We start from the raw sequence: 127,366 nt of genomic DNA, 5'->3' as shown, positions 1-127,366 counted from the left end.
TTGGCCTTTCTACATTTCCTTCTTCGGTTTAGGAAACTCGACATCTCCTTTCTACAAGCCGCATCTTCGTCAGATGAATATTTCTTGTAACTCTTGTTATGATTCTGAATTTGTTTTTGATTTTTTTTTTCATGAATCTTTTAATTTTTTTGTTAATAGATATATATCATTGCTGATTTGTTCAGCCATCTTTTTAGCATACGGTTAAGTAGTGGAAGGTAATGCTTTTGTTGGCTGACTAGATGAAGATTTTCCTTCAATCTTGTTTCTAGTTCAAATTCGTACTCTTTCAAATCTGCAAACAAATCACGTATTCTACTTTGTTTAAATCCTTCGATTATCTCATTGCAATGATTTTGACATCTCATTCTCTGGGTAATGCTCTCATGACTTTTGCAATAACTTCTTTGTTGGTATATTCCTTAATGAGTGCAGCTGATTCAATAACCACACTGCTAAATCTTTCATCAAAGAAATTTAGAGATTCTCCAGGCTTCTTCTTCATGCTGTCAAATTTTTGGCATAACCACAATGAGTTTTTTTTCTTTGTTTGAAAATTATCTTCGCACAACTAAGTCAACTTCTCCCAATTCTCTTTTGTGAGAAAACATTTTTATCTTGCTGAAAGTATTTTTTTTATCAAGAGTTTCGTACTGTACTTCGTAACATTGTCAAAATTTATCTTCTTCGTGTTTTCGAAAGTCCATTCACATCAAGGCTTTTGATTATTTGAGGTTCTCCACCAGTGACAGAAATAAAAATATTTATTTTCATGATTTTTATTGGTCTATCATTATTTATGTATCACATATCATCATTTTCTGCAGATAAATAGTCATCTATCCTGATCTTTCAATCATCACATTCTCCCTTAGAGAATAGATGAATCTTTTTGAATGATGCCACTGATTTTTAAGGTTCATATGTCAAGATAAACATCTCTGGAACCACTTGTTAGATCAATGGATGTGTTTAAAAGGGGTGAACCTCACAAATCTTTCTTCTTATTTTCTTAAAGGATTTCAACCAGTTTTAATAGTCAAGATCAACTCTTGATCTTCAAATTGCAATAAACAATTTGAATAATTAGTGTAGAAAATAGTCCAACCAAACTTAGTGAACCAAAGTTTCTCAAAATCAGTAGACTAAAATAATAGACAATTGAAGTAAATGAAATGCAAAAAAGTAATAACACAGAGACTTGTTTATAGAAGTTTGAAAAATAAAACTTTATATTTCTCTCTTTGTTATTTTTCAGAAGGTTTCACTAAAAGATTTTGATAGTTAAAAAATTTACAATTACCCACTTCAAGAGAACTTCCAATAGACTTCCGATAGCCTTAATAAAACTCTTAGCACTTTAACACAACTCAAATAAATATCCTCAGAAATAGTTTTTTCAGGTACAAATACTTAGACTAGGATCTTTTAAATTTTGATGCACTTGTGAGCAGAAAACTCAACATAGATTATATTTAGAATATATCAAATAAAATCTTTATATGCTTGTTTGTAAATATAAGCAGAACTTGATTTGTCTTTGAATCTTATAAACAATGTATGTGATTCGTCGAGTATAGAAGGGATTCTGTGTTGAGGAGTATACAAAATTTCGATTTAACAAAATTTTTATTTGAAGTTTTAGCAGGAGTACATAAAATTTTGCTTAATTTTTTTTAATAAATACATAAAAAAATATTGGAGTATACAAAATCTCGATTTACCAAAATTTTATTAATCTTAAAATTTTCAATAATTAAAGTAGCGAGGTTTAAAATACTTAGAGAACAATATGTATCAAATTAAACAAACTACGTTTCAAACTTAACGATTAAATTGAAATTAAATCAAATTAATATGTTCTATCAAAAATTAATTTCTATTTTTAATTATATTAATTAAAGAACGAGTTTATTATTATTATACTATAAGAAAAAATTTAGGGTGGGTCATATTACAAATGAATTAGATAAAAAGATATATTGGAGTATGGTTAACAAATTATGAAGTATAAATAATATTATCCAGAATAAAATATCTATTTATGTAAAACGTTAGGGTAAATTGGAAAGATTTTTGGTGTGACACGTCATTCCAAAATGGATATTTCATTTTATGTTTTTATTGGTACTTTTAAAATAATATTTTTTTATTATAATATTTCAATCTTGTATAATTAATACTTAATTTAATTTGAAAGGAAAGAAAAATAAATAGGGATCTTTATAAAAAAAATGAGTAGGTCTTGTGAGATGTTCTCACGATTCTTTATCTGTGATACATGTCAATCCTACCGATATTCACAATAAAAAGTAACAGTCTTAATATAAAAAGTAATATTTTTTCATGCATGATCCAAATAAAAAGTATGTCTCACAAAATACGACCCGTGAGACAGTCTTACACAATTTTTTGTCAAAAAAATTCACCACCGACCATATCAATTTAACCTTGTTTAAAATATATGATTTATACTCATTACCATGTTACTTAGTCAAATGTTTACTATTTGACTTGTGTTTTCAAACATATGCATATTATTTCAGATTACTCAATCCAAAAAATTATTTAAAGATCTAACAAATGTTTATCACTTAAACCAACATATATTAGTTCGCTGATAACTTTTTTAATCAGTTAAAAATATGATTTTACCCTTAAAAAATATGCTTTTGCTTTATTTAATTTAATAAATATAGTTTTCTTTATTTTATCCAAATATTTAGAAAAGGCTCAAAACAACTAGTCCATCAAGTCTATTATAACAGTAACATAAAACAAATGATGAAACAATTAATTTGGTGAAATCGGAAAATTTATTGCTTAAGAAGACAGAACGAACAGGTTTAATTGTTCTGTCTTCAAAGTACAATCTTATTGTTTCCCAATGCAATATGAAAATATAATCTGGAAATCAAGGAAGACGGGGGAATTTGGAGAAGTCAGGCTTCCTGTGTTGCAAGTATGAGTTCTTCCCCTCTGCACCTTCCTCAGTTCCATAAAACAGAAGAGTCCCATCTCCAGCAATTTGCTGTAACACAACAATTATATTTAATTTGTTAATATATAATAAATCATATTTTCAAGAAACTTGTTCGATGCCTCTTCAAGAAAGAAGTTTACTACGTACCTGAAGTCCGGAGTGACCGTCGTCGACTGCGTTGAGAGCCGATTTGAGGACACGAATTGCCATTGGGCTGTTCCTCATGATCTCTCTGCACCATTTGATTGTCTCCTCTTCCAAATTTTCCAGCTGCAAAAACAATGTAGTTTCTTGTAAGTGGATAATGTGTAAGAAGTGATCAAAGGAGAGTTCTCTCACAACGCACTTACTGGGACAACTTTATTGACGAGTCCCATTTTATCAGCTTCCGCGGCATTGTAAAATCTTGCCATGAACCACATTTCACGAGCTTTTTTTGGTCCAACCTATTCAGATTCACACCATTAGTCAGAAAATGAAGGATCCCACTACTTGTTAATTGTTATTGCATCGTCTGATCTCAGTCAGAAAACATCTTTCGTGTTTCAAAACTCACCAAACGATCCATAACAGAAGCTCCGTAGCCAGCATCAAAGCTTCCCACTTTTGGTCCTGTCTGGCCAAAAACAGCATTATCTGCTGCAATTGTCATGTCGCAAACCATATGGAGCACATGTCCACCCCCGACAGCGTAGCCAGCAACCATCGCAATCACGGGCTTTGGGAGACGACGAATTTGCACCTGTAAATCTAGGACGTTCAGGCGACCGAAATTGTCGTAGTCGGAGTATCCATTTTTGCCTCTGAATGATTGATCACCTCCACTGCAAAAGGCTTGTGTGCCCTGTAAAGTTTTACGAGTTTCAAAACATGGTTGACCAAAATATTAACTAATCTATTACACAATGAATTGCATTGGTTTTGATATATATTTTTTATACCTTTCCGGTGAAAATAATGACCCCGATAGTGTTATCGTCCCTGGAATCATTAAATGCCCGCATGAGCTCCTTCACCGTGTGTGGCCTGAATGCGTTTCTCCTCTCTGGCCTGTTAATTGTTATCTGGTGCCCACAAAAAAATGCAGGGTTAAAAACACATCCACCCATGTAATAACTTCACGAATCAGCAAAAACATTGATGGAAAAAATACCCAAATTCTCTGAAAATCTTGATTTCTGGTGTACATATTTAAAGAAAAAGTACCTTGGCAATGCCTTCTCCGACGGCCTTTTCGTAGATGATATCAGTGAACGGCTTCCCGGACTCATCGGGCACCTGCTTCCATTCGGGGATAAAACCCGGAACTTCTCCGTGCACACGATGGTAGGAATCGTTCAATCTTCCGCTGCAGCTCGACATGGCAATGCCCCCGCTCTCAGCAGCTGGAGTGAAATGCCCGGAAACAGAGACCATTCTCCTGTTAACAAGGTCGAGATCCTTCTGTGTCATCCCTTCCATTGCTGTATATTCTCCGAGAAGTAGGTCTCCAAATGACTCTGAATGCCTGGGAATTCGAAAAGCAGAGGACTGGAACTTAGGAGGATTTGTGCTTGTGTTGTGTTCGGTTTTGGAGTGTCGGAAGGTTTATATAGAGGTTGAGGAGAAGATCAGATATTTTAGATAAGCCTACGATAATTCGATTGAAAATCCAAAATTGCCCATGCCTAATTTTTTTTATCGAAAAATATATTATTTAATAATTTTCATAATAATAATCATTTAAATAAGGTAGGGTCAATATTCACAGATGGTGTTCTTTTTATTTTTTACATTTATTAATTAAATTTACAAGCATGCTTTTTGGCGCAACTCTCTCCAGTCAAAATAGGAAGCACAAGCAGTCAAGCATGCTAGGTTTGAAGCATAATTAGTCAAGATTTATAATTAATATTGTTGTTAGTCCTCTTTGCAACTACATAAATATCAAAGAGTAGGTTTCTTGTGAGACGGATCAACTCTACCGATATTCACAATAAAAGAAATACTCTTAACATAAAAAATAATATTTTTTCATGGATGACCCAAATAAGAAATCCGTCTCACAAAATATGACTCGTGAGATCGACACTAAATATTGTTGTCAGTCTCTTTGCAAGAACATAAATACCAATAAAGTGATAAACCATACATATATACTTTTGAAATTCATTAAAATAACATTTAATTTCCGTATGGAACTTCAAATACAAATAAGACATGTACAAATTAAACTAATCACTCATAATGAATATTTATATAAACATTGATGATATGACGTCTTGTACGACATTCAATATTCGGGCATCAACTCAACCGGTGCTCACATATATACATATGTAATGAATATTTATCATATCAAAACTTTGTATATGATATCAATATAATACACCCTTCAATCCTTCATATTCCGTCTGTTGGCTTTGATTTTTGAATATATATATATTTTTATATTCTATGGCACGAACGTTATCTTTAACTATAATCAGTCAAGAATGGCGTTGCTTGTATTTATTTTCTAATTATTATGGCATTAACAAATAAAATGAAACAAGAATCATGCTGTTTTAAATTTTAATACTTTCTTGATTATAATAATTATTTCATTCAAAAATGGCGATTTGATAGATTAATTTCATGGAAAATGTTTTGTCATGCTTCATTAAGTATTGGCGGCTTTAAATACTATTTGTGTCAAAAAAAAAAGTCAGTAGTTTTTGGGAAAATAAAAGTGGAGAGTCAAGTTAGAGGCTAAATTGACCGTTGGTAGTATCCACGAGCCATATTTCCAATTCCACACACACACACACACATATATATATATATATATATATATATATATATATATAAAAGATTTTTTTATATTTTAAAAGTAACGAGTAAGAAAATATTAAAAATATTATGTTGATATTCAAAGAAAATAAAGTTGGAATTTAAAGACCAATTTCTCTGGGATAAAATTTATCTTATTTTAAATAAAAATACCCTAGTTTTTACGATATCATCAATTTCAGATATATTCACTAATTTATTACATGTACGCTGCCCTGATTGCAATTTATTTTATTTTTGAAATAAGCAGAAATTTCAAGCACAGACAACTGATTTTGACCCAAACAATTAAATAAATTATGTTCATTATCTTTCACACATCATCACATTTAGCTGCCACTTCGCTTTCCTCGACGTTTCGTCTCCCCTCCAATAATTTTGCAAAGAATAATCTTATATTTTTTCCTTCCAAAAAAAGTAAAAGAAAAATAAAAACTTTAGATTCAAAGTATTTGTAACTTTGCACTAATTTATTTTTTAATCATATTTATTGTTCGCTAAAAAGGTCAAAATGGGGATGTCATAATATAAAAAAAAGTAGGTCTCTTGTGAGACGATCTCACGAATTTTTATCTGTGATACGGGTCAACCCTACCGATATTCACAATAAAAAGTAATACTCTTAGCATACAAAGTAATATTTTTTCATTGATAATCCAAATAAGAGATCTGTATCATAAAAAACAACTCGTGAGACCTTCTGAGACAAGATTTTGTCATTAAAAAAAAAGTGAAATTGGTTAATCTGCGTGAGTTATAGGTTAGGAAAAGTTAGGCTATTTATTAAAAAAATCTATTTTTCTCTATTATGAATAGTTGGGTTTATTTTAATATTGCTATTTTACATGCCATGTTTGTATTCGGACACCATTCGTCGGACGTCTCGGACGGTGACATTCGATACTGAAGCCGTGGTATTATCTTTTCCTAGACCTCCCACACTGATGTCATGCCCTGGGCCGCAGTTGGTGCATCCAGTTTGTATGTATACACAATCATCCCCTGCACACAAAAAAAGTTTAGTCCACCACACACACAAATTTTATACGGGACCAAAAACGTAATTTTTTCTGTATTTACGTACCACGAGAAAAATTCGAATTACAAATAAGCACATCTTCGGAGTTTTGAAGGTGTATTCCGTCTGCATTCGGGCTGTGGCCGGGGACAAGGCGGAGAAATTATACACATATACTCACATTGAAACTTTCATAGAATCTGATTGTCTGTAATTAGGAGTGAGCAAGATTTTGGTTAAACCAAATTAACCGACCCAACCGACCTAATTCGGAAATTCGATTCGGTTACGGTTTTCAAAATTTTGAAATTGGTTAACCGGATTAACCGATATAATAAATACTATTATCTAATAAATGTTTTTTTAATCAATTTATTTTAATTTTTAATTTTAAAATCAATCACAATTCAAATCTATGGTCTCGTTCTCATTTCTCTAACCGAATTTCTCGTTCTCACTTTCTATTTTATACTTTTGACTGCATCCGTCGTCAAGAAAAATTACATATATAATTAAAGTTAAATCATAGTTTTTTTTAAAACTAATCGGTTAATTCGGTTCAGTTTTTATCGGTTATGAAAATTAATTCGGTCAGTTCGATTATGGCTAAATATTTCGTTTCGGTTCGGTTATGGCTAATTAGGTCCGGTCGGTAACTGAACAGACTGAATGCTCACCCCTACATGTGATAAACAAAATGGCAAAAACTTGTGTGAGACGGTCTCACGGGTCGTATCTGTGAGACGGATCTCTTATTTAGGTCACCCATGCAAAAGTATTACTTTTTATGCTAAAAGTATTATTTTTTATTGTGAATATGGGTAGGGTTGACCCGTCTCACAGATTATGATCCGTGAGACGGTCTCACATAAGACCTACTCAAACAAAATATGCTCATCATTTCTAGACAGCATAAATATAAATATATATATATATATATATATATATATATATATATATATATATATATATATATATAAAATTACATTATAACACGTTCATCTGGTTAAATATCGGGTCATATTACGTATATAATGTGTTAAGCTCTTATAATTTGAAGATCTTTGTTCAACTTAAAGTTTTCACACTGGAGAAATAAGATTATAATTTTATGCCTTTTTAACTGATCATATGAGCTAATGATTGTAATTGATAAAAAATTATCTCCAATTGTTTATTAATTAATCAATTTAAAGAAGAAAAATTTGAGAATCTTCTGACCAACAAATTCATCATAATCCATACATAGCATAAATGAATCGTGCAGTTAAGTATCATAATAATTTCTAGAAAAAGTTATGAAATTGGTAAAATAAATTATTTTAATAATGGCAGCCAATTACGTACATTCTCTGATTCCGACAAGATAGGTAAGGTAAATACGGATTATACGCTTACGTTATCAACAAAATATAAATATGAATAATATCAAATAATTCTTTTTTTCATAATTTAAATAAATATGAATAATATCGAATAACAAACCGTGGGAATTAATGAATTGGAGTATGTGCAAGTTGCCCTGTTCATCGTCGAGATTGAGCCAAATTTATGAAGGGTGTGAATTTGGACCGGTTCAGGTACAATGGATAGGTATAATTATATTTCTGAGGTGAAATATATATTCAAGAAATTCAAAATTTTCTAGAAATTTAATTTTACCAAAATATAATTCTCGGAGGTCGAAATACTGGAGCTAAACATACGTGAAGTAAAATTAATGCATCGCTTTGATGCATTTCCGCCATGGCTGAAGTTTAGCATGCATAAAGCATGAAATCATGTAGGTATTCTTGTGCGAGTTTCGAGCTAAGAATCAGATGTTTCTGGAGTGCTAGCCATGATCAAGAACCTCAATATAACTTTGACCTATATCCTTTCTCATCTTTCTTGCCACCGCAACCTCCCGGAACTCTTTTGAAGTATCAAAATCCCCAATTTCGTAATAAAAGTTTGATGCTTGTAACCAGAGAGCAGGGTCCTCTGGCTCAAGGTCAATCAAGATTTTTGCAGCTCTTTTTCCCGCTTGTTCATTGTGATGAATCGTGCAACTCCTCAAGATCGAACTCCAAATTATGGCATCAACCTGCCAAGGTGTATCTTTGAGTAACTTTTCTGCTTCGTTCACCAAACCTGCACGGCCAAGAAGATCAACCATACAGGAATAATGTTGTCTCTCTGGATGTAGACCACATCGAGTTTTCATTGCATGGAAGACGGATCTTCCCTCGTCAACAAGTCCTGAATAGCTGCAACCCGTTAATACGCTCAAAAATGTTACTTTGTCTGGTTTAAGACCATTTTGGATCATTGTGTCAAACATTTCAAGGCACTCAAATCCAAATCCATTTCGTGCTAGTGCGCTAATGATTGATGTAAAACAGATCACATTTGGGGAAGTAATTTGATTAAAAACCTGCCGAGAAAATTTAACACCACCTAATCTAGAGTATGCATCAATCAAAGAGCAAGAGACTGTAATGTCATATTCGAAACCCGACTTTATAGAGCAACAATGCACCAAACCGAAGCTTGCTGCACTAGCAAATGTTGATATCGATAGTGCTTTCAAAGTAGTAGAAAGACTAGCCTCATCATATCCAATTTTTTCATCAACCATCAGACCAAACAATTCAATCACGTCCTCAGTGAGATCAAATCTCAGTAAAGATGACATAAGACAGTTACAACACTCGAGAGTTCTCTCTGGAACACTCTCAAATATAGCAACCGAGCTCTCGATATCTCCACATTTTCCATACATATCGATCAAAGAAGATTGAATAAGTGTACTGTCCAAATTTAACTTCAAAACAGAACCATGAATTTGTTTCCCTGACATTATACTCTTTGTTGCACTAGATAACTTCAAGAATTCGAAGAATGAAGTAACTGATGGCTTCTTACCAAAACGCTGCATTTGCTGAAAGATTTCAATAGCATCGATGTAGTAACCATTACCTGCACAAACAGAAACCATGGAATTCCAGGAAATCACATCTTCGGGTGGGATACACTTAAATGATTTCCATGCATCGATGAAACTCCCACAAGCAGAGTAAAAGTCAACCAAAGAATTGGCTAGAAACAAATTTGAATTCACCATTCCAGTTTTGATAACCAAGCAATGCAGTTGCATTCCCTCATCAAGAAACCTCTCATATCCACACCCCCGAATCAAATAACAAAACGTGAGCCCATTCGGTTCCACATTATCTAATTTCATTTCATCATACAATCTTAACAACTCCTTCGATCTTCCTGTATCACAAACCCCACGTAACAAAACATTCCAAGCGGCCAAATTTCTCTCTGGTAAGCTACCAAACAATCTTAAACCAGTATCAGAACGACCCATTTTCAAATAAAGATCGACAAGGGCGGAGCCTATGTACAAGTTCAAACTAAACCCAAGAACAATAACTCTACAATGAACTACAGGTCCTTCTCCGTATAACCTCTTGGAGCTACACAAACTTAGAACAGTTGAAAATGTCGATGAATTTTCCACCATGCCCGAGCCAACCATTCGTTTATAAAGAACCAAAGATTCCTTCGAGAACCCAAAACGATAGTACCCAGATATCATGATGTTCCACGTGATTACATCACGCTCCCGCATTTCATCAAACATCTTGAATGCAATATGTAAAGATCCGGATTTTAATAAGTCAGTAATGATTCTATTATTGGAGTAAATATTCAAATTCCCATTACTATTGTGGCAAAGTGTGTGCAAGGGTAGAGAAAAATGGACTGAATCGACAGGTTTGCATTTGTAAGAGCATTTTGTTATCCCTCTGCCAAAGGAAAACAGCAAGTTCTGACATTTCATCGGTCATAAAATGAGTTGCAACACGCAAGTTCCCCCTCTCGGATGGTCAAATTTAATTTTTAAAAATATAAACTTTTGAAGTGGTATAGCCAACACTAGACGTCCAATCACTTGACCATCTCCAATCTTGCACCAAAATCGTGTAAAAACACTATTTTGATGCAAAAAATTCTCTCCAATGGGGGCTACGCTGTTTTGCTAAAATAGCGCAGCCCCCTAATTTGGCGCAGTGGAAGGCCCTGCGCCAGTTGTATTTTTTTTAATTTATTTTTATAAATTAGTATTTTTATATTATAAATATTTATATTACAAAATATAAATATTATTTAAATAATTGTATAATATATATTCATTATTTTAATAATTAGATATCTAATAATAAAAATTAAAGAATAATAATTATTGATTTTTTAAATATTAATTTATTTATGTTAATTATTAATAATTAAGGAATAATTTGATTTAATGATTTATAAATAATATAATTAAATATAAATGCAAAAAATTAATATAACAATACAATTTAGGACTAAATTGAAATACATAATTGAAATACAAATGCAATTTGAAACACATGATTCAAATACAATAAATTAATACATGTAATATAAACATTATCCATAGTTAAAAATATATTGTATTTGATGCAGAAATCGCACTATTTTAGTGTAAAATTTACATCAAAATAGATTTTGTGGTTGAAGATGATCCTTATAAAATACGTTTAGGTGCAACAACCACCTTCAAATTATATCAGAACGAACACTTGACGTATTCTGGTTATTTTTACTTTAATTGGAAAAAGTACAATGTACATGCCAATTGTCAACATGACACTACGATCACCAATTTTGGATGGATCCAATTATACACTTTGGAAAATTAGGACGAGAGTCTACATCAAATCCATTGAAAAATATGCATGTCAACGTGTTATAGCTGGTTTGACTCCATCAAAGACTGTGGATGAAGATGATGACAATTTGGTTAAACTAGAAAGTGCATGGACGACCGATGAACTATAGATTTCGAACTTTAATTCAAATGCACTCAATGTCAGTTTCACTTTCTGTGGACATAAACATGTTCAATCTAATCAACAATTGTGTATTTCCCAAGGATGCATGTGATATCTTATTGGTATCATGGTAAATCAGCAAAATTGTGTATCTCTTTCAACTGTTGAACTTGAATATGTGGCATCTGATAGCTGTTGTTCACAACTCTTGTGTATGAACCAAATGGTAGATGATTACGGTTTCCACAGTGAGACCTTGATTGTTCAATATAATCAACAATTGTGTCTCTCCCAAGGATGGATGTGATATGTTATTGGTGCCATGGTAAATCACCAAAATTGTGTATTTCAAGTGCAGTTGACATTCCAAAAAATCCAGTGTAACATTCTCGTACAAAATTCATTGGCATCAGGTATCATTTTATTCAATATTTGGTTGAGAATTAAATAAACCAAATGGAATTTGTTGGAACTGGTGGTCGTAGTGTCGTGTGTTGAATTATTACGGCTTATGACATTGCTACGATCTACAATATATATGGCGAACTTTCAGTTGCTTCTTGATGTAGTTGTCCGTTTTGGACAAAAAAAAGAGACGAAGATGTTGAAGCTGTTGCAAAAATGTCTGAGTCGGTTGGTTCTGACCATGGTGAAGCAGGATATACTGATAAGCTTGAAGGAGATGCTTTGTAGTTGGTCTAGTTGGTTTCTTTTATTATTTTTTGTTGCTTTCTCTGGTTCATGTTGTAAGTGTGTTAGTGTTCCTATTGATGAATCAATGGTTGTTCTAGTCCTGTGTTTTCAGTACTACTAACAAAATCGAAGAACGTGATCTAATTCAAGAGGAGATATGTTTTCAAATGCAGGGTACTAAATTGTGAGTTGTCGTAGAGTGTTGAAGACATGCAGACACACGGTGTTGATTTGTGGTTTTTTCATCAAACCAAATTTCGGTTTCAAAAATGCTGCATCCGTAGTTTTGACTATTTGGTTTGATATGTGTTTTGGATGCACTTTATTCCCAAAAATTTTAGCAATGTGAATAATGTTTATATAGTGTGCTGAAACGTCAAAACGTTAGCTTCATGTTGGTCTGAAAATTGCAATTTTCCGTTCTTGATATTTACATTTGATCCCATTTTTGGATCCATTCCTTATTTATTTGCCGCGTTCCATTGTTGGTGTATTATAGCTCTGTCGAGTTGTTATGCATTAATTTCCCTATTCAATGTTGTAATAAATTACTCGAATCTATCTCAATTTGCAAAACTCGTCTTACAAAATCTTACATACTCCATTAAACAAGATTACATTTTTCATATTCATTAGACTTTCCCTTCTTAGGTGCTGCATCGTTTTTCTGCATTCACTGAATTTTCGATTTAATCATATATTTCGACTCGATTCAAACAACTCTCGGTGTGAGTCTTAGACCTGATGAGCAAATCTTCTTCAACACTTTGTGCTACAATGTCCAAATCTATCAAGTGTATCTTGTTCTGGACAAATGGAAGTAAATGGCAATGATATATAAGATCGAAAGCTCGATATAAAGCGAAAAACAGATGTTCTTATGTAATGTAGTCTTTGATATAACTTAAGTGACTGATTATTTAGGAAAGATACACCTCAAATCTAGCATTTATTACCATTCTGCACACAGGACAAGCACCCACAAAGCCTTCACACTCTTTACACAGACAAAGATGTCTACAAGGCATTAGCACTATAGATACCTCCTTTGATTTACAATATCTACAGATCAGAGCATTAATATTTACTGAACTAGATCTTTCACGCTCACCCGAATTGCTGAGAAAATTGTTGGGATCGATACATGAGGCAGCATCGTCAACATCATTCTCCCCAACCATGTTTCCTCTGTTAGAAACTTGTTGCAATGCTTGCTCGAGACTGCATTTCAAAGCATTAGCGACCGATTCATTGTACTTTGCAATGTTGCACCAATTCTCAGCTTCGGCTGTCAATTGTTTCGCACGTTCAACAAGTTCATTGTTTTTGCAAGTTACAGTCTCCAACTCGAGATATTTCTGATGCAACTTCTTTGCACAGCTGTTCTCTAAATAAGTTAGGCATGAAGTGAAGTGTCTCTGTCTTATTTCTCTTAGCCCTTTTAACAGATTCTCTTCCTGTCATGACACAATGTGATGCATTCAAAAGAAATATACTCGTAGTAGAAACTGAAGAAAAAAGGGCTTTCAAGATTAGTACGGAGTTCAGTTTGTGTTGTGGAAAAAACAAGAACATTTGGGACGTTTAGGTGAGGAAATGGACATTTTAATGCATGGAAAAACAAGAACATTTGGGACGTTTTAGTACCTGGGTTCTCACATAATAATCAAGTTCTTTTCTATTTTTATCGAGTTCTCTTTCGATATCAACGTGCAGAGACGAAAATATGGATGATCCAATGGTCATGCTTCCACTTGCAGAAGAAATGGTGGAGTTCCGTTCATCATCGTCGTAAGACAACCTTAAACCGGTAGACACTTGATTCTTATTGAATAGCTCTGGTTTTTTGATCTACTTCATCATGACAAATTAGATTCGATTCCAAGAAATATTCTAAGAAACAAATATATTGACCATGTGATCGCATAAACTAGTCATTTGGTCTTGAATTGGAGATTTGAAACTTACCATCTACACATAACTGGAGCTGATTTGGGGCATCAGCAGGACACTGGAAATGATTACTACCAAGAAAAGGAGGCACTGCAGCATTGGTGTTATTTCTAAACATCGTGGAGTGCGTATACCTACAAAAGATGCATCTCTGAGGAAGGAAGCACGATGTTTAGGCACAATTTAATGATATATATATATTTTACACCTTTTCTGATTATTACACTCAAGATGCATCAGATTAGATTACCCATTCTTACTATTTATTACATCTTATTATGGCTTTACTGCCACCGTCACAAATCCGAGCAGGGATTCTATCAAAATGAATTCAAATAATCGATCAGCGAAATAGCGACTGATAGTTTTCATCAAAACACGAACAGTTCGATCAGAAAAAACTAAGAACATCATACTTTCTGACAGTACAAAAAATATTCAAAACAACGATGAGAGCAACTCAGAAAGATCCATTTTTTCTTCGTGTATTCACCTGAAAAAAGATAAAGTATCACCTTCAAAATCAAACCCTTTGCTTCAAATTCAAGAAAGTGAATCCCCCTCGATCCTGCACACAAAATTTCAAAAAAAAAAAAAAAAAAACCGACACTTTACCTCAAAGGGATTATCAAGAAAAATAGGATCGGATCATCCGATGCAAGAGAAAATATATATATAAAAAATGCAATATTGAATAGAAACGAGGTTGTGGGTAGGAGTGGAAGAGAAGAAATAAGAGAGAATAGGAGTGGTTCAGAGTTTGGTTGGAAGGTGGAATGGTGGGGAGGCGTTGTTACAACAAATCAATAGCACCAAGTACTAATAATGGAGCTAAGGAAAGAATCAATAAGATGGAGAAGAAACGTTGGCAAGACAACGGGGGCCACTACACTTGTAGAATACAGAAAAGAGTGGCAGATTTCTTGGGGGGACAGCCTCCTCCATTTCTTCCTCATTATTCAATTTCATTTCACCATTTTCAACTCTCCATCTTTTTTTCCTTCTTATTTCTTCTCTCTTTTATGTAAATATTTTTATTTTTCCATGTAAATTCTATGATTCTACATATACATATATATATATATTATATATATAAATAACGAACAAAAACTATTTATATTATTAAAAAACCTCAAAAAAATAATGGGTAAAGTGTTTTGCATCTGTACCAGACTAAATAATCTTTTTAGCATGTATTCATTTAGAGAGCACCACGATTACCCTCATTTATTACTTTCATTTTTTTTTGTCCATACATCAATTACTTTCTTTTATTATATAGTATTTCTTAATATATCATTTAGTTATTACATTCATATTTATTTTTATAAACTAAAGCTATTATTTTTACTATTTTAATTTTATGTTGATACAAACAAAATATTAAAATTAAGAGTAGGTCTCATGTGAGCCCGTCTCACGGATCTTAATCCGTGAGACGGGTCAATCCTACTCATATTCACAATATAAAGTAATACTCTTAGCATAAAAAGTAATACTTTTTCATGGATGACCCAAATAAGAGATCTGTCTCACAAATACGACCCGTGAGATCGTCTCACACAAGTTTTTACCTAAAATTAATTAACATGGCTTGCTTTTGAAAGAATATTTTACAAAAATATTTAAATGATTATTTTAAGATGATAATATTTTTAGTGTTCATATTTATTTTTATTGGATGTAATTATGATTAATTGAAAAAAAAATTGTTTTTTTTTAACTTATAAGAAAACATGATAAGTTTTAAAAACAAGAATGGAATATCGCTTGATCTAAAAAATAGAAATAATACATATATTAATATAAAATAAAAGTATTAATTATTTTATTTTAAAATAGTTTATATTTTTATTTGTGTTTTATTTTATATTTATGAATAGAGACATTTAATTATAGTTTTTAAGATGACTAAAAATTTTGATAATCATATTTAGGAAATGAGAGTCAAACAAATTTATGGAAGATAAGGATTAATTAATAAGATGTTCCTATTGTCAACTTATACAACAAAAAGTAAAAATGGATTGCATTTATAAAATAATGAAATAATATATAGCACCACGTACTGTGCATTTTTTACACGAGATGATCACCTGATCATCTCGTTTAATCTGACAACTTTTTAAATTTATCTCATATGATGTGATGTCCACAAGATGATAATGTGATCATCTCGTGTAAAAAGCACACAGTATCAAATATTGTATTTTCAACGCAGTAGATGATCCAAATCTATATATATACATACATACACGTTATGTAAATATTTATATTTTGAGAATATTGGCCTCTGTCTTTGTGTTTGATTGAATGTCATTAATAAAATCTCACTTAAAATTTGAACTTTGACGAATAATGTTCAATCAAATAATTTGTAAAATAAAACATGGAAGTGTGAGGTAAAAACATTTCATGAAATTTTAGTGAGGGAAATTTTGGTACTGAAATCTTTACGATCCTTTGGTGTTGGTACAAGTAAAATGCACATGCCTTGGAAAATCCAAATGAGAAGCAATTAAAAAAAAATTAGGTACATAACGAGACAGTTTCACGTATCTTTATTCGTGAGATTGATCAACCATGTTCATATTTACAATAAGAAATACTATTTTTTGCATAAAAATAATATTTTTTTATTGATAAACCAAATAAATATCACAAAAACTCTTGTGAGATGGTATCATGGATCAATTTCATGGGTCGAATATCTTATTTGGGTAATTAATGAAAAAATATTACTTTTTATTCTAAGAATATTACTTTTTATTATGAATATCGGTAGGGTTGACCCGTCTCACAGATAAAGATTCGTGAGATCGTCTCACAAAAAACCTATTGAATAAATATTTGTCTAATAAAATTAACTCGTGAGACCGTATGACAGAAGTTTACGTGTAAAAAGAAAGATTCCATATTTTAAAATACTGACATATAAGTTGGGCTGTGGGAGAATATATATTGTGGGTTGTGGGCAGCCGGAGATGGGCCCAACCCACACCCGCACTTCTGTTGAACCCGTAAATTCTGGCGGGTCAGGCGGTTGTCGTTAATTTAATTAAAATGCGGAAATGATTTCCATTTTATTATTTTTTAAAAATTGTAGATTTTTATCCTAACTTACCCTTTATTTTCAAAATCTACAGAGTCGCTATAAAATATTCAGGATTTTGAAAATTCTCTTTTAAATTTCTAACTAGTTAGTCGCTACCACAATTGATGAAATTAAATAAAAACCCATGTTCGATCTACTTAAAATAAAATAAAAAAAAATCCTCCGCCCCCTAGTTGTAATAACAACAACAACAATAATAATAATAATAATAGCTAGTTAGATTAATTAATCAAATTACAGTTCATCCGAACATATGGCTAAACATTGTGTCAGGAGTATGTCTCTTGTGAAACGGTCTCACGAATTTTTATCTGTGAGACGGGTCAACCCTAACGAATGTAATATTTTTTCACGGATGACCCAAATAAAAGATATGTCTCACAAAATACGATCCATGAGACCGTCTCATACAAGTTTTTGTCTTGTTATATTGAAGCACAACAGCTGTCCTCTAATAACACCTTCACAAAACCAAGAAACTTCCCCCAATTATATGGAGAAGCGCAAGCAAACTTCTTCGAATTATTCTGGTCACAAAACATAGCTATACTGACCAAATTTACATAATGAGTTCAAGATTAATTCGTTACATTATAAAAAAATATATAACCAAACTTCAAACGGATACAGGAGCTAGATTTAATTCTCAAGACTCGAGATTCCAGGACTCAAATGAACCTTTCACGAAATCATAGTGTGCTCCCTTCAATGAAAGGGTTTTCTTCACTACACCTTCATTTACATATGGGTAGGTTAACAGGTTTGCCAGCGATACATTCACCGCCTCCTGTTTTGGTACCAAAGAAAACACGAAAAATGTAATTTTTTTTTCAAATAGAAATTTGATAATAGAACAGAAACAATGAAATGGTGCTTTGATTTTACCTTCTCCAGCTGTGTGCACTGTTCAGTGACATCCAAATCTTTGCATTCTGTTTTCACTTTGGACTTGGCGTGCTTGCAAATAGCGACCCACTCTTCTATAAAATCACTGCATATAGACTCACAATGTTCGTGAATTTGTCAATGGTCGAGAACTAACATTCAAATTTTATGTGTAACTTTTCAGAAATATAAACTTCTCCGTGTTCTCGAGACTTCAGGCTATAATTATTTAAGTTGGTTAATATATTTTTGTGTTATCGCTTAGTAATCTGTCTGATATCCCAATAAGAGCTCGGGTCATGAATGACCTGAGAAATTAAATGGATACCAAATCAGAGTCAATATTCAGAGTTCTTTCTTCAGCAGCCGGGCAGGGATATGCCCGAGACATTTTCTCTTCGGGCATTCAGGAGCCCGAGCTCTCATGCAAGCTCCCGGGATCTTCCTATCTGGGCTACGTCGAGAAGCGCACCACACTCGATTGTATCAGTATGGGCTACCTTATGCTTGACAATCATTACTGTCAGAACTACATGGGTTTGACGTATCAGAGAAGTCATCAGAAGCAACGTATGGACAGCCGTCTTACATACTTAGTAGATGGACACTAAAAACTAGGTAATCATGAGATTTCCTCATATAAATAGCAGATATACTTATCATTTACAGATTCTAGAATTTTGAACTTTCGGACACTCACTTATATCACCACATATACAACCATTTTACTCTTCTTCACCTGCTGACTTAAGCATTCGGAGTGGCTACGTCGGACACTCCTCCGGCTGGAGCCCATTCACGTGTTCATTTCATTGGCTTCATGTTAGAGTTGAAGCCATATTACAGAGAAATAACTTCGTTACAAGTTGTATTTCTTTGCTCACTTTCCTAAACACAACACTTATATCATCATCCGGTAAATTGGCTCGACCCAGCTCAACCGATTCACCCGGATAAACATCACTATCTATATCTATAAGGATTCGTGACATGCATAATTTGACATACATTGTAATGCTACATGACAAAAGACATTATTGAGGGGGAGAAAATGTAAGTAAGTGAAAGATATGTAGCATAATAGGGCCAAAAGCAAATAACAAAAGGATTGTGATAACTATAGGAAAAAAGCCTAACCTTTGAGTAGTTCCATCATCAGGAATGGACATAAGCCCCTTTATCCCTCCGCAACAGCTATGGCCAATTACTAAAATATTCTCCACCTAAATAAGGTTATGAATTCAATACTCTATTAATTAACGTTAAGGAAAACGAAACGCAAAGGAAGATTAACATAGAGAATATGTATACATAAAGGTGCTAGCTTGTGGATAAAGTTGGTAAAAGTTTTAAGACAGCAGAATTCCTAAAACAAATTGTTATACTTTAAACATTTTACTACATTAACGTTGGCCAGATCAAAAGCGGAAAGTAGGTAGGTTGAGTAGTATAATCACCTTTAGGTGCACCACTGCATATTCAATTGCCGCTCCCATTCCAGAATACTTCGTCTGCAATTAATTAATTACGAAATAAACATTTATTATTTATCCACACGACATAGAGTGTATGTATAGGACACATTCAAACGAGAAGATAATCGTTCTGTATCTTGCAAAAAGTTCTTCTTACACACAAGAATATATGTCATCATTTTCGCAAAGCGTTCGACAAGTTCGATCTAGTTGCTGATGAAATTGACTGCTTACACAGTTTCATTTGCATGAGTCCAACGCATGACACCTTAAAATTTCCCATTTGGGAGACGGAATCCATGTCTCCAGTGTAAATAATACAGTACTGATCTCTCTACTCAACATTTCCAAGAGGGTCCTCCAATTTTGACATATAGTTAATCGACTCAATCTTATGTACGGACACAGAGATAATAATTATAAAATTTAAAAAATATTAAGGTCACCCTGTCTATTTTTTTTTTTTTTTTTATATATTATACTAGGTTAAATCATCTTTAAACATGACTTTTTTTGTACAACCAAAATTTTCGTGTCCACCCGAAAAAACATCAGTGAAACATTCTACATGTTAACATTATTCATAACTTTTAATTTCAATATATATATATATATATATATATATAGGTCTCGTTAAACGGTTTCATGGATCTTTATTTATGAAACCGGTCAATTATGTTCATATTTACAATAAAAAGAATATTTTTAAGCATAAAAATTAATATTTTTTATGAATGACTCTCTCACAAAATTGATTATATTTACTTAGTTGAGTGGATTAAATAAGGATAGATTAATAGTCAAATATTTATCGTTAAAATTTTAAGTTGTTTTAATAATCATTTTGACCCGGTTTAAGATCCAATTTTATTAATCGAATAGTTATCCATAAAATTGGATCTTAAACCGGGTCAAAATGATTATTAAAACAACTTAAAATTTTAACGATAAATATTTGACTATTAATCTATCCTTATTTAATCCACTCAACCAAACACACTCTTAATCTCAAATTTTAATGTTTTCGTATTATATTCCAAATTTTCACGGGATACACAAATATCTGTTCAAGTCAAAATAATGTTTACCTACCAAATGAATTTAATTTTTATGAGTTGATCCAATCCAATTATCCAAGACAAAAACTTGTCTGAGACGGTCTCACGGATCATATTTATGAGACGGATCTCTTATTTGGGACATTTATGAAAAAATATTATTTTTTATGCGAAGAATATTATTTTTTATTATGAATATGAGTATAGTTGGCCCGTCTCACAGATTAAGATCCGTGAAACGATCTCACATAAGACCCGCTCATTATCCAAATAGTAGTTCTCTTGTGAGACGGTCTCACGAATTTTTATCTGTGAGACGGGTCAATCCTACCGATATTCTCAATAAAAAGTAATGTTCTTAGCACAAAAAGTAAAAAAAAATTATGGATGACCCAAATAAGATATCAGTCTCACAAAATACGACCCGTGAGACCGTCTCACATAAATTTTTATCTTATCCAAATACATCGACTATTGTACTTTTGATTATTGTACGATATGATATTAAGAACAAACTAAATAAATTTAGCTTACCTTATCAAATGGTGGGACCATGTTAGCGATGTTTCGGACAACAAAGGCCTCCCCGGGTTGAAAGTTAAGAATGTGGGAAGGGCACACTCGGGAGTCAGAGCAGGCAAATACCAAGAACTGCATGTTCATTCATTAATGTCGCTTTCCATAATACTTTTACTATTATTATTATTATTATTTTTTATTTTTATTTTTATTTTACCTTGGGGCTTTGGCCTTTTGCAAGTTCTCGATACAGCTCAGGATTCCTCCTGTGCAAGTAGAGTAGCAAACAACATAATGTGTTAGTGGTAACTAACAACTAAATTATGGTCATTTTCTTAAAAAAATAGTTTAATCAAAGTTATTTAACAGATTTCGTCCTTTTATTTTTTAAATTATCTTTTAAAAACCTTCCCAAAATAAAGTTACTATATCGATCTACAACTAAAAAAACAATTATGTTTACACGATTATTGGCTATTCTAATATTGGTTCTATGTAGACCTTATCCCATAAACGAACTCCGCAACTATCAGAGAGAGTCCAAGATCGAGATAGTTTATGGCCATCATAATGTTTTTTCGATATTAATAATTCACTCATCAAACCTGATCGAATTATTTTTCGAGAAACTAAATTAAATTTGTAATGAACACACAGTCTTAGTTCATGATCCTGTCCTTGAAATAATGCAATTATTCTTAGTTCCAGTTAAATTTAAGGGCACATTCCAAGAATCTGCTCTTTCTGCGGATTAGGTTCCAACAACTTTACACTAAGTACGAAACTTTATGCATTTTTTTAACGTCTGATCATCCAATTATTATTTAATGTACTTACTCGTATTTCGCTTTCTTGAAATGATGGAACCCGGCCCGTATCCTCTCATCCGGGTCAGAGTGCTTCACGGCTGCGTCACCCTCCAACTCCGCCGTCAGCTGCCTCACCTTTGCGGCCGCCACCCCCTCCAGCTCAACTTTATCACTGCAATTGAAAAAAATATTTTAAAAAAAATAAGAAGGTACGCATTGGACAGCAAAAGGTAGAGCCCGAATGCCCGATGTTAAGTCCTCACAACTAGATTTAACCCCAAAACGGGTCCCAATTCGATCAAATATTTAAAAGTATTTTTTAGAAATATTTTTCGTTTTTCTAAATTCATAGAAAAATAAATCATGCCCATATTAAAAACATCAAAAACAAAATAATAATATTTTCGGACAATTTTTTTGTACCGTTGATTGCGCCAAAAACACCCGATATCGGTGGCATGTGCCTCGGGATTGTAAACTTAATGAAGAATATGATTGACCATCTAGCTTGTCCAGTCAACGGTGGAAAATATTATCTTCTTAAAAAAAATTAAATTACAAAAATTTTAATTATTTATAATATTTCTAAAACATCATATTTATCTCGAGTATACAGTCAGAGATTATTATTATAATTATTTCTCTAAAATCTAGAAAAAAGATGCAATTACTTTGATAAAAATCAACCCAAAATTCTTAAACTGAAAGGTGGAAATCCCAAGAAAATAAGGCAGAAAGTGGCAATACCTGAGAAGCTTCTGCAGGCCTGCAATGGCTTCCTCGAATGTGTCCTTTGCCATTTCCTCTTTCTGCAAAAAATGAATGATTAAATTACCTCAAAAAATAAACCCAACAAACTCCACCATCCTTTCCATCTACCCGAGATTCTCCAAATTCCCAGACAAATATGGTGAATACGTCGTACCAAGGAATCATATAAATCTCAACCAAACAAATATTTGATGAATCAAGAATTGTCCAAAATAAAATCTAAATGATTTCGATAATTCAAAACATAGAGAAAATGCTCTGATCTTATTCGAAAACTCGAAATGAAATCAGAAAAAAAGACAAAACACAAACAAAATCGATCCGACCGAGAATCGGGGAGACAGACCTTGGGAGGATTGCCTGCAGAAGAAGCTTTTCAGACTTGTGGGATTTATTTGTGTGTCCAAAGGGAAGGACTAATGCCACGCTTTTATAGCATCATCCGATCGTGGTTAAGAAAAACGTAACTAAAATCTAAACCGTGGTTAGCATGTCCCTAATGATAGATTTTATTACAAAAGAGTGTGGAATGGATATCCAAAGCCGCTTGTGGGGGCGGTGGATTAGGACTAAAAAGCTCCCGATTTTGTGGAGGTAATATTCCATTATGGCTTGTGGGTTGTTCGGATAGGCAAGTCAACTGTCCGTAGAGAACTTGTGATGGTAGTTTGCCCTTAGCCAAGTGAACGTGGCCCCAACCTTACTACTAGTTGTCAGTGGTCTAATAATGAATACGACTCTATCTAGACTAAAATTTTAAATTTTAAATTAATTTACTCGAACGAATATCAAATTTATCTAAAATTATACAAATATTTATATATAATTTTTTTTAAAACAAATTAAGACCCGAGTGGGAAGGACTGTGGCTCCGCCACTGCTAGTGGGTATATATCATAATTGAATTTTGTTTTCCTCCCTGATCAATGATACCAATCTAGTGGGAGTGAGACACAGGTGACGACGCTATGCTGCACCCTGAGATCAACTTCAGGTAATATTTCATCCTACCTTGTGGGACACTGTCCAATGAGAAGATCAAAAGCCCAATTTTAACCACACATATGCGGGGTCCACCTAATTCATATGCGAGGTCCACCAATTTCTTTAAAATCAACGGTCCAGATCCTGTTGGAGCACTGCCCCACAGGTAGCATCGACACTACCCAACTTCAGGTGCGATACAACTATTGGATCAGTGTGGGTCCCATATATTTTTTGTGAAGACAAAAATTTGTGTAAGACGGTTTCACGAGTCGTATTTTGTGAGACGGATCTCTTATTTGGGTCATCTATTGAAAAGTATTACTTTTTATGCTAAGAGTATTACTTTTATTCTAAATATCAGTAGGGTTGACCCGTTTCACAGATAAAGATTCTTGAGACCGTCTCACAATAAATTTATTCTTTTGTGAAACCTACTTATCCAATAGTTGTATCTCACCAATTATGTTACATCCGACGGAGTATATAGTCTTTCTCGACATTTTCTATTTAACATGTTTTAGGACATCGTTTCTATTCGCAATAAACTTTTAGTGGGACATTTAGAAAGTTTCAAGGCTGAGAAATTGAGTCAATTGATCTTTAATTCGGTCAAATTCAAATTATCATATACAAAAACCCTTAATTTTAAATTTAAACGCCTTTTTCTCACAACCACGTGTTTCTAAAATCAAGTACATTCGTCCCATTTCTTAAGAATTTTTTTGCCCATTTTAAAAAATATGTTTTAAAAAGACCATTAGTTTCACATACCCGACAATCTTAAAAGTAAACAATGGATCTGCATAATCCGAAGAATGAAACTTAAAGGAATCGACAAGAAACCCGTGCTAAAGTGTGTTGCCACACAAAAGTCACCTTTTTAAATGAAGAGTTTCAAAAAAAGGAATTTTTGGGGTGCTACATTAAATGAATTGATTAATTTGTAAGAAATGACAAAGAAGCTGTTAAATAGTCAAAATAATTGTTATGATTGTTATTTAAGTTATTGAAATTAAATAAATGACATTATTATTCAGAATAAATTTGTTTCTTGAAAAAAAAGGACGACGGCGACTTGTAGAACTTGATGTTTGAAACCCAATGAATAACTTGTGGACATTGGCCAACTAGAAGTGGCCCGAGAATTTAATACCATAACAAATTAAATTCGAATTCTTAATAAAAATTAATGCATCGACACACGCGTTACATATTTGTACAATATTTTTTACAATTCGTTTGCGGTATATTTAAATGAGGATAAAAAAAATTAGGAATTGAACTTCAAATTAATGTTCAAAAAACAAATTCTATCCACTATTAATATAATTATTAAAACAAACTATGTCATCTAAAATTAGTTATTCTAACTGTCTCAAACTTAATAATACAGTATAGATTATTACCACAGGATTCTTGGTGCAACACAGCATCATGCATTTCCTTAATCTTCCAGCCATATCACACAAACACCAATCTTGTCTACTAAACTAACTATAAGCTTCTGCATTCAACCAAAACATCCAAATAAAGCATGAAATGCACAGATTAGGTGGATACACTTAACTTCCTAAGTTGGGGAATGTTGAGTAATTACCTGATAGAAATCACGGTAAACGACGAATCGAACGCCTCATTTCTTCCGGACTTTAACGACGACGGAGGTTTTCTGTTAGCAGAAACTAAGGAAATTATAGTTGGCAAGTTTTTGTGTAGGATATGTATGGATAGAATAGGATAATTTATGGGTAGACAAGGGCCAGAAGTTTGAATGAATACACACGTTTGTGGATAAGAACAAACACACATGATCCTCCTCCCTCCATGCTTTAATAAGCCACATCCTTAATATAATATTCTACACGTAGCTTAGGTGCACCAAATAAAATTAAATATACACCAGTTTTTAATTCGTAGCTTGATCTGGATGGGATACACACACCAACTCATATTGACTGTGTTAGGCTCATCTTACTAATTTTTTTATTAAAAAAAATTTGGCAATTTATTTTAAAAAATTTGGCAGAACCCGTGGCAGGTTGGGTTGGGTCGGGTTGAGTTGGGGTTTTTCTACTGCGGAGTTGGCTGAGCCGGTCCATTTGACAGCTTTGATTATTATCTCATCTCGTGATTCAAATAACGTTGTGTATGATAAAAGAATTGACTTTGATGACTTTCTATCCTACTAAATATATATGTCTTAGATTATCTGCTCTGTTAATTAATTGTTTCTCGTACACTGTTCATTAGCTACTTTGGTGACATCTTCCATCTTAACCTTATTTTTCAAGCTTAAAGAATCACGAAAACACTTAATTCTTATCTTAATTTTTTTTGAAATTGAATATTGAGTATTACACAGAAAAAGAATGGAGTGAATGGAGATTGCAAAAGAACATAATGAAATAAGTTCTGTATATTTTTACATCTATACGTGGATAAACCAACTTTCTTGAACTAACCTACCAAACTACTGATAATACCAACCTCTAACTCTAACTCTAACTCTCAACTACAATGACCCCTCAAGGTGGACTGTATATGTTCTTTACAAACATCTTGTACATCAATTGGGATAGAGGTGAGAATGAAAAGTGGCTTTGTGAACATGTCGACAAGTTGAAGATGTGATCGAATAGGTAAAAGTTTAATCAAACCTTTTTGATTTTATCACGAAAAAAGTGTTGGTCTATCTCAACGTGTTTAGTGAGTTCATGGAATATGGGATTGTTAACAAGGTGAATGGCCGAGTGATTGTCACAGAAGATGGTTGGGTGCAGATCATGTGTTGATATGCAAATACTTGAGAATTTGATTATGTGGGGAAAACTCATAAATCGCAAAAAATCCATCATGCTAAATCATTAATAATTTGACGATAAACTTAAGCGGAAGCGTGCCTGAAACCATAATTCTAAATTCTTTAGAACGTGTTTTGATCTTCCAGATCTATGTGCTCTTTCTTTGAGAGAATCCTTTAGTTTTTTCTTCTGAACTATTTTTTAATGAGGAAGAGAATAGAGAACGTGACGCCACGTGATCTGTGGAACATGATCCATATATAGATAATATCTATCATTATCTCATGGTATTTCTGTTTTAGCTCATAATAAAAACAGAAATTACTTTTATGTTTGTTCACATTAAAAGCTCACAACCTATTAGATACATTAAATCCCAATAGCCAAAACTTTAACTGATTACTTTAATTTGAGTTTAACTTAATAAAAAAACTCACAACACATAACTATTCACATAGAAGCTCACATAAATAAAATCGATCCAACAGAGTAAGCCATAAGACTTCACTTGATATAGTAGCTAGGGCCCTGTATTCAACTTCTGTTGACCATCTGGATATCATCACTTGATTCTTAGTTTTCCATGAAATTAAGGGTCTCCAAGAAAGACACATAATTCAGTCACTGATTTCCTAGAATCAGCACAAGCTACCCAATCAGCGTCTGAAATGCTCTTGTATAGGATAAGACGCTAAAAAAAAAAAAAAAAATTCCTTGACCAGGGTTGGATTTGAGATACCTTGGAATATGATGTACAACATTCAAATGAGAAGTACGAGGGTTAGAAGCAAATTGACTAAGTTTGTGTACTGCGAACATGATGTCCGGCCTTGACAAAGTCAGATAAAGAAGACGTCCGATGAGGAGTCAATATCAGGTGATATAGACAAGTGGTTCTCCATCAGTAAAGGTAAGAACTTGTGGTTCCCTAGGTACAACAGCCGGCTTACAAGCTAAAAACCCAATGTCTTCGAGTAGATGTAATGTGTAATTGCATTGGGACATGCAATCTCGATACCAATGAATAAGTTGCCAACCGTTGACGGGCAGCCAGAGCAAGTAGCACTTCAGCAACAGGAGAGAAGGTTTCAAAGAAATCAACATCTTTGCGTTGAGTAAATCCCTTAGCTACTAGCCGAGTCTTCGTGTCTGTCCACCAAACCATCATATTTATATTTTATCTTGTAGATCCTGCGGCAACCAATTGGTAGTTTACCAGAAGGAAGTAACAAATTTTCTCAAGTAAATACCCAAACGAGGCATATCCACTCTTCCCATTAGTCAGAAACTTTAACATAGAATGAGACATATAATATCACACATCTTTATTCTATATACTAGGTACTTTACACACGCGGTGCTTGTGTACAGTTTTTTTTATAAATATTTATAGACTAAAGTGAAATTTGACAAATTGTGGAGGGACTAAAGTGTTATTTGAATAGTTGTAATTTAAAAAAATAAAAACAAAAATGTTTTTTGAAATTTAAAAAAAAAATAAAAACAAAAATGTAATTTTGATACCAAATGAGGGCAAAATTGAGAAAGCAAAAAACAGACCAAGGATAAAGTTGAAAGATCCAAAAACAGACCAATATTTTTGGCTCTATTAGACATTATCTATATATATATATATATATATATATATATATATATATATATATATATATATATATATATATATATATATATATATATATATATATCTCGCATTAGTAAACAATGTTTTGCAACATTGGGCCGCCACCCAAGTTAACCCAAAAACCGAACGAGTAATAGCCCGGCCCTTTACATCTCGTCCTGTCCAAAAAATCACATCTCAAATTTTAAGCACTAATATGTTTCTTGTATCTTCCTTGTCCAAAAGGTCGATCGTTTTCACGTTCTTTTGTATTTTCTACATGTAGTGAAACAATTTATTTCAGTTTTTTTGTTTAAAAAAATTGAACTTTAACTTTAGCTAAGAGAACGATCGTTAAGGGTGTGTTTCTCAACATTCCAAAACTACTTTGGCTAAAAGTTGTATACGAATAATACATCATTTGTATTTCATTCTTTATGTAAATAGATTCTCTACATATATAAAATAATAATATAGTTATAAATTTATTAAATAATAATAATAAAATTAAATACCTTTGACATTTGAAGATGTGGACAATACTAAACAATTAATTATATAAATTCATTTAAAAAAATTGTAAATAGCAAATTACTTATGTTCAAAAGAAAAAGAAAAAATAATAAGTATCTTTTTGGAAAGCTAAATTATCCTCATGTTTCAGAAATATCTATACTATATATAAATGTTGAGGTCTTTACTAGTACGACTTTGTAACACCAATTTGTTTACAAAATTTCAAAATTCACATATTATCTTTACAAATTACATATTTAATATAGTTTCGTTATCGTTATCTAAATAATAATTAAAAACAATGACAAAATTTTATGAACTAATTCGATCTATTAAAGATGTTGATCATGATTCATATACGTAATGATCATTATTTTGCGCACGCATCGCGTGTGCGTCATTCGCTAGTCATTCATATCCTCAATTTACAAAATTTATTCAACAATTATTGAATTTTTTGTTTTGCTATATTGTAAAGAAAATAGGTTTGCTGGAATATAAATTTCCATGCATTATCATTGTCAAACGTCACGCTATATTTATCCCCGTCATTATTCATACGCCCGAAATAAATTTCATCACTTTAGACCCAAACTTTTATCGAAATTTGAATTTTACAACTTAGAATTTTGTTCCTATATTTCGATCATAAATACTTAGTTAAAAGAACTCGAAATAACTCGTTCATTAAGAATCTTTTTGACCATTTATCAGTTAATTTAGGTACCAATAAAAATATTTAAGAAAATACATATCCATGCATATTTCTTATAGTAATAATATAAAATAACTTTAATAGAGGCAAAATCACTTTTTTATTCAATTAATAATCACTGTATCAATAACGTTATTATGACTATATATATAGTATGCAAACCAAGTTAATAATTTTTTATTTTTACTCTAAAATGAGTTAGAAATGTTGAAAGTTTAAAGAAGTTCCTTATTGATTTTTACATATATGCGGAAAAGGTCTGTAAAATTAATATTTTAGTTATGTAAGTTATATGTTTTAGATTTTAGTCATGTAACTTGTATAAGTTTATTTACATATGGGGAGAGTAAATCTTATTATATACATTAAAATATATTTAAGAAAAGAAACAAGTATTTTTCCATTTTGAAATATGATTGTCTTTTGCTTTATTTTTCATCTTTATTTTTGTTTAGATTAATTTTAATATATGTGTTGTGTCTAAAAATAATCCAACAGCCCAACAGATGCTAAGCCCACAAGATTTACCAAAACCCAACAGATGCTAAGCCCACAAGAGTTGCAGGCAGTTGGTCCAAGAAAAGCACGATGCGAGGAGTTGAGCCACGACCCAACGTGAATGATCCTGGAATGTGGTTGAAACTTCTCCACGGAGTGTAACAAAAGCAGAAGGGATAATCAGAAAAAAAAAACCCCGACAAAATCAACACAAAAATCTACAGCATAATTTCTGCAGAATTCCATCAATTCTATGTTCATTTATTTCGATTTCCAGTAGTCAAGTATTTGAATTTTTATGTATTCCTCCGACTTTCTTGTAAGAATGTTGATCAAATTTCATAACAACACATTTAAGTTTGATGTTGTTTATGGATTTCTTGTGTAATTTCTTTATTTCCCCATTTTATGCGTTTAGTTTGGAGCCATTTCGAAGGAATTATAACTAACGGTCGAATCGAGATTCGCAACGCTTGGTAAACGAAGTCAGATTAATTCACATTTGGCACGAACACGTGCCTGGCACGCCCGCAATTTTCGTGACAAACAAGTTAGCACGCCCGGTGGGACACAATGCCTCAAAAGCGTACTGAGAAGATTGAAGGAATTTCTCCATCACTGGGGAAAGGTCATCGCTCACAAGAAGAGTTTCAGGAAACTGATGCAGAAGGAAGAACGGTTGAAAGTCTCATACACCAGTTCGAGGAAGAGACTATGAAGGAAGGAATTGCTGTTTCTGGTGGTGATGGGTCTTCGCTGAACTTCATGTTGGCCATGGAGAAAAATATCCGCAGCGATCTCAAGGAAATGACTCAAACTTTCGCTACTGTCATGATGGAATTTGTGGCAGAAATGAAGGAATGGAGAAAGTCTGCAAAAGGCGAAGTGGTTGTACCAGAGAGTGATAAACTTCAAGAGAATGACGTCAAGCCACTGAAAGATCAAGGCCAAGGATCAGGAGTTTCTCAGGCAGGTGAAAGTCGCCGCTTGGGGGAAGCACGAATTCTTGAATCTGCCAGAGAAGGGAGATACACTCCTCCGCACAAAAGGAATGAGGAGTTGGGGTTGAAATTCCAAAAATGCAGCAACAGTAAACAAATGACTGGTAACGTGTTCTCTGTGACGTCTCCTAACTTACATCCAGGGATGTATGTTGATGGGGGAATGCGTGGATATTCAGCACCAGGTTTGTGGAATAACACTCGGGGGGCAATCTATCCTCCTCACCAGTTAAGACAAACTCCAACGTTGGATTTTGAGATGGTACGTGATGTGATTCAAGAGTTGTATGGCCCAGGAGTGAGGCCAATCAACCGACCAGAATTCCATAAACCGTATCCTGATGTTGTGGATCGTGACAACCCTTATCCAAAAGGATACCGCATTCCAGACTTCACGTTATATTCCGGGGAAGACGGTCAATCCAGCGTGGAACATATGGCCAGGTTTACAATTCAGTGTGGGGAATTGGAAAATCTGGAGAACTTTTCTAATTACAAGTTACGTTTGTTCCCCAATTCCCTGAACAGTACTGCTTTCACATGGTATGCAACACTACCTCAAAACTCTATTATGAATTGGCACGTTATGGAACCTCAATTCCATACACAATTCTTCCGGACAGTACATGAGATTAGTATAGCGGAATTTTCAAGGGTAGTCCAAAAACCGGGAGAATCTGCCAATGATTTCATTTGTAAGTTCAAGAAGGTGAGAAGCAGATGCCGAGTTTTCCTCCCTGAATCAGAATACGTGAAGATGGCACAACGAGAACTCGATTTTGAACTTAGAAGGAAGTTCCAAGAGATGGAATTCCGTGATTTTTATGAACTTGCTGCCAAAGTATCAGAGTATGAGGAATTGTTACGAGAAGAGAGTCATAAAAGAAAGTCTACAGTGGGCTCTTATTTCCAGGAAGTGGAGGAAGTTGCACTTGTAAAAGTAGCAAATTGCGGATCACGCACTGTCCCTTTATTGAAGCGCAAGAGCGAAGAACTTTCCAAGAAAAACATTTCTCCAGTGCAAACTCCTTATACTTTCGATGCATCAAAGACGGAGGAAATCTTCGATCACTTAGTGAAGGAAAAGTTCATAACATTCCCCCCAGATCACAAGCTATCCACGAAGGAGGAGTTGAAAGGAAGAGATTACTGTAAGTATCACAATTCCTTCAACCATAATACTAATGCTTGTTGGGCGTTCAAGAATGTCTTGCAGGAAAGAATCAAAAAGGGAGTCCTGAACTTTCCCGAAAAAATTGAAACAATGATAGTGGATGAAGATCCTTTTCCCCCGGTAGCCAATGTGAACATGGGCGGTACTGACTTTCGTTTCTTGATCAATGAGAGGAAAAGGAACGGGTACGGGGACAAGTCCATCAAACCAAGGTTTACCATAAAGAAGTGTTGGGTGCCTCGAAAAATGATATTTGAGGTCAAGGAGAAAAAAACAGAAGCTGTTCATGAAAAAGACCACTATTACAGTAGAGGCGGTCTGCATTACACTGGGAGGAATATGAGGTATGACAGGGAGTCCATGGCCAAAAGGCCAGGGAACCAGTACCTCAGAAGGGGCCCACATCCTTGGTCGATGCATGGCGAGAGGAGAGCTGACCGGCAGTTATTTCAGAAGACAAGACAGAGGCCATCCTTTCAGGATACTGATAAAAAAAATGAGAGGTAGTTCCACTTTGTTGTTCCTCCTAGAGCAGTTCCCGACGGCGTATGGAGGCGAGTAGAACATCCAAAGTTTCCAAAACCTCTTTCTCGGACCCAAAAGCGACGTTTGTTGAGGGAAAAAGCTGCTTAGCGCAGGTTGAAGATAGAGGAACCATGTAAAGAGAAGAAAAAATTTAGAAGAAGAGCCACTGAAGATTATGGTGAGGAAGATGACGACTTGTTATCAGAAGAGGACGGTGAACTAGTCAAGAAGGCTACTTTCAAGGTGGGGCAGATCCTCGTTTCATTTGAGTGTGCCACTGGCTCGTTAATGTTGCCAGAGGAGTTTAAACGCAAAAGAACGTGTGAAACTGATGTCTTTACTGGAAATCAAAATGGTGCAGAATCCGTTCAATTTAATATGGTGAGTGAAAACGTCGGTGTTTTTGTTGATGAAGAGAAAAGAGTATTGATGAAGCGACCAACAAATGAAATGACTAACCATATCAAACCACTCTACATTGTAGCGCATGTGAATGAAAAGTCGTTGTCTAGAGTGCTGCTAGATAATGGATCTGCTGTGAATATTTTGTCGTACAGAATCTTTCAGAAGTTGTGGAAGAATGTCGAAGACTTGATTCCTACCGAAGTCTCCGTGGCAGCTTTTACCGGGGAGTCTACAAAAACCTTGGGAGTGTTGCCAGCAAACTTCACTGTATGGTCCCGATCTTCGTTGTCAGCATTTTTCGTGGTAAATTCTAGTGCTAGTTTCCACGCTTTGTTAGGAAGGGATTGGATTCACACCAATCATTATGTACCATCATCCATGCACCAGTTATTGTTGATGTGAAAAGGGGATGAAGTGGAAGTGGTACAGGTTGATTCGCAGCCGTATCAATCTAATTCCAACGCAGTTGAGGCTAGATATTATGATGGAGCCTTCAGACCTATCAGAATTCGTGATTACAAGGTGAATGGACAGCAAGGAGCAGTCTACATGGACACCAAGAAAGTAAGGGAAGAAGTTGAAAAAATTCTCAAACCCAGTGCCATGGTCTCTCCTAGACCCATGGTCCGACCTATTATCGAGGAGGTCGATGATTAAATTCACTAAGGAAGAGATGGAAGTGGCTGCAACTTCCGAATGGAAAGCCACATTGCAGCAGCTGGTGAATGAAGTACAATCTCAGGAATTATGGGACATTGACAGAACTGAAGTAATATTTGAAGATGAATTTGATAACAGTGAGGAAATAGAGTTACAGTTGGAAGATGTAATCTTAGCTCTGGCTCAGATGAATGATCGATAGCTGGAGACAGGTGGTTCATAAAGATGGAATAGATGGGAAGTATTGTACAAAGTAGGCTGAATGACCAGTTTGGTTAGTTTTGTCATATGGACTCATAAGAAGTTTCTATAAATATGTGAGGAATAGGCTTTTAAGCCACTCCTTGCTAAAGTTCATTGTAAATAATGATGGAGCATTTTGAAAAAATAAAATGATTTCTCATGGAATCCGATGTATTTTGAGAGGAATATTTGTTGTGTTGGTTGGTCAAATTGATGAAAAAGTGAAGTTTGCTTATGGCATATTTTGAAAATTTGGAGATTATTGTTTGAAAAATGTTGTTTAACAGTTGATTGGTAACAAGCAGTATTGACCCGCCATGTTTGCATCAATGTTAAAGAAAACAGGCTTTTTGTCGTTTGTTTAGTTTTAGAAAATTTTGGCAGAGTTTCCCTCGTAAATGTGAAATGCCAAAATACAAATAGATGAAAACAAATCCCAAGCAACATGTATATGGTAATAACAACATGTTTCCCAAATAAATTTTGGCTTTCGAGCCACTTTCCAGAGTTACAAATCAGAATGACATATGCCAAATTATGGCAAACAAAAAGAGACAGCAGAAATCAGAATAAAAATGAGAATCATCTCGAGTCTGTGCAAAGTTAATAACAACAAAAGCTCAAGGAATATAAAGATACATTGGTTTGGTTTTTAGAGCCAGACAAGACAGTTGACATACCTAGGGACAAAGATGCTCTTAGCAGCCAAAGGAATATCAGAGTTGGCTCGATGGATTTGTGCTAGGGATGGAGGATCACTAACCATTCTTGCAAGTAAAGAAAAATAAATCAATACGCTTGTGTAAAGTGGCCAAGAGATCATCCTCAGTTGACAACCAAGTAATGGCTTTTGAACAAGTGACATCAAACAAACAAGATATTGGTTCTCTTTGAAGTGAAATCGAGATCAAGGCAAGTAGATACCTTGTATACTTGAATGAATATACATGAAAATAAATGCAGACAATTTCTCGAGACAAAAACAAAAAGCATAAGGCACAATGATCACATAGAATGACCAACAAAGAGCGTGGAAGATCGAAAGCTCAGACAATGTATCAAACACCTTGAGTGCATGATCAAGAAAGCAGGTGAAGTCCTAAACCATTTGTGTCATGAAGAAGTAGAAAAAATGTAGAAATTTACATGCTCTTTTGATATGAAATGGCTTAATGCAAAGGAGTTTGAGGGTGGCAATTTAATTGAAAGTTGAATGATGTCCACGTGACTCTACGATCTGGTGGCAAATAGCGAATAATTGATAGCTGAGAAGTGAGAACACAATGAGGGAATCAAAGTTTGTTTATGTGAAAGCCAAATTTTGAGGATTGATGTGGGTTTGGGCTTGTCTATTTGAAGGGAGAATGAAAGGAGTAGAAAATAAGAATTTCACGTTAGGGGTTGTTATTAGAGAACTCTGAAGGATGCTGTGATATAGAATGTGGTCTTCATCCCAAGTTTTGAATATGGGCCAAATTGGGCTAAACATATAATTAGCCAAATTGGCACATTGGCCAAACTGGCTACGAGGGCAATTGTTGTGTCTAAAAATAATCCAACAGCCCAACAGATGCTAAGCCCACAAGAGTTGCAGGCAGTTGGTCCAAGAAAAGCACGATGCGAGGAGTTGAGCCACGACCCAACGTGAATGATCGTGGAATGTGGTTGAAACTTCTCCATGGAGTGTAACAAAAGCGGAAGAGATAATCAGAAAAAAACCCCGACAAAATCAACACAAAAATCTACAGCATAATTTCTGCAGAATTCCATCAATTCTATGTTCATTTATTTCGATTTCCAATAGTCAAGTATTTGAATTTTTATGTATTCCTCCGACTTTCTTGTCAGAATGTTGATCAAATTTCATAACAACACATTTAAGTTTGATGTTGTTTATGGATTTCTTGTATAATTTCTTTATTTGCCCAGTTTATGCGTTTAGTTTGGAGCCATTTCGAAGGAATTATAACTAACGGTCGAATCGAGATTCGCAACGCTTGGTAAACGAAGTCAGATTAATTCACATTTGGCACGAACACGTGCCTGACACGCCCGCAATTTTCGTGACAAACAATATGTAATACATGTTTTATTCTCATTACATGAGCCACATAGAAGAACATAGTTTCAAAATACACAATATTCAAAAGGTTTAACTGCGACAAGTTTCGAACAAAAATTCGAAATAAATCACTTACATTATTAAAATTGCAATTTTTTCTTAAAAATAAGGCAAATAGCAATTAACATATATTTTAAAACTCGGATAACATATATGTAAAACTTCGCCCAAATGTGATAAATGTATCTGATTTGTTAAAACAAGATGTATTATAATTTTTTTATATGAGTGATAAATGTATTTTCTCATTCAAATATTAGTCTTTGAAATCATTTCTATTTTTATGATTCTCTAAGACCATCTTCAACCACAAAATCTAATTTGGTGTAAATTTTACACTAAAATAGTATGATTTCTGGACCAAATAAAACATCTGTCACCAACTCATTTAATTCAAATTTTACATAAAAAAGAATATTCTCCAAATATTCTTTTTATTTTACATATATTAATCATTATATTTTATTTAATATATTTTTAATTATGAATAATGTTTATATTATATAATCAATATTACATTATTACTAAATTAAAATAATATTTATAGTTTTTAATATAACTATTTGTAATAAAAAAATTAAAATAAAAAAGCAAATTTATAATTAAAAAAAACAAAAAATAATAATAAAAAAAATGAAAACCTCTGCGCCAAATTGGGAACAGAGGAAGGAGGATGCGCTAAAATCCATTGGAAGATAATGGACTGCACCAGAATGGTGTTTTTTGGTGCAGCATTGGAGATGCTCTAAGTAGGGATGTAAATGAGCCGAGCCGAGCAGTAGCTGGCTCGGGCTCGGCTCGTTTCATTATTTTCTCGGCTCGGGCTCGGCTCGAGCTCGTTACGAGCCTCGGGTTTGAAGCTCGGGCTCGGCTCGTTCGGAATTTATGAAGCTCAGGCTCGGCTCGAGCTCGGCTCGTTAATGGCTCGTTTATCTTGTTTAAGGAGCCTGGCTCGGGTTCGCCAATAGCGACGGGTTTTGATTAAAAGCGTCGCTAATAGCGACAAGTATTGACACAAACGTCGCTAATAGCGACGGGTATTTACAAAAACGTCGCCGATCTGATCGGCGACGTTTTTCTACAACTATCGCAAATAGCGCTAGTTACAGACATCGTCGCCAAAAAGCGACGGTTATTTTAGACCATCGTTATTATAGCGACAGTATGTCAAACCTGTCGCCATTAGCGACGGGTTTTATAAAACTCGTCGCTAATGTCGCGACGGTTTGAACAAAAACAGCCGCTAAATGTTTTTTTTTAAATGTTATAATTATTTAAATCTGAAATAAAAATATATTGTGCTGTATAATCGAAAAAAAATTAACAAAATTTGAGAAATGTAATCATATTATTAATCTGCAAATAATAATACAAGTGTTTCATACAAAATGAATCAGCCATGTAGCGCTACATCTCCTCCTGTGATGTTGATTTAAAAATAATCAAATTGAATTTTCTTAATGTAACGTTGATGAGAATAACGAAATTTAATAAACTTACGTGGAGCAGGCGGGATCGCGTGTCAACGAAAGATCCATCTGCATATCGATGTGTGTGAACGTATAGCTCCCATGAAGTTGGATCTCTGCCATGTCGTGCTCGCTAAAATAAATTCAATAATTTTAAAACATTAACATTTATAATTAATGAAATATATATTTTTTCCAAAGTACAATTCAATAAATGTCACGAACATCGTCGCTCGAATATTGAACTTCTTCTATTTCACTTTCAGTTCAAATCAATTTCGTTGTCGTACATAACATTAACATCGACTAGATTTTGAGACGATAAAAGAAATTGAGTTGAGATGTCATGAGGTCCACTTTCGTTGTTTTGAAATGCATCGTTCGCATCAATTTGATTATGCTCAGTATTTTGCTCAACATCGGTGACATAAGCTCGCCTACGTAGAGTACTCACATGCATCCAATCTGATTCTGCTCTCTTCGTTGTTGGATAAGTCAAATACACAACTTGCGAGGCTTGCGTACGAAACACAAATGGTTCGTAGTGTGAGGACCGGATTTTATCCACATTATAATTAAATAATTGTAAGAAAATGTTAGCATGAGATTTTATTTTGTGCATGGGAGAATATTTTATGGGATATGTGGAGATACTATTGGACATGCAATATTATAGTGATATATTGTGATTAAGCATACAATTTTCGAAAATTAGGAAGGAGATTTTCTTGCAAGAGTTGAATATTACATAAGTTGAAGAATTAAGGTATAATATGATACAAGAATTTCGAAAATTTCCCTAGGATAAATGCCAAGATTGGTGAGGATTATATGCTTGGTTAACTTGGACAAGAATCATCAAGACATTGCACCACAGCCGTTGGATCGGGTAACCTAGATTTTTCGAATTAATCTAGACCATTGGATTAGAGTGTGAATCTCCTAACTTAAGTAGATATATTTTCGAAATATGGAAGATGAATCAACATCTATGGCAAGGGAATGAGAGTCAAATATTGAGAGATTATGCAAATTATGGTATGATTTGAACACCATATTTAACACCCTTCCCTCCACCTATAAATACCCCATCACCCCACTCATTCCCCACCCTTCAAATTCTCGAAATTTGAGCTGAAAACCAAGGCGAAACCCTGCTGAAAAATCGTCTCTAAACCGTCCAAAAATTTAAGCCGAGGCACCGCCCGATCGAAGAACGAGTAGCGATCCAAATCCTGAAGCCGAGTACCCACGTTTTAGCAATCAATATATACTGTAAGTGGGCTATTTTCAAACTTTAAAATTTCAGATTCGAGTATGCATGTTTTCAATTTTAAAAGAAAATAAATAGTCGAGTACAATCTTCTTTCTACCTTTCTTGCATTGTCATACGATTTTAAACGCACTGTGAGGAGTCAACCGTATATGGGTGGGAATCCCAACCATGACGTACCCTTACGCGGTGGGGGATATAACCGCTATACGGCCTCGCCCCCTTAGAGGAGTAAAAATGAGGGACTGACGTCAGTAAACCATAGAAGGTCGATAAATTGCAGTGCTTGATATATGTTTATGCATGTGGTACGAAAATGTTATGCAAGTCATATGATTAATTCGAAATTTTACATGTTGATTTATATTGTGCTCGATATCCCCCACTTGCTGAGTATTCCCAAATACTCACCCCTTACAACCTTCCCAGATAAGTCGTCCGAAGAACAGGTTGAGGACGAAGAGTCCGAACAGTTTTGGGGATGGTGATCCACGCGACCCGTACTAGTAGTAGTATAGTTCGAATTTATGATTTAATAAGTTGTAAGACGTTTTCGCACTTAATTCTGTCATTTGTTGATTTTCGGATGTAAAAGACAATTGTTTATTTCGTTTGAATTTATGATATAAACTGGTTCGGTTTACACTGTGCTGCGAGAAGGCTTGTTGTTTCAATTGTGTGATTGTAAACGACGCCGGTGTCAAGTCCCGAGTTTCGGGGCGTGACATTTAAGTGGTATCAGAGCCGCCAGGTTCATAGTCCGGTTGGGAAAAATCGATTTTCAAAAAAAAAAAAAAAAACCCTAAAAATTTTCGGTGGAATTTTAACTCGAGGCCGATGCTACCCCCTCCGAAACGGCCCAACGATCAAGACGCCCCACCCTAATCGGGAGCCCCAGCGAAAAATCGCGAAATTCCTTCGTTTAGGCCTCCGAAACCTCGATTTTGCCGTTTTAGGAAAGTTTTGTAACCCCTAGGACTTTTCGTAGGAAACTCCAAATTCGATTCCGTCAACTGTTCTGGAATGGAAAAAAAAAAAAAAAAAAAGTATTGCATATTTTGACTTGTTATATACTGTCTATTTCGGATTCTGAGCATTTCCGTTTTTGATTTCAGGAAATGGCTCCATCTACTCCCCTGCGACCCCGTACTCGTTTCCAAGCTGCCCTTCGTCTGAAGGAGCTTGCCCTTCACTACCAGTCACGCCAGATTCGGCGACTTAGAGCCCGATTAAGCGAGAGGAGGAGTGAGGTCGAAGCCTTAACCGCCGAGAAAGAAGAGATTCAAGTCCGCCTTAATCAGTCTATCTATCAGGGGGAACTAGTTAGGGGAGATAACATGGACCTACGGGATGTCATAGAACAGTGTAAGTATCAAAATGGGAAGCTACAAGAGGATGCGGATCGCTATCGCAAGGAACTTGAAGAGGAGAAGCAGCAGAATGCCAGAGGTAAGAGAAGGCTAGAAAATTCTTGTGAGGCCATGAACAGTCTAGCATATGTGAACCAGCGCTTGGTCCAGCAAGCTGAAGCTCTAAAGAATAAGATCAAGGAAAATAAGGAGGGTTACGAGCTACGCTACCAGAGTACCGTAGATCTGTTGGACGAGGCAGAGGCAAATGCTCATGAGTGGAAGATGCAGGTGGCCCAGCTCAACGCAGCAAACGCACAGCTCAGTACAGAAAACGCCAATCTTACTCACATGGTTGAGGTACTGCAGGAGGAAGAGCCGGAGGAAGAGCCGGAGGGAGAGCCAGAAGAAGAGGAGCCTATTGAGATAGATGAGCCGATAGCTGCAGTAGGAGATGGAGAGTTAGACGATTAGATCATCTTAGTGACTTTTCCTTATTACTAGGAGTTTATCCTTCCATTGTTGCTATTTTATTTTCAGTCAGCAGTACTTATTTCCATTCAGTACAATTTGTTCAGTCAGTTGTTTCTTCGAATTCAAAAATTAATAAAGTATGATTATTATTTATCTCAGTCGTGCATTGATATTCAAATTATGTTTGCTTATTTACTCAGTTGTTCCAGCATAACTTATCTATTCAATCTTGTTGATTTATACAACAAATTCTTAGAAGCGTTTAACTTGTAGGAAATGGCCGGTAGACCACCGAGACAGAACCGCAACCCCCGTTATGCTAACAACAACAACAACAACGACAACACTAATGAAGAAGGCAACGGGCCTCCACCCCAGTTCAACCTCAACCAGGCAGACTTAATGGCTATAGCCACGATCGTGGCAACTACACTTCAGGGGTTGGTGAACCCCAATGCTAATCAGCAGCCCCCACCTCCACCACAGCATGGGGTCAAGTTTCATTACGAGTCTTTGCGCAAGAATAGGTGCCCAACTTTCAGTGGCGCTGCCGATCCTGAAGTTAGCCAGAACTGGCTAAAGAGTGTGGAAACTCAGTTAAGACTATTGGAAGTCCCAGATGCCCTAAAGGTGGACGTGGTAGTACCTTTCCTGGAAGACAAGGCAGCTAAATGGTGGGAAGCAGCCTCGCCAGCCATGACCGCTGCGGGGCCAATCACATGGCGTATCTTCCGAGAAACATTTCTGAAACAGTACTACCCGGCAGAAGTCAGACTGCAGAAGTTAAGTGAGTTTGAGAATCTCAGTCAGGCCCCAGATATGTCAGTAGTGGAATACACCTCTCAGTTCAATGCCCTGGGTTCTTATGCTCCTGCAATTATGGCGGATGAAGTTCTGAAATTACACCGATTTAAGAAGGGGTTGAACAGCAGAATCCAATCCGCTCTGGCAGTCTACCAACCTACCAACTTTTCAGACTTGATGGGGGCGACTATCCGAGCCGAAGCTGATATTCGTCGGAGAGAAGGGGAAAACAGGAACAAGCGACCCCCTGTCAGCCAGCCTTCCCAGGGAAAACCAGTGTTCAAGAGGCCCAATCAGTCAGGTGGACCTCCCTCAGGGAAATTCCCCGCCAATAACTACCAAGGACTCAAGCCATGCTCAACATGTGGCTTCAAGCACTCGGGGGAATGCCGAAGGGCAAGTGGTGTGTGTTTTGGATGTGGGAAAGCGGGGCACCGAATTGCAGAATGTCCTACCGTTGCCAACCGACCAGCAGGGCCAAACAGAGGAACTGGGCCAAATCCGGGAGCAGGCCCTAGTAAACCAAAAGAGGATAAACCCAATGCTAGGATCTTTGCCATGACTCAGGAAGAGGCTGATGACGCAACTGAAGTCGTGTCAGGTACCATTCTAATTCAATCAGTACCTGCCTATGCATTATTTGACTGCGGTGCTACCCATTCCTTTATGTCTAAGAGATTTGCTAAGAAGTTAGGACGTAGGCCTGATAAGCTAACCGAACCATTCCGAATAGCCACACCTACGAGTAGAGCTATAGAAACTGAGGAGATTTACAGAGATTGTGAGATCAGTATTAATAATCAGACTTTTAGCGCCGACTTGATACAGTTGATCATGGTCGATTTCGACATCATCTTAGGGATGGATTGGTTAGCGAGAAACAGTGCAATAGTAGATTGTAAGGGAAAGGAAGTCAAACTCCGAACCTCAAATCAGGAAGAAGTCGTGTTTCACGGTAAATCCAAGGGACGTAAATCACTATTGTCAGCCTCTCAAGCTTGGAAAGCCATGAAATCCGGAGAAGATATCTACCTAGCAATGATCAGTGAGGTAACAGAAGAAGTCGAGCTGAAACTGGAAGACATCCCGATAGTGAGAGAGTTCCCCGATGTTTTTCCAGAAGAACTCTCAGGGACAGTCCCGGACCGCGAGGTGGAGTTCGAGATCAACCTGGTTCCCGGTGCGGCACCAATCTCTAAGGCACCATACAGAATGGCACCAGCCGAACTCAAGGAGCTGAAGGAACAACTCCAAGAATTGCTAGATAAAAGGCAGATTCGACCAAGTGTGTCCCCGTGGGGAGCTCCAGTACTCTTCGTAAAGAAGAAGGACGGTAGTATGAGATTATGCATCGACTACAGGGAATTGAACAAGATCACAATCAAGAACAGGTACCCTCTACCTCGGATAGACGATCTGTTCGATCAGCTTAAAGGAGCCGCCGTCTTTTCTAAACTGGACCTGAGGACCGGTTATCATCAGTTAAAGGTCAGGGCTGAAGATATTCCCAAGACAGCCTTTCGAACCAGATACGGGCACTACGAATTCACAGTGATGCCCTTTGGTCTGACCAACGCACCAGCAGCATTCATGGACCTTATGAACAGAGTATTCAAGCCATTTCTGGATCAGTTCATAGTGGTATTCATCGACGACATTCTCGTCTATTCTCCTGACGAGGCAAGCCACGAAGAGCACCTTCACCTTGCTCTGCAAATCTTAAGAGAGAATAAGCTCTATGCTAAGTTTAGCAAGTGTGAATTCTGGCTAAGAAGTGTGTCATTTCTAGGACACGTGATCTCGAGAACAGGAGTGTCAGTGGATCCAAGGAAAGTAGAGGCAATTACAGAGTGGCCGAGACCGAAGAACGCCACTGATATCAGAAGCTTTCTTGGATTGGCAGGATATTACCGAAAATTCGTCGAAGGGTTCTCCTCGATAGCCGTGCCACTGACGAAGCTCACACAGAAAAATTCAAAATTCACCTGGAGTGAGGATTGCGAGAAAAGTTTCCAGACGCTGAAAGAGAAACTCGCATCCACACCAGTGCTGATCTTGCCCGCAGAGAATAAGGATTTCACGATTTACAGTGACGCCTCTAAGGACGGTCTAGGATGCGTACTAATGCAAGAAGGAAGAGTGATCGCCTATGCGTCTAGACAGTTGAAACCGCACGAGCAGAATTATCCTACTCATGACCTGGAACTAGCAGCGGTTGTCTTCGCCTTAAAGATTTGGAGGCACTATCTCTATGGTGCTAAATGTGAAATCTTCACAGACCATCAGAGCCTCAAGTACTTGTTCACCCAAAAGGAACTTAATATGAGGCAAAGGCGATGGATCGAACTTCTGAAAGATTATGACTTGACCATCAGTTACCATCCGGGTAAAGCAAACAAAGTGGCTGATGCGCTAAGTCGGAAGGGCCCAGGAAAAATGACTCTAGCTTCCCTCTCGGCCCGGCCATGTCTGCAAGAGACCGTCAAGTTAAACCAAGATCAAGACCCGGTACTGACTAAAATTAAGGAGCAGGTCAGAGAAGGGAAGTCTCAGGATCATCAAATTGATGACAAGGGAATCTTATGGATGAAAGGAAGACTGTGTGTGCCAGACAGTGATAACCTTCGCCGAGAGATAATGACAGAAGCGCACAAGTCAAAATTCTCAGTCCATCCAGGCAGTACGAAGATGTACAGGGATCTCAAGAATAGCTTCTGGTGGAATGGCATGAAGAGAGATGTAGCTGAATTCGTCTCTAGATGTCAGGTATGCCAGCAGGTCAAAGCAGAACATCAGCGACCTGGAGGATTACTGCAACCTTTGGAAATCCCCGAGTGGAAATGGGAGAATATCTCCATGGATTTCGTGGTAGGATTGCCAAAGTCTAGGCAAAGCCACGACGGTATATGGGTAATCGTGGACAGACTCACCAAGACTGCACACTTCCTACCCGTCCGCATGAATTACAATCTCGACAAGTTGGCTTCACTGTACATGGACAACATTGTCAGACTTCATGGAGTACCAGTGAGCATCTTATCTGATAGAGATCCGAGGTTCGTCTCGCGCTTTTGGAAGAGCTTTCAAGAGGCCATGGGGACGAAAGTAACCCTAAGTACTGCCTATCACCCCCAAACCGATGGGCAAACGGAGAGGACCATACAAACTTTAGAGGATATGCTGCGAGCATGCGCTCTGGAATTCAATAGCAACTGGAGCACTCATTTACCCCTAATTGAGTTTGCTTACAACAACAGCTATCACAGCAGCATCGGAATGGCTCCATACGAAGCCCTGTATGGCAGAAAATGTCGATCACCACTTTACTGGGATGAAGTGGGAGAGAAAGCTATAGTGGGACCCGAGCTAGTACAGATGACAGTAGACAAGGTTAAAATTGTCCGAGAGAAACTCAAAGCAGCTCAGGACCGACAAAAGAGCTGGGCAGATCTGAAAAGAAGGCCGGTAGAGTTCAACGTGGGCGAGAAGGCGTATGTGAAAGTCTCGCCTATGAGAGGAGTTGTCCGATTCAGTAAGGCCGGAAAACTGAACCCTCGCTATGTTGGACCCTTTGAAATCTTGGAAAAAGTGGGCACACTAGCATGCAGACTGGCATTGCCACCGAACATGTCAAGGATCCACAACGTATTCCATGTTTCTCAACTAAGGAGATACGTCCCAGACCCAAGCCACATCCTGGAAGTAGAACCACTCATAATGGAAGGAAACTTGGGAAAAGAACTGAAATACGAAGAAGTTCCTATCAGAATTGTGGACACCAAGGAACAAGTGCTTAGGCGACGTATCATTCCCTACATCAAAGTGCAGTGGTCTAACCACACAGAGAGAGAAGCAACTTGGGAAGTTGAAGAGAAGATGCGAAAGGAATATCCTTATCTGTTTGGAGACCAAGCCGACTCAAGTTTCGAGGACGAAACTTCTCATAAGGAGGGAGGGATGTGAGGACCGGATTTTATCCACATTATAATTAAATAATTGTAAGAAAATGTTAGCATGAGATTTTATTTTGTGCATGGGAGAATATTTTATGGGATATGTGGAGATACTATTGGACATGCAATATTATAGTGATATATTGTGATTAAGCATACAATTTTCGAAAATTAGGAAGGAGATTTTCTTGCAAGAGTTGAATATTACATAAGTTGAAGAATTAAGGTATAATATGATACAAGAATTTCGAAAATTTCCCTAGGATAAATGCCAAGATTGGTGAGGATTATATGCTTGGTTAACTTGGACAAGAATCATCAAGACATTGCACCACAGCCGTTGGATCGGGTAACCTAGATTTTTCGAATTAATCTAGACCATTGGATTAGAGTGTGAATCTCCTAACTTAAGTAGATATATTTTCGAAATATGGAAGATGAATCAACATCTATGGCAAAGGAATGAGAGTCAAATATTGAGAGATTATGCAAATTATGGTATGATTTGAACACCATATTTAACACCCTTCCCTCCACCTATAAATACCCCATCACCCCACTCATTCCCCACCCTTCAAATTCTCGAAATTTGAGCTGAAAACCAAGGCGAAACCCTGCTGAAAAATCGTCTCTAAACCGTCCAAAACTTTAAGCCGAGGCACCGCCCGATCGAAGAACGAGTAGCGATCCAAATCCTGAAGCCGAGTACCCACGTTTTAGCAATCAATATATACTGTAAGTGGGCTATTTTCAAACTTTAAAATTTCAGATTCGAGTATGCATGTTTTCAATTTTAAAAGAAAATAAATAGTCGAGTACAATCTTCTTTCTACCTTTCTTGCATTGTCATACGATTTTAAACGCACTGTGAGGAGTCAACCGTATATGGGTGGGAATCCCAACCATGACGTACCCTTACGCGGTGGGGGATATAACCGCTATACGGCCTCGCCCCCTTAGAGGAGTAAAAATGAGGGACTGACGTCAGTAAACCATAGAAGGTCGATAAATTGCAGTGCTTGATATATGTTTATGCATGTGGTACGAAAATGTTATGCAAGTCATATGATTAATTCGAAATTTTACATGTTGATTTATATTGTGCTCGATATCCCCCACTTGCTGAGTATTCCCAAATACTCACCCCTTACAACCTTCCCAGATAAGTCGTCCGAAGAACAGGTTGAGGACGAAGAGTCCGAACAGTTTTGGGGATGGTGATCCACGCGACCCGTACTAGTAGTAGTATAGTTCGAATTTATGATTTAATAAGTTGTAAGACGTTTTCGCACTTAATTCTGTCATTTGTTGATTTTCGGATGTAAAAGACAATTGTTTATTTCGTTTGAATTTATGATATAAACTGGTTCGGTTTACACTGTGCTGCGAGAAGGTTTGTTGTTTCAATTGTGTGATTGTAAACGACGCCGGTGTCAAGTCCCGAGTTTCGGGGCGTGACACGTAGTATCCAAGACTCTTTTTTCGATTGACATCAACAATTTTGTACTTTTTATTAGGAAACACAAATGGTTTGTAATTTCGTCTAAATATGGTTTGTTCTGACATTTTTTTCGATTGTAAGGACAATGGATATATCTATTTAATAAACACTTAGGATGACTAAGTGCAAATGTTACAAACGACTCTAAACGCGACAATTTATAGACAGTTTGCTAAAACCCTAAACCCCAAAACCGTTGCCATCAGCGACGGTTTGCTAAAACCGTCGCTTATATTAATCGGCGACGGTTTATTCATAACAGTCGCTATTATAGCGACGGTTTACATCAAACCGTCGCTATAATAGCGACTGTTATGAATAAACCGTCGCTAAATTTAATATGCGACGGTTTTAATGCAGACCGTCGCTATATACCGACGGTTTATTAAAAACCGTCGCTGATATTTCCGTTTTTTTCGCCCATCAACCACTTAAACGAGCCGAGCTCGAGCTCGAGCTCACGAGCCAGCTAAACGAGCCGAGCTCGAACTCGAGCTCACGAGCCAACTAAACGAGCCGAGCTCAATTTTGAGCTCACGAACCTATTATCGAACATGTTTACGAGCTAACGAGCCGAACATCATCAATCTCAAGCTCGGCTCAACAAAATTGTCGAGCCCAAAATAAGGCTCGGGCTCGGCTCGATAAGCTTAACGAACGAGCTCGAACGAGCTTTTTAACGAGCTGAGATCCGAAAAACTCGCGAACAGCTCGGCTCATTTACATCCCTAGCTCTAAGTATAAACTCTAGGCTCCGCAAGTGCTATTATTCGACACTCAAGAAAGGAAGAGAATTCTGTAAAATAACTTTGGTCAACTATTTTTTTAAGAAAACTGACTCTTCAAACGTATTAAATACACTTTTGGATATCATTTTTTAAAAAAAAATAAGTTGAAGATGACATTTTCTTAAGAAAATAATTGATCAGTATTAAAAAAATTACCTCTTCTAAGAACTGTGTACACTTGAGGAATTCATACTCTTAAAAAATAATTGACCAATTTTTTTTAAAAAGAACACCCCCTCTGAGAACTGTGTTACAAGGGAACCATACGACCTGGTCTATCTGAAACACTGGCGCATCGCTTTAAATTTCACGGCCTTCATCAATTATTATTTGTCATAATTGCAATGCCTATTTTCATTGTTTTTCGGTTGATTTATTCTCCCAAAATTTTGCAGTTTGGTGCTACTCTGATTTCCATTTTCATAGTAAAAACTTTAGCAAATTTTCTGGTGTCGATAATGATTACACTCCATCATGGCATTCCCATGTGCCTAATTCTTTTTTTTGTTTTTGTTTTTTTAATATATATTATATCAGAAAAACAGTTGAAATTTGGTACACATGACAATCCATGTTTAGAGTGACGGAGAATGTCGCAGATGAATTGCTCCCGCATAAACAAGCATATCTCTCGATCAAATTACGGCGGAGTGATGAACAGCTGATGCAAATTATTTCAACGATAATCAAAACAACCAATAATCATCCCATATATAGGGAATTTATCATGAACATCCATCCCAGGTTATATAGATGGAGAAGGTATCTATTTTGGATCATATGATCGAAGCCAACAAAGACTAAAGCTGTGATAGATTGGTAGAAATTAAACTATCTATTGCAGTTTAAGTTAGAAAACTTCCTAGGTTTAACGTTGTTTAGTTAGAAATACAGGTCATATTCTACATACTGGGAGTGAAATTTCATATTTTAGGAAGAAAATGGTATTGAAAATCAAAGTTTTCTTAATCTATCAAGTTCTTGTTGGAATTTAATATGTTTCTAAATAAACTTCTGAAGGCGTACGACTTACGTGCCAAAAGCAGTTCTTACCATTGGCCTTATTCTACTGTTTTTTTTTTTTTATATATATATAAATAATTTTTTTAAAAACAAAAATTTCAAAACTAATATGTGTGGCAAAACTCCACCACTAAAAATCGATAGAGGATGTTGCAGCCTCCTTTGCTATTAGTGGTGGATGCTGCAAAAGCATCTCTATTAGTTTTTTTTAATTATATATCGATCTATTTATTTTTATTTATTTCAAAAAACAAAGAAAATATCATGTGTATCGATCCACTTATAATTATTATTATTTTTTATCTTATTTTAGTAATAATATGATTAAAAAATAATAATAGTAGTTGGAATAGGAAAATTCTTGAATTTTGTACGAAAAATATGGAACTTGTGCTCTTTTAATTTTTTTTAAAATATTTATTATTATTATTAATCATGTTACTAGTAAAAGAAACAAATTTTTGAAAACTTCAACTCTTATTTTTGATTTCTTGTCTTGAGTCAAATTTTTTTGAACAAGATATATGTCAAAGTTTTAAATGCAAAATAATAATTTAAAAAATTAAAAAGCTAACAGGAGAGGCCTCCTCTCTCCATTTCGGTGGAATTTGCAGCGTCCGTCAATAGTGGTGCAGTTTTGCACTATTTTTGCAAAACTTCATCGCGCACCATAATTTTGAAATTTTTATTTTAAAAAAATATATTTATAAAACAACCCTATTCTACTACAATGCTTTCATTCATTTCGATTTAGAGTAGGTTTCTTGTGAGACGATCTCACGAATATTTATCTATGAGATGTGTTAACTTTAGACCGATATTCACAATAAAAATTAATGTTTTTAGCATAAAAAAATAATATTTTTTCATGGAGACCCAAATAAGATATCTATCTCACAAAATACGATCCGTGAGACCGTCTCACACAAATTTTTACTTTCGATTTATCCTCGGGCTATTCCTCAGTACAAATATTCTTTCACAGAACTGATTATTTACTATTGGTTCGCTAGTTCGCTCGTTAATTATCATGTTTTAGATTGCATTTTGATTGATATATTTAAGTCTAACGATCAAATCTATTGATTTGTGTGGACAAATCTACTTCACAATATAATTCAAATCTCAAATAATTGTTTTTTATATCGATTGATGCATTTCATATCTTCCTATCAAATTTTTTTTGTCAAATTCAAATCTTTGTGTCCAAACGCGATTTATACATTTTCCATCATGTACGTTTTTAACATTTAATTTACATTTTCGTGTTTCTTTATTTTGTCCTTTAAATTATCATCCATCATTAAAGCATGTGGACCACGTGATTGACAGTTAAAATAGTTCAAACAATCGGGGCCCAATTTATTTCTATTCTCTCCCTATAGTCAATAAAATATGAATCCATACAAAAAAAAAAAAAAAAAAAAAAAAATTATTATCATAGCCTTTGGATTGATGTCATGATAAAAACTTATCATAGAGTTACGTTCAAACTAAACTCTTCATGAGAATTTTTATTTTTGACAAAAATTTGTATGAGACGATCTCACGAGTCGTATTTTGTGAGATGGATCTCTTATTTGAATCATCCATGAAAAAATATTACTTTTTATGCTAAGAGTATTACTTTTTACTGTGAATATCGATAGGGTTGACACGTCCCACAGATAAAGATTCGTGAAACCGTCTCACAATATACCTACTCTTGTTTTTTTTTCTTTTATGAGACGATCTCACAGGTCTATATCTGTGATATGGTCGATCTGATACATACATCATATGAAAAGTAATATTTTTGAAATAAAAAATAATTTTTTTTAATGAGTGGCCTTATTCAGAAACTTGTCTCAAAAAATTAACTCGTAAGACGCTCTCACAAATTTTTTGTGTTTATTAGTATTATTATTATTATTTTGTGGCACTCAATAATTTTGTTATCTAATTTTTAAAAACAAATTCAAAACTACTTTATAGCAAGATGCCTAATGATATAAGAAAAAAAAAAACTCAAACTTTATCTACTCGAAACTTTTCTATTATTTTTTATATTTCTTGTGAATATGAAAATCGAAAGAACATCTAGATAAGATGAGCATGAAACAACACAACAGATTTAATAAAATTATGCTTTTAGAAGCTATAATAAAACTTATTTAATTTAATTATTTAGGCTGGATGCCTGACGTATGTCATGCATTTGCATGACGTATTATTAGTCTATACAAAGAGGTTATAATGTGTAATATTATCGGTTATGAAATCCAATTTATTTTGTACTCTGATCGATTGTGGCTTCATTTAGTTCGCCACAAGTGGTTGTGTGTACCATATATCACCCACTAGATCCGACAAGATATTAAGAATGACACCTTTAATTTTTTACTTATATTTAAAAATCACGATATAAAAAAAAACATGTCTTTTGTTGGATGTAATAATTGTCTCTGTTTGATAGAACAATCGAACCGTGGTGCTTGTGCTGTTATGCGGTTTAAAAGATTTGAGTTGCATCACTACCACCAACTATAACTTTTGATAAAACGACAAGCGCTCGATCTTAGTGTTTTTATATTTTGTATTCATTCTAAAACATACTAAATAATTGCTCCACTAAATAAAGGTTATATATGCATGTGTCTCTGTCTATTTCTAAAAAATTATGGTAGATTTTGAGAGGCAACCAATAATTTGGGGTAAAAAGATAGTCGATTTAAGCAAAAAAGAAGAAGAAGAGAGAAAGAAAATATTATTAACTACTTTAGACCAAACAGTAATTTGGTGTACCAGTAAGTTGATTCCAAATGTTTATATTAATGAAGTAGAAAAAAAGATAGGTTTGGTTTCGTATATATATTTATATTTTTGCGATTTTGGTTTTTTATTGTGAAATTTTAGTTTAATATGTTTTCTACTATTTATGTTCAGTCATTCTGCGAGACGTTGATATATGCAGTGTTATATCAATTATACAGAAATTGATGCACTCCAGTGTACATAAAAGTTACGAACGGATCTAACCTGGGAGTTGGGGGTGAATATCATTAGTTGTTCTTTTATAATTCCCTTTTTTTCTTTTTCTTTTCTTGTTTTGCATTTAATATTTGAATAAAAAAATAAACTGAATTCTCTATTTTTGTACTGTATTTCTTTAGGTTGCATTGTAATTTACTCTTATTTGTCACTCGTCGGTGTTATACAGGTAATTAAGCTAAACAAATTTGAACTTTCCTTGGTATCTTTTTTCCCGATTCGTGATAAGATATCTCAACTTCCAATTACAATCAATCCCTACAACTATTAATACTACTCCGTACAATTGTACGCCAGTAGTATTATTGGTAATACGAATAGTCATCCGAGTTCGATTAAATTGATGGAGGAAACAATGAAAGAAGAAAATATATAAAGGAATGTTGTCCATATATCGGTGATACCCGGAAATCGTCTGGGTCATATTCAGACTCGCGCAGAGTGATTTGGAGCTCAGGACTATCGGGAGGAAAATTAGCCCTGATAAAAAGAGTGCCCTTATATATATAGACCATCTCTAAACATGCAACAACCAGGGAAGTGGCTTAGACCAGACAACCAAGCTCCCAGCTTAGCCCGGGCGGTGCAAGAAGACTAAGATAATGGATCGGGGACCCTGTTTGTGTCATCACATCATAACCACTGTCCGAGCATCTCGAGACAGGCCTAGAACCTGGGTCTATAGGTATGGATCAACATGCTTCGAAATCATTAGTAAGTCAGTCAATGTACATAGGGGTGATATAACAAAACTGAAGACAATATGAGTTGTCAGTAGTGAAAGTGTCAGGTTGGTAAGGTGGACATCCATTTGATGATTATGAGTATTTAGACATTGAAAATAAAATCATCATTATCTTTTTCCCTATAAAAACTCAGGTTTGCTCGATCATTAGGACACGTAATGAACATTTATCATAAACACTTACTATATACTCCAAAAAGGCACTCTCATTTCATTCGCGAGAATACTCGACCGACTTAATATCAGAGTGGCTACATCAGAAACTCTTCCGGCAACCCACTGGCATTCTTTGCTTTCGAAGTGCGCAGATCGATCAGCCCAGATTATTTTGCCTGGTTACCAGCAATCACAAGAAAATCACACATGCATCTCTATATGATAAATTGTCTACTCAACTTAACCAATTTATTAGGGTATCATCATCCATGATATTGCATATGATATAGTCAATTTTATCCTTAATTTTATCTCTTTATTGAAAGAAACAGCTCAACAATGTTATTATTGCAATGGAACTTTATTAAGGCACCATGAATAAAAGGGCGGTTCATCTTTTTAAGCAAAAGTAAATAATGAGTACGATCAACTTTTCTATTTTTTTAAAAGATTTTATTTTATTTTACTATAAAAACAGGGCAGCTTACGAAAATACATGGACACGATGACGGCAATTGAAGGGGCGAACCATCGAGATCCAACTTTTTATTTATTATTTTCAGAAAGAAAATATTCAGATCCCAAAATATAAATTGCATTTTAGCAAGTAATTAATTTGCATGTCGGGATACTATATATACGTGCATGGGAATGAGGTCACACCACATGGACTAATTTATAGAAATGGTGAATCAAGTTCATTAATTAATATTGTCGGTCGAAAATAATCCTACGTACGATTTATTTTCTATAAAATAAAATCAAACCTAGATGCCGTTTGGAAGTATACATTATATATATTATAGTAATTTTTTACGGTAAAAGTACTTGTAATATTATTAAGAAACCTTGCTTCTGTCGGCCATCATATATATATTAATTATCATATTATATCAAATTTGTTCACATAAAACTACTATTATAATTTAATCTAAAAAACTAATATTTTAATTAGTATATATATGCATGGAGCACGCAAATAATATAGCAATTCTCCCAGTCGCATTCTTTATTTTTCTCGTCGTTAAATACATTTTGTTTTATATTAATGTATGTCCCTTTCACCCGAAGAAACAGTTAAACCCGGTCCCTGCCATCTCAATCTTCTTTAGAAAAATTCATGTTTGTGGCTCCATGAAACCATGTGCAAAAAAAAATGTGTTAAAACGCTACAACACATTCAAAATTAATTGATTTTTTTGGAATTTTAGGCTTTTTTCTTTATTTTATAGACAAAAAAATATATAAAATTCTAATTGATCAAAATAGGTCTTGATATTATCATTAATCAGTCATTTATTCATAGAATGCGGACCTGATATCAGATATGTCACTAATAATCGGTGTCATGTCAAGACTCCTACTAGAAAAAAAAAATCAAAATGCAACACAAGCTTGTTTGAATAAGCTATAATTTTGATTGATTAAATGATCAAAATTCAATTTCGGCCAACTTATAGAACCGAGTTTTCTTTTGTTCGGTTTTGTACAAAGATGGATTATAGGTATACGGACTCTCTGAGAAATAATTAGTAAATGAAAGGGAAAGTAAACGAACAAGATCAGTGAAAGAACTACTTGAATCGTATTCATATTGTTAGGATCAATAGAATTCAGATATCTCCACACTGATATGATATTGTCCACTTTGGGTTTTAACCCTCGTGGTTTTGCTTTTGGAACCATCCAAAAAACCTCATACCAATGGAGACATCATTCCATCTTTATAAACCCATGATCTTTCTCTAGATCTTCCAATGTGGGACTTTGGTTGCATATCAACACATATATATACATATATACAGAGACGGATTTATGCATGGGCTGAGCCCACTTTTTTTTTAGCGACGGTTTTTCAGAAACCGTCGCTAATATTGGCGACGGTTTGAGTAAAACCGTCGCCGATCACATCGGCGACGGTTTAGATTCAAACCGTCGCTATTAGCGACTGTTTTTTGAAAAACCGTTGCTAATAGCGACTGTTGTTTCAAAAACCGTCGTACATCAATGTCTTAATCCAATCAAGTCCCGTCCATTTACAAGGATGAGACCAAATTCATCCCATATCCTCTGATCCGCCCCACCTCAATTCTACAAAATTTCTCTCCCTAGTCCCAAGCCCTTTAGCGACAAAATAGAATTGCGGACTCCCGAAGAAATCGAATTGCTCATCGGCAAGGCAACAATCCAGGTAAGAATCGGCTATACATTTTTTATTTTGTTTTTTATAGCTTCTCTGTACGTGATTTGTGGTTTCTTGATTGTTTGTTGTTGAGTTGTTGATTGACTATTACTTGTTTATTTGTTTAATAATTATTTTATTCTTGTTTAGGATTATAACTTGAACTATTTCAAAATGGAACATTAATCTTGTTTTGACATTACCTGTGTTTACTGCCACTACTGAGCGGGCTTTTTCAGCAATGAAGCATGCAAAGACGGCACTTCGCAATAAAATGGAGGATGACTTTCTTGCCGATTGTTTGACACTCTATATTGAACGAGATTTACCTAAACATATTGATGTAAATTCTATTATTGATGAATTTTATGTTTTAAAATCTCGTAGAGCACAACTTCGTTGAACGATATAATGTAAATTTTTTTTAATAATATATAACTTATCATATTGAGTTCAAGCCCCCCAACTTCTATTTCTGGATCCGTCCCTGTATATATATATATATATATATATATATATATATATATATATATATATATATATATATATATATATATATATATATATATATATATATATATATATATATATATATATATATATATATATATGCTCTGAAAATTCTGTAAACCAAATGACAAGACACTGAAATCTCATTATTTGTGCTCATTTAAGTGTGGTGATAGAACAGTGGGCACACTGATTGAAAGTGGGAGCGAGACCTGTAGGGTTTGCTTCAGCTCATTTATAATATGCTTCATCCAACCTGGATTTCCAATTATTTTTCTTTTCATTCAGAAAATTAATAATTAACATGGGCGGCCGCCTTTAATTGGATAATATAATACAAACTTTTAATTATCGGATGGAAAGAGATAGCTCCCGTAATTAGTATTAATCACTCTTTAAACTCGTTTGTCAGCTGTCTTGCTGACATATATTTACACATTTCCAATATTTAGGCATCATATTAGTGTTTCAATATATATATATATATATATATATATATATATATATATATATATATATATATTGAAACTCGCGTATCTATACGAGTGGGACGGTTCGATATGATGAATATCTCCGAAGAAAAGAAATATTTTTACAAATTTTTTAGTCAAATTAATATATATTACACGATATTTTATTAATAAAAATGATATTTTTATAGTGAAAAACAAAATTTTAAAAAATAAAAAGTTATATATTTTTTTTTATTCAGCCGGGTCGAAGAACGTGAGAGTTGTGATGTAAAAAATATATGAACGTTCAGATTTGTGGATAAAATATTTGACGATACTATCAAACTTAGGATATTTATTCGTACTTTGTTGACGATTAACTCCCCAAAGATCGTGTCTTCCATCCTATCTGTCTATAGTTTTAAATTAAATAATAGATTATTTCAAAGATTTTTCACATTATTCGACATCACATCTCTACTATTATTATATTTATATTTATAAAATAAATGGAAAGTATCGAAATTATAAACCACTATTTAACATAGGCAACAAGTATTCGCGTACTGTTCAAGCATGTTGGCATTAGAAGAAGCAAATTTGGAGCAAACCCAAAAATATAATTTCATGTATATTAAATTTATATATGTGCAAAGTAAAATAATATTTTGTAGACCCGAGTTATTACCTTTTTATCAAAAGCTGTACAGTTCAAATCTTTTAAACTGTACAGCAGCTAAAGCACCACCATTCGATCGCTCTACCAAATATGGACAATTATTTTACCCAACAATATCTCTATCAATAATTGCAGTCCTTGCGATCCATGAAAATCGAACACATGACTTTGGCTCTGATGTCAAGTGTAGGATCGAGTGCTTACCGCTTTACCAAAAACTATAATTGGTGGTAATGGTACAACTCAAATCTTTTAAACCGCACAGCAACTCAAGCACCACGGTTCGATCGTTCTACCAAACAAAAACAATTATTACACTCAACATATTTAAATAATTTTTTTCCTATCGAGTACAGTGGTAAAGTTTTATTTCATATCTGAGCTAACAATCAATTATATTATTATTACTATTATTATTATTATTATTATTATTATTATCAGAATTTGACTTAGAGTCAATCCAATCCATATACCCGAGTTGTTCTTTGGATTTCTAAAAAGAAACAGAAGGCAGCAATTAACTGTACATTAATCATTCGGCCAACATAACGTATTCACGCACACTGTTGCCTGTACACACACACACACATTAAAGCGTGAACTTGTACCTTATTTAATTCTGACGCCATCATGATTTCATGCTGCAAACATCGGTGTAGATCCTTATTCTCCGGGTTTATTTTTATTTTTTTTTTGTTTTGTTTTTTACTTTGTATAATTTTAAAAAAATTTATGAACACAAATTTATTATCATTCCAACTACGGTGACGGATCATAATTTTGTTCACGTAGAAGAAGCCTACTTATTACTACTACTTCTAGTCAAAGTATTCTCAAAAAGATTTATGAGTAATTCTTTTGTGAGACGATCTCACGAATCTTTATCTGTGAGAATGGTCAACTCAATTGATATTCACAATAAAAAATAATATTTTTTCATAGATGACCCAAATAAGATATATATCTCACAAAATATGAGACGTGACGTCTCACGTAAATTTTTGCCAAGATTAATACATATTCTCCAACATACAGTACCTTTAACTATTTTGTCAAAATTTACCTTTTCTCATATCTCATTAGAAATTACGTAATCCTCAAAAGGAAGTAAATAAACAACAATACTTTGCTCTAAAGTTAAATTTTAGAAAATCCTTTGGCTCTTCCATCGACTACTTTAATATTATTCCATTATTATTACTACCTACCCTCTGATTCAATCTTAAAATGTGAAAAAAGACAAAGAATTTCAAGCCTTTTAACTACAAAGATCATTTGGTTGGTAAGATAGACGAAGATGAATGAGATAAATTTACAACTCTAATTATTTGTAGAAACTGAGTTAAACATCGAATGAAACACATACACGAAACATATTAGGGTTTTTTCTTTTATATTCATTACTACTACATATCGACCAGATTAATTCAAGTCAATTATTGATATATATACAAAAGAAAAACTTGTTAAATTGTTGGAATCTTACTAAAATTCTATTAGAAACAAACTTCATCTCCTAATCTTTCTCAATCTACCCCAACACTGATCAGCTACAGAAAATTCAACGCGTAGCTTACAGTGTGAAAGTTGCGTTGCACCTACCTTCAATCAATGAATCCTAGCTTGTAATAATACGAATCTATATATCAAACACTACGTTTTTCCCAAATTGAAGATTTAATCACATGACAAAAACTATACGCTCTGTGTAATACAAAAAGCTGTACAGCTTTTTCAACGTGGTTTGGCTTGCCTAAAATAAGGATTTGGTATTTACATAATCGGCAACTTTGAAAATGAAATTTGTCATTAATTTTAAGTATGTCCATTTTCATATCCCTTTGTGGATCGTGAGTATGCTGGATTGATGTATGTGTTATTGAAAGCAATAATTCGTGATTCTCACTAGTTCAGACGCAGGTTTCAAAATTATCTCGAGCTTGAAATCATAAATAAGACCGTTAGAAGGGGACAAGGAGGGTGTCCTGGCGTAGCCCCTCCTACGTTGAAGTCAGAGACTGAGGAGATAAAGGGGAGCATCTAAGGATGCTGCTGAAAACTAATATATTAAATGAATGAATTAAACACTCAAATCTGATATTCATAGGAATATACCTGAGCCCGTCATGGTCATGCCTTCCATTTGGGTAGTGGGTCCATCCATGAGGTATCAATTCGTCTCCACGAGAGATAACCTTGTGTGGCTTTTAAATCTTTTGAAACGACTGTTACCATCTTTTATAATTTTTGTTGAGTTTGTTAACAAGAAAATTATAAAACTATAAAATGTAATTTATTCATTGCATTAATATTTAACTATCATGTCATGAAAGATAAAGGAGACTACAAATTTTAACCAAATATTATTCCTATATAATTAAAATGTCTCTTTTTATGTTACAAAAAATTCAATCCGATTCACAAATGAAGTTAATTTTTAAATCTATAAGAATGAAAACAGGAAATGAAGTAACAAATCATTTTTCTGTATCATTGTTGCGTGTAATAATTGTTCTTGTTAGGCAGAGCAACCGAAACGTGGTGGTTGAGCTATTATATATTTTAAAATATTTGAATTGTGTCATTATCATCAGCTATATCTTTTGATAGAGCCACAAACGTTTGTCCTACAATCAAAATATTTCTACGTGAATATTTCTACAAGCTTACGTTGATTTTTAGAAATATTCAATGAGAAGACACATCATAATAATTATTTTTTTCTGAACTACATTAATGTTTTATATTTTCTAATTTACCAAAACTTGGCCGTGGTAGAAGTTTTTTGGGGAAAAAATCTCGTTTAACTTCTCTTATTTTTCACTCGAAATGTGTGATTTATTTGTTTTTATCCTTTTTGCCTCTGTAATTTCCCTTTTCCGACCATTTATCGACCACGATCCACCACCACACTCCAACGCCAATGATCATAATACATGGTAAAGCTGTACGCTGGAGAAAATTAAAGTACACTTCAATCAACTCCATTTCTAAAATGTAATCCGTGCGCTCGAAATCTACAAAACTGAATTATCTAATCATCAAAATCTTTAGATTCAATCTCGTTCGCCAAGTATAGGATAAAACAAACAATTTTTTTATTTGAGCTAGGCATTCAAAACTGAGATACCGTATAGTACCTATTTTTGGAACGTCCAATGCCAAAGTCACGGAATGAGTAAGTCGTCAATCCTTGGACTACATAATGTACTTTATTTGTTGGGTGACGGGTGAGCATTTTACCAGAGGTTTCTAATCTACCTTTCGGTTACAAAATTATTTTTTGGTCGTACAATTGTCGGTCAATTTACTGCCTTTTAATTTATATATTATTCAAATTTAGTCCATTTTCACTACACCGCTATCGTGACACAAAAAAATAATGACGGGACAACAAAAATTGTTGACTTACTGACTTAGTGTCAGAAATTCCTGATATGTTTGATATAATATCAGCACTATAGTAAAAAAAACAAGAGTAAAATTGAAAAAAAAAAGTACAAACTTTTATATTAAAACCATAAATTGACTTATAACATGACGAAAAATGGAGAATATGCATGTTACATGAGTACTAGAAATGAAATTTCCCCATGTTAAACCATATTTTTGGAGTTTTTTTTCTGATAATTTAACTTCATATTCATGTAAAGTTGAAGTGATTTTTCTCACGCGTGCCTAATGATCAGGTTTAATTACAATTACTTAAACACCTTTTTTTTATTATTATCTCTTTTTACTTTTGTTATTTTCTTTTTTCATGCAATCTTTTTCGAAAAATGCGAACAAGTTAAGCGTGAAAGGGTACAGACTCCGAAGGATGAAACAAATTAGATCACTTTACATAACAGAATTTGGTTATTAGCGACTCACACTTTTGTTTCACACAAAAATTAGATAACACCGCAGAAATACAAAGGAAATCGTTTCATCAATACGGGAATTTCCATCCACTAAAAGACAATATTCAAGGAATCCAAATCCAAATTATTGAATTTCAACATTTTATGAACTTCAAGAACATGCCTTCCAATCCTATAATATCTTGAGTATGTCTCTTGTGAGACGGTGTCACGAATTTTTATCTGTTAGACCCGTGAGACGGATCAACCCTACTGATATTCACAATAAAAAGTAATAATACTCTTAGCATAAAAATTAATATTTTTTCATGGATGACATAAATAAGAGATCCGTCTCACAAAATACGACCACTGAGATCATCTCACACAAATTTTTGTCTAATATCTTAACGTATATAAACATTTTGTCTCATCATATTTAATAAATTAATAAAAAAATTTGAAAATTTAAACTTGGAGTCAACTTAAGCTCGATAAATCAAACCAAACCGAACCAATCGCAAATTACGAGCGGCTCGATTTGTCGCCATTTTTTTAAAAAAATAAACATTGTAATAATGCCAGCTGATTCCCGACATGGGAAAAACGAGTCTACGAATTCAAAAGAGTATTTACATAGATCAAAGTTAAAGTAGAAAGGATTAAAACAAAAGAAAAAGCAAAAAGAACATAAACTCTTTATTTAGGACAGTAAACACAAATAAATAACGAAAAAGTACCCTCGTAAAACCCGAGTGTATAAACTTCCCATAGTCACGGGCTCTTTTTCTTGTCTACATATACGTACGAATCGGTAGTTTTATTTTGTCCTTCGCTCTATAAATACTCAGACTTCGATTTTTATTTTTATTTTTATGTGAGTATATATAATTTAGTTTTTGAAAAATAGTTGCACATAATGGTGAATCTAAAAATTTGAAGAATATATATTTATCATATTTATTTATTGATCAGTAATATAATTGAATATCCATTGCATAAATGTCTGTCACATGTGAAAAAAAAACAAAACAAATTAATGGCTGTCGATCCATTATTATTCTATTAAAAACAATACTAAGTAAAAAATGGAGTTTGGATTTGGGTGTGGATTTGGGTTAAGTCGATGCTACTTAAGGGGTACTGCTAGGGGTGTTCAAACTTCGGATAAAACCGAAAAAACCGAAAATCCAAACCGAAAAAACCGAACACTAAACCGAACCGAAAACCGAATTTTATAATTCGGATATAAATGTTAAAACCGAAATTAATTTGGTTCGGTTTCGGATTATAAATGTCAAAATCGAACCGACCGAAAAAACCGAAATTTAATTAAATTAATAATGTTATTTTTATTTTATATTATTTATTGAGATGATATTAGTGAATGAAGAATTATTTTGAATAATACTTAGTTGATTATTGTTTATGTAATTCATTTATACTTTATATTTAAATATTTTACTAAGAAATCATTTCAAAAGGTAACATATTATATTTTATAATATCTTTATATTGTTAATTTAAATAATTGTATCAAAACCGAAATAATCGACCGAAATAACCGAACCATTTCGGTAGAAAACCGAACCGAACCGAAGAAAAATGGTTCGGATATCGGATTATATATTTGTAAACCCAAAACCGAAATAAAAAACCAAAAACCGAACCGAACCGACCGATGAACACCCCTAGGTACTGCCTCCACATGATTTGGATGGACAAGATTCATACACATATGTGATTTTAAAAAAATTGTGGACGTCGTGTATGTATGGCTAAATTTGGACCATTGATTTTATCATGTAGGTAGTACTCCTGCATGTAGGATGAAATCAAACATGGATTTGGAACTGGAATTTAAATATATGGTTTGGAAATGCTATTTAGGTGTTATTAAAAAAAATCTTTTATTACTATTTTTAAAATGATTTGTTTCTTAACAATATTTATATAAATATTTCTATTTTTATCAGAGAAAAAATTTAATTTCAAATATATATAAAAATATTTTTAATTGGATAATTTTTTTAATAAATACAAAAATTATAAAGTTTATAATTTAAAATAAATTTATAAAATTTTGATAAATTAAGTTTTTATTATTAAAATAATAACTTTTTTTAATAAAAATATATTATTTATATAAATTTTAATATAAAAATATTTAAAATTGATTTTTAAATAATTTTCTCAAAAATATATATCATATAAATGTTTGCGAATTGATAATATGTATTTTTATATAAATGATACTTTATAAAATTTAAGGAAGTTCTAAAAATTTATTAGTAAAAATATTTTTTTTTAATTTTAAGTTGACACCGTCATCTTCCCACCCTTAGAAATACCAATATTTCGAAATCCCACCCTCCATTTCTTCTCTCTCATTCCATTTACGTAATTCACCATTTCAGTATAAAAGAATAGCAGTGGCTCAAGCCATTATCAAACCCATCAAAGGTATTACTCCACTATCTTTCTCTAAATAAAACCAATGCACTGCGCCGCCGCTCCACCGCTTCTCTTCCTGCTCCTCCTCGCCTTCAACACCGCTCCGCTACTCAATGTAAACGCCTCAACCTTTAAATATCAGTCTCGAGTTAGTTTTCGTACGTGATCTCTTGAAACGTACACGGTTGTTTCTTTCTTGCTCTGGTTTTTGTCATGTAATTAATTAATACGTTTGTCTGAATACAGGCTAAAACCGCCGCCGCCGCCGCCTGCCGTAGGTAAAAATCCATTTACACCGAAAGCTTATGTAATCCGTTACTGGCAAAAACAGGTCTCAAACAACTTGCCAAAACCATCGTTCTTGCTGGGCAAGGCCTCGCCGCTCACAGCCGCGGATTACGCAGCATTCTCCAAACTCGCCGATCAGAATTCACTGTCGACTCACCTTCCCGATTTCTGCACAAAGGCCGGTCTTTTCTGCTTCCCCGATGTAGGCGCCAGCCTGGCGAAACACTCGCATGATGTGAACTTCGCTACCTACCTCGACCAGAATTTCACAAACTACGGCACGAATCGCGGCGGTGGAGTTGATTCTTTCTCAAAATACTCCGAGAATGATAATGTCATCCTCGACAATTTCCGCCGCTACAGCCGTGGATCCACCGGCCATAACGACAAGTTCACTGCCTACGCGACGGGATCGAATGTGATAGACCAGCGCTTCAACACATACGGAACTTCCTCCACTGGTGGCAAAGGGGAATTCAAGAATTATAACACTGAAGTAAACGTGCCCGGTCTAAAATTTACTTCTTATTCAGACAGCAGCAATGCCCGGAAACAAACATTCACCCAATACTCCCAAAACGCCAACGCCGGGGACCAGAGTTTCACCAGCTACGGAAAAAATGGAAATGGCGCCGCTAATGAATTCAAGAGCTACGGTAACGATTCGAACGTGATAGGTTCAACTTTCACCAACTATGGTGAAAATGGGAATGCTCCGAAGGATACTTTCACTTCGTATGGGACTAATATCGCAAATGTCCCCGAGAATAATTTCAGGACTTACGCCACTGAAGCAAACGATCCTAACGAGAGCTTCAAGAATTACAGGGATCAATCCAATGTAGGAGACGATAGTTTCCAATCTTACGCCAAGAAATCCAACGCCGGAAAGGTGGATTTCCTTAATTACGGGCAGTCATTCAATGAAGGCACTGATAAATTCAGTGGCTATGGCCAAGGATGCTGCTAATCCAGTAACAGTTGCCTTCACGATTTATGGAGTCAACAACACTTTCAAAGATTACCAGAAAAAAGGTGTCACTTTTAGTAGTTACGTTAACGATAGCTCATCTGTGGTGAATTCCTTAGCAGCCAAGGGACAAAAAGGTCAATTCATGGGTCGTTGAGCCAGGAAAGTTCTTCAGAGAGGAGATGTTGAAGAGTGGCACCATCATGCCTATGCCCGACATTCACGATAAAATGCCTAAGAGGTCGTTTTTGCCCCGGGTCATAGTGTCCAAACTACCCTTTTCCACCTCAAAGTTGGTAGAAATGAAGAAGCTTTTCCATGCCAGCGACGACTCGAGTGTTGTGAAGATGATGACCGATTCATTGGGTGATTGCGAGAGAGCACCGAGCCCCGGCGAGGTCAAGCGATGCGTGGCGTCAATCGAAGATATGGTCGACTTCGCCACGTCCGTTCTAGGCCGGAACGTCGTGGTCCGGTCAACAGGACAACATCCAAGGGTCGAAAGGTGATATCATGGTCGGAAAGGTCAAAGGAATCAACAACGGGAGAGTGACCATGTCGGTGTCATGTCATCAGAGTTTATATCCATACATGATTTACTACTGTCATTCGGTTCCAAACGTTCGGGTCTACGAAGCGGATATTCTCGACCCGACTTCGAAAGCTACAATCAACCACGGTGTTGCCATTTGTCATCTGGATACCTCATCTTGGAGCCCCGGTCATGGAGCCTTCGTTGCATTGGGATCCAAACCCGGGAAGATCGAGGTGTGCCATTGGATCTTTGAGAACGATATGACTTGGACTATCGCCGACTGATACCCGACCCGCTCCGATGTTCATAGTGGAAAGAGTTGTGGGTGCAAAAAGGAGTGTGTTCCCCGGTTGGTTTGATCTTATAATATAATTGAAATCAATAACTTGACCCACACACGTCACCTTTTTATTTAATTTCAATTTTAATTAATTAATATTTCCTAAAATATTTGTCATATGTTTAAATATTTGTTCTTGCAGAGTAAATAAATATCTGCGTCATATGTTTAATTATTCGTGATTATGAATATATGCTTGGTTCAGTCGAGCCTACCCTGCGGGCACTGCCTGCAAGGATCGATCTGACGGCTCGGATTTTTCCGAGTCAATTTTGTTTATTTTTTTTTACATGGAGGTGGGTCCAGATTACTCACGTGGAGTGATCCGGGCCGTTCATTGCCCGTGCAGACATTGCCTGCACGGGTAGGGTGAAACAATCCTTGTTGTTATATGAATTTTCATATGCAATCAATCCTTAGTAATTTATATTTTTGAATGAAAATTGTACATTCTTGGCTTAAGAAAAGGATTTGAAACCGATGGAGAGTGATTGATTTCACAAAATGGGTCAAAACTCCACTATAAATAAAGTAGCTTAACTTTTTATATTTTAAGTTTTAAGACGTTGTAATTTTCCTTTTTTTTTAGATTTGAATTGATGGATTTCCTCGTCAACATCAAGGATTGGTAATGAAATTAAATAAGATCCACGATGCATGTAAAGAGACGTTTATTTTTAGTATTTAGTTTAATTTGGTCGCCACGTATACCACACCTTCAATTCTAGAGCAGGTCTATTGTGAGACGGTCTCACGAATCTTTATTTGTGAGACGGGTCAACCCTACCGATATTCACAATAAAAAATAATACTCTCGCCATAAAAAGTAATATTTTTTCATGGATGATCCAAATAAAAGATATGTCTCACAAAATACGACCAGTGAGAATCTCTAACACAAATTTTGGCCTCAATTTCTATTATCTCTGTTTATGTGGGAATTTTTTTAAAAAAAAACATTTCCCATGCTGTTACTTGGTCGTTACGAGTTTTAGTTATATTATTATATGTTTCAAGAGATGTTTTCACATATTTATTTTCATAAAATGAGTTTAAATTATTCATACTTAAAGTGAAAGGTAACATTTTTTTCATATATGTTGTCGGATTAAAGATATATATCATAAAATTGATTTGTCAGATATAATACTCTTAAACCGGGTCAAAATGATTATTAAAACAACTTAAAATTTTAACGATAAATATTGGACTATTAATCTATCCTTATTTAATCCACTCAACCAAACACACCCTTAAAGTGATAGCTATTAGAATATTAATTAGTTAATTCTAAAATTTAAATATATGAATAAAAATATCACGTAATCCATAATTTGGCTTTGATACGAGTTATATTAATTAAATGTATAATATATTTTGAGTAGGTTTCTTGTGAGACGGTCTCACGAATCTTTATCTGTGTGATGAGTCAACTCTACCGATATTCACAATAAAATATAATACTCTTAGCATAAAAAATAATACTTTTTTTATGGATGACCCAAATAAGAGATCCGTCTCTTAAAATACGACACGTGACACCGTCTCACACAAGTTTTGACTATATATTTTTCCAAAATGGATAACTCCGAAAGTTAAATTCCATAATAAATTCCAGTTAATTGGAATCTCTCTAATTCATTGGTCTATGCTCTTCCTCCTCTCAAAGATTCTCAAAAAATGGCACAAAACACAAAGAGAAACTTGGAGAGGACCAGACAATGTCTACTTTTTAAATTTTATTTTAATTTCATTGCATCATTTGATGTATTCAACCGATCCATTTTAAAATTTAGCCTAATGGGTTGCAGCTATTTATCAATAGCATATCGGCAGACCGTGTCACTAATAATAATAATAATAATAATTATTTTATATATATTGAATAAATGAATTATTTGCAAAATATCGTCGATTGTAGCAATAATAATAATAATAATGCATGAATGAAATAGACAAATAAATGTAAATAAAATTCGAGTTCTATGACAACTTGTGTCCTCTAACAATACAACAATAATAGTGACATTGATAATTTTGAGTTATTTGCAAGTTTTCTAAATCTCAAGGACACAAACTGATACATGCATGGCTGTCCACGTGACAATTTTAGATCGATATCGATTAATTATTATCGCTACTCAATAAATCGAAGTATCTCGTCGAATCAAATGGAGTGTAAATAACATTATTCGGTACGAAATCAAAACCATGCATTCGATTAGCCATGACGCTTTCATCTGACCGAATTATTTGGGTTATTGGATTTATTTGGCCGAATAAATAAATACATATAATATATATAATATACGGTTTCATAATGATAATCATATATATATATATATATATATATATATATATATATATATATATATATATATTATTTATTGTATAAATATGCATGTGGTGTAGGTGTGTGTCTATATGTATATATTTGTCGGTTACGAATTTTTTTGTTGCGATGGTTGTCTTGAAAGGTACCATTTATTTCGTAATTTCCTAGTCGATGGTGACTTAATTTTATTAATCAAGGACTGATGATGTGACGATGTCCGATGGCGATATATATTGTGATAGCCATCACATCTTTATTATTGTTTGTTTTTGGAGTATATTTTTCAATATTATAAGAAGGGTCTGGAGCGATATAAATCTTCAAACCCAAATCTAAATATATATATCATAATTTCTTGCACTCAAAAAACTTTGTTTAAACTCCCTAATACAATAAAGATGACAAAAAATACCGTTATATGTGTTAATTTTAATGATTGATTTTACTGAGCTGAAAATATTATCAGAGCCGGTTTCAAATATATAAATTTATTATTACAATTAACTAAATGTTTGAGGAGAAGTATTTTCTCAAATAACACGAATTTCATGTTTCAGTTCTTTCTTCCATTAATTCTTGACAATTCACTGACATATAATTATTTATCCTCGTTTATTTTATTGTATTGAGGGCACTGAATAACGAACGTGCATTGGGGCACTCATAATTTACTCAAAATTTCACAAGTAATTCATTCTATATTTTAATCCAACTTGGATTTTTTTAGGAATAAAATTTAATATTACCATTCATTCCAGAAAGTCGTCAATTACATAACAGAGATACAAAAGAAAATTGTTCTAGATGTAAATTCTTGATCTCAGTCGATTAGAATAATTATTAAATGATGTAAATAAAATTGAAAATGTATTTATTTAATGTAAAACTAGAATAAAGATGCATGATAATACAGTGAAACCCACAAATAATGAGTATTAATATTGAAATGAATGCGAGAGAACGTATATATTAATATAATGTATATGTGGCATGTGAGTTCCTTACTTTTCGATGAGTCGGTGAGTTTATAACCTAAACCACAGTGAAGTATGAATCATTTTGCTGTACCAATTTCGACATCCAGCCAATAAAATCAGTTTAACAGTGACCATTCATAAATTTTATTTGTATCACAACTGATTGCAGCTAAGCAGAGGTGCGTATTCGGTTCCGTAAGAGCCACGGACATAAATGGTCCCTCATTCTCGGTTCATAATTTCCCGTTCACAAGTCACAAAATCAAAATGATATCTAATTAGAATCGGCCCTTGTTATTCAAAGGTTACTGTGAAAGTAGGTCTAAGAATTAGATTCGTTGTGCCATATATACATCGGTGACTTGCGGGGGACTAACTAATGGGAGAATTGTAATTTCGTTTAGTTCTTGTCTTTTTACAATTTTGGTTATCTTGCGAGGGGACTAACTATTAGGGAGCATTGTAATTTTCATCTAGTTCTTGTCTTTTTACAATTTTTGTTATGTACGCTATTAAAATTAGATTTTAATAATTTACTCTTCGATTTTTGACAATTTTAATCATTTTTCGTCGAAAATGTGTATGTATGAATAAATGCAATGTCATATATATATATATATACATACATGCAATGTCAATTTAATATAAATGTCATATAAAATATATGTATGTATGTATGTATGTATGTATGTATGTATGTATATATATATGTATGTATATATATATATATGTATGTAAACAAATATAATGGAGCAAGCGTGACATTTAGAAACAAAAATCCTTATATTTTGTATCGAATGGCCCATTCATTTATGCTGCTGGACATCAAGAATTGCATTTAATATTAAACTCACATATACGGTCAAGATTCTCTGATTTTAACTTTATTTATAGGTGAAAAAATTGCGTGCGACACTTACACACTGACAATTTAATAATTTCAAAACATATTTGTCGAGTTTTATTTTTATATTTCTAAAATGGTAGCCATATTTGTAATATAAAATGATATTTATTGCTCAGCAAATACGTAGACGATACGTATCCCAAGGGCAATATCAGTGATCACACCCAGTGCCGGTACTCTGTTGAAAAATCAAGGCTTTATTCCGCTGAATTGTCATTTGGCATGTTTAGTTCAGTTGCTTGCGATGGATCTACGTACTTCTGTATCAACCACAGAGCATATCTCCATCACTTGTACAATGCGGGAACATTCAAAACATGAATCAATTTTCACACAGATGTAGGAGTTGATTCAGAAATTAGTGAACACAGCACAAGGGCAGAAAATAAATCATCGGCATCAGCAACTAAAACTTCAGAAATATTGCACTTCAAATTATCACAGGCACAACATTTGCCATGAAATGAGCTTCACATCCAGAATAATGTCATGGAAAGAAAATAAATATAAGACATCAAACTGGACATCGACATCTCTAATCACTCAAAATTTCAATTTTTTGTGTACCATTTCTTGGTTCCTTTTACCTCAAGGACAAACATAAACTTGGCTAATCACCGGTCACCAATACATAGAATTTTTATCGCCCTTCTTCCCTTTCCCGTTATTACATAAAGCTCTCGATGACAACAACGTAGTATGATAACCAACAATAAAGGTAAACCATGCGTAGCAACGGATCCAAACAAACAATCTGAATATAAAGTGATACACTCTCTTCAATTAGCGGGTTGCATGATCAATTAGTCACAGAACTTCTTTGGTTATCTGACTTTATCAAACCAATGGGGATAAAAAAAATACCATATTTTCCAGTCCAATATGTAAAACACAAGAAGTGCTCCCCGCATACCTGAGCAATCAGTGAATACATCAAACATGGTTTTCCTGTGCGTGCCTTTTGTTGCCTCTTTCTGAATAATCAAGCCTCCTCACTCCATTTCTATCCTCGGGATAGTCCAGGTGATTTTGTTTATGGGATCCTGATACATGATCAGTCAGCTGTTTTCCCTCCGGTGGCTTTTCCAAAGGGCTATTAGCTTTCCTCTTGCGACTGCTTCTCTCAGGTGATCGATCATCATCAAATGATTCGACTTCACCTTCCTCTACAGGATCAAAATCACCTCCGTGTGAGGACTGCCCTTTAGTTGAGTGGTAATGCCCATCTCTGGCCTCATGTGGAAATTTGGTGGGTTCAGAGTTCTCATGGTCCAGTTTAATTGAAGATTTAGACCAACTTTGCTTTTTTCTTTCATGCTTAATCTTTTCACTCTCACCAGGCACTTCAACATCCTCCAGTTCCCTCTCAAGCTCATCCATTTGGTCCGTTTTATGAGCTATGTCTCCACGGGCCTTCCTCCGCTCCAAGGCTGCTTTGACCTTCTCTCTGTCAATTTTTTTCATGGCATCTTGAGGCGACTGGACAACTGCACCATCCTTGTTAGCCAAATTTCTGCCGTGATATTTATCATTTGGTTCTACTGGATCCCTTGTTTCAATCCGACCAGAATTCCCTTCTTGGTCATGCTTTCCATGTCCTTCACTCCCAAACCTTGTTTTATTCGGGACGTCCTCTGTGTTCACAGCACGAGGTGTTGCCTCCAATTCATGCTTCTCGATATCATTGATCTCATAATCTCTTTTGCGATCCGAAATGATACTTTTTTGGGATCGTCCGTATTCATTATTTTGCATTTGAGTAGTTCTAGAAAGCGCATTGTGATCGTCAGAAGGTGGCTGATCCGGAATTGATCTTGATTGTGCTGGCTTCGATGAAACTTCCTTTGTGGTAGCACCACCATGGGAATTGGTAACATGCCCTTCAGTAGGAGGGCCTTTTGATGGAGTTCGTTGAGCACCACCAGCACTCCCTTCGGCTTCACTAGCCTGAGCTGGTGGCACTCTGTTTTGTTCATAGAGTTCTAACATCTGATTGCTAACCTCTGCAAAAAAAACAAGATATCCTTACAAAATGGGGAAAAAGTTCAATGAATTATCTTATATCCCATTGCAATCATGTGCATTATCCTAGATCCTTGCCAAATTCCCCTTTATTATATTTTATGAGCTAAGGAAATCAAATTCAACTAGAAGCACCATCTTTTCGAACATTCTTCGTGTTCTAGAGAGGTGAGACCTAGTCCATGATAGCATGATGTTGGTGTGCAAGCTACCAAAGGGAAGGCACCAACCCTCCAATTGGCGGGGGGTGACATCAAACTCCTGCCACCAAACCTTCTCACCATCAGATGGGAGCTTTACTTTGAGGAACTTGGCAGCAAGGAAAATAGCACCAGCTGCAATATGGTGGGGCTTAAATTGCAAACATAGAGATGTCCGGAGCCTGCGTTCCGTTTTCTCAGGTCAAATGCAGGAAGAATTGCCATGGATAGGATATTATCATGACTAATCTAAAAAAAATATCATACCCATCGTTGACAAAATTCCATGCAACTTGAGCTAGAGCATTTTGAGCCACCTGAAACTTCTTAATTGCCTCAACAAGGGGTTTATATGGATGCTGTAAATTAAGATCAAAACCAAGCGTTGCCAGAACAACCCTTTCCCCCTGTAAAATAAGTTCCTTATGTTGCTCATATACCTCCTGTAAAAAGGATTAAACATAAACAACTGTCAAGTTAACACATAAACACTTTATCACAAAATAGGAAAACCAAAGAACGCAGATTTGACACTTGCAAAAAGTTTTCCAAGACATCTTCTGAAAAACTGACGAGCCAAAAGTAGATGCAAACAAACAATCAGGCTCAACCAGTTGAATTCAACTAGAGAGTAGCTACAGGAACAAGGTAATGTCACCTTCTGTTTGATCCTTTGCATGGCTGCAGCATCATTCTTATGAATAATCTCGTATGACACAAGAATTACATCTTTTAGAGGACGAGGAGTTTCTTCAACCTTACCCGCCAGAAACATACATACTGTGGAAATGGTCTGCAAAGAACGGGGAAATAAGAAACCTAATTTTCAATCACCTTTACAATACAACTAATGAAGAAAGTGACTACGCAGATGATTCAACTGAATTCGCACATCTCCACCTGAAATTTTCTTACATTGTGTATCTTATAAATTCATCAGTTTTGTACTTTTTCTCACTGTTTAACATATCTTTTTGGCTTCAAACAATGTGTTTGAATATCACAAGCTAAGATCTGCCTTCGTAGGGATGAAACAGAATAAACAGGCACACACACACACAGCCAGATCGTCCAGCCACGACAACCACCTGCATAGACAACAGTCACCACACACCAAATAATCCCAAAGAATTTAGTCTAAATCCATCGTATGATCACGGTTTCTCACTTTGAAAACTAGAACAGTCTGTTACGCACTCCTACTTGATTCACATTTCCCGCAAAAACCATCATAACAGGCAACTGGAGGATAAGATAGACCGCCATCTAACTTGAAGAAGTTAGTGAGCTTTTCATAATCACCTTAGAGTTCTTATCGGTGGAAAAGCATTTGAATAAGGTAGCCATAAAACTTTGGAGATCAAATTTCATTGTGGCAAAACTCCAACATATACAAGTGCATTTTCTACACAAACTATAGCAAACACATTAAATATATACAGTTCGCTAAAAATTCCGTATCGTATTATAAACTGCCATCGATAGAAGCCAGCCCAAAAAAAAAACCATTAAAAACACAACAATCACATTGTATTCCTTTATCATTGAAAATCAACCCCAACTTACAAGTAACCCTAATTTAAGAATCCATGACTTCGAGAATAGAACAAGCAATTTATTTAGAAAGATTCTGAAGAAAGAAAAATATCATATCTAAAATCAGTTCACTAGATGTTAATCTTGCAAACATTATGTGTAGTCATTCTAAACCGAAGCAACTACTGTATAGAAGTCCTAAACTCCAGAACAAATTAAGAGCAAAGGGAGCATAAACTAACTCACCCTCCTATCATTCTTCACATGGGACTGACGAAGGAAGAACCGATGACAAAATATAATTGCCGTAGCAATTGTGACCTGAGGCCTGCAAACATGAAACTTCCAGCGTTGAGCTAAGATAAATTTCTTATCATTTTAAATTAACAGGTTTCGATGGAAAAATAGTGCAGTTAAACAACCAAAAAAAGGGGATGGTGAATTAAGTCAGTATGTCAACAGATTCTAACGATCACCAACTGGAGGCATCAGCCAGTTAAGCTGTTATGCCTAGAAGAACCATTGTTATGGTAATGGAGTTGAAATCAATAAGCTTTCACAAAAGTAGCCCCAGACTGTAGAGACAAGTCAAACTCCCTTCATTATGAGAGTTAAGAACCATTGGATCTGAGGGTTGTCACAGTTCAACGGAGACTTGGGTATAGTTTCTGAGTCAAAGGAAGATGATAAGCTGACTGCTGCCAGTGGTTTGAGCAAATATCTTCAACATAATAAGAGCAGGCTGAACAATCAAAGATAGTTCCTAAAAATGGATGGTTTGGATGTTCATATAGAGTGATAAGAAGCGCAGACACTAATGGCAGTGACACAAGCCTGCCTATTCTTAGTAGGCAGAAGCATGGAAAGTGAGAAGCATAAAAAATTCCAGCACATCCATGAACCTCTTAAAATGATGCCATCAAATCCCCAATCCTTTAATTGATATGTCAGACAGCGGTCGGTCGATTAGGGCTGCCAGCCACGGTGCAGTGAGGGAATCCTTCAGTCCAAGATATAAATCCACCTTATCTCTAAACTGAAATAATAAGTTCGGGAATAGGGGAATTTTTCTTTTCTTGCCAAGCTCAATAGCTATTAACCATAGTTGTCAAAGGCGAGAGGTGCCACCAGGCGTGAACGTTGCGCTTAGGCCCCGGGCGCATCGATTCACTAAGGCGAGCCTAGGCGCGTGCCTGGGCTCGCCTTGGAAGAGCACTCTGCTGCGCCTAAGTTGGCTTTTTTTCTTAAATTGAAAAAGAAGTTGCATATTTTTTTTTAATTAGTAGTTTAAAAGACAAAAAGCCCAACCCCAAATCCAAACAGCCCAAGTCCACAACATAAATAACAGAAGGGAGCGGCAGGAGCAAAAGTCCACAACTACATAAGAGAAGGCATTGTGCAGAACGAATAAGAGAAAGACAGAAGGCTGCAGTGAAGAGTGAAGACTGAAGACCGAGAAGTTGGTTTGCCCCATACCATTTTTGAAGACAAAATCCGCCAGGTTTGATTTCTACTTCATCTTGAACAGCTACAGCAGATTTTAGTTCTCACGTGACTTGTCCCGTGCAATATTATGAATATCTTTTTAAATGGATAAACTTCACTACATTACGAGCAATAATATTGGTAAACTTTAATCTTTATTTTTAGTAGATATAAATAGCGTAAGTTAAAATGTGATTTCCTATTGGCAATAAGTTTTAATGCCTGGCTGTCTGGCAATAAATTTTGTTTGTTCCTGCATGATTTATTAACTTATGTTATTGTATATATACTGAATTCTTGATACAATATGTTGCATTTTTTCGCCAGATTAATGTCTGTCTCTGAAAATTTGTTCTTGATACAACATCTTGCTTGAGGCTATTGAAATGCCAAAGCATGTCCAAAATGCCCTGAGCATGTTAAAACTGAAATTCAAGTTTACACGTCAAAAAAAAAAATCAAGCAGCAAATGGACATGAATACTAATTTTGATGAATTTGATTAGCAATTGGAAATTTTGGAAGATGATGATGTGTTTCCAATCCCTCGAAAAGGGAAGAAACCAATGTTAAGTTCCACAGCAAGTTCCGCCGCCATTTCCCTTGTTTTCTCAAGTCAAAAGACAAAAACTGTTGGTGCTCTTGATTATTTCTTTGTCAATAATATAGGTCAAGTTGAGTTGTGAATCAAGGAAAACAAAAAAGAACAAAAAATTCAAAGAAATATGATAAAATCTGGAAGAAAAAAAGACTGTGTGGTGTAGTATTTTGTAAAATGGATGTACGATGCAGGTATTCCATTCAACGCCGTAAAGTATGATAGCTTTAAGGAATTTTGAAGAGCTACATCTCACTGTCCTCGTGATTGGAAGCCCCCAAGTTACCATGAAGTTAGGGTAACTTAATTAGATAAAAATTCTTTTGAAAGAATACGAGACAGACTAATGGCTGATGGATGGACTAATGGAAAAAATAGAACTTTGATTAATTATTTGGTGAAAACTCCAAGAGGGGCAGTATTTCTGGAATCCGTGGATACCTCCGGCTTTTCTCATACAGGTCTCAAGTTGTTTGACTTACTTGAAAAGTATGTGGACCAAATGGGTCCAAAGAATGTTGTTCAACCGGTTACCGATAATGTCTCTGCAAATGTTTCAGCGGGTATAAAAAGTGAATTCAAGTGGTTACTTTCTACAAGCATTTGATTTGGTACTTATAAGTAATAGCATAAATCTTTAATATTCAAGGAAGCATTTGACGTTAAGATTTCCACACATATCCTGGACTCCATGTGCTGTCCATTGTTTGGATTTAATGCTTGAAGAGTTGTTAAAAATTCATGTACTGAATAAGGTTTATGAAAGGGGCACGATGGTGAATGACTATATATATAATAGGCCACAAGTCTTGTACATGATGAGGGAATTCACAGGTCAAAGAGAACTAGTTAGGGCTGGGAAAACTCGTTTTGCCACTGATTTTTTGACATTGAAGAGGTTGTAATAAAGATTATATTGATGCTTTCATTTTGGAATCATGTTGTTTATGCCATTAAAGTTGGTGGCCCAATTATTAAAGTGCTTCGATTATTTGATGGTGAAAAAAGACCTACAACGGGGTATATATACGAGGCTATAGATCGAGCTAAGGAGGCTATTGCTTTGGCTTTCAACAACAATGAAGAGAAGTACCAAAGGATTTTTGAAATCATTGATAAAAGGTAGACAGATCAGCTTCATAAATCTTTGCATGCAGCTTGTTACTTTTTGAATCCGGAATTCTTTTATACGAATCATGAGATAGAAAAGGATACATAGTTATTACAAGCGTGAGCCTGGCTGCGTTTAGGCGACAGGCCCAGCCGAGAGCACCCATTGCGCCTGGGTTATTACCCAGGCGAACCACTTGAAACAAGCGCGCTTAATGTGCGCGCCTCTGCCTAGGCGCGAGGCGCAAAATCATGTGCTTTAAAGAAGTGGACTGATATTTTGTAGGTGAATAAAAATTAACTCGAACTCAACCAATTTTGAAGCCCAATTAGCAAAGCCCGTGGCTATTTAATGATTGAAAAAACCCTATTGTCACTCATTTATACAATATTTTTTAACAGAAACTTCACAAGTCTTCTATTCAAACTTTTACTATAATCTTCCTTCTGCTACGATGATGATAGTTGAGCAGGATGATAAAGAATTTGATGATTTATATGATACTGTAATCCTTTATACAAATTTTTATCTAATTTCTTCTACATTCATGACTTATCATTGTTTTGGATGATGACGACGACGATATAGTTGCAGACGATGAAGAGGAATTTGATGATTTAGATATTTGAAGTTTTTTTATATACTATGAATTGATGACCTACTATGAACTTTACATGATTAAAGTTTTTTCTAGTTATGATTTACGTTACATTATCTAGTAATGAATTTTTATTCATAATGTTTGCTATCTTTATGAAAAATATTTAATTTATGCAATATTGTAGTATAAATCACTTTATATATATTGAATTTTAAAATTTATGTTAAATGCGCTTCAATAATGCGCTTTGTCTTGAGCCTTGCGTCCCAGGCTCCAGGGTACCCTAGCGCTTTACTGAGCCTCCCTAAATAACTATGGTTATGAAGGAGTTGTACGAGTGTGTTGAAAAGATGTGTGAAAACGTTGACCTTCAAGATAAAGTTCATATATCAACTCTCAAAATATAAAACGCTAATGGGCTTTTTGGCGGTTTTATAGTCATTAGACATAGAAATAAATTATCATCAGGTAAGTAATTCTTGTTTTTATTTCAAGATCATAACATATTATTGAAAAATTTAATTTTTGAATTTTGAAAATTTTCATATCTCATTTGACAGCTGAATGGTGGTTGGCTTATGGTTCTACGAGCCCACAATTGCAAGATTTGGTTGGCTTATTGGCGCAGAAGCGTTTGAATGATCTAGTCTTCAATAAATATAATAGGGCATTGAAACGTCAATATGATTTGGGCGACAAAATTGATTCTATTTCATTGGATGATATCGATGATAGCAAGGAATGGTAGACGGGATGATTGGACAATGAAGAAAATAATCTAGTCTTTGGGGATGTTGATTTGACATAGGGTGATGTAGGTCGTGCGTCTGGGGTTGGTGAACCGACACATGGTTTTAGATCTCGTGCTTCATCTTTTTCAAACGACGTAAGGGCATCTACATCCAAAACAACCAGAAAAAGGCCGATTTCACATCTTTTGGACGAAGATGAAGAAGAAATTCATATTAATCAAGAAAGTGATGAAGACCAAGAAGAATTCAAGTCCGAAAGTTCTAGGGAATCTGATGATTCGATGGAAGAAGATGAACTTGATGTGGATGATTGAAGAATTTTAATCATGTTACTTATTACTATGAACTTATTACTTAATTTTTGTTTTGTGTGACATTGTGACTTAATTTTTTCATATTTTAATATATTTATTCTAAGACAAATATTTTTTAAAAAAATTAAAAATTTGAGCCTATGTTCGGTAAGGCGCGCCCCTCGCCTTGCACCTCAGGCTCCAGAGCCCTTGTGCGCCTCGGTGCGCCTTGCGCCCTTGACAACTATGCTATTAACACACCCAAGTCTCCACTCAGATAAAGTTATGCAATGTTATGGTAGCACCTTGCAAAGCATTGGACAAACTAACATAATCAATTTCAAAGAGCATATGCCACATCGACACAAAAAGAATTTAAAACATAATTTTCCTTATCCCTTTATCCACATAACAGTTAAAGGAATAGAAGCAAGAATTCTTACATATATCCTAACTAGAATATGCATTGTTCCCATTGATCTCAGACATTAGGTGCACATCATAAAATTTACAAGACAAAAAATCACAATTGGAACCTTAACACTATGCATATACCACATACATCATATGAAAACATATGCAGGCATATAACTACTAAATACCAAGCATATATACAATCCACTGATAAACATCTAAGGGTATAAAAATACTTCACATGATACTAAAAATGATCATTGTATCACTTCTATCTCAAAACATCTCTATGGCGGAAAACCAATGTTGAATAATATTTATGCTTGTGAAATGAACATGAATTCATATGCTTCATAGAAATAAAATAAACAAAAATTGAGACAAAATAGAACTTATTAAAGAACTTCTACCACTAAAGAGTACACTTGGTGAATCACCAATCTCCAAAGAAAAAAACTTACACTTTAAGTCTCATGCCTAAATCTTGTAAGAACGTGCAATAAGACTTCCGCAGGTAATTTTCTTTCTTCAAATCAACTCCATCTCGTCTAGAAGGGGAATTTTCTTCAATTTCCTTCCTAGATAAATACCACTGCCCACCACCTTCTTCTGGTTTTTCCTGGGAAATCCTAGAATGTCCTTCCGGTGCTCCACAATATGAGGGCTCACCAGACAAAAGACCAGCCATTTGAAACTTTGCTTTCCCACCAAAAAGTTTAAAAGAATGTCAGATGATGTCTCGTGCGTTAGCAAGATATGTTCAGGTAACAGTCATCCATCAGCATCCACACTGCAAGCTAGACTTTAGTAGAGTAAGAGGAAGCGAAACAGATAAATACAGTAGTTAACCATGTAACTTTCTTGAAACTCAAATTTTTAAAAGAAGAGAAGAAAGGAAAAGGACAGAAATAAAAAGACTGAATCATGAAACACTCGAGCAGTTTGTCCTAATCAATATTCAAAAGAATAAGTGAATTCTGCTCTGGTAAGCACCAATATTTGCAAATTGAAACAAATAACAGACCATAAGTCAACAGCATATTTTTTTTCTTTCTTTCCTTCCATTAATTTTAATGCAGCTAGACAGAAAAAGCAAGATTGAGGGTCAAAAAAAAATCTTAAAACCTTCAAGCAAGAATATGATTTTAAAACAATGGCACTTCGTTCAAACTAAAAGTTTCCAGCAGTGATATCCTCGAAATGATCCAGTAGCTCTAGAGCATGCATATTACGCCTCAAAGGGCTAGAGTAGGAAGGGAGAAACACAGAAATTGAGCAAATATCGATGCCTATTTTTCAGGTGAACTTATTTATGCCTCCACTATTCAGACATGAACATGCAATATCAGGAAAGCAAAACCTGGGCTTCACAAGTCCTGACAAATTTTGTTTCTCATTAAATAAAAGTCGGTACACAACTCATTTGGTTAAACCTACTGCTTGCAATAGCATGAATTTATGTCGAGATTCACAGCAAAATCTGTCAAAAAGTTGATAGAGCAAATTTTGAAAAGTTGAAGGTTTTTATTACAATTTTCCTAGACTAATGATGGCTATCCACTGAAAGCTTCTCCATTAAGATTCTGCAAAAAAGTGCTATGCACACCACAACCAACCCACCAACGTGGCAACGTGCAGCCCACTATCGCACTGCCCATCACCACCACGCAACCGGATAAGGTCTACAGACGTTTCACTCATGGCAAACGCAAGAAGGATTAGGAATTTTAAGTTTCAGTTTCTGCACTTATTATCTATGCTCGTTATCTCATTTTTAATAAGCATTGTCCCATGTTAGTAATCACCTAGGATTATTATCTTGGTTTTGAATAAATAGATTAGGATTTGGTTTATTTGAATTCCGAGATTAGGCATCTCTTCGTATTTAGTTTCAACGTTTAATTAATAAAATTCATTCACCGACAACCAATACTCAATTTATGAGATCGACGGGTTCTCTCTAACGAGCCCTCTACCCCGATGCATACACCACAGGCAAACAAGACAGAAAAGCGCAGAAGAAAGGCAACATGACTGAAATAAACGAGCAGCTCCTCAACCGTCTCATAACCGGATCCTCCGTATGTAACAGAAACACTAGTTATAGGATTTGATTAAAAAATAGTTACATAGAAGGGTAAGAATGGGAGCTCATATTTTAAATTTAACCTTGCCACTCACCAAAAAAAAAATCCAACTAGTTGACTTCCAAGTTCAACACTCACGCTCCAGCTTCTCACTTTACCCAGTAGAATCCAAACAGACAGGTAACGTATAAAGCAACTGGTTACGCAAGTTGATAAATGGAAAAAAAAAACACAACAAGAAGTGCTTAATTCGGCCAAGCAAAGCATTCATCTCCAAGAAACAAGCACCAAGAACTGATATGTCACCACTTATCAAGCTTACAGTTTCACTAACAAACTAAACCAAACTGGGGAAACAAGTCAGAGTAAAATAAGTGAGCCCGTGACATTCTAGGACTTTTCCATCACCCAAACACTCGAAAGAAGAATCAAGATTTCAAAGTAAATGCATTCGCGGATTTGGGATTCGTACGCCGAATCATATATGCCGCGCCATTACTTTTGCCAAAAAAAATCCAATTTTGGCGAGCACAAGATTTAATTGTTTTAGCACAATAACAACACACAAGCCCTATATCATATAAAATAAGATAATTAGGGCATAATTGACTTCAACTGAATATAGCATATCAGGAATACAATCTTACCATTTGCCGCCGGGAGAGGGTGGAATCTCTTCACGCGGCAGACTCGGTGGCTCGGATAGTAGTACTCCAACGCTTCGGCGAGGGGTGAGAAGGAACGAGGATCCGCAACTGTATCTTGGTCACTGAAGGTTCACAAATTAAAGTGCACTGCAGACAAATGCATCAATTTTCACACTAAACTTATAAGCGAAATATCCACTGGGTTTGGGCCACCGCGGGTTAAGTCTTTTCAGGCCTCGTTAGTAAAAACGACCCGGCCCATCTATTTCTAATTGGTCTGCTATCTCTCTTCTGATGGGCTTCGGAATGGATTTGAGAGAAATTGGGCCAGTGGAAAAATATAATATTCACACAATTTCTAATAATTTATATTTATATTATTTTTATATTTATATTATTTTTTTGTCAATTATGAAATTAAAATATTATAGAACGATGACTGAATTTAGACCAAACATTTCCTATTTCTTGTTAGGTGATATACGTTTTAAATAAATAAAAATGAACTAAAAGCGTGAATTCGAAGTTTATATGACGTCACTCACCCATCATCAGTACATGACCGTTGGATTAGCAGCAACGTTCCAAAATCACAGAATTTAGAAAATGATCCATAGCTACAGCAGATACTGACCGTTGAGGCCTCTCTCCACGCTAATTCTTGCTTAGACCTACTGGGTGCACTAGAAGTAATTCAGGAACAGGTCAGAAAACCCCAGGGATTTTGAAATCCTGGGAAAGATTCTGTCCTTTTCACCATCTTTGTCGGATTTACTGTCGATATACATATATCTATCTATATTTCTGATTCATTCTAGATTTGTTTTCTTGAAATTGAAAGATAATTGCTGGGTCTGGAGTGAAAGGGGTTCTTTGATTTCCTGTTTAGCCCATTTTGAAGTTATTGTGATTATCAATGGCGGCACTGGCACCGGGGATTCTGTTGAAACTGCTAAATGGGTTGAATACAGGGGTTAAGCCCACGGGTGAGCACAGAAGCTCACTTCTACAGGTCACAGATATTGTGCCCGCAGATTTAGACCAAAAAATGCTTCTGCCGAAACTTGGTTTTTACATCAAGGTATCCGATTCTTCACATTCGGTTTACGTTAGCCTGCCTTTTGATCAAGATGATCTTGTTTTGAGCAACAAAGTGCAATTGGGGCAATTCATCTATGTGGATAAATTGGAACCAGGATCGCCTGTTCCGGTCGTTAAAGGGGTTAAACCGATTCCAGGCAGACACCCTTTAGTGGGTACACCGGAGCAATTAATGGGTTTGAGGCAAAAGGGTGAGAAAGCAGAACAAAAAACCAATGGAAAAAATCCATCATGTCAAAGGAGGGGTTCTTGGGGCAAAGGGCCTAATGGGAGTGAAGTTCTTGAATCACCGAGAAGTTTAAAGCTGGTTCCTTTGGATTTCGATCAATGCACACCGATGAAAGAGAGGCCTCATAGTGCAGTGAAATTTGCTGACAATGTTCCAATGTCACCATTGATAAGAGGGAAAACAATGAAGAATGGAAGTGCGGTTAGATCTTCCATTGGGGGCGATCTCTTGTCTAAAATGGCAGAGGCTGAAAAACCTATGTTTCGGAAAAGTTTTGCCTTCAGTTCCATGTCTAAGTTTCCTAGGAGCAAAAGTGTATGTGACAGAGATCGAAAGATATCCATAAGCCCTTTACACGCATCTGTAAGTTCACTTCTGTCCGATGCGATCAGAGTCTTTTAAGCTTCCAGTTTCTGCTGTTAATGGGTAATTATTTTGTGTTTTAGGAAAAAAAGAGCTCAACTCCACCTCCAAGACTGAGGAATGCGATTCCAACTGCGTCTCCCTCCATTGGTGGAAGTTCAGAGAAAAACTCAAAATCAAAGATCATTTCACATTCACCATTCAAGTCTAGTGATTCAAACTTCACAGATGACACTAGTCTTCATTTGAACTTACCAGGAAAGCTTAACATTCTTGGAAAGGTAAATTATATTTCGTTTATATAATTTAGTTGAATGCATTTGTTGAGGTCTGATTGCTGACTTCTTATGGAAATTGCATATAGGAAGCAGCTCAACAGCGAGAAACAGCACAGAAGATTGCACTTCAAGCACTTAGGGATGCCTCGGCCACTGAGAATCTTGTTCGATCTCTCAAGTAAAGAAAGATGCCTCGGCAATCTTTACATAACTTATGTTTTAAAAAAACCTATTACTCATTTCCACTGGTCTCCCCCATGTTTATTTCTTTTTTTTACTTGTTCGTCAAGTATAGGCTCAGCTGATGCATGAATCTTTTTGGCTCGCAGGATGTTTTCAAATTTGACCAGATCAGCTAAACCAGATGCCCCAGCGAGCTGTTTTAACCAGTTTCTTGATTTCCACAACCAAATTGTTCAAGTAGTTTCTGAGATAGTGTCCATTCAAGCAGCATCTGCTGCTACGGAAATGGCTAAAAAATCGCTAGCAGAACGGGAAGATGAAGAAGGAGAAAGCGCTGTTTTACGTGAAATAGTGCCTAATGCAATGAACCAACAGAACTCAGATTCAAATTCATCGAAAAGAAGACCTGCCATTCACAAATCCATAGCAGCTTTTCGCGAAAGAACTGAGCAAAAGTCTCTCTTGGGAAAGCATTTAAGATCATTCCAGTATTAACCAAAAAGTGAACTTGGATAGAATTGGAGCCTTTACAGCCATGGAAGCTGCAAAAGAATTCGATGAGAACAAAAAACCAGCCTTATCTTGTAGTTTATCCAATACTATCAAACTGGGGAGGCAGGTTGTAACTGAAGCAGGGAACTGGTTCATGGAGTTTTTAGAGGAAGCATTGGAAAAGGGTATGAAAAAGTCGAAAGGAGGGGCAGAAATGCAAGATACGAAAGTCCCACAATCACTTATATTGAAGGTGATAAATTGGGTAGAAATGGAGCAGAGTGATCCAAGTAAGAGACCAGTGCATCCTAGAGCTCCACAAGTCGCAAGAAAGTTGAGGATCAAGATGAAGAATCCTTAGTCTGATTAATTCAAGTAGTGATTCAATTGATTTGTTTTAAATTGTGTGTTTATTTTGTATTAATGTATTCTGTGTAAAGCAACAAAATTTCAGAAATTCGTTTGCACAAAATCTTGTATGCACTGTGCCATTTTAACTCACAATCTCGATTTGAGAAAAACTACAGTCTAATGCCAACGTATTTCTAGCAAAATTCAGACGGTTTCATATCCTCGAGAATTTTCATGGAAGACAACAAAAAATGAATGTTAAAAGACAACTTTTCGTAGCTTGGCTATCCGTAGGATCTTGTCCACTTGCCCCTAAAAATTAACTTTATCATACAGTTACACGTCCGCAATGTATCCCCCTCTTTTTATTTTTGTTCGATGATACTTTGTGGGGCATTATATTTTCCCAGATAATATTTGTTGTACTTTTTATTTACATATTTGTTCATTAATCCAAAAGAAAATAAAAAAGGCAACTTATCCGATCCAGATTTCATTGCTGGAAGAATGTTCGAGTTAATGAGTAAACAACATAATATATACAACTATAAACTGTTAACTGCTCAGTCTCCTACGCCTGTGTATATCTAGTTTCAGTAAAAAAATTCAAAGGCTGAGGTTTCAGCCCTGTATCTAGGATGATGCATATACACCTACATGAATAAATAATACACAAGGGAGGTGAAAGTCAATACAGACTCCAGCCTTCTCGGGCAGAAAGCTTCTTTCTCCACGTCACACCTAAATTGTACATTGTGTGAGCCAATCTCATCCATTAAACTCTTTTCTCCGTTTGCTAGATCGAGTCCTTGTTCTTGGAACCTCAGTAGGTTCAGACTCAGGGGTCTTCTGCCGTGGTGGGCTGCTTGAGTCACCGAGATTCGTTGTCTTTTGAGGTACATCCTCATCCAAGGCAACTTTTGGCATGACCATTTCTCTTGTGCCATTAGGAAAAGGTTTCTCATACGAGATGGCTGAATCCAGTGAGTAGATACGCAAAGATAGGGCAGACAGTGTGGTGATTTTAGCCGCAGTTGATGGGGATGACCAATACCACCAGTCGGTATGCAAGTACTCACTTTTAATTGCATCCTCGAGTACGATTAGAGCTTGAACCATCTGAAATGAACGAGGGATACAAATGAGAAATCTTGGAAAATAAAACAAACTATATGATTCCTGGGCAATTAGGTGCAGAGATAGCAGAAAATTAGAACAAAGGCAAACCCCTCACGAATTTTTTTCCAAATTTAACTGCAAGTTTCAATACACCAAGGTAATTCCTAGACGTATTTGTAGAGTATGGCTTGCTAGGCAAGGAGGTAAAAGATGGCGTATATATGGTAAGAAGTTCATCACCAAATTAATATTCAGAAAGACTGGCTTACCTCATAAATTGTTTTCGCAGATTTAACAAATGTGCGCCATACTCGTCTTTTCTCTTGATTTGTCCTCGAATTTCTTAAAGCATCTTCAGGTAAAGCAGCATCAATATCAAGCAAAATAGTCTTGAGACATAGAAGAACTTCAGAAGCTCTGCCTGCTAATGGTCGTAACGAAGATTCATGAACTATATTGCTTTTCGATACCCCAAGTTTTGAGATGTTATCTTTCATGGTAGAAAGTTGAACCCCTTCATTCATCAATATATATTTCATTCTTCCGACACCAGAGCCCTCTTCCAAAGCACTGGCTTCATTATTACAATGTGGCTGCCAACATCTCAAATCTGAGGATATTTCTGCTAAACCCGCCTTATTTATTCTCGTGGAGGCCAACCTCAAGGCAGGATCGCTGAGGTTAGTGCACTTGTTCGGTATAAAGGATGGTACACCGCCACTATTGATAAGCCCAATTTCTGTCACAGAATCCTTGACCGAGTTTGGAGTGTTGAACCTGGCCATTATCTCCTCAAACTTAAACGGAAAATCTGGTTCTTGAGGGCATTCAACAAAACTAGATCCTCGATTTTGTTTCTCACTAGTTGACACTTGATGAATGCCAGCAGTAACATGCAATGTCTCCAGTAAAGCTACATTTTTCAGCCTTTTGCGCTTGGAGAAATCTTCAACTGTTTGGTTTGCCTTAGTCACAGATGCCACTGAGTTACAATTTTCCACAGAATGTTTTCTTAGTTCATCGCTCGTTGGAAAGCTCTGGTGGCAAGAGGGGCAATGGTCTTTCATTATCCACACCAGTTCTAGGCACTCACATCTACAAAGTTGACCATTCTGACTTCCCCTGGAAGCCAGATCTTGAACTAAGCATGGACCAAACCTTTTTTCCAAAATGTCCATAGCCTTTGTAGACAGAAAATTGGAAGATGTTACCTTTCTTTTAACCCCGGGAATCAATTGACTTGATTCTCCTTTGTGCAGGATGTGTTTTTCAGCATATTCTGAGTCTTTCATTTTGTTACTTTTCAACTGTAAAATTGACTCTTTCAGTTCTTTCTCGCAAGCATTATTTTCATTGAGCCATCCAAGTAATCTGTCAATTTCACTATCGAATTCATACAACATCCAATTATCAGGATCAGGGATACCCATGAACTCTTCAAAATAACTCTTTTTGGATGACAAGCTCCCGTTAGCTATAATCCATGGGAGAGCACGGGGCCAATAAAAGACCCAGTAAGCTCTGCCATTAGCATCTCGTCCCAACAAATCCTTTCGAAGAGATACCTTAAGAATCTCGGATTCTACAGAAGCAATCGACCCCAGAAGGTTGGAAATACTATTTCTTATGTTACCCAACTTAAGGACATTGTCTTGCAACTCACGAGACTCGTGTTCTGTTACATGGTCGCTAGTGGAGCCCGACAAATTATGGCCAGGAATCAGCTGAGTAGTAGATATTAGGGCACCATGAGAATCTTTATGAACAAGCTGCTGATATTGGGGTTGGTTCAATGCATCAGATGTTTTTCCCCTTGAATTGTTTTCAACATTAACCAGAGACGATGATGCATCTGATTTCAGATCTCCAACCACATTACTCACAGTAGAATTTGTTTTCGCTATGTTCAAGACCAAAGTTTCTTCCTTAAATTTTTGAATTTGAAGTTCTTCAGTGAGAGAACGCAGTCTATTGTGCAAGTCACCAGGCCGAGAGGCACACTGGTCCATGTGGTTGCGGACCATAGCAGAATTTAGAGCCTCATCAAACAAGAATTTCGTGAAGAACATCCTCTGTAACAACAACGAAACACACAAAAAAAATGAAAATTTGTTAAAAGAAGCAATCTCAAGAACATATGAAGCGTGACATAAGACAAGACATATTAAGGACAAACCTCTTCAAGTGTAAACTCCCAATACTCCTTTATCTCCATCAGGTTTGCTAATCGAGCTAGTGAATCCAAAAACTTGCGTTTGAATTCTCCCTTATCTCCATTTTTTCTAGGTTGATTAGTAACTGATCCACAGGTTGTACGGCGAGAATGAACAGAAACACAAGATGGGCAGTACCAATTTCCTTTCGGAATTCTCAGAAGTGGAGGATTCAAGCAATATCTATGGTACTCAGAATCACATCTATCGCACAACAGAACATTGTCATCATCTTTGTCCATGCCACAGACCTTGCAGATTCCCTCCTCCCAGGGAGCTCTAGGAAGCGAGCTCTTCATGACCTTGGCAAGTAAAGCTTCTCTCTCATTTACCGCATCGGCACTTGAACCATTTACATCTTGAAACTCGGCAACTTTATCAACAAGGGTTAGCACCTGGGAGAACAAAAAAGCATGATAATCTCAGGTAGAGAATCAATCGAAGTAATTATTCTATAGATGAGGGCAGCCTCAAAATTTTTCACATTTTATGACAAAGCCAGTCGATTCAAGCAAATAACACAGTTAACTCCTGTTACAAAGTCGATGCCAATTATATCATATAATCTAAAGATTCTAACAAGTTGTATTACAAGAAATGACCTCCTGACGTTCAATGCTTAGATTTCCAGATAAAAAGGCCAAGAAAAATGGTGCAGGACCCAAACAAAAACTTCCAAACAATTGTGCTTCTCGTTCCACATTTTAGGAAGAAGACAAAGGAAAAGGTCCATAATTCTTTTGCGCATAATCAACATGATTTAGATTTGATGAAATCATAAATCAATGAACCAAAGATAGAAAGGTAGTTTGAATTGTTTGAACTTTGAAGGACATCCCACGAGCTCAAGCATGTAACATAGAAAACTTGTTTCTACACAAGGATTATCAGATGGTGACTGACAGTGAAAAACAATAAATTTTAAAAAGAAAAAACAACCTCTTTCTCATACAGCTCTTCAAACTTTTGAGATAAGTTTTCAGCCAATTTAATCAAATCAGATCGATCACCATAAGCAGTACGTATGTTGCGCCAAACCTACAAAAAATGGGGAAAAAAGTGAATCAGAAATGATAGAATTTCAAGAACTAGGTCAGGTAAACACAAATTTCAGCAAAGAAATATATAAGCTGGGAGGAAAAAGAACAAAGGCAATTACATGTGTAGACTAACGATACACCGCCTCGTAAATAAGTTTTAAGATCTGGTGATTATTAGCCAATAGGCTTTAAAATCAAGTTGGGACAGTAAATATGATGATACAACACCATGTGGTAACCGACAGAGCATGAGGCAAGCCTTAGAAACTTAGTACATAAAACATCGGTAAGCTGACACATGGAAGAATGATGCCAATAAAAGAATTATGGTTACCTCCCGGACGTCATCGATAAATGCTTCATGAGATCCATCATAAGCTCCAGCAGCCAATCTTAGATCTATAGTCCTAAAATCCAGGGGGCGAGATACCATTGCAGGATAACCAAGAAGTCCTTCATCATCAGCGTCATTAGGGTTCAAAACAGCCCTTCCCAGCAGATTGCAGAACACTCTATCTTCATCTGTAGCAACAGAATGCCGTAGCACCATACGACACTGTTTATTGACCAGATCAGTCAGATACACCTTACTTCTCTCCTTTTCTTTCTTCTCAGTTTTCTGTTGCTGCGGAACTTCACTGCTTACTTTGGTCAGTACGGAGATGACTGCTCTCTGCATTAAATAAATTTGAAACAAACGGCAAAAACACGACTTACAAAAAGAAATTTCCTTTTTCAAAAAAAAAATCATCAAATGTCAGCAACAGATAAGACATTACCTTTGTTGGCCCAGATGCATTACCCTTGTAAACTTCCTTGCTGATAGAGTGCTCTAACATTTTTTTAGCCCAGTCAGGTGGGTTCTTTAGTAAAGCTTCATTGACACACCGTCTGATCCGGGCCCCAACATTTGTGGGTAGCTTTCTCACAGGCTCAAGCACTTGTGCCCACTCAGGGACAGCATCATCTTCAGCTTCAATTGTTTGAGCCCCTTCATCTTCAGACTCACTCTCAGTTCCCCCAACAATCTCAATTTTACACTTCAATGAACCAAATATTTCCTTAATGGCATCGGCCAGAACCTGCCACATAAAAAAAAACATTAAAATCTAGTTACTATTTCTATCATTTAGTTTCTTATATTGTCGAAGAGGTTAATTCTCAATATTTTTTAGCACGAAATATTAAACAATGATGCTTATTCTCCACAGATGGTTATAATAATCATAGTATTAGAAACATCATGTCTAACAAGACAAAAGAACAAACTCTAAAAGGGCTTAAATGAAATTCAGACACATAAAAACTGGGTTAAAAGTTAAAATTTTGATTAACATTAATCAGTGTGAATCCTACCACTGCATCCCCTTCTAGAGCAGCTATGCCAGAAAGTGAGCCACAAAGTATACCACCATCACCACGTAAACAATGGAAAACCTTCCCGCTCTCACGGCTAGCAATCTCGGTTGAATCAAGATTAGCCTCCATGGAATGCACAGATAAAATATATCTACGAGCAATTTCAGGCCACGTAAGTTCATTAACAGGCAGTACGTCAAGCTGTGCTTTCTTTAAAGCAGCCGAACAATCCAAGTCTTTCTTCTTGCCACGTCTTGATTTAGATTCTCCTGCGTCAAAATTAGGGCATGCATACACAACCACTTTTGACAGCAGCTCACTCAAGAGTATTTTCAGCAGTGAACCATAGATATTGGCCAGAAGAAGACCGGTATTTCTTCCAGCTCTAGCTTGAGAAACCTTCACGCCTTTTTTCAAGGGAACATCATCCCCAGTATCCACAGTTTCAAGTCCAAAGTTCAAAGCACAGCAGTCTAACCAAGGGCTTAGAAGTTCAGATTCAAGATCCTGAAAAGAAAATGACTGTCCAAGCCCCAGGACCTCTAAGAAGCGCCATGCAAGCTCCCAGGCCTGACAACAGATGGAGAAAATAATAAGCATGTACAAAGAAAAATTCAATACTACACAAAGTAATTAATTGTTGTACCTGCAAGGCATCACCAATCAAGTACGAAGGAAGCCTTGTGCTAAGTGGATTGCCAGGAGGACAGGAATCCCGCATTAAAAATTTCTCCATGCCACCTGATTGCAGTCGCCATCTCTTAGAAGTTCGAAATGCACTATTGGTGTTCTGTTCAACCTGGAGAAACCCACTTCCGACTGATTGGAGGCTTGAGTTATGCTTTCTATCTTTCAGATTTTTATATTCCAAACATGCAGTAACTCCTGGCAGTTGTTCGATAATTTCCTGAACAAAATCTACGCTAAATCCAAACCTGTCCAGTTTTAACCATGTTTGAAGAAGTTCACAAGCCGTGTTAAAATCTGACTCATTCTGAATCAGTCGAGGGACATTGATAGGACCACTCCAGTAGGAATATCTAGATAAAGAATCTCTACTGTCCAGATTTTCATTGTTCATTTCATATATATCGTGCCCACAGAAAAACTTAACAGCACCAGTTTGTTTAAACACCTCATGGAAAGCATACATAAAAGCTTCAGAGATCATTTCCCAAACAGATAATGTTGATCTGCCCTCTAATTGAAATTCCCCAATGACACCACTACGTCCTAGCTCACCTATTGAATTTCCAGCCCGCGGGAGTCTGCATTCCAAATTTGAATTGGAAGATGTATTTTGCCCAGAACAGTAAACCACATTGTTGCTCCTTGACACAGAAACATAATTATCAAGACATGGTGGACTGTGTTCATTCAGTAGTGTTATTATAGAAAGATCATCATCATCATCAACCAGCGGGGATGTGGCTAATTCATCTAAACCCATTCTGTCATTTCCTTTGCTAGGAACTGAATTAGTCCGTGAGAGGATAGCTGAACCAACTGGAATAAACTGTGTGGTACATGGGAATCTGTGAACCTTGAAAGTAGGACCCCGTTCACCACCATCTAAAACATCACATACAAAGAGGGACCCTGTAATCTTATCATGCCAGCTACATTTGTAACCAACTGGCCAGATTTGGTTGGTATTATGGTATGCTGGCCGCGGATCAATATTGCCAGCTGATAAAAGACAGAAATCCTGAAACTGAATTGGGAAGCCATCCTGGAAAATTACAATGACCAGTCAGAAAAACTCAAACTTTTGGCATGTAAGCAAATATGGTCAGGTATTAATTGCCCCATGACTAGTACAGATGAATCAGTTATCTTTTTTTTTTTTTTTTTTGATAGGAAACATATTATATTAATATCAAAATGAAATTACAATACAATAAGCGGATAAGAAATCCGCTCTACATAAGATAAGGTAGATGAGACAACACCAACATCATGAGAGTAAAAATTTCCAATCCCTAGCTAAGTCTCCGATAGTAAGATGCCGATATTCACGCAGTAACGAAGACCAGCTGGCAACCCTGAATTTAATTTTATCCCAAACTTCATCGACTGACTGTGACTTATCTTCAAATATTCTTGCGTTCCTTTCCAACCAAAGGGACCAAAAGAGACAATGAACAATTGGAAACCATAACTTCAGATGCTTCCTTCCAGATTCCAAGCATGGTTCAATAGTAAACAATTCCTTTGCTTGCTCCGGAGCAACCCAAATTCAAATTAATCTCTTTGAGGACCTGCTGCCAAATGAATGAAGTAAACGGACAATGAATTAATAGATGATCTTGACTTTCCTCGTTCCTTCGACATAGACAACACCATTGTGGACATAAAATACACGCCGGCCATCTTCTTTGCACTGAGTCATTAGTTTGTAACTTCCCCAAAGCCACAATCCACAAAAACACTTGAACCTTCGGTGGGATAGGTATTTCCAGATGTTATAGCAACAATGAAAGGTATTAGGGGTGAATGAGGAAAAGAAAGAATTGTAAAAAGATTTAACAGAGAACTGTCCCGAAGGATCTCCCGCCCAACTTCTGTAATCCCCAACACCCCACTCCAATCTAACATCGTGTAAAACCCCTAAAAGCTCAGTGTACTCTCTCTCTTATCTCTCATTAAAATTCCTTCTAAACCTGACATCCCAATGGATTACTAAGTTGACTCGGCTATCACCTAAGTCAACAAAGCTTTTGATTGGTTTATTGATTAGAGCGCTAATACGAAAAAGAGATGGAAAACGAACTCGAAACGTGACCCCCCCGACCCACTCATCCTCCCAAAACCGAATGATATTACCCTCTTTAAGCACCCCTCGAACTAACTGATGAAAAGACGGATAAGATCGAGAAATACATTTCCAAGGACTTTTGAAAGTCGAATTCCCCGCCAACCCCAAATCCCATCCATTATCTTGATTACCATAAATGATTTTGATCACCTTACACCACATATTCTCTGTTTCCACTTAACCTCTCCACCACCATTTACCAAGGAGCGCTGTATTTCTTAAACGTATGTTTCCCAATCCCAAGCCTCCTCTCTCTTTAGGTTTGCACACTTGTTCCCAACCTACTACATGACAATGATTTTCCCCATCTGCCCCATCCCAAAAAAAGTTCTTCATCAATCTTTCCATTATGATCCCCACTTTATTCGGCACTCTGAAAATGGACATAAAATATGACGGCATGGCACTTAAAACAGCTTTGATCTAAGTCAGTCGATCTCCCCTTGACAGAAATGATTTTTTCCAGCTAGCCAATTTTTTTGTCATTCTTGTTAACACCGGTTCCCAGAACTCCATAGTCATCGGATTGCCTCCCAAAGGAACCCCTAGATATTTTATCGGAAAAGTGCCACGTTTGCACCCAATTGACAATGCCATTCCATCAATTTCCTCGTCTGCCATATTCAAGCCCACCACCGCACTTTTTTCAAGATTAATCTTAAGCCCCGCCAGAATGCCGAATCTCTTGAGTATTTCCAATATCTCCAGCAAGTGCAGCCTTGTTTGTGCAAAGAATAACGTGTCATCTGCAAATTGTAAATGAGAAATTTGGACTTTTTGTCTACCAACCTCAAGCTCTCTCACTTTGTTTTCAACCTTAGCCTTATCAACCATCCTTCCCAACCCATCAACCACTAAATTAAAAATGAACGGTGAAAGGGAGTCCCCTTGTCTTAGTCCTCTCTCGCCTTTTATTTTTCCCCTTGGCCTTCCATTGATAAAATCGAATATGAGACATTAGAAACGCAACCCATAATCCACTTCCTCCACCTCTGTCCGAATCCATTCTTATGTAAAACAAATTCCAGAAATCTCCAATCGACGTTATCATAAGCTTTTTCCAAATCAACTTTAAACACCCAACCCCTCTTTTTGTTCCTGCGATAAAGCTCCACCACCTCATTAGCGACTAAGCAGCAATCCAAAATTTGTCTTCCTTTAATAAAGGCACACTGGTTCTCCGCAATTGTGGAATGAATGATTTTTCTCAATCTGTTCGTCAAAACCTTAGACAAGATTTTGTACAAACTCGTTATTAGGCTAATCGGTCTTAAATCTTTTATCCTGGTAGCATCATGTTTCTTAGGAATGAGACATAGATAAGTTTCATTTGTGATGCCATTAACGGTGCCGCTGTGAAAAAATTCAGCAAACACCCTCATTACATCTTCTTTGACCGTTTCCCAATTATGTTGAAAGAAGGCCATTGTGAATCCGTCCGGCCCCGGAGCCTTGCACCCGTCGCTATCGAACACCGATTTTTTAATCTCTTCTTCCAAAAATGGAGCTTCCAGGTCTTTGGCTTGAATCCTATCAATTTCACTCCATTCCAAACCATTTAATTCCTCGGCTCTCCCATCGAATTCCCCCTGCTCCCTTTCCGACTTCTTATACAACCTGCTGTAAAATCCCAAGATTTCCTCTTCTATCCGTGTCTCCTCAGTGACCATCGACCCGTCTTCCAGTACAACTATATCAATCAAAGCTTTGTTCCATCTGTTGATCAGCAGAGAATGAAAAAATTTCGTATTTTGATCCCCTTCCCTCATCCAATTTAATTTTGCCTTTTGGCACTGCATTTGCGCTCTTATGAGTAATTGTTTTTCCATATCACATCTCAATTCCTTTCTCTTCTCTTTCAGCACATCAGACCACCTTCTCGTCCCCTCTAATTCATCCAACCTTTGAATACCACTGGTCATCTCCGCAATTCTAATTCCCACATCTCCAAACACCTCTTTGTTCCATTTCGAAACTTCCTCTTTGATCTTTCTTAATTTCTTCATGAACTTGTACCCTTCCCATCCGTGACTCGTCCCATTATTCCACCATTCTTTAATCAAGTCTTTGAACTTAGGTTGTGACAGCCAAACATTTTCAAACCTGAAAGGCACAGGACCCCACCGTGTTTTAGTTGTGTCGAACAAGACTGGGCAATGGTCCGAGGTGGTTCTAGGTAAAATCGTTTGTCTGTAATCGGGGAATAGTTCTCTCCAGCCCTTAGTAATGAGAAATCTGTCTAAGCGAACAACAAATTGGTGCCACCCGAAGATTCGACCATGTGTATTTAGCATTCAACAGTGGAGGGTCTTGAAGTAGTAATTCATCTATCAAACAATCAAAACATCTCATGTCCGTAGTTGTCGAGAGGCTGTTCATTTTTTCACCCGAGTTTCGGACCACGTTAAAGTCGCCTCCCATGCACCACCTATCGCCGCATATAGAATTCAGCCCCACGATCTCATCCCAAAAAATTTCTCTATCTCGCGGCTTAACCTGCCCATAAATAGCCGAGAACCACCACTTGATACCATCAAACCTGCTAATTTCAATCGAAACCGAAAATTCTCCTATCAAATTACCACACACTGCCACCACCCTCGGATCCCACATCACCAGAATCCCCCCCGCACCACCCATAGAAGGCAGACAAACCCATTCAACAAATCTCGATTTCCAAACACTGGCCACAAATTTTTTATCCACCCGTTCTGTTTTAGTTTCCAATAATACCACTATCTCCGGTTTTGCACATCGTAAGACATTCCGGATTAATTCCTTCTTAGCAGCCGCCCCTCCTCCTCTTATATTCGAAGAGCATATTTTCATAATGAAACCTTGGTTCCCTTTGAAGTTGATCCTCTCTCATAATTGATGCCACATTTCAATCTATGCACTTCTCTACTCAAGATACCACTCGACTTTTTGGCCCCTTCCAATCATCTTTGACAACCACCTCCGTTACTTTCTCAGTGCCTTTACTATTAACCTTCTTAGCCACTATGGAAATTTCTTTCTCAACACCCGGCTTTTCATCCTCACCCCTCTGCCCTCGTCCTAGGATACCACTAGACAACCCCAAAGCAGAAAAAGATGCTGGAAAGAGTGAATGAAGCGAGAATGAATGATTTAAAATTGAAGAATGTAATCCAGTCCATACCTAACCCACATTGGAACTTGTATTTACCGTTTCTAGTGGTATGCCAGAAGTAATAGGTACTTTTACTGGAGAGAACAACCCTTGCATAGCCTCGAATTCCTTGTCCAACGTATCAGTTTGCTCAGATCGAATTGAATTGTGGCTATCTGTATCCGAGGATACCAGGACATCCTCTAACAACTCATCTTGTAAGGCATCAAAATCTATCTCATCTATGCAATCAAAATCATAGCTCCACTTCGTCCCACTGTTTGTACCTGTAATGTTGATCCCTTGGGAACTTAAAGCTTCATTGGTCTCGACAGCAACTCTCTTAGATCTTCTGTAGTACGTTTGCTCGTAATTCTGCATGGGTAATTTACTGCTCTTAACACCCTCACCACAGACCTGCACCTTGGTCATTTCATCGTTAACTGATTTGATTGGTGAACTTCGAAATTTTGAGTGGTCTTTCGGATCGAGTTTCGAAAGGATTTTGATCACCTTCCGACCTGCACTTGATGTCGAACTGACGCTCTTAGTTGCATATGTTTCTGACTTTTCCTTACTCTCTATCGAACCATTCATTTTTCCGTTCTCCTTCAATAAGATGACCGATCCATTTTGAAGCTCGTTACTTCCGTTATCCATTGTGTTTGCTGTTAAGCCAATGTTATCCTAATTCCCACATCTGACCCCACCTGTGAACCCGTCCCTTAGATTTTGGTTCCTGCGTAGGTTTGTATTACCCCACCCCGCCAAGGTTCTCTTGCCATTTACCACCACTTGAGCATAAGTAAGCTTTTCGTACTGCTGATAAGCTAATGGATCAAAGGATTCGACCTTTAAACTCAACTCTCTTAACTCTCCTTGTAGTGTAATCTGCAATCTGTTATGAATGAACCCTCCTTCAGTGCCTTTAACCTTGATTTTAGCCGCCCCAATATCACTAAAAGTTAATGTGTCCGAGCTGATTTCCATCAATCCTCCGCAGTGATCCCCGATGATTTTAAAGTTATCCGGCAACCACATGTTCCAAGGTAGTCCGAAGATACTAATCCAGCTATCGCAACATTTTTCAACAATGTCCGCCATGTTGATATCATTCGTCCATCCCTCAAAATCCAACAAAATCCCATAATCGAAGAACCCTCTTTTCAATTTCAGATAAAAGGATAATTCATCTGCATTTGAAGGCCACCACACTGATTTGTTAGCTTGGAACGGGAAAATGTTTAACTTGCCTATTTGTTGATTTCCCGAAAACATCTTGAATGGTTTCCCAAGATATGTTCACCCTTCTTTTGGTGACAATGAGTGCTTCATCCCATTTTCTTCCTATAAATTGTTTGCCACTGTCGTTCAAAGAATTCAATCCCCCTCGGCTTTGGTTCCTCTTTACCAGCCTGTCCTCTTGCTTGGTGCTGATGAGTTTCCTCTGATTTGAGCCTTGGTCACCTAGTATGTTGACCCTCTGATTATACCCTAGCATCAACTTTCCCAGTGATGTTGCTAATTTCCTCCATCCCATTGATTTGAAACCACTGGGCACGATTGTGGTTTGTCTCCTTCCTTGTTGGTTATATTTTGACAATTCCAGTAACCTACCACGCTTGTTAGAGATTATCTGTATCGTAAAGATCGTGTGTCGTCCTCTGAATCTTTAGAAAGCCGTATCTGATGGAGGAGCATTAATGGAATCTTTGATTTTTAGAAGAATCCAGCGAGCCTCCTGTCGGTCGAAATCCAGCATATAGCATGAGTTCCTTGTTCTTTCAGACCACCAAATCGACGTGCCTTCAAATCCCAGTCTCAACGTGAAAACTTTGTATTCAATCTTAATTACTTCATCTCGATTGCCTGTCCTAGTAACCAATGACGAGTGCCAGAATTCCTTTCGATTCCTGACATACATGCTTAGAAACTGTCCCAATTGCACTACCGGTTGTAAGATTCTGCAATGAAAGAAACAACGCGAACCAATTCTTTGGAGTGCGAACGCCAAAAATTTGAAAATTTGAATTATTGAAAATTTCCGGAGTCCTTAACCCCGCAAATTCCGGTCAGTAAGGTAGCTTGGGGAACTACCCAACGCTCATGGTCGGCGTCAGACCGACTATTAAAGCTCATCCACTGAAATTAGCGATAATAAACAAAGGGTGGAAGAAGGTGAACGATGGAAGGCCGGTTGAGAGAGAGCATTTTTAAAGAAATTCTCTCTCTAGGTTTTGGTATAGAAAAAAATCAGATGAATCAGTTATCTATGACAACGGGTGATTTCATTAGGTTCAGATATTTTGAGGAAGAGTACCGTAACTCTTTTACGGTTTCTGAGTTCAGTTTCAAGAGTTTTTATAATATTAATGACTACCAAATACGCATATTCGTCAGGTGGTATTGGCACTCAATTCACTTTAACCAAAACTCTTTCAAGCATATAAGGTACTCGGAAGCTGATATATTACAAAGTTATCCATGCGAACTTAAAACAATAATACTTACGTGGACATAATCCCCTTGGCTACCATTTCCTGAAAATACCAGTTTCTGTGTGTTGAGTTCTGGTTCTTTGCAGTTCCGGGAGGAGGCAAAAGCTGAGGATTCCTTCTGAGCTGCTTTGTGATAGCTCAATGGAATTCCTAAATGGCAAGCAACATCCTCCATTGACTTGAACCTCCGTCCATCAGGTGCCACATAAATAGCAGAGGTTCTAAATCTTCTATCGCAGAAATCAAATTCAACATGCCAACCTTCTCCTAGATCACCTTTTCTTTCAGTAATGTACCGTCTAAGAATTTGTAGGTACAGCATGTTTGGAATCTGGGGGCATATCAATGGAGAATGGCAAGCCAGGGCACGCCCATCAACTCTGGATTTCCTGAAAAGTGTACCCAAGTTTGCATCAGAACAAAGTTTTCCTTCATTGTATCTTCATATCTATAATTTGTAGCAGCACACAGGTTAATTGAATACAACAAAGAAGAATGGGGAAAAGCCTATATTTTGCAAATCATAAACACATACTGATAATGGTTGAAAGGTTGCTGAAATCTGCAATAAAAAAAAAGCAATTAAGAAATTATTTAGGGTGTACGGTGTCATGAGAATCAGACCGTGAGACTAATTATCATAACATCATATATGTCGAAAGGACATAAAAGAAGACAACATAAAGCACAACGGATGGGTATTGCTTGGACAAGAGCATGAGATCATAGTGTGCAACACAATGACACGTCCATTGATAACACTGGGGACAAAGTTCTTCGATCAAAACAGCGTCCCATTTATGTCTGCATAATTGAATACATCTTCAAACACGCAAAGAAATAATTACATGTAGCTCTAAACATGTAGTGAAATTTAAAACAGAAGTAAATAATATTCAAAGAAAAATACAGCAACTTATTTAAACACAAGCAAAATGTTGTAAAATGATGATTAGAATAATGTTATTCTAGTTATAGAAATCGAATTTTAATAACATAACAAATCAGAAAAAGGAAGTTTGAAAGTCCCAATTACTCCAAGACGAACACAACTGTTCCACGATTGTCAATAATGAAAGTTGTATTATTGTTATATAATCTTCTCGATTCCAATTATATAAGACCGAATCAAGACTTGAAGTGAATATCATCCATTAACTTCAACCAACTCTGATGAGTTACCGAAATTATAAATACATAGAAAAAATTCGAAATACCACTGACTTGGGGAAGTAGAAAGAAACAAATTAAAATTTAAATGAACCTCCCGTAAATTTTATTCTTCGGCCCAACGGTTACTCATTGGGGCCTTTATTACCAAATTTGTTTGTCCAAAACATTATTTTAAGCCCAACTAGAAACGCCGGAGCATAAAACCCTGCATATAAAATGAGATGCAAATATTAAAGCAAATTAATCAGCAGAGTAGATGCCGCCGCCCTATCTTTTCCCTCACTCCTCTATAAAAGGGATAGAGGTAGCCACCACAGATCTCTTTCCCTACCTTCCCTTTAAATGGTGAGGGAAATGGTATTCCCTCTATTTTTTATCATTAGGAATGTCACATCAGCGCGTGAATAATAACTGGACTGCGGAGGTTCTCCAAAAGAGTATTCAAAAGGCACATTTCATATCTTGTTTTCTGGTGGATCAAAGTGATTCAGAAGTTTCCTATCAATCGCACGAGGTATCTAACATATGGATCGAAAAGGTACATCATCTTACTTCATTTTTCATTTCTTCCCCATGCCTTGTCTAGGTTATCTCTATTCATTTCCTGTTGGCCAGAATGGATACACAAAGATAGCCAATTGTCATTCTACTTATTTTCTGTTGATGGTATTTTTTTTATTTCACCTTCTTATGGTAAGTCAATTCAGCATAGCACAAAAAGAAAAAAGAGCAGCGAATACCTTATGCAAGATGTATTGATAAATTAACTTTGCATTCCTCACTCGTAATTTTCTCTCTCATTCACCAGTAAAATTTGTAAAACACGAAACGTATAAGTAAGAATGCAGTTGGTATCCAAAACATTAAGACAAACAAAGAAAATGGTGTCTTTTTTATCCTCCAAACAGGATTTCTAAAGCATCACCACAAGCAATCTTCCTGTGTGGGGAAAAAAGCATCAATAATTACCCAAAAACAAAGAATCCATTCTGAAATAGATAAGGCCAAAACTTGTGAACCTTTTTTTTTTTTTTTGAAAACTTGTGAATCAATTTCAAATAACAGAAAAGGTTATTTAAATAAATAGACAGATGAATAAATTAATAGAAACAAATTAACACCTCCCGCCGCCCAAGTGGTCAGCCGGGTGATCCCCCTCCGCCTCCCTCGGCGGTGAGGCATTAATATCGAATCCAGCACCAGCTCCGCCGCCCCCGCCGGCTCCGTCATTCTGAAGCAAACAGCGGAAGCACTTCCACTCCCGCTGCTCGTCTTTTTTTGCCCCACTTCTTCCAGCCGCGACCTCTCTCCCGCAGACTGAACAAACCGAGATGTTATCGTCTCTCTCACGTGGTGATATGATGGGCGTTTCGTTCAAATCTATGAGAAACGCCATGGGTTTAGCAACACCCACATTTGAGTTCACGTCTCCAAAACTATTACGATTCTCCATTTTCCTAATCAAAAATCCCTCAAAAGATCAAGAAAAACAAAAACTGAAAGACAACCCTTCAGAAATCAGGGAGCTCAGTAGTCAGTACAATATTATGAAACAACACAGAGTAAGAGCAATGGCGAATTGTTCTGTGAAAAAGATTGGATTTTTAATTCTGCGGAACAATTAAGAAACGAGAGAGGTGTGCATGAGCGAGTAAAGAACAAATCTTGATTGTCCTTTTTTCGAAGAGAAGAAAGAAAAGCAAGAAACGAGAACGAGAATGGAGTGTGGGGTGGTGAAATGTCATAACTACCCTTTCCAGCCGAGAGTAAAATAGTCTTTTTGCCGGGTTCCACGAATATTTAATCGGTTGCGTAAGAGCTTCGTACGAAGACAATATAGGTACGGGATGACAAAATTGTCCTTGGTTTCTAGGGGTGACTTGGGGTTCTGAATTTTTCTGGATAAAAGCAACCCCATTAAAGCACACAATTTAATTGACTGATGTCAAGAAAAAAAATCGGGAGAACTTATTTAAATTTTAAATTAGTGAGTGAGGAGTCATCTAGTGATGTTTTTTCGTAAAAATTTGTGTGAGACGGTTTTACTGGATCGTATTTTGTGAGATATATCTCTTATTTGAGTCATCCATAAAAAATATTACTTTTTATGCTAAGAGTATTAATTTTTATTGTAAATATCGATATAGTTGACTCATCTGACAAATAAAGATTCGTGAGACCGTCTCATAGATCTACTCATATTTCTTTTTCTGAAATTTTACCAAAGAGTAATTAAATTAATGGTTCTCGATAAATTTCAATTGGCCTTTAGGATTTCCTTAGACTTATTTAGTTTAATGTTCTTTATATGTAAGATAAAGATTTAATATCTTTTTACTTTTAAATATTTTTCAAATTATTGAACTTTCGAGAAATTATATTGGGGTCGAGAAAAAAAATTTGAATGAAAAAAATGTTTTTAAGGACGAGTTGGATTATTGGTGAAATTATTGATTGTGAAATCAAGTGTTTAGAGATTTATTAGGTCATTTTAATGCAATTTTGACCACACTTAGGATTTATATTGGGGTCACAAAACTATAAAATAACATCCATCTTATAAAGCCCATGGGCTTCTAATGGATCTGAAGGAGACGCCTATTTTTTCGCCTCGGGAGGCCCAAAACTTCAATGGGTCCGAAAAGCTTTTGCGTTTTAGGCCCACTTGATTGAGGGTTCAGGCCGCAGGCAGGAGAGGTTGCGGCCCGGAGTAGCAACAAACGGAGTTCAAACAGATGGAAATTGAATAATATAATGATAATTTATTATTATATTATGAAAAATTGATAATTACACTTCATTTTTGGTTATTTACACTCCATTTATGAATAAATTTGACCAATATTTTACAAAGTGTAGTGTAGATATCAACTCTCTAATAAATGAATAAATTTGACAGAGATTTTAGAAATGAAGTGTAATATAAATAACAAAAAATTGAGTGTAAATATCAGCTTTTTAATAAAAATTAGGGAGTTGATAAATAAAAGTAATTATGATATTTAAAATTATATTGGTAGTAGCAACAACAATAGAAAAATAATCTTTAAAGTTTACACTTTAGAAACTAAGATGTTTAGCAATAAGCATGCAAACACTAACTAATCTTTAAGACTCACTAGTTCAATGAAATCATTTGTGTTCGCAAAAAATGAATGATCCTGTCTAAATTATTTATGTGAATCACTTTTAGTATTTCATAAGATGAATAATCTTTTCATTTCTACAAGCTTTAGTGATTGAATTGTTAGGTGGGTTGTCATAATCTGATTCATTTATTAAATTTCATGAGTTGTCGACATGTTTTGGAAATGAAGCGAAATTTGACAAAGAAACCGTGCAACAATAGTTGATGAAGGAAACATATTTTTTATTTTAACGTGTTTCCCACCTATAAATAGAACTCTTTCATTTCAGTTTATAACATATCAAAATCAAGAGCTTTCAAAGCTTAATATAATAGATAGAGCATTTGAGTGTTGAGTGTTCTCTTGTGTGAGTTGGAGAAATTATTTTTCTCCGTTATACTCAGGTTAGGAGTGTGAGATATTTAGTATATTGTTGTATATACTTGTTATAATACTTCTTCTGTTATAAAAAATCAGCAGTAGCTCTGTGGACGTAGCCTAAATTGGGTAAACTATGTAAATATTTATGTTCTTATTAATTATTTTATTCCGTAATGTTTTTTAGCACGATCGTTATCGCTTCGGTCTAATCTCTAATAATTGATATCAGAGCCTTATTGTAAAAATTCTTAAAAATTCTGAGTATGCTATGTGGTTGCAGCTTTATCTGATTTTCCACATCAGAAAAGTTTTTATTTTTATTTTTTGCCAAGGCTAGAGAAATGATGGCTGTATATGATGGATTGGGACCGAGAATCAACAAGTTCGACGGAACAGATTTTTCGTTCTGGCAGTTACATATTAGAGATTATCTGTATAGCAAGAAGTTGCATCAAAACCTCTATCTGGAAAGAAGCCCAAAAAGATGGAGGATGATGACAAGGAGCTCCTTGACCGACAGGTGTTAGGTGTTAGGTGTGATACGATTGACCCTAACGAAGAACGTGTCACATAACGTGGCGGATGCTCTAACCATGGAAGAGATGATGTCTATTTTATCGGACATGTACGAGAAGTCATCAGCAAACAACAAAGTACATCTCATGAAAAAATTATTCAACTTGAAAATGGGAGAAGGTGTTTCGGTGGTTGAACACATAAATGAGTTCAACACGATTATTTCTCAGATAACATCGGTTGAAATTAATTTTGACGATAAGATTCGTGCACTTATTCTTTTGACGTCTTTACCAAATTTTTGGGAACCGATGCGAACAGCGGTTAGCAATTCTGTTGGAAAAAGAAAGCTAAAATTCAATGATGTCAGAGATCAAATTATTGCTGAAGAAGTTCACGGGATGGATTCAGGTGAAGGGACATCATCGAGATCTACTCTAAATCTCGAAAACAGATAAAGAGGGAGGAGAGGCGAAAAGAGTTCTAACCGATGGCATGGTAGATCCAAATCAAGAAAGATAAAAACATTTTTGAAAAGAATTTGAAGTGCTGGAGCTATGGTGAAACTGGTCACTTAAAAAAAACTACAAATCAACAAAGAATAATGCAAATGTTGTTACTGAGGAGGTACATGATTCTCTATTATTATCCATGGAAAGCCCAGTTGATTCTTTTGTTATGGACTCAGGAGCTTCGTTTCATACCAGTGGTAATCGTGATGTATCCAATAATTACATCGCCGATGATTACACAAAAGTTTTCTTGGCTGATGGAAAACCTTTGGAAATATTTGGTATTGGTGATGTCCGGATGAAGATATCAAATGGATCTGTCTGAAAAATCAAGCTATGTACCAAAATTGACACGCAATTTGATCTCAGTGGGACAGCTTGATGATGAAGGACATAATGTGACCTTTGGTGATGGTTCCTGGAAAGTGAACAAATGAGCCATTATTGTTACTCGAGGAAAGAAAACTGAAACACTATATAGAACTTCCAGTTCCAGAGATACAATAACAGTCGTGGATGCTGGAGCTAATTCAAGTTTATGGCATTGTAAGCTTGGGCATATGAGTGAGAAGGGAATTAAAATGATTATATCAAACAGGAAGCTATGGGAATTAAAAACCGTTGAACACAAACTATGTGAAAGCTTTATCTTTGGAAAGCAGAAAAAAATGAGTTTTTCAAAAAGCGGTAGAGAACCGAAAGCAGGAAAGTTGGAGCTCGTTCATACTGATGTATGGGGACCATCTCATATGACATCCCTTGGAGGCTCAATATATTATGTCACATTTATCGACGATTCGAGCCGAAAAGTTTGGATTTATTTTTTGAAAAATAAAAATCCGATGTTTATGGAAGATGAGATGAATTCAGTGTCATCCAAACAGACGTGGGAATTGACAGGACTTCCGCAAGGCAAAATAAACATTACATAACATGTGGGTGTACGAAGAACATGATGGTAGCAAGCGGTACACGGCAAAGCTTGTTGTAAAAGGTTTTCAACAAAAAGAAAGCATTGATTACATTGAGATTTTCTCTCCATTGGTTAAGTTAAATATTATCAGAACTGTACTTGGATTAGTGATAAAAGAAGATTTACATATGAAGTAGTTAGATGTAAAAAGGCATTTCTTCATGGTGACTTAGATAAAGAAATTTATATGAAGCAGCCACGGGGTTTTGAAGTACGGGGAAACGAGAAAATGATGTGCAAACTTCAGAAAAGCTTGTACGGTCTCAAACAAGCTCCAAGACAGTGGTACAAGAAGTTTGATCTATTCATGAGTAATAATAGTTTTTTGAGGTGTTAGAGTGATCACTGTTGTTATGTGAAGAAGCTTGATAGTTCTTATATCATTCTACTGTTATACGTAGATGATATGTTGATAGTAGGAGCTTGTCTGCAGAAAATTAATAAACTCAAGAAACAGTTGTCAAAAGAATTTGTTATTAAGGATTTAGGGGTTGCAAAGCAAATCCTCGGAATGAGGATCTTTAAAGATCGGGTGAACGGAATCTTGAAGTTATCTCAAGAAGAGTACGTGAAAAAATGATTAGCATATTTAACATGAATGAATCTAAATCTGTGAGTACTCCTTTGGCTAGTCATTTTAAACTAACCAAAGCACAATCACCATCGTCGGAGTAGAAACAGACTTATATGAACAAGGTTCCTTATGCTTCTGCTGTCGGAAGCCTCGTGTATGGAATGATTTGTACAAAGACCATACATAGCACATGCAGTCAAAGCAGGTTTATGAGCAATACAGAAAAACAACACTGGGAAGCAATTAAATGGATTCTGAGGTATTTGAAAGGTGCTGCTAGTTTATCTTTATGCTTCAGAAGGTAAAATTTGGGCTTACAAGGTTTTGTTGACGCCGACAAGGGTGGTGACCTAGATGGCAGAAAAAGTATTACTAGTTATGTGTTCGCATTAGATGGTACGGTTGTAAGATAAATGTCTAAATTGCAAAAGATAGTTACGCTTTCAACTACTGAGACTGAGCACGTTGTTGCAACAAAAGCTAGCAAGGAGATGATATGATTGAAATCCTTTCTGGAAGAATTGAGTCAGAAGCTTGAAGGTAGCAGCATATTACACTGTGACAGTCAGAGTGCTATTCATTTAGCAAAAAATCTTGTTTATCATATTAGGACAAAGCATATACATGTTAGGTACTATTTCATCATATCAGTGCTGGAAGATGGAGTCTTGATGCTTGAGAAGATTCCTGGAAGTAAAGATCCAGCTGATATGCTCACGAAGACGGTAACCATTGATAAACTGAAGTTGAGTTGGACTGCAAGAATAAATGACGAGATATGAGCTGCTGCATTAATGGTATGAAGTCATGATTGAAATCAAATATTCAAGTGGGAGAAATGTTAGGTAGGTTGTCATAATAAGATTCATTTATTAATTGCATGAACTGTCGACATGTTTTGGAAATGAAGTGAAATTTGAAAAGGAAACCATACAATAATAATTGACGAAGGAAACATAATTTTTTATTTTAACGCATTGGAAACACGTTTTTGCACCTATAAATAGATTTATTTCATTTCAGTTTATAGCATCTCAAAATCAAGAGCTTTCAAAGGTTAGTATAATAGATAGAGCATTTGAGTGTTCTTTTGTGTGAGTTGGAGAAATTATTTTTCTCGATTATACTTGGGTTGGGAGTATGAGATATTTAGCGTATTGTTATATTCACTTGTTGTAATATTTCCCCTGTTATAAAATATCAGCAGTAGCTTCGTGGACGTAGTCTAAATTGTGTGAACCACGTAAATATTTGTGTTCTTGTTGATTATTTTATTCCGCAAATTTTTTTATCATGATCGTTATCGCTTCGGTTTAATCCCTAACATGAATGTGTAATAAACATGGAATTGCCCTCCTATGGGAATTATCCAAACACCAATGAAGAGGACTGGGATGTTATTTTGGCCAAAAACAACTGTAGATCACAGTTTAAACGATACTTATATGGCTCAGCAAACCATGCCAGCAGAACAGAAAATGTATTCTAGTTAGTATGTTGGAATAATTGTCCATGCTAAAACATTTTATGAAATTTGATCCCTATATTAAACTGTTGTTTGGTTAAAATTTAAGTCATGCTATTATTATCACATATAACTTCTAGTCAGATATATTCTTTTAGATATTACAAAGAAGTGGGAAAAGCGAAAATAGATAGTGTTTGAGAATAAAAGTTCAAAGTTAATATAAATTAAAGTTTCAGTGTTTGAGAATAAAAGTTTAAAGTTAATACTAACTAAAATTTTGGTTTTTGGAAAAATTGCTTCTAAACATAATTTTATATAAAATGACAATAACATGCTTAATTTATATAACATTTATCTCTTTTGATTATCTAAATTTGGATACGTCATCAACAATTAGCAAACCATGCTAACAGAACATAAAATGTATTCTTGAACATCACGAAGCAAAAAGATTGATTAAACGATATGTTTTATCCTGTGGTTTCAATAAGATAACGAGAGGAGCTGGAGGTTATTCTGATTACACGGTGACAAATGTTGTTTCTAACTTTGGAAGTGCTTTAGAAAATTAGATCAAGGTTGCAAGAATATAGATTTAGATGGTGATTATGATAAAGAGTGTGGTACTTGTTTTGGAACCTGGGAACGGATCGTTAGTATCAGATAACAGGAGCAATGTCTCGACGAAGGAAGAAACTGATATCTGCAGGTTTTCATTGCTGGTTTTTTGACAAGCCAAAGTGTTAGGACCAATGAAATCCGGATATCTCCACACTGGTATGATATTGTCCACTTTGGGTTTTAACCCTCATGGTTTTGCTTTTGAAACCACCCAAAAGGCCTCATATCAATGGAGATATCATTCCATCTTTATAAACCCATGATCTTTCTATAGATCTTCCAATGTGGGACTTTGGTTGCATCCCAACAATCCTCCCCTCAAACGAAGTTCCACTATTATTCTCATGGTCCGAGCCTCCCCTCAAGCCTTATCCGTCCTCCAATCGAGGTTACTCCACTTCACTGCGTTGGAGCGCACGCCTTACATGAATACTGGGTATCTCCACACTGGTATGATATTGTCCACTTTGAACCCTCATGGTTTTGCTTTTGGAACCACCCAAAAGGCCTCATACCAATAGAGATATCATTCCATCTTTATAAACCCATTATCTTTCTCTAAATCTTCCAATGTGGGACTTTGGTTGCATCCCAACACAAAGAATTCAGGATTCTGGATGAATTCAATCGGTCTATAGATGCCTTGGAAATGGAGTTCGTATAGGTAACTCGCAAAGAAGGTATTCATTTTCTTGATCTAAACAAGACAATTTTTTTCCGTAGTTGGAATCTTCTGTAGATGATCTAGAAGATGGCTAGGTTCGTCAAAGGTATATTGAAATCAAGAACATGTATTATGTGTATCTTTATTTCTTCTATTAGCTTATTAATTTGTTGAAAGGTTTGCAGGTCTCGAAGTTTTGATTGGTGGTATGATAGGGATTACACTAGTAGTAGCTGTTGCCTTGGTAGTTTTGCTTAGAAAACCAAGTAAAGTAAAACCACCAAAAATAACTGAAGGTATGTGTTTTTAAGATTGGTTGGTGATAGTCTACTATCAAGAACAATATTGCTGTTTTTAACTCTACAGCAAGTGTAGCATCAGTTTCTGAAGAATCCAGCAGTGTTGAGATATCACTGAGAGAAGTTTGCTTGGCTACAAACAATAATAATGAATCAAACTTCATTGCCCAAGGAATAGCAGGTAATGAATCTGACATTGAGAATGAAACACAGATTAAAGACAGCTGTAAAATTTTGATGTTGTGATGATACATTTCTGCAGGGAAAGTATACAAGGGTGTTTTAGCAGATGGCCGGCATATTGCAGTTAAGCACATAACAAACGATGCTCATATGGAGACATTTGTCAGAGAGTTTACAAGCCTGTCACATGTCAAACACCCGAAACTTGTCGAGTTAGTAGGTTATTGTGAGGGTGGAGACGAGAGCTTCCTTGTTTACGAACTCTGCAGCAGCGGCAACCTCTCTGAATGGCTATATGGTATATGTTTCTACCTTGATTGTGAATCGGATATATAGGTGTGTAAATTTCTTTTTATGAATTTTTTGTGTCATAGGTAAAGATTAAATTTTAAATTGGATCCAAAGACTGGAAATTGTTATTGACTGTGGCAACGGGCTGAGATTTCTGCACACTTTTCTTGAAGGCTGCATTGTTCATCGTGATATTAAGGTAAATTTTTGTCCCATTACACCTCTTTTAAATACATGTTTGCCTCCAATAATTCAAAGAATTTTAACATTGTATGTTGCAGCCCACAAGTATACTTCTTGGCTCAAATTTTCAAGCAAAACTATCTGATTTTGGATTATCCAAAGTTATCTCCATGGGGCAATCCTGCGTCAGCTCCGACATTCGAGGACCTTTGGTTATGTCGACCCCGAGTACCAGAAAAATCATCAGTCCATCCATCAACAGATGTTTACGGTTTTGGGATTGTTCTTCTGCAACTTTTGTCGGGACAAAGCGTCATTAATCTTGATGTTGCAAGACCAATGCCTTTGCGTAAAATGGTGAGGAAATTCAATTTTTTCCTCTCTTATTATCCTCAAAATAATCCCAATGTTTTTTTATCCATGCAGGCTAAGAATCTGATGAAGGGAGGGGATTTAACAGAGTTTGCTGATCCAAAACTGAATGGAGAATAACCTGTCGAGGGGTTTCAACTATTGTTCATGCTGTGGCCTTATCTTGTACTGGTCTTAAGCAGCAATGCTCATCCATCCAATGGGTTGTAGCCGTGCTTGAGAAAACTCGCCATGTTTCAGAAAGGATGAGTTTAAAAAATCATTCCAATCTACGAAGAAGTTGGATTTTTTTGAATTCATCAATGAAACTGTAACGAATACATATACGCAGAAATTTTTATATTACAATATTTTTGTGTAGTGGCTTAACGACAAGTTCTTGTGAAAACGACCTTGACTCATCATAGTATTCAACGGAGAGAAAACAGATGAACAATGAACAAAAACATAATCCTCCAATTTATTTCAATTTTCGTTGATAAAAGAAAGTTTAAACAACTACTGCATTATCATCAATTCATGCATTTACAACCATGCCGGATTGATTAGAGGGGTGACGACCGCCTTCACTTGCATGTAATTTTTCAAACTATATTCCCCCTTCTCCCTTCCAATTCCACTCATCTTATAGCCACCAAAGGGAATAGTAGCATCAAACGTGTCGAAACAATTAATCCACACCGTCCCAACTCGCAATGCTCGCATCAGCGTATTAGCAGTATTGAGGTTTTGAGTGAAAACTCCAGCAGCAAGACCGTACTTGCTGTTGTTTGCCCGCTTAATCACTTCCCCTAGATCCCTGAAAGTGATGAGTAAAAATACCAAACAATGAGTTTCTAGTTTCAAGATCAAGATTCAAATGAATAAGAAGATATACACAACATACTTGTACTTCAAAATGCTCTGCACCGGACCAAAAATCTCATCTTTTGCAATCGGCATGTCATCCTTTAAAGAATGCAACATATTAGCCAAGACAAGAAAGAAACAGCAGGATTTAATAACGATTTGTGGGAGTAATTAGGCATGGAATAAAGGATTGTATGATGGATCTCTTTAATAACGATCCATAATTTCCGCAGAACATGAGAGATGTAAATTATGATTTAATCTTGCGAAAGTAACGTTTATATATACCTGGACATTAGAAAAAACAGTAGGCTGAACGAAATAGCCTTTTGAACCAAATCTAGCACCTCCAGTTTCAAGGGTAGCTCCAAATTCTGTACCCGATTTAATATACCCAAGAATCTTTGAAAACTGTTTCTCGTCAATCTAGCACTCACAGAAACATTGTACAAAGTTTATTGAAGTGCAAAGGAATCTGGTAATGCTATGAAGAATGGGAAACCAACACATTAAAAATCTACCTGAGGTCCTTGTTCCATGCCAGCCTTGAATGGATCTCCAACAGTCCGTTTCAGGGCACGTGCCTTGGCTTTCTCCACAAATTCATCATAAACCTTCTCGTGCACAAATGTCCTAGAGCCGGCACAGCAGCATTGGCCCTGCAGATGTTGCATGCAATAAGTTAGAAGTTTCATCAATTGAATTAATTAAATTAGACATGATGACGGGGACAGGAGTTGCCTGGTTGAAAAATAGAGCAAAGTGGGCTAGTTCAACTGCTTTATCTACGTCAGCATCCTCACAAACAATGAAAGGCGATTTTCCTCCGAGTTCCAAAGTAACGGACTTCAGATTGCTTTTGGCAGCCAACTCAAGAACAATTTTTCCTGTTTCAGTTGAACCAGTGAAAGCAACCTGCAAAAAATATATGAAAAAAATCTCAAGATCGCAGATTTTGGATTGCAGTCAAACCGGCCATCATCTACACATCTCTACATTGATATCCAGGGATTTTAAAAATATTTTCTCTGTAAGTTTTTTGCTTCAACAAGAATTATAGCCTGTACGAAGTAAACTTTGAGTTTGTAAGGCAGAATAAGTGACCCAGCCATAACCATTATAGTGTAGAATTGAGCATAACATTGAGCAACATTTAGAAAAGTAAAATAAGTATGCCAAATTACCAGAAACAAAAACTTAAATAATGATGCCTCAAAATTTTGCACCACTATTAGCCAACATTTAATTCCATAATACGGCAAAATAAATTTCAAACATTTTCCCAGTTTCAATTTAGAACAAAAAAAGTCATAACTAATCAATGCAGACATCATGATAATAATGATTATCAAGAATCATTTTCCATGTCAAACTCACAACTATTATACAAACTGCGAAGTTGTGTTACCTTGTCTACGTCCATATGCTTGGCAAGAGCTGCACCAGCTGTGGCACCAAAGCCAGAAACAATATTTAAAACACCGTCGGGAAGGCCAGCCTGCCAAGAAGTGATTTGCATATCAATTAATAATGCCAAATATTAAAGCATTTCAATCAACTATAGACATTTAATCATTAGACAAACCATAGTTCTACGAACAACAATTTTACTCACAAAAATCTAGCGAAAAAGCTTGTCTATGGAGTGCCACTACCTCATGAAATAACTTTGCTACAAGCAGTGCAGATAATGGTGTCTGCTCAGCAGGTTTGAGAACAACAGTGTTGCCGCATGCCAATGCAGGCCCAACTTTCCAAGCAAACATGAGAAGCGGAAAGTTCCACGGGATAATCTGCCCAGCTACACCTATTGGTTCGTGCAATGTTTGGACGTGATATGGCCCATCAGCTGGAATAGTGAGACCATGAATCTTGTCGGCCCATCCTGTAACAAATCAACGGGAATCACAATATTCTGATAAGACTAGGAAAAAAAAGAGAAAAGAAAAAACTTTTCACAATAGGTCATTCTTCTGGAGACTACCGGCATAATAACGGAACAGCCGCACAAACATTGGTATTTCTATTTTTGCAGACTGTTCATACGGCTTGCCATTATCCCATGTCTCGAGTGCTGCAATTTCGTCATTATGCTTTTCAACCAAATCAGCGAAGCGCAAGATTATTTTGCATCTCTCCTGAAGATATTAAGCAGATTGATTAAATACTGTAAATAAAAAAGCTGCATCAAATAGGTGTACAAGCTAAAACAGAGTAAGAAAGGTTACATAAGCAGTCATTTTAGGCCACGGCCCTTCATCAAAAGCCTTCCGAGCAGCGGCTACGGCTCGGTTGATATCTTCTGCATCGCCTTCCGCCACATGTGCAATTACCTCTCCATTTCTGGGGTCCAAAGTCGGAAAAGTTTTACCTGATTCAATCAAATTGATAATCCAATAGCTGGAACGTCTAGATCGTAAAAAAAAATTATGAATCGAACAGTGAACACACCACGGGAAGAACAGTATAAAGCTTACCTGATGATGCCTCGACAAATTTTCCATTGATGAGAAGCTTATCATATTCTACACTAACAGGTGGCTTGATTAGATCCTGAACAGCTGCTTCGGTACTGTACCGGGATACTCTACGGCCATGATGAATTTGTGTTCCTAAATAAATGAATCGCAAACAATGTAACACAATCAGAATACAACTTTTTAACATTAAAAGCACTGATGATTTTCTGCATCTTGCTCAACAGCATAGGCCAATGATCCAATAGTCAGTCAAAAAAATACTTCCACATCTCGTCTTGCATTATGTAGTTTGTCTTATCAAAATCAAGATAAGCACAAAGGGCCCTGGAGAAAGAAAGCGTTCCAAAGATTTGAACTTTATTTCCTTTTCTATATCCCCAAACGCAAATTTGCCAGAATTAGTTTAAATTCGGAAAAAATAAGCCCCATAAAAAGACTAAAACAAGATCTTGCACGAAACCAAAAAAAAAAACATATAAAAGTAACACTCTAGCCAACCGAAAATTTGACAATACCCACTGATTAAAAAAAAAACCAAAAAAAAGAACGTTTAACAATACCCAATAGGGAAATTACTTGGATTCTCCCCAAAAACAATAATCACATCCATGCATTAAAAAGGAAATCGAAACGCAGAAAAATTGTCAAACACTTTTCAAATCATTTTTAGATCAGAAAACGAAACGATGAAAAAGAACAATCTTTTCTATTCAGCTACGCGCACTGGATACACAGATTATACACATTACACACCTCTGCGCGAAAGCAGGGGAAGAGACAACGGAAAGAGCGACTTGCAATTCTTTGAGCTGCCATGGAAGTATGAGCAAAAGAAATATGATGGTGGAAGTCTATTGTGTTTGTTGGTAACAATAAATAATCCAGAAACAATCAATGCACAGAATCGAAAATGGAAATGACTTTGAGGGTCAAAGTGCAAGACTACTACTTTTGAATAAAAAAATCGAACTGTGAATGGGAAATTAACACTTCCAAAGTTACACGGCGCATCATATCTGGAGAAGAAAGGCGTTGTGACAGAGACGCATGAGTTACCTAAAAGTGGGAAGACCGAGGAATTAGAGTATGGTTTGTTGTGAAATTGTTTTATTTTTTATTCGTGATATTCATCGATTTGTTTATGTTTATAATAAAGAAAAATATCTATTTTTATACGTTATTTAGATAAAAATATATATATATTTTATAAAATTGATTTATGAGATCATTTCAAAAAAAAATTGTGAAAAAGTTGATGTGAAGGTGTTTTTATATACTACTGCATTTATTGTAGAATATACGGATCTTGGATAGTTTATTTTATGAAATAATAATAATACCATATGGATTAAAGGTTTCATATTGTATGCTTTTAAATTAAAAAGACCACAAATTAAACAGATCAAAATAATTTTCACTAAAAATTATTACTCAAAATGACTTTTATTTAATTATCTTGCATGGCTACCTCGTTTGTTACATAGATCCCACATATAGTGCATCTAGTGTGGAACTTGTCACTAAGGATCAAATTGATAATTATATATATATATATCCAGATAAAATAAGTTAGACGACGGCCTTTTTGCATCTCTCTCTCAACTTATTTTATTTGTATGTAATATTTTCAATAAAGAAAGGTAAATGTCAAATATATCGAATATAGATGATATAATAAATCTAGTTAAATTAAATCTTCAAATTATATATCATGTGGATAAAATATGTATACTTAAAATAATTAATAATAATAATAATAATAATAATAAGAAGAAGAAGAAGAAGAAGATTTCCTCAACTTTTATTGGTGCAATTTTTTTCAACTTTCACGTGGGTTATTATTATTTATTTTGTATGAAAATAGAATAAGTACGAAGCTGTGATTTATTTCCGTTTTAGAATTATTACCCGTTCAATGTCAATGTTTTTTGAAGCACAACGTTAATTTTGATTTTATCATATACTAGATATCGATGATTAAAAAAAATTGTTACGTTTCGAATGAATTCATCGACACTATGTAGAATTGTTTTTGACTTTTTATTGCATAAGATTAAGGTTTATGTTCTACGTACATCAGTGTATTTATAAATATTTTTTATTAGTGATACGAGTAGTTGTTCTGTCTACTTGTTCTGTCTACATAAACTGAGCTAGTGGGCAAATAAAACCAAAGATCCTAATAATTTAATATGGCACATACAAGCAATTATATCGGGCCCAGAAGTGCAATAACATGTGATACCCCGAAAAATATCCCATATTATTTCGGGTCATCATCGATTTAGACCCAAGGTAAGCGAGAGACTAGACCTGCCCTGCTCTGCGTCAAGCAGGGCCCGATCTTATTTGAGATCCCGGGAGATTGGAGTCCGGGTAGCCAAAAGACTGGAGTAGCGAGGGCGAAGTCCATCTGTGAGCCATGGAGGATAGAGCACGGGCTTTTCGATATAGGGGTTCTGTCTTATATTGTAGATATGAGATACCATGACTTAGTCATTATGAGAAGATCTTTTGGCGTTTGAAAGAGTGACAGGACTCGATCGAAGTAAGCATGAGCTTCAGACAAACATGGACAACCATCCAATCATGAGTAGTAATTGTGCACTGAATACAAAATCATCATTAGTTTTCATCCTATAAATATCAAGGTTTGTTTATTATTGAGACATATTCATATATCTCTCCTTGCAAACGAAATATTCACTCTCTTTGAAAAATATTGACTTGAGTATCAGAGTGGTTACACCTGAAAACCATCCGACGCTCCACTAACGATCTCTGTTATTTTAAGTGTGCATATATTTCCAGAGTCAGGTATAACCATTTCTTGAAAGAATATAACCTGGTCTGGTGAAATTTCCCATGTATCACGTACTCATTTTTACCCAATCACATCACTATGGAATGGGGTGTACGCGTGCTTATAAAATCTGTCTCTCTATTATTACTTGAATATATTTATTGTGACATGATCTTGCATATTTTTATTTATGAAACTGGTCAATACTGCTCATATTTACAATAAAAATAATATTTTTCTACATAAATAATATTATTTTGAAAAATATTATTTTTCATTGATGGTCCAAACAGAAAATTCGTCTCACAAAATTGACATGTGAGATCGTCTCAAAATAGTTTTGTGATATTATCATATGGCGATTCTCTCATATTTTAATAGATATCATGTGTTGGCCATCTAATGCTAAAATTTCATGACTTCATATGAGAAAAAACACACTACAAGTGTCGTATAGAAAAATCCTCTCTTACAAAAGACCAACACATTAAATACGACGTAATTGACTACACTTCGTATAAGTATAAATGATTTGTGTTTAGATATATTAAAAAAATATGAAAATATCAAGACAACTTCAGCTACATGGATAAGACTCAATATCCTTACTTCATCCAACATTTGGTTCGAATAATAAAATTCTATAATAATTATAATTAAAAACAATTATTTTATTTATATTTTTCATTTATTGTCGTTACATTATAATATTTCATTATCTCATCTCACGATTCAAAAAATATTTATTTTAATTTCAATGCATCATATATAAATCAATATAGATACGTGTGTTATTAATTTTCATAGTACAAATCTCACACGTTTCCAAACATGTAGTCTTAAAGGCCTCTCAGATGCTCGAATCATTAAAATACTGGTTTATAAAATTAAAATAGTAATATAGACAGATGGAACACCACTTATTTAATATAAATTTGTCAATTGCGACTCCAATTCTTCGCATGATAAATCAAGGATTATTTAATAAAAATATAATAATTGAAATCAAAGATTGCAATCTACTAAAATATTATGAATTTCTGATGAAGTCTCTAATAATAACAATTTAAATAAAAACATAGTATACATTGACATGCCATGAGATAGTATTTGAGTAAATATGTTGCGAGACAGTCTCACGTATTTTTTTTCGTGAGACGGGTAAACTCTAGCTACTTTTATTATAAAAAGTAATATTTTTGACATGAAAAATAAATTTTTTCATTGATGATAAAAATAAAATATTCAGATTGACTTATAAAATCGTCTCATGAGAGTGTTTATGTCAGTTATTTTAATATTATTCTACGTTTGACATGTTGGAAGCGTGGACTTAATAATGTTTTGTCAACTGTGATTCCAAATCTCCACATGATAAATCACGGGGTTAGACGATAAATATACAATAAATAAAATTGAAGACGATTAGAAACAACTATGATAATACAGGTTGTTTATGCTTGTGCGATAATCATCATCTTTGAATAAAATATAAGACTCTGTTTGGACGAAATAATTTGAGAGGAAATAAGACTGTTTCGACAAAAACTTGTGTGAGACGGTTTCACCGGTCGTATTTTATGATACAGATCTCTTATTTTGGTCATCCATGAAAAAATATTACTTTATGTTGAGAGTAATATTTTTTTTTTTGAATATCGGTAGGATTGACTCGTCTCACAGATAAAGATTCGTGAGATCGTCTCACAATAGACCTACTCTTTTATACGTAGTGACGATTTTAAATCCATATACTTAATTGAGCCATCTGAAAACATAATTTTTCTCTAAACTTAGCAGTTGATGAGATGTTAGCATAAAATTAATACCCTCATGACACTACATTCATTCAATTAAAAATATATAGATCTCGAGTATCCAAATCAAATTTGGATAATTGGATTCGACATTTGGGTAACTTGAACTCTATCTACACAATGCTAAATATAAAATTTATCACGAACAGAAGTCGATAAATTATCACATATTTAAGACGAAGTATCGAAGTAGTTCGAAGCATAGATGAGGTCAAAATATGCAGGAACACAGCACTGGATTATCATGGCAGAAAGGAAGAGCTGGAGGGTCTGGGCCTATGAGTTTTTCCATTTCCTTGCTGGTTTCCATTAGCGTCGTTCGACTAGTATAACAAAACAAAACAAACCAAATCCAGAGTTGCCACACGAATGGGCGAACTGGCGCAGGAATTAATTGGACTTATCATTCCCATGAGTATGCAAACCGGCCCATGGTCCAATTCTGCTCCTACAGTCAGACCAATTTAGATTTAGATATTTATTAAAAAAATAATTTTTTTTAATAAATAATTCAGGCAAAAATTTGTATGAGACGGTCTCGTGTGTCGTATTTTGCCAGACATATATTTTATTTGAGTCATTCATGAAAAATATTATTTTATATGCTAAGTGTATACTTTTTATTGTAAATATCAATAGAATTAATTCACTCACTATAAAGATTCGTGAAACTGTCTCATAATATACCTACTCAATAATTCAACGGTACAAAAATTTATGCCCCATATAATAATTCCAGTTGTTGAAATGTCAGTAGAGAAGTCAACTTTTTACTCAAGTAAAATATTATATCTAAAGCATATAATAATTTAAAATTGCAAATAGGTTGATTAGAAAAATGAAAAGAATTAGATGAGATTCCACGTGTGACGTTCAAGTCCCATTAATTATATTACATTCTTGGTGCGCTGTCGCGTGTGACGTTGTTGCCGGAATCTTTCGATGAAAAAGACTAAAAAGCGGTCAAATTAGAATAAATTCTCATCAAGCATCGTTCAAGGCGCACCGACAGGAAAAAAGAGAAACAAAACAAAAACATTGTCTGATTGGTCCATCGCGTCAAATTTTTCCACTCTTCGCCACTCTATTCTCGAAAACCCCCAGGTAAATATACATCATCTCCCCTCCTCCTCTCTTTCTGAATTCGTCCCGGATTCCACGTGTGTAAGTATGCTAGACACTTGATTTTTTTCCGGATAAATCTGTGTAAATGTTCAACATTTACGTAAATGTGGTATCCATGCAGATATTGTTACTTAATATTTTAGTATAAGTGATCTGATTGCTTTCTGGGTTCTACTTTATTTGATGTATGGATGTGTTGGATTTTTGAGTTTGGGGTGAAGTTATTCTTGTGAGATGTTTAATTTTTTTTTGGTTCTTGATTTATAAATTCAGCTTGGTTGATTTGATATGTGTGTTTGTTGGATTTAGAAGATATTTTATGGAGCAGAGAATCTTGATTATTTTTATTCTGGACTATTTCATTGATTAATCAGTTTATCAGGAAAAAAGTTGGTAACTTTTTTTCAATTATGTTTTTGAGTGAATTTGTTTCCAAAAATTCAAGATTCTTGGTAAAAGGAAACGACAGCTATCTTTCCCCTGCTGGTTTTATTCCTTTGATCATAGAAAGTGAAAAGCATTAGTTGACAAATCATGAACACACCCCTGTGCGACGGAACCTAATCCGCTGTGGTGGAGCCTGAAATGGTGCGTAGAGGAGCGGAATTTAAGCAGAAAACTTTTCAAATTTGAACTAATGTTGCATACATTAAAAAAAACACATATACTAGAAAGTTGAAAGGAGGAGGGGGGCAGCGCCGCCCCTCCTGCAGCCACCACTTTGCTCTTCCACTGGCCTAATCATTATTCATGAACTTAGAACAACGTGGATAGTGGATGATATAATTTTTTTTTTTTGATGTTATCAGGCTAATTTAATCAAAGATCTGTCACACTTCTTGTTGAAGTGTTTATGGAGAGCAAGATTTGTAATCTAGCAACTCGATTCTTTGAAGTTTTGAAAAGCCTTCTGCGCAGATGTTTCTTTTTTATTCTTTCGGTTGGTCCTATGCCAAAACATATTGCATTTATCATGGATGGAAATCGGAGATACGCGAAGAAGCAAAATTTAGAAGAAGGGGCTGGCCATAAGGAGGGGTATTCTGCTCTTATGAGTATGCTAAGATATTGTTACGAGTTTGATGTGAAATATGTGACAGTTTATGCTTTTAGCATAGAAAATTTCAAAAGACGTCCGGAAGAAGTTCAATCCACTATGCAGCTGATTCGAGAAAAGCTCGACTGGCTAATCGACAGGGAGAGTGTGCTTAACGAATACGGAGTGAGGGTGTATGTCATTGGAAATTTTGAACTATTGAGCAATTCTGTCAAGTTGGCAGCCAAAAGGGCTATGGACGCCACTGCCGACAATTCAAAATCGGTGCTATTGATTTGCATCGCCTATACGTCAACAGATGAGATAGTCCATGCCATTGAAAAAACATACGAAGAAAAATCAGAAGAGTTCAGAGTCCTTGACGGTACTGGTGCCGGATATGGCTTAACTGGAGTAAGATGTAACGGAGAAAATAAGGACAAGTCCCTCATCGATGTGGAAGATATCGACAGACATATGCGTATGGCTGTTGCACCAGATCCTGATATCATAATACGTACTTCTGGCGAGACCCGTTTAAGCAATTTCCTTCTATGGCAAAGTGCATCATCCCTTCTATACTCCCCCAGTGAATTTTGGCCAGAGATTGGATTTGGGCATTTGGTGAAAGCAATTTTGGATTTCCAAAGAAACTTTTCTTATTTGAAAAAGAAACGGGAACATAACTGAATTCACACGAGCGTCGTTTCTTTCTCAACTATGAAGTCCGTAAAAGGGTCGGGACTTCTTTTAACAGTGTGCTTGTCTCTGGTACACAGACCATTTACTGTTTTTGGTAAATTAAGAAGTTTACGTCTTGTATTTAAAGCTGTAATTTTGGTGCCGTTATGTTGTTAATTCTGGGCAACTGAGTCTCGGTCGTGTTGTTTCCTGGATATTTTACTGTATACGACAGTTCATCTGTTCGTTGAATGGAAAAACAGTCGGTCCATTTGTGTCAATAGGCTAGGTCTTTTGTGAGACGATCTCATGAATCTTTATAGGAAAGTCAATCTTACCGATATTCACAATAAAAAGTAATATTCTTAGCATAAAATATAATATTTTTTTACCAAAATAAGATCCATCTTACAAAATACGACTTTGTCGTGTCACTATTATTGGAAAAAAATAGCTAAGATTTTTAGTTTTCTGCGTACTTGTTTATCCCGACTTGAAGGGTCTCCCTCAGTGTTGTGGACTCTAGTCGCGGTCGTATAGTTTTTGTTTATTGGGCTCTCCATGATTGATCAACTATGTTCATATTTATAATAAAAAATTGTATTTTTTACATAAAAAAATATTAAGTTTTTATATACGACTCGAATAAAATATATGTCATGGATTTTTTGTGTGTAAATAAATAACTTAAATTTAAATAATTTAAAAATAGAATATTTTTTTTTACTTCTGCTTTATTCATTGGGTCCTCGAATAAATTCATATTTTTTTTAAATCAAATCCAATATTGGATTGGACGCTCCAATAATTAATAATAATATACACAAACAATTCATTCAATATATCAATTATTGAGTCAACCAGAATAATCGTTCTCTCTAGAAAAAAGAACGTGGATAATAAGATAGTGCACTGATAGCGAATTTGATTCTTTGTTTAAAGGTTTGAAAGTGAATTTGATTCTTTGTTTAAACTTTAAAGGTTTGATATCTCTCCAGATTCGCTCTGTTGGAATTTTTGAATTGATGAGATAGATCATGGAGAATAATATATGGGTAAAAATGTTTTATTTGGGAATAATTTAAAAAATAACATTTTCTGCTACTACATTGAATCTGGTCAAGTTCAAGGTCATCAAATAAAATAATATTTTCTGCTACCATATTTTGAAGTCCACGCTAGTGAACTTCTCTGGTTTTTCTCCGTGACTGGCCGACACAACAATTACAGCAGCACTCGGGGCAACATGAAGAACAACAAGAGGCGTAACATCAACAGTGACATGAGAGACAACATAACCAGTTTCCCATTGTATGTTTGTTTCAGATGTCATATCTTCAACAAATCATGTAATGAGTATAACAAAGTCTGTTTTAAGATTGTTAGCTAAAATGATAAAATCTGAAGTAATTATAGAGCAATAGACGAAAACAGGATCGTATAGATATAGACCAAACTCTAAACAAAAGTAATGTGCAACTAGAAGTATAAATATCTAGTATGTAAAACAATAGTAAACCAGTAAATCAAACATAAATCTGAACGAATTACTGTTTCTTTAAAACAGATTTGTCTCATCCGAAGGTGCTTCGGAGATCAGGATGAACAACTGTTTCACAGGTTAGAATGACAAAAACATGCAGCAAATTAGCACGAAGTAACTACACTGACGAACTGAAGACGTACATTCAATTTATCACCAAACTTAACGAAGAACAAATGAAAAGCTAATAATATGAAATGTAAGAGAATGTTTAAGTGAGATATTGAGCGTGTTTTTAAAATATTATACATACATACATACATACATATATGAATTGAGTAAATGAACACACTATTTACAAGCACCAAAATGCAAACCAAAAGTCACAAAATTAATTACTTTGCAATTAACTCAAGAATATTAAAAGTAAAAAATTTTCAATTAACTCAAAAATATGGAAAGTCAAAATATACTTCAACAATCATGAGCTACAATTAACTCAAGAATATAGAAAGCCAAAAAACACTCTCACTTTCATGAGCCATAATTTTCATTCAAACTGTAAATTTAATTCAAATTTCGAACCGACAGATCTCTTACCACATGTACAAAGTATGTGTTGCGTGTGACATACGTGTGAATTGTTTTCACAAAAACTTTAATGAGATCATTTTTGCGGAGACAGATCTCTTATCCGACCCGACTCATTAAAAAATATTACTTTTTATATCAAAAGCATTATTTCTTTTACTCGGGTAAATTGCGTTGTGTTATATATACTAAAATTTTAGTCAATTTTCAATATTATTTAAGCGCCATTTTCTCATAATTTTACACAATTGATTCACACAAACTTTATCATATATTTGAGAAAGTTGTTTAAACCAATTAAATTTTTTAAATTTAAAAATTCTGCACATTATTTATTTATCTTAAGAAAATACATTATTTCATTTTATTTTGATAAACTATATTTTTTTCATATTAAAACATCTATTTAATATTTTTTTTCTTAACTACAAATCCTTTTTTTCATGACTGTTAAATGTTATTACTAAAGAAGTATTAAGTATTATTAATAAACAAGGGATTTTTTTAAAAAAAATAAGTAAACAATTTGTTTCCCAAATTAAATAATATTATTTGTAACTATTAAGGATCATCCTTAAATTATAATTTTTTTTATCAAACATCAAAATGAAACCATGACTTTTAAAATTCGGGAAAAACACCCACACATCTTTGTTAAAAATAATATTTTAATAGTGCTTATTTTGATTTTTTTTTAAATATAGATATAATTATATTTGATTATATGTATATTATTTAGATTTTAAACTGTGATAAATATATTTTATTATGTGTACACATATTTAAGATTTTAGAATTTAAAATATATTATTTACTATATGATATTATTATTTTATATAATATAACAATTTTTCAGTCCGACCTTCGGTTGAAGATGTCAGACCAGTTGAACCGTTTTAATAAGATAGCTCGATTCAACCATCAATTCGGTTATGAAAACATTGTTTATAAGTACTAAAAAACTAGCCTTAGAAAGTGATATATGGTGGTTAAGTGATGAGCACAAATAATTATAAAATCTGTAGAGAAATAAAGTATCACACTTATTGGTTATGCGAGGAATTGATTGTTCAATTGTTCGATTCAAGTTGGTTATGTTACAAGAGTGGGATTTTTTTAAAAATATTATAAATTAATATTCTCATTGAAAAAATGTGGCAAATATTGAAGGTTTGTAAAACTAGTACAATCCGGTACTTACTGTCCCGGAGTCATATATATATATATTTTTTTTTAAAAAAAAAAGTGGGGGCACGGATTCTTAGAATCCGTGCCAATCTCCGTGTCCAATCCGTGTGTCCGGATTTTAACTTTTTTAATTTTTTTTAAAAAAAATAAAAGAGAGATCGACGACAGTATGTGCAAAACCGTCGCCATTGGCGACAGTTTAACCAAAAACCGTCGCTAAGGCACGGATTCAAAACATCTGTGCGCAAAATCCATCTTTTCTACTTCGATCATATATTAATATTATTTGTTGATTTTATCGTCCATTTCATTTGAAGAGATACGAAGAAGTAATGTTTAATTTCGTTGATAATATTATAATTATATATTAAGAAGTAATTTTTTTGTGTAATTTTTTTTATAATACTTGTCATTTATTTCAGATATTAACATCGTCTGTTGTTATTATTAAAATTTCCGTATAATTACGTCTGAGAAGGTAATTTAATTAACTTTTTTAATATTTTGTTTGTATTATTTAGTTCCGTATAATTACGTCTGAGAAGCCAATAGCGACGGTTTTGCACAAACAGTCGCCGATCTCCTTTTTATTTTTTAAAAAAGTTAAAATTCGGACACACGGATTGATTCTTAGAATCCGTGCCCCCACTTTCTTTTTCTTTTTAAAAAAAATAAAAAAAATATGAATCCGGGACAGTAAGTACAGGATTGTACTAGTTTTATAAACCTTCACAACTTGCCACATTTTTAACATGATAATATTAATTTATAATATTAAAAAAAAAAACCCAAGAGTGTGGGAGGTATGGGCTTTCGAAGTTTGGTAGCTTTCAACAAATCTTTGCTTGCAAATCTGGAGAGTCTTGGGTCACCCAATCTTTGGTGGCCCGAGTTCTCAAAGGCATGTATTTTAAAAATTCAGATATTATGTAAGCATGAGTGAGTTCAAATCCATCTTATGTTTGGTTATCTATGTTGTGGAGTACAGATATCATTCAAAGGGGGTTGTGTTGGCGAGTAGGGAATGATCAAAGTATTCGGCTTTCGTAGATCTTGGATCCCGACGATCATCATTTCAGAGCAATTTACATCATTCTACGGACAATCACCTTCGAGTGTCACACTTTATCTCTGGAACGGGGACCTGGAACGAATCCATGGTTAGGCAGTTCTTCCATATATATGAGATTGATGTTATCCTCAATATTTTGTTGCATCGACATGGCTGTAATGATATACGATTTTGGTGTGGGAGCAAGAATGGTAAATATTCGGCTAAAGATGGCTACCATATGGAGACCAGAAGCTGGGACACCCCCCATCATTCAATTCTCAGGAGCCTCTTGGCTCTTGGTGGAGGATGATTTGGAAACTTCGATTACCACTGAAAGTTCGTATATTAATGTGGAAAGCATCCAAAGACTTTATTTCGATTGAGATTAATTTGCTTTCTCATCATATTCCAACTCATGGGGCATGCTCGCTATGTAGTTTCCATTATGCATCTACTAGTCATTGTCTCCTTTTCTGTTTGGCTATTAAGGATGTTTGCAAAAATACTTTATTTTGGTATTGTTTGAAAACACATCGTGATGCTTTCTTTCTTGAATGTGCTTTATATGTGTTAAAGAGCATTAACCACTAACCAGGAGGAATTTGAATTGTTTGTGATCTTTTGTTAGGCGATTTGGCGTGAAACATGTATTCAAAAACACGAAGCTGAGGGTAAGAGTGAGAAATTTAGAATGAATTGAGTTTATGCATTTTTAGATTGAGTTTGTTACTTTATATTAAAGTGCGCTATCTCAGCTTGTACTTCACAAATCTCAGCAGATCACTTACAGAAACCGCTTACCCTAACTTATTTCGATTAGATAATGTGGGGTTTGATATCAGGCATAATAAATTCAATGTATAATTAGAGATTAACAGGGGATAACTAGAGGTGCCTACGCTCTTATCATCTGTAATCCGGGTAGTGTCCTTTCAACTGAAATATTAGATATTCGTTGTGGTATGGATATGCGACTATAGATGGGAATATCTTCTGTTTGTATATATTCAGACTCCAAAGAGGTTGTTCGTATAATTTTCAATCTAGATATGGAAGCTGGTTCTTTGGATGTATTGGCTCTTGAAGCTAATTTTATGTTCTTAGTTAATCATTTTATGTCGATCAAGTATATGCATCGCTCGACCAATATTGTGGCACATTTTTTTGCTCATAGAATATTCAATAGCTTTTCTAGTTTACATTGACTAGATGAAAATATTTTATCTTGGTTTTCTTATATTATACTCGAGATTTATCGATTTGATGATATGGATATTTAATTTTAAAAAAAACTTCACTAAAGCATTCAATTGCCTTCAGGTAAACCACCAAACCTTTATGATAGCTTCATTTGTCAAAATTATTGCTTATTACGCGCCAGAAAATGTACTATAAGCTGTCAACGCTCTTTTTCCAAGGTAATGTTCCTCAAAACCTTGTAGTGTGTTTGACAACCAGGATTTGGGAGGATTTTATGGGATTTGGATTTCAAAATCTTATTTTTACTGTTTGGCAAGATGTAAAAAAAAATGGATTCGGATTTGCTTAGGATTTCATAGGATTTCGACAAGTATATCCAAATCTCATCAAATTTGATAAGATTTGGTGGGATTTGGATTTTAAAAACATAAAATTACTTTTTTATCCAACACATCATTCTCCACCAAAAGTTTCTAAGGGTAGTTTAGTAAAATTTTAAAATTCCAAATACGAATCCTTTTTTTTCCAAACAAGAAATGGATTTGTAAATACCATTTTTAAATTTTAAACCAAACACCAAATAGAATTTCAAATACTTGAATTTCCAAATCCAATTCCAATTCAATTTCAAATCCCACAAAATCCTCTCAAATCTTGGTTGCGAAACACAATGTGAGCTTCACTTGTTTATATTAATTATAAAAAAATATTATTTTAAAAAATTGTCATTTTTATTTAAAAATTTTATTTATCATATTTTTCAAAATAACAATCACTTGTAATTTAAATTTATATCCATTCCAAACGATATTTTATCATTAAAAAATTATAAATTGTGATATGCAAATAAATTTTTTTAACAATAAAATAAACCACAGTATGATCAATTCCCAGTCTGTAAAACTACAAATAAGTATTGTTATAATTATGAGGCAAAAATATTTTTAAATACATAATGAATGACACAAATAAAATATTTATGTCACAAAATTGATTTATGATACAATTTCACAATAATTTTTGTGATTAATAATATAAAAATAATAAAATAATTTATTCGATCACCGACCGAAAAGCCCATGCCAAGAAAACTAATCAAAAGCCGCCACCATTCCATTAAATTAAGTTAAAGGGGCCACGTTGGTCAAAAGAATATGCTTTTCCCAATCCCTACTACTTTACACGTTAAATCTGAAATTAATAACGACGCAATCATTATTTTCATGATAAGGTTTGTTGTGAGACAAACTCACGAATTTTTATCTGTAAGACAGATCAAATCTAACTATATTCACAATAAAAATTAATACTCTTAACATGCAAAGTAATATTTTTCATGGATGACCCAAATAAGAAACTCGTATCACAAAATATAACGTGTGAGACCATGTCACACAAATTTTTATTTATTTTCATCACTCGAAAATTATAATAACGAACCTGTCATAACATATGTTAAAAAAATAAATTATTAGAAATTAAAATCTTAATTTGATACGATCAAATTTGAAACTCAATTATAATATATATATATATATATATATATATATATATA

General features: G+C 35.3%; 10 protein-coding genes and 3 pseudogenes across 22 annotated transcripts; 6 read left to right on the top strand and 7 right to left on the bottom strand.

The window, feature by feature from the left end:
• Positions 1 to 2,733: 2,733 nt before the first annotated feature.
• On the bottom strand, positions 2,734 to 4,561 carry LOC140807200 (1,4-dihydroxy-2-naphthoyl-CoA synthase, peroxisomal-like). Its single transcript, XM_073163939.1, has 6 exons — positions 4,190 to 4,561; positions 3,925 to 4,047; positions 3,540 to 3,827; positions 3,334 to 3,429; positions 3,131 to 3,253; positions 2,734 to 3,031 (listed from the first exon to the last, which is right to left on the bottom strand). The coding sequence occupies exons 1-6, from the start codon at positions 4,442 to 4,444 to the stop codon at positions 2,915 to 2,917; spliced, it is 1,002 nt and encodes a 333-aa protein (XP_073020040.1). The 5' UTR covers positions 4,445 to 4,561; the 3' UTR covers positions 2,734 to 2,914.
• A 3,857-nt stretch (positions 4,562 to 8,418) lies between these two features.
• LOC140807270 (pentatricopeptide repeat-containing protein At1g74600, chloroplastic-like) lies at positions 8,419 to 10,843 on the bottom strand. Its single transcript, XM_073164055.1, has one exon. It carries the CDS (start codon positions 10,645 to 10,647, stop codon positions 8,647 to 8,649), a length of 2,001 nt encoding a protein of 666 aa, XP_073020156.1. The 5' UTR covers positions 10,648 to 10,843; the 3' UTR covers positions 8,419 to 8,646.
• Positions 10,844 to 13,198: 2,355 nt separating this feature from the next.
• LOC140808118 (E3 ubiquitin-protein ligase BOI-like) lies at positions 13,199 to 15,327 on the bottom strand (annotated as a pseudogene).
• Positions 15,328 to 17,894: 2,567 nt separating this feature from the next.
• On the bottom strand, positions 17,895 to 25,759 carry LOC140807236 (carbonic anhydrase 2-like). The gene is made up of 10 exons (XM_073164008.1): positions 25,528 to 25,759; positions 25,337 to 25,434; positions 22,920 to 22,981; positions 22,201 to 22,344; positions 21,581 to 21,629; positions 21,379 to 21,495; positions 19,769 to 19,822; positions 19,449 to 19,534; positions 18,312 to 18,417; positions 17,895 to 18,213 (listed from the first exon to the last, which is right to left on the bottom strand). Exons 2-10 carry the CDS (start codon positions 25,388 to 25,390, stop codon positions 18,073 to 18,075), a joined length of 813 nt encoding a protein of 270 aa, XP_073020109.1. The 5' UTR covers positions 25,391 to 25,434; positions 25,528 to 25,759; the 3' UTR covers positions 17,895 to 18,072.
• Positions 25,760 to 41,052: 15,293 nt separating this feature from the next.
• On the top strand, positions 41,053 to 44,789 carry LOC140806819 (uncharacterized). The gene is made up of 2 exons (XM_073163346.1): positions 41,053 to 44,346; positions 44,628 to 44,789. The coding sequence occupies exons 1-2, from the start codon at positions 41,053 to 41,055 to the stop codon at positions 44,787 to 44,789; spliced, it is 3,456 nt and encodes a 1,151-aa protein (XP_073019447.1).
• Positions 44,790 to 44,955: 166 nt separating this feature from the next.
• LOC140806818 (uncharacterized) lies at positions 44,956 to 45,745 on the top strand. Its single transcript, XM_073163345.1, has 2 exons — positions 44,956 to 45,479; positions 45,709 to 45,745. Exons 1-2 carry the CDS (start codon positions 44,956 to 44,958, stop codon positions 45,743 to 45,745), a joined length of 561 nt encoding a protein of 186 aa, XP_073019446.1.
• A 17,112-nt stretch (positions 45,746 to 62,857) lies between these two features.
• LOC140806894 (polygalacturonase 1 beta-like protein 3) lies at positions 62,858 to 65,231 on the top strand. The gene is given in 5 exon segments (XM_073163416.1): positions 62,858 to 63,010; positions 63,142 to 64,141; positions 64,143 to 64,283; positions 64,285 to 64,635; positions 64,637 to 65,231. Coding segments are annotated over 5 exon segments (1,830 nt in total). The 5' UTR covers positions 62,858 to 63,008; the 3' UTR covers positions 64,973 to 65,231.
• Positions 65,232 to 69,654: 4,423 nt separating this feature from the next.
• Positions 69,655 to 81,134, bottom strand: LOC140808459 (cyclin-T1-3-like). 9 transcript variants are annotated; one of them, XM_073165616.1, is made up of 8 exons: positions 80,993 to 81,134; positions 78,720 to 78,952; positions 73,252 to 73,333; positions 72,385 to 72,557; positions 72,128 to 72,262; positions 71,737 to 71,912; positions 71,500 to 71,651; positions 69,655 to 71,250 (listed from the first exon to the last, which is right to left on the bottom strand). In XM_073165616.1, the coding sequence occupies exons 5-8, from the start codon at positions 72,242 to 72,244 to the stop codon at positions 70,181 to 70,183; spliced, it is 1,515 nt and encodes a 504-aa protein (XP_073021717.1). In that variant the 5' UTR covers positions 72,245 to 72,262; positions 72,385 to 72,557; positions 73,252 to 73,333; positions 78,720 to 78,952; positions 80,993 to 81,134; the 3' UTR covers positions 69,655 to 70,180. The 9 variants fall into 9 exon arrangements, with proteins under 9 accessions (XP_073021717.1, XP_073021709.1, XP_073021713.1 ...); XM_073165608.1 differs by lacking the exon at positions 72,385 to 72,557 and having other exon boundaries at positions 69,655 to 70,001; positions 70,161 to 71,250; XM_073165612.1 differs by lacking the exon at positions 72,385 to 72,557 and having other exon boundaries at positions 78,720 to 79,060.
• A 470-nt stretch (positions 81,135 to 81,604) lies between these two features.
• LOC140808354 (uncharacterized) lies at positions 81,605 to 84,150 on the top strand (annotated as a pseudogene).
• Positions 84,151 to 84,455: 305 nt separating this feature from the next.
• On the bottom strand, positions 84,456 to 101,109 carry LOC140807837 (methyl-CpG-binding domain-containing protein 9). Of its 2 annotated transcripts, XM_073164799.1 has the most exons (11): positions 100,461 to 101,109; positions 98,702 to 98,728; positions 98,180 to 98,555; positions 90,367 to 91,452; positions 89,718 to 90,290; positions 89,141 to 89,443; positions 88,696 to 89,034; positions 88,261 to 88,359; positions 87,285 to 87,716; positions 85,378 to 87,180; positions 84,456 to 85,108 (listed from the first exon to the last, which is right to left on the bottom strand). In XM_073164799.1, the coding sequence occupies exons 1-11, from the start codon at positions 100,790 to 100,792 to the stop codon at positions 84,758 to 84,760; spliced, it is 5,721 nt and encodes a 1,906-aa protein (XP_073020900.1). In that variant the 5' UTR covers positions 100,793 to 101,109; the 3' UTR covers positions 84,456 to 84,757. The 2 variants fall into 2 exon arrangements, with proteins under 2 accessions (XP_073020900.1, XP_073020901.1); XM_073164800.1 differs by lacking the exon at positions 98,702 to 98,728.
• Positions 101,110 to 108,263: 7,154 nt separating this feature from the next.
• On the top strand, positions 108,264 to 109,955 carry LOC140806817 (probable receptor-like protein kinase At5g18500; annotated as a pseudogene).
• Positions 109,941 to 113,899, bottom strand: LOC140806816 (benzaldehyde dehydrogenase, mitochondrial-like; the record flags this gene model as incomplete). The annotated part of the gene is made up of 11 exons (XM_073163344.1): positions 109,941 to 110,303; positions 110,391 to 110,452; positions 110,642 to 110,779; positions 110,875 to 111,012; positions 111,095 to 111,268; positions 111,762 to 111,851; positions 112,009 to 112,238; positions 112,338 to 112,491; positions 112,582 to 112,724; positions 112,831 to 112,965; positions 113,587 to 113,899. Coding segments are annotated over 11 exons (1,851 nt in total), but the record flags the coding sequence as incomplete, so codon positions are not given.
• A 4,529-nt stretch (positions 113,900 to 118,428) lies between these two features.
• Positions 118,429 to 120,579, top strand: LOC140808198 (dehydrodolichyl diphosphate synthase CPT3-like). Of its 4 annotated transcripts, XR_012112832.1 has the most exons (3): positions 118,429 to 118,617; positions 119,388 to 120,497; positions 120,531 to 120,546. XR_012112832.1 is itself a non-coding variant. In XM_073165260.1 (2 exons), exon 2 carries the CDS (start codon positions 119,432 to 119,434, stop codon positions 120,302 to 120,304), a length of 873 nt encoding a protein of 290 aa, XP_073021361.1. In that variant the 5' UTR covers positions 118,429 to 118,557; positions 119,388 to 119,431; the 3' UTR covers positions 120,305 to 120,579. The 4 variants fall into 4 exon arrangements, 3 of the variants coding, with proteins under 3 accessions (XP_073021361.1, XP_073021360.1, XP_073021362.1); XM_073165260.1 differs by having other exon boundaries at positions 118,429 to 118,557; positions 119,388 to 120,579; XM_073165259.1 differs by having other exon boundaries at positions 119,388 to 120,579.
• Positions 120,580 to 127,366: the final 6,787 nt, after the last annotated feature.

Source organism: Primulina eburnea, chromosome 12 (genome assembly GCF_022965805.1).
Source record: "Primulina eburnea isolate SZY01 chromosome 12, ASM2296580v1, whole genome shotgun sequence".
Taxonomy (NCBI): domain Eukaryota; kingdom Viridiplantae; phylum Streptophyta; class Magnoliopsida; order Lamiales; family Gesneriaceae; genus Primulina; species Primulina eburnea.
This window is presented reverse-complemented; position numbering and strand designations above follow the sequence as displayed.

What these genes read in the sequence shown, in the direction of transcription:
- LOC140808198 (XM_073165260.1), top strand. Translation starts at nt 119,432, where the DNA reads ATGGAGAGCAAGATTTGTAATCTAGCAACTCGATTCTTTGAAGTTTTG.
- LOC140806819 (XM_073163346.1), top strand. Translation starts at nt 41,053, where the DNA reads ATGGCCGGTAGACCACCGAGACAGAACCGCAACCCCCGTTATGCTAAC. An exon ending in AATTCGTCTCTAGATGTCAG is followed by an intron (nt 44,347 to 44,627) that starts GTATGCCAGCAG and finishes CTTATCTGATAG; the next exon opens with AGATCCGAGGTTCGTCTCGC.
- LOC140807270 (XM_073164055.1), bottom strand. Translation starts at nt 10,647, where the DNA reads ATGAAATGTCAGAACTTGCTGTTTTCCTTTGGCAGAGGGATAACAAAA.
- LOC140806818 (XM_073163345.1), top strand. Translation starts at nt 44,956, where the DNA reads ATGACAGTAGACAAGGTTAAAATTGTCCGAGAGAAACTCAAAGCAGCT. An exon ending in CGAAAGGAATATCCTTATCT is followed by an intron (nt 45,480 to 45,708) that starts GTTTGGAGACCA and finishes TTCGAAAATTAG; the next exon opens with GAAGGAGATTTTCTTGCAAG.
- LOC140807236 (XM_073164008.1), bottom strand. Translation starts at nt 25,390, where the DNA reads ATGGCTGGAAGATTAAGGAAATGCATGATGCTGTGTTGCACCAAGAAT. An exon ending in GGCCTGCAGAAGCTTCTCAG is followed by an intron (nt 22,345 to 22,919) that starts GTATTGCCACTT and finishes TTTCAATTGCAG; the next exon opens with TGATAAAGTTGAGCTGGAGG. An exon ending in GATGATGGAACTACTCAAAG is followed by an intron (nt 18,418 to 19,448) that starts GTTAGGCTTTTT and finishes GTCTATATGCAG; the next exon opens with TGATTTTATAGAAGAGTGGG.
- LOC140807837 (XM_073164799.1), bottom strand. Translation starts at nt 100,792, where the DNA reads ATGGAGAATCGTAATAGTTTTGGAGACGTGAACTCAAATGTGGGTGTT. An exon ending in GACCACTTGGGCGGCGGGAG is followed by an intron (nt 98,729 to 100,460) that starts GTGTTAATTTGT and finishes TTTTTATTGCAG; the next exon opens with ATTTCAGCAACCTTTCAACC. An exon ending in CAACCTTTCAACCATTATCA is followed by an intron (nt 98,556 to 98,701) that starts GTATGTGTTTAT and finishes TACACTTTTCAG; the next exon opens with GAAATCCAGAGTTGATGGGC.
- LOC140807200 (XM_073163939.1), bottom strand. Translation starts at nt 4,444, where the DNA reads ATGGAAGGGATGACACAGAAGGATCTCGACCTTGTTAACAGGAGAATG. An exon ending in TCGGAGAAGGCATTGCCAAG is followed by an intron (nt 4,048 to 4,189) that starts GTACTTTTTCTT and finishes TGTGGGCACCAG; the next exon opens with ATAACAATTAACAGGCCAGA. An exon ending in ACGGTCACTCCGGACTTCAG is followed by an intron (nt 3,032 to 3,130) that starts GTACGTAGTAAA and finishes GTTGTGTTACAG; the next exon opens with CAAATTGCTGGAGATGGGAC.
- LOC140808459 (XM_073165607.1), bottom strand. An exon ending in ATGTGAAGAATGATAGGAGG is followed by an intron (nt 72,263 to 73,251) that starts GTGAGTTAGTTT and finishes CGTTCTTTGCAG; the next exon opens with ACCATTTCCACAGTATGTAT. An exon ending in CACCCCCCGCCAATTGGAGG is followed by an intron (nt 71,251 to 71,499) that starts GTTGGTGCCTTC and finishes TTTTTTTTGCAG; the next exon opens with AGGTTAGCAATCAGATGTTA.